The following is a 144,179-nucleotide window of genomic DNA, read 5'->3' on the forward strand; positions in this document are numbered from 1 at the left end:
GCACATTTCAGTCGAAGTGTTCGTACGCTTCTCAACAACAGATTCGGTGACCGATGGATTGGTAGAGGCGGACCAATTCCATGGCCTCCACGCTCTCCTGACCTCAACCCTATTGACTTTCATTTATGTGGGCATTTGAAAGCTCTCGTCTACGCAACCCCGGTACCAAGTGTAGAGACTCTTAGTGCTCGTATTGTGGACGGCTGTGATACAATACGCCATTCTCCAGGGCTGCATCAGCGCATCAGGGATTCCATGCGACGGAGCGTGCATGCATGTATCCTCCTAACGGAGGACATTTGGAACATTTCGTGTAACAAAGTGTTTGAAGTCACGCTGGTACGCTCTGTTGCTGTGTGTTTCCATTCCATGATTAATGTGATTTGAAGAGAAGTAATAAAATGAGCTCTAACATGGAAAGTAAGCGTTTCAGGACACATGTCCACATAACATATTTTCTTTCTTTGTGTGTGAGGAATGTTTCCTGAAAGTTTGGCCGTACCTTTTTACAACACCCTGTATACTGTAAGGTGCCTCTTCCGTGAGGAAGACATTTTTACCAGTTTTAATAAACTATTGTCTCTTGTTGATGTATTCACGATAGTTAGGAAGTGCTGTAGTCCGTAGCCGCCCATGAGTCGGAGAGCATTCCCCCCCCTGGCTGGCTAGGTGGCGAAGCGACCATATGTCGCGCGTAGTGGGGTGGGGCTCGGCGCTGGACCGTAGCAGCCATCGTCAGCCTGGGAAATATACATGACGGGTAGTACCGCCATCTTGGCGCCAAAGTCACTGTTTTTGTTTGTTCATATTTAATAATTAAAGTCACTTATGACAACATGAACACCAGGAGGAGCCTCTGGATGTTTAAAACTATTTATCATAATTTTGCCTCGTTAAAATTCACACCCATTCTTTAACAAATGCATATCTTAGTAAGTACGAACTTGATCGGAAATCCACGAACTGTGACGAACCTAGCAAGAGATACGGACGGCGTTAAGAGCTGTTCCTGTCTTGTTCGATAGTAGCCATGCTCTCGGTTACGAGTAGTTTGTGACATGAGTGTTTCATTATTGATCTAATAGGAATAAAGGTGATATTACGGCATTGTGAATTTTAATAGATACCCTAAAGTTAATCGACATCAATTTCAGATAATTAGCTTGCACTGACAGAGACATCCGATGTAACAATGAAGAATCGGCACGGGACGACATTTACGAGAGCTGCACCGCGCACAGGTAGGAGTAAATCCTACGACACGACCCACCAAGGCGGATCAAGGAAGGTCCGACTTACACTCGCAAATTCCGTGTGTAAATGCTGACCAGTTGTACTGTACTTCACATATTCCACTCTCTATGGACTCGCGGCTAAGCTAACTAATAACTGTATCAGTTTAGAAGCGAGGGGGTCTTGCAATACGCGTTGATTCGCATTGGGATAGGCTGAGATTTCTTTAAATTTACCACATTGGTCATTAAGCAATATGTCTACAAAAACTATTTCCTGGTCTTTAGGAAGAGTTTCCAAAAAAATTTATTTCTTTCATTCTTCTCTGTCTTATTCCAACATTGGAAAAGCAAAAGCTTTACCAGCAATACTCATTACCAGATGTAGGTTCTCTAAGTGACCACTCATATGGAAGAATTGTTCTACCATAAAATTCTTGCTCTGAATCTCAATCTGGCATGTATCTATCCTGCAATAAGCTTTATGTACTCATTCCCCCTTACATAATTCCAAATGAAAGACTCTACATAAGTTATGAATATGATTATAAAAAAAACATTTAAATTTTCTAAACATGCATGGTGGTGTCTGTTTGTTCTATATCATGTCTCCCTATCACTTTCGCGCAACGACACTCTAAGCGTGTTTTTTAGGGAATTGACTAGTTTGAACCTGGGACCTGTTGCTGGTAAGGAGACGCCAGACCACACATGATATGTAGAATTCAGAAGAGTTCAGTGAGACTAGCGATGATATAACCAAATACTAAATGATCTCAGCGCCTGCTCCACTGCACTCCCTGTAAAAGCATCTTAATACTAACTAAATTTAGTGGAAGGGGTTCAAGGCATTCGTATTTTTAGTTAGCTGGTAAAATAACGTCGAAAAAGCAGTTAAGTTTACCATTGGAAATTTTATTATACTCACAAAACATTGTTTATAAATTGCACTATTGATAAAAGGAAGTGTTTTAATACAGGATGGTACAAATCAACGGCGTTCAACAAAAATGTGAACGAATATTCCCTGAATGGGTTTCCAAGTTCTACACTGGATCGAAGGATGACCTATGCCATATCACATCTATAATATAGGTTTAAATTAAGTTTCACAAAAGAGAAAAACTATCAAAACGGTCTACAGTGACCCTCAATTATAATTAATAACTTATCTAACTTGTCGTAAATTATAGTGGCTGGTGTGGCTTCTCAATAACTATATAACAGAGAAATCATCGCGTTTCAGATTTTTACTTCAAGTGGCAAATGTGAACACCATGAGCTTTAATTGACGATCGACACTAGTATTACGCAAAAAGAGGGTGTAACAGATGAGACTTCTGCAGTTCTGAGTGAAGCTTTATGCGCTGTTATGCGGCATCGTGTGCGTTCATTACCTTGTCGGTGTTCATCAGGGGGCCGCGGGCAGCACAGCTCCGCTCACCTCGCCGACTCGGAACTAACTCTCCCCTAACTTCTCCTTACTACAATTTACCGAAGTAGGTTTAAAAAAAAACTATCTGGCTGTGTTTTCATCTGACCAGTCAGGGTCTCAATGTTAACCTTGAGCTCCGCCTACAAAAATTTTGTCTATCCAATGAGAAACGTTATACTTTTCGTGGTGGGGCAATGTTTTTAAAGTTTGCAACATAACAGAGAAGCGAAAAAGTCTCACGCTAAAAATTGCAGCTGGTGTGGTTCTTTTAGCGTTATCGTAAGATCTATACTGTTCTTCTGGAGGGCTCTAGCTTTTAACATGGGCTGGAGGGTGGTCCTTGACGTAACAGAGACGCGAAAAAGTCTCACGCTAAAACTTGCTGGTGGTAGTCTTAGAGGTAGGCTGGCGACGTGGGTGTCCAGTCCGTCCCTTATCGTAGGGCCTTCTAGCTTAACACGGTTCTGCTCTCGGCTTCTGTTCTCGTTTCTCCCCTCGGAACTGTGTCGGTCTCATGGTGGGAAGGTATGACATGCATTTAGGAATTCTTGTGTTAGTCTGTGGTATTCCATTTGCTCACTCGTTACTCGTATTACTTTGGTTAATTTAATGTCACGATTTATTCGGAGCTATGTGTCATACTACTAGATTTGCTTATTATGTCAGGGTTTTCGTGGAAGGTGTTGGATTTGCCTGACACCTTACAAGAAAACATTTAAATTTCCGTTAATTGCTTCAGCTTACAATTTCGTTAGAATAATCATTTAAAGAACAGCCTATGTAACTTTCATAATTAATAAAACAAGTGCAGGTTACATTTCGTTCTGGAATTTTTACCTTCTACGAATTCCACTTTTCTATACATCACTCGATTGCGAAATAATCTCATCTTCGGCGATTTTTCCATTGAACTGTCTTTTCCTCTAATACAATTACTTTTTTTTAGTTATTCTAATTCCAATCACACTTCTCATTTTTAATGGTATCTGTTTACTGATGTAAAGTTCGAGTGCCACGTTACAAAACATATTATAGTTCTCTTCATTCTTCCACTTTAAACTGTGTTGTACATCCGACGTTTGTATCTGCACAATGTGTGACTACTAAAGCGTGAAATCTTAGCTTCCACTTAGCGTGCAAATGGACAAGACATCTGAACTGTCTTCTCAAACCTACCGTGTCAAACAGACATTCTAAATAAATATGACCCTAGCCCTGTAAAGCAGCTAATATCAGGTCCGGATCGTAACAAAAATCATTAGAAATGCTGCTGTCACGTACCTAAAATGCATGAATTAATAAAAGTGAAAGTTTGGGGTATATTCTAGAAACACAACGCAGCTATTTCCTTTTTTTCTACACATAATTTATCAGCTATTGCTTTCAGTTGTCAAGTGATAAATAACAATCACGTGCAATTACTTCTGACACTCAATAACAAAATATTTAAGTCTTGGACATATTGAAAAGACGATTATTAAAATCGTTATCTCTACACATGAAAATTTTTCATCAGAGGTAAGAATGATTATTAAAAATCCTTATCAGCTCATTTAAATCTATATTGTCCTAGCTGGTCGGGAACTGAGCTGTTGGACAATAAATTTACTTTTTGAACCAAGGAAAAAAAATCTCATGTACTCAATGTGAGGGTATGTTAGTATCCTAGCTTTTCATATTCAGTGGTCAAAGCATACGCAAGCTGGAGTGAGCTAAATCTAGACTCAACATTTACTGTGCCCTAATGCATGAGGGTACTTTACCAACCAGCATGTGCAACGGCGTTGTCTCTGCGCTGGATCTGAAACGTTAATTACGTACTCTGGCATTGATTGAATTCACGCAGTCGCAACTTTTCTGTGTTCCGTAGAACGTAAATCTTTCCCTAGCCAAAATAAAAGCTATTGCACATTCGCTATGGGTTGGAGCGACTAGCACAATATTTTTGCCCTAAAAAATTCCCAAAGGAATAATTAACTACCGCTTTGTTATCTGTCGCCATGATACATGAAGCGTATCGTCCTCACTTCGCAGAAAGCAAATCTCTCAATGTCCTCCCTTATTTCCATACACTTGGGCGATAAGCAGCGAGATGGATAAGAGAGAGAGAGAGAGAGAGAGAGAGAGAGAGAGAGAGAGCCTTAATTCTAGCTCTAAAAATGCTTTTATACAATCGAGATCTCCCCACCGTGTCGCGTCTCCGTCGCCAAGTAACGCTTTAGCCAATCACCGTCTCGCTAGAGGTGAACATTTTCTTGCTGGATTGCAGCCTAGCCCTGTTAATGACTTGCAGCCACTTACTCTCGGCCGGCCATGGTGGCCGAGCGGTTCTAGACGCTACAGTCTGGAATCGCGCGACTGCTAGGGTCGCAGATTCGAATCCTGCTTGGGCATGGATGTTTGTGATGTCCTTAGGTTAGTTACGTTTAAGTAGTTCTACGTTCTAGGGGACTGATGACTTCAGTTGTTAAGTCCCATAGTGCTCAGAGCCATTTGAACCATTTAAACTTACTCTCGGTCACGGCCTTATTTACGTTAAAAGGAATAATGTATTGTTCTGGCTAAATGAGAGTTTTACGATATCATTAAGCACCTGTTTCGTTCGTCTCCAAAATGTGTTTCACTTTAATTTGTTTGTTCATGGCAGTCCATATATTGGTAGATATTGTTTTGTTAGGTTTCGGTATATGAGATTAACTGCAATTACCTTTTGTTGATGTAATATTATTATTCTTTTCTGAGGATCTCATGGTGTATCGTCTTGTCGTTATGGATCAAGCTCATGTACGGTCCATAAAATCCAGACACCTTACAACTGACATCTTTGGATAAAAGTCCTTTATCTGCATATCTAACACATCGTCCTCGATGTCAAGTGTGAGTTTTATACCAGTAAACGTAGGTCTGCTCTGTCACCCATAAACGTGTACGATCGTCACCCAAGGATTTCTAAATCGACTTCCGCAGTGGAAGCACGACAGATTGGAGCCTGTTTCTCAGATATTTATTCAAAATCCAAAGTAGTCCCTTATTCAGGGAAAAAATAAAGCTTCCCCGTTCTAGGCAAATTCCTAGTGAAGAAGATTTGCAGCCGTTGCCTTTCTATTACCTGTTATGAGGTAAATAATGTGTCTTTGTTTCGTGTGGATGACTGTGAAGAGTGCTTGTACTGCACAGCGTGTGCTTTTATTGCTATTAATGAAAGGAAGGAAGAGAGTGAAGCACGGTGCCAATACATAGCCTATTCCTCTCGAAGAATAGGGCTGCAGAACTTAATGTCACCATCCTACAAAAGGACACTAACAACAGTGGTGAATGCTCTTTCTCCATGAGACACTGCGGAGAGGTTTGGAATTTAATCCAGGACACTGGCTTAACGAGTGGCGGTCAGGTACTTTCCACCACCATCTCTCTTCCCCTTGCAGGACAAATACTAGCACTCAAAATTTTTCACCGTTAGGATTCGATCTGGAGTAACCCTAGTCGAGGGCCACGGCACAAGAGTCCGACAGCGACCTTGGCTATGGAGGTGGGCTGTTATTAGCAATTCTATATTGACAGGGTGTAAAATAAGTGTCATACACAGACATAAGTATACAATCTCACCACTGTCATTAGACCTAACATAGTATAAAATTTGATTTGGTAAATTCTGTCAGTGCAAGCAAGATCGTGATATAGTTTCCTTCAATGAAAGTAACGTTTTTTGTACACAGAAGATATACCTTTTCTTTAAGAAGCCATTCACTTTGGCCGTGTAAAGTTGTCCCGATTCGTCTTCAAGTTGGGCACTGACCTCTAACATGTGGTTCTTTGCTCTGGCGAGACGACAACCTTGCCCCCCCCCCTCTCCCCCGCTTGTGTTGCTTGTGCGTGTAAATCACAGTACAACAAATTTTAACTGAATATATTTTATTTTGTAATTAGCAAACAACAGCAAATTTAGGTGGTAATCTGTCTTATATTTTAGCCGAGGACGAGACGATCTTTTACAATATTGTGACGTGTCTGGACTCTGGTCCAAGCTTTTATGCTGGAGATATTAGTGTGTATCAGAATAGCTAGTTCATTCCATTTACGTTTTCATCTCTGTATTTGCAGTACCCACTTTAATAATTTTGCGACCTCTATCCACATTCATCTCATTACATTGTAGTATGGGCGTTTATAACCTAGCGGTCGTGCGCTCTCACTGCTGAACCATCATCATCATCATCATCATCTTTCAAGAAATAGAACTATTTAATCCACCACGTTTAACTAGCGACATGCGGCCAGACTACTATGCTACTGTCTAAATCGCACACTCTCAACTACGCCACACGATTCCCGGCGCTTAAATAAACTCGAGGCACTCATCAACGTATAGAAATATTTCCCAACACACACACTGAGGTGACTTCCCTCTTAACTAATTTTAGGTGAACAATCCAAGTTACTCTCATGTTAACCCACACTGAGTTGGCAGAATTCATGCGACATCTCCCAGAATTGTGTGGGACCTACTTTCACCCGGATAGTTCTGCAACTCGATGTAGCATTGCCTCAACAAGTCGTTGCAAGTCTCCTGCTATGCTGCCTCTGTGGCAGTATGAAATTTCATCCGGCGCAGAGCGTTGTGCATAAACGGACCTCTCGATTATGTCCCACAAATGTTCGATGTAATTCGTGTCGGACGACCTGTGTGGCCAAATCATCCGTTCGAACTGTCCAGAACATACTTCAGAAAAATCACTAACAACTGCGGCCCATAGAATAACAATACATTTGTTTGTTTTAATGTATTTTGTTACCTGTTTGCTACCTTTACGTCGTGTAATCGGTTCCCAACCGTACAGATTATTCCGCCCCATTAGCTGAGTCAGCCCGTTGAATTTCCACGCACGGGGGCCCGGGTTCAATTCCCGGCTGGGGAGGGTGATTTTCTCCCCTCAAGGACTGGGTGTTGTGCTGTCCTCGTCATCATTTCATCCCCATTGTCGATGCTCAGATCACCCAATGTGGCGTCGCAGCGCTCAATAAGACCTGCACTTGGCGGCCGAACTTCCCGTCTGGGACCTCCCGGCCGCTGACGCCATACGATCATTTCCAACAGTACAGATTTTATTGTAGTTCGTTTAAGTGGTCTGGTGAAGAACAGTCATTAGAAACGATTGACAGGACAAGAAGTTCACTGTATAACTTGTGTTCAGTGAGGGGCCGTAAAAGGTATGTTCTACAAAATTTTGAACCTATAAGTTTCGTTGTAGAATGTAGGTACCTTAACGACGGATTGTGTTGCAAAATCTGCATCGTCCTTGATCGTTGTGGTAACAACAGGAAACACGATAGCTAAACTCACAACGTGCCTGCCGAGGCCCAGTATGGACACCTGGTCCTGAGGTGGCACTATGCCTAACTACCAGACTCGCATGTTGTTGTTGTCTTCAGTCCTGAGACTGGTTTGATGCAGCTCTCCATGCTACTCTATCCTGTGCAAGCTTCTTCATCTCCCAGTACATACTGAAACCTACATCTTTCTGAATCTGCGTAGTGTAGTCATCTCTTCGTCTCCCTCTACGATTTTTACCCTCCACGCTGCCCTACAATACTAAATTGGTGATCCCTTGATGCCTCAGAACATGTCCTACCAACCGATCCCTTTTTCTGGTCAAGTTGTGCCACAAACTTCTCTTCTCTCCAATCCTATTCAATACTTCCTCATTACTTATGTGATCCACCCATCTAATCTTCAGCATTCTTCTGCAGCACCACATTCTGAAAGCTCCTATTCTCTTCTTGTCCAAACTATTTATCGTCCATGTTTCACTTCCATACATGGCTACACTCCATACAAATACTTTCAGAAATGACTTCCTGACACTTAAATCTATACTCGACGTTAACAAATTTCTCTTCTTCAGAAACGCTTTCCTTGCCATTGCCAGTCTACATTTTATATTCTCTCTACTTCGACCATCATCAGTTATTTTGCTTCCCAAATAGCAAAACACCTTTACTACTTTAAGTGTCTCATTTCCTAATCTAATTCCCTCAGCATCACCCGACTTAATTCGACTACATTCCATTATTCTCGTTTTGCTTTTGTTGATGTTCAACTTATATCCTCCTTTCAAGACACTGTCCATTCCGTTCAACTGCTCTTCCAAGTCCTTTGCTGTCTCTGACAGAATTACAATGTCATCGGCGAACCTCAAAGTTTTTATTTCTTCTCCATGGATTTTAATACTTACTCCGAATTTTTATTTTGTTTCCTTTACTGCTTGCTCAATATACAGATTGAATAACATCGGGGAGAGGCTGCAACCCTGTCTTACTCCCTTGCCAACCACTGCTTCCCTTTCATGTCCCTCGACTCTTATAACTGCCATCTGGTTTCTGTACAAATTGTAAATAGCCTTTCGCTCCCTGTATTTTACCCCTGCCACCTTTAGAATTTGAAAGAGAGTATTCCAGTCAACATTGTCAAAAGCTACAAATGCTAGAAATGTAGGTTTGCCTTTCCTTAATCTTTCTTCTAAGATAAGTCGTAAGGTCAGTATTGCCTCACGTGTTCCAGTATTTCTACGGAATCCAAACTGATCTTCCACGGGTCGGCTTCTACTAGTTTTTCCATTCGGCTGTAAAGAATTCGAGTTAGTATTTTGCAGCTGTGGCTTATTAAACTGATTGTTTGGTAATTTTCATATCTGTCAACACCTTCTTTCTTTGCGATTGGAATTATTATATTCTTCTTGACGTCTGAGGGTATTTCGCCTGTTTCATACATCTTGCTCACCAGATGGTAGAGTTTTGTCAGGACTGACTCTCCCAAGGCCGTCAGTAGTTCCAATGGCATGTTGTCTACTCCGAGGGCCTTGTTTCGACTCAAGTCTTTCAGTGCTCTGTCAAGCTCTTCACGCAGTATCGCATCTCCCATTTCATCTTCATCTACATCCTTTTCCATTTCCATAATATTGTCCTCAAGTACATCGTCCTTGTATAGACCCTCTATATACTCCTTCCACCTTTCTGCTTTCCCTTCTTTGCTTAGAACTGGGTTTCCATCTGAGCTCTTGATATTCATACAAGTGGTTCTCTTTTCTCCAAAGGGCACTTTAATTTTCCTGAGGAAGTATCTATCTTACCCCCAGTGAGATAAGCCTTTACATCCTTACATTTGTCCTCTAGCCATCCCTGATTAACCATTTTGCACTTCCTGTCGATCTCATTTTTGAGATGTTTGTATTCCTTTTTGCCTGCTTCATTTACTGCAATTTTATATTTTCTCCTTTCATCAATTAAATTCAAAATTTCTTCTGTTACCCAAGGATTTCTACTAGCCCTCGTCTTTTTACCTACTTTATCCTCTGCTGCCTTCACTACTTCATCCCTCAAAGCTACTTATTCTTCTTCTACTGTATTTCTTTTCCCCATTTCTGTCAATTGTTCCCTTATGCTCTTTCTGAAGCTCTGTACAACCTCTGGTTCTTTCACTTTATCCAGGTCCCTTCTCCTTAAGTTCCCACCTTTTTGCAGTTGCTTCAGTTTTAATCTACAGTTTATAACCAATCTGTCCCTGGAAATGTCTTACAATTTAAAACCTGGTTCCTAAATCTCTGTCTTACCCTTATATAATATATCTGATACCTTTTAGTATCTCCAGGGTTCTTCCATGTATACAACCACCTTTCATGATTTTGAAACGAATTGTTAGCTATGATTAAGTTATGCTCTATGCAAAATTCTACCACGCGGTTTCCTCTTTCATTTCTTAGCCCCAATCCATATTCACCTGCTACGTTTCCTTCTCTCCCTTTTCCTACACTTGAATTCCAGTCACCCATGACTATCAAATTTTCGTCTCCCTTCACTATCTGAATAATTTCTTTTATTTGATCGTACATTTCTTCAATTTCTTCGTCATCTGCAGAGCTAGTTGGCATATAAACTTGTACTACTGTAGTAGGTGTGGGCTTCGTATCTATCTTGGCCACAATAATGCCCTGACTATGCTGTTTGTAGTAGCTTACCCGCATTCCTATTTTCCTATTCATTATTAAACCTACTCCTGCATTACCCCTATTTGATTTTGTGTTTATAACCCTGTAGTCACCTGACCAGAAGTCTTGTTCCTCCTGCCACCGAACTTCACTAATTTCCACTATATCTAACTTTAACCTATCCATTTCCCTTTTTAAATTTTCTAACATACCTGCCCGATTATGGGATCTGACATTCCACGCTCCGATCCGTAGAACGCCAGTTTTCTTTCTCCTGATAACGGCATCCTCGTGAGTAGTCCCCGCCCGGAGATCCGAATGGGGGACTATTTTACCTCCGGAATATTTTACCCAAGAGGATGCCATCATCATATAATCATACAGTAAAGCTGCATGCTCTCGGGAAAAGTTACGGCCGTAGTTTCTCCTTGCTTTCAGCCGTTCGCAGTACCAGCACAGCAAGGCCGTTTTGGTTATTGTTACATGGCCAGATCAGTCAATCATCCAGACTGTTGCCCCTGCAACAACTGAAAAGGCTGTTGCCCCTCTTCAGGAACCATACGTTTGTCTGACCTCTAAACAGATACCCCTCCGTTGTGGTTGCACCTACGGTATCTGTATCGCTGACGCACGCAAGCCTCCCCACCAACGTAAGGTCCATGGTTCATGGGGGTGGGGGCAGACTCGCATATAGGTTCCAAATTCATGTACAGCTTTCTAGGGTGAGGTATCCACCTTTTCTTTATGTCACTTTAGTCAAACATTGAGGTCGTTTATACGAGAACGACATGGCCCGCTTTCTCTCGCTCTCTTTCGTATCTTCGTGTTTGTACTCTGTGTCCGTTGGCGTGAAATTAAACGTCACACTTTGCTGTCTTCGTTACTCTGATATAAGGATGGCTCCGGGTTTTTTATGTGTCTAGTATTGTTACTAAGCCGGGAGGTAGCCTCTGAAATGAGTTCACCTCATTCCTGTGGCTAATGCTTCATCATCTTGGTTTCAGTGAGACACATGCAGTTGATGTCGTTATATGGAGAATCATGCTTGATCTTCAACTCTTTTTGATACAGTGAATGTCCCGAATGAGTTTCTTGCTGCTCTAATCTAGCTACAACGTCCTTGATGGTGTCACTGTTCCGAATAATAAGTACATATCATCCATTGTCATTTTAGGCATTTGATAAAGAATCGGCAACTTTCGTTTACTTCATGCACACCTGATTTTTTTTCAGCAGAGTTACATCACGCTATCGAAACACACTGATGTGCAACACATTAGAACCACTTGCTAAACAGGCTCCTACTTTGGAGTAATATGGCAGCGATTCTGCGTGACATTGATTCGACAAGTGCTTGGTACGTTTCCGGAGGTACGTGACAGCGACGCCTACGCAGATGAAATACGATTCCCTACTAAATTTCGGGACGATGTTATATGGCACGCGGAGCTGTCGCTCAGTAGCGGTAGTGACCCAGATGTGTCCCATCATGATCTGATCAGGCGAATTTGGTCGCTAAAACATCAGTCTAAGTTCACTGTCACACTCCTTCAACCAATGTTGTGATTCCAGCCTCTTGACACAGATGTTTGCCATGCTGGAAGATACCATCACCATCGGAGAAGACATAAGGCATCAACGGATTTAAATAACCCCAACAATGTTCATTGTTGTCGTATTGCCTTCCTATGGAAGCCTAGTGAATGTCACACGGAATATATTACGTCCCCCAAATCCCCTCTCACAATCTGCGAACGTTTATGTTTCGGGCATCCATTCGTCTAGGTGATGACATTATCCGAACACGACCGTCGACAGAAAACGACATGTTTCCACTGTAACTACCGTAATCGTAATTAATGATGTCGCTGTGTCAAAATGGAAACACATAGCGGTCGTCAACTGCGGAGTCCCATTTTCAACAATGTGCTCTAAATGGTGCCTACGTCAGTATAGCACTCTGTCGTAATATCTACCACTACATCGCCTCCTGCCTTACTTTACAGAGTTGAAAACCCTCCAACCTCCACGTCCAACACAATATACCCTTCTCGTTGTTTCTATAGACGTTCCCTGCAATACCACAGTCGATCAGATTTGACGTTTCCGAGGTGCTCGTTCGCAGGTGCCGAGCCATGACAAAGTCACTCAACGTCGGTGGATTTCCACGTATGCAGTTCATATCGTCGCTACGATGATTCCATATTCATCTCTTCTCCGCTTGCTTACGTCCTTTACCGCGCCAAGTCGCTGCAACACCACAAGGAGACGACATTCATTCTCGCTGCGAGCAGTGCTCATCATGCTTTGGTTCATCTGTATATCCTGCTGCTGACCTTCTCTTTAATACATCCATTTTTTGCGAAGGAACCAGTACTGTTCAAAGTTACGTCAATATACAGGGTTACCCGAAAGTCTGTTAATATTTGAAAATGCATTAATTCACAGAATAATGCTGGCAGAGAGGCAGAAATTGATACACATGCCTAAAATGACATGGGGTTTCATTGAAACCAAAACAATAGCAAAAATTAGCCAACATATGGCATTGGACAGCGACACAACACTGACGCCGCATGAGAATCATGTATAAAATGAACTGTAGTGAAAGAGGGAGTCACATGCTCCACCAATCGCGGCATGTAGACTTTACCAGAAAAGGTACTATTAGTGAAGCTTTACCATCAGGATGGAGAATCCAATATCGCACCTTAATGATCCTATCGCCAAAACAAGTGCATTCGATTGAGTAACGGTCGCAGTGAAGAAAACGATTACGAAGTTCGAAGCCCACTACTGTTTGGATAGCACTAAGGCGTACCCTCCAACGCTATTCGTACAAAATCGGGGGTCATCATAAACTGTTAGACACCGATTTTCTGTCTCGGAGAGCAGTGTGGGCTCTTCAAAAAATAGGGGAAGTTGAAGATTAGCGAGACGGCCGGTGTGGCCGAGTGGTTCTAGGCGCTTCAGTCCGGAACCACGCTACCGCCACGGTCGTAGGTTAGAATCCTGCCTCGGGCATGGGTGTGAGTGATGTCCATAAGTTAGTTAGGTTTAAGTAGTTCTAAGTTCTTGGGGACTGATGACCTCAGATGTTAAGTCCCATAGTGCTCAGAGCCATTTGAAGATTAGCGGTCTAGCGTTTTGTGTACTCCGAGTGTCTGTTAGCAACCACAACTCCAGAATTTGGCCTATTAAATATCCTAGAACTGTCGCGAAAGCAGAAAATCACGATTTGCGGTGGACTTACTAAGTTAATCGTCACCGATTCCTTTGTCTTCGGGTAAATGTAGCTAATAAACACCTGCTGAAAGGCACGACTTTTATGCAGGATGGGGCTCAACTCCGTGTTGCTATACGTGTGGAAGATCTCTTCCCACTTCGTTTGGTGAGGATCACCTGCTTAGCCGCCATTTCCGTCAGTCTTGCCCTTGTGGGGTTACCTGAAGTCTCAAGTCTAGGGCGATCGTCCGACTTAATTAGACATGCTGAGTCAAGACAGCGGACGGCAATTTCTCAAAGTACCTACTGATACGCAGTACAGTCCTGGTCACAACATTGTGCCTTGACTACAGTTGTTGCGGATCACGATCGAAATGTCCGGCATCTGTTGTGCTGTTGTAATGAACATCATCTTCGTTAAAAATTAATTTTAATGCTAATGGTTGCTTTCTTAGCATTTGAGGCGCCTTCTGTTTCTCATTAGGTGCTTTTTTTTGTCTGAATACAATGACATACCGTGTCAAACATGGGTGTCAGCTTTCACCTCCCTATCTACGTTATCCCGTAAGTATTGAATTTTTTGAAAATTTTTAATTTTAACTGGCTTTTGGGTCACCCTCTTGTTGTGTACATAGTTCCGCGTAGTCAGCGCGTACACAACTTTCCCAATAGAGCGCGACCCGCTAAGCACAACAGCGCAGGCGCAGCGCTCGTCCGTCTCCACACTACGAGATGGCGCTGCCTTAGAGACGGACCAAATTCTGCTTCTGCCGATCCGCGTATTAATATGTCTCGCAGCCAATGAGATTGCTGCGAACGTAGAACCTTTTCTCATCGCGGATCACACTCGCGCAGTGAGACCTGAACGCGCGAGGTATTATAACGAGTGTACAGACCTCCGATTAGTCAGTCTGCATTAGTCTGCGTTAGTATGCATTAGTCTGTAGTCAAGTTTCAGTCTGCGCCTAATAAGATTACCACATTCCTGTATATAGCCATGAAGAGAAATGTATAGACACTTTGTCAAGTATCAGAGATAAGTGACAATAAGATTAACGTACCAAGACCAAAGGAACTTCAGATTGTCAATTGTAAACAACATCCAGAATCAAGTTACGTAATATCTATGCTTTTTATTATTTTAATAAATGTGTGTGAAAATTAATCAAGTTCTGTTTAAAGTTGGTCACCGTCAATCTGCTACTCTAAGGGTGCAAGTGACATTTCTATCGTCTGACCTAACGGCAGAAGATAAACGATAAGACCACGAGACATATTGCTGACACTCGCCTACTTCGTTAGAGCGACAAGTCAAATAATCTGATGGTGTGTGTACCGAAGGTCTTACAGTACGCACACCACACCTTTACTTCGTTTTACAGTAGTGTACCAACATCATTTCGTTCAATATATGTTTACTTCCCTCCCCCCCCCCCCCCCCCCCCGGTTTCTCTGTTTCGAAGCTGAAAGCACACACGGTGGCCATAAATGGGCTAAGGGCTAAGCTGCCACTGTAACTTTAGACCTGCTGCTGGAGGGCGTCCCTGATGCAACTGTGCAAGTTTCGTTTCAAATTTGTAGAGGTGCCTAGTTTAGCAGCAGTAGCCGTGGCTCTGTATGTGTGTTGCAGATCGAGTTCGGCGCAGTGTGGTGGGGTCGGTGGCGAAGGCGGTCCTGGACCCGTTCAACCTGCTGGGCCGCCTCAGAGGCGGCGGCTCGGCCGCGCACAGCGACAGCGTCAACGTGGGCGCCACGTTGCCCTTCGGCATCTCGGCGGGCATCTCCGGCTCCTCGTCGGACGCGCACTCTTCCGCGGGCGGCGCCGCCAGCGCCAGCTCCAACGCCGGGGGCGGCGGCAAACCGGGACACTACGGCGGCGCCGGCTCCGCGGCCTCCGTAGGGCCAGCCTGCGGCAACTACCCCAACTGTCACTAGCGCTCTTCGGTCACTGGTTTAATATTCTGGAGTGCGCAACGTGCATGAGTACCTGCGATCATGATTTCAGTTAGTTTGATAAAAATAATTCGTAGGTGCCGAAGAATTAACGATTTTGTACTTGCTAATAAACAATTCCATAACGATCTAATACAACCGATTTTTGTTTTTTAGATACTCCGCTGGAATAAACCTACAACACGTGTAAGGCCTGGTTTCATCAGAAGATGTCCGTGGTATTTGCATACTGAGACGTAGTACGGTTAACACGTCAATTTTCGGGCAGTATTTGCACTTCAAGAGAAGTCATCAGTGGCGTAATGTTGTTTCTTCTCTCACCACAGATGCAGTAACAAGACTTCAGTGCTACTCTTCAGGCCTTCGTTGTTGCTTCTTCCATTCACGCACTGTGGTCTAGTTAATTTTAAGAAACCAGCAGCATTAGTTTCCAATTTCACTTATATGAAACAGATGTCAGTGACAGGCTTGTGCATGAAGACTTCCAGAAAACTATTGAACGTAACATCTACGATATATACGAATGGACTGTTACCGAAAGCAAGTCGGCAAACCAGTCGTTGGCGTTATATTTATTAAAAAATGTAGGTCAGCTTCCTATTTCGAAACGACAGGCTCATTTTGAGTTTACAACTTACACATGTTGCTTATCATAATGTACTGTTTCCTTTCCTAGGGGCTCTGCCGTGAAAAATACAAAATAGAAAATCTGATTGGGTGTTGAATTTTGATGAAATAAGTTACGGATAAGGCGGACTTCGTAATTTTGATTGAGATAGTGCTGTAATTTGACCGTGCATGGCAGACCGGGTCGGCAACACTACAAAAAGCGACTGTACGGAAATAGTATCAGAAACTAGTTGAAATTTACCTTATAATCTTGTTAGAAACGCATTGCTAATTACAGTATAGTCTTCAAAACTGTCCTCCTAATTCTCTTGTAGGACGACCCGTCTTTCACTTTTCTCCGTCTGTTGAAAACTTCTTCAAGTTGTCGCTGTCAGGATCAATTTACAAATTCGGCGATAACTATTTCGAATCACTATTGAAACAACTTCGTTTCATAATGTAATTTTAATTTCCACCCAAAAGCATATTTAACACAGCGCCGAAGAATACACGTCTTTCGTATGAAGACAAGAGAGAGAGAGTAATCAATTAGTTGTTAAAAACAAACACTTACGCAAAAGTAAAAAAAAAAGATCAAAATTATTTATAAAAATTGGTCGCTGGCGCAGCGCTCTTCCGCATGCGTGATCGTAAATCATATCTTTGTATTGGCGAAGGCGCGGTAGTCAAAGTACCGTTACAATAAGTTGCGCGCAATTTTCTGCTCTGGTGGCCGTTTCTTGGGTGGTGACCCAGTCAAAAATCTTGTAAATTTTGCAGGAGTGAGTGACATTGTAAAGATACATTTATCTTAAACAATAACTAGAATGAGCACTTTTGGTGTTTCGAAGAAACATTTGGTATGTGTACGGATAACACAAACACTTCATATGACATGTAATAGAAATATTGAGGTTTTGTATGTGTTTTTAGAGGGAGGGGGGAAACGGGAGGGGGTGGAGGTTCAGCACTGATCCTGTTCTCAGTATTCGTCTGTTTGGAATCTTTAGTGGCTCTTATAATAAACGACAGTGTTCGTCTGCGGGAACAAAGCATGCTTCTGGAGGTGTGTTTTATTCTGTACTGGCTGCCACCTACTTAACGACGATGTCAGCACTTCCTCTCCAACTTCCTAAAGACAACACTCATGTAAATCACAAATAATTTGATATTTTTCAGTATTACACAAACAATTTTTTTAGATCGACTCACTTGTCCTCTGTGTCTCCACAATAAATGCTTTACCGAACATGTCCAAGTTCTCAATCGCCACATCTTTATTACTTTTAGATTTACTTCTCTCTTCGTTACACGTGACGATTGGAGGAGTGCTTAGGTTCGCCACGTGTCTCAGGTAACGGGATGAAGAAGGAGAACAAAGCTGTTTTAACTATTAGTACAACTTACAGGTAACTTTGATGTTTGCTTAGTTTGCCTCCCTCTATTATCACTCATGTCGATTCTTAAATTGTGTAAAAACTGGTGAATAATTTCTGTTACTATGTGGTGAAGACCGAATACCAATGCAATACTTTTTGCTTCAAAATTCTCAATTAAGGTTTCAAACACAGAGCCATAAAGGATAGCATGCGGGAACTTGCTCAAAGAGAAGGAAATAATGAATGCAAATAAAGTTGCTGGTGAACGATTAATTCCAGAATGATTCACATAGGAACAGCAATTCACTGTCTTAAAATATTTACTCTCCCGCGAGCTAAATTTCAAATCAATGGCCACTCACCATCAAGCGGTACATTTTATACGAAGATTATTTCGTGACGCTCACTCAAATCGCGACGGACAGTCTCTTGTTGGTGCAAGCAGTTATATTTTGTTCGTTGCTGATGTTGTAATAGCGTCCTATCGTTCCTGATGCATTTTTTATCCACATCAGTTTCAATGCAAAGCGATGCTTGATGTAAGGTAAAGAGCGACGCCACTGGAGAGTGGATGACTGGAAACGATCCATTTGGAATAATGAATCACGTTATACCCTATGGCGAACGCCTGGACAACGTTACCTGTCGTCAGGTGTAGTGCCAGAAGAGGCGATGTAATAGTATGGGGGTGTTTTCACTGTTCTTCTAATTTTGCTTTAGAAAACCTAAAGTGAGAAAGGATACGAACAGTTTTTACAGTATTGTGGGTTGAATAAAGTAGAGGAACAGTTTGGCAATGATGATTATTTTTATCAGCATTATAATGCACTCTTCTCAAAAAGTAGCATCTACTAGACAATGGTTTGTAAACAACGAAATTTCTGAAATGGTCTGGCCTGCCCAAAGTCCCAATTAGAACCCAATGGAACATCCTTGGGATGAGTTGTAACTTCGACTTCGCAAGAGACCTCAGCGTCTAACCTCACCACCTTCTCTCGTTTCGACTCTTGGGGAAGAATGGGCTACCATTCTTCTCTCACTGAAAGTGTTCCCAGCAGAGTCCAAGCCGTCACAAAGGTGTACGGTGGACACACCCCGTATTATTGCCCGCTAACACGTGTCCAGATTCTTACTGCCAGAAAAATGGTTCAAATGGCTCTGAGCACTATGGGACTCAACTGCTGTGGTCATTAGTCCCCTAGAACTTAGAACTACTTAAACCTAACTAACCTAAGGACATCACACACATCCATGCCCGAGGCAGGATTCGAACATGTGACCGTAGCAGTCGCACGGTTCCGGACTGCGCGCCTAGAACTGCGAGACCTGTTACTGCCAGACAGTGTAGTGATACTGCCATATCCACGATATCCTAATGTCAGAATTTACTAAGTCACCAACATCAGGCCGATTTCAAATCATATTTTCACTGCCTCATCGGTATTTTCGTCTCATGTTGTATTTCATGAAATCATTTTGCAACTTGCAATGAAGCAAACAAACTATATTGCCTGATCATATGGGATAAGATCCTCAAATGTATCAAGCGTACAGAAAACTTACGTAATTTTTATAAAATACGAGATGATGTATAACATTTTCAAGATTGTATCACAACACACAACGGTAGCAGAGAATTACGAGAGCATATCATCAGCAATACCTACAAATATCCTCATTAGCTTGTACTCAGTAATGGTAAGATTATATTTTTAAGGAACCCTGTAGCAAATCCAGAACGTGGTGAGCCCCAAAAATTAAACATACTATCGCCTACTGGAATTAAAATTTGAAAAGAGACCTTTACAGCATGAACTCGTGGATTGAGTATAAAGTATGTACAATATTATATCCTAAGTATCAAAAACATTTTGGCAACTGTTCTCCGTCTTCCTTATGAAAATGAATACCTCTGCGTGAAGTGCAAGACGGTGTCTGGAGCTACATAACAAAGACCGGAGGTATAAATTTTTCAGTAATGTCAGTGTGCAGAGAATGGGGAAAATGCTGAAGGAACTGTCTTTGACGTAAGGTAGGTTGTGTGCACCGAACGCTTGGTATTGCACGTCACAGAAACAGAAGTGTCAAGGCAAGTCGGATAGTCACATGCTAATTCATTAGTATCTACATAAGATAAACCAGTGTCTGTGATGCTACTAGTAAATCACTCAATAAAAATTAATGTTTAGAATAATGTTACACTACACTACTATAAAAATGGTCGGGGGCCATATTTTTGGTTCCTCCGCCGTGATGAAGTAAAGATTATCTGAAATAACGCAATATCTTAGGTGTCTTCATAAAACATTGTCTTATTTCTTTGTTGAGAGTAAAGAAATTTTGCATGTAATCGTAAAATCCAACCATCACCAACCCAGACAAGCTTCCTGATTCGTGTGTCTCCTTAATTTGGGTTCCCAACTCGCGGTCTGGAGGTTAGCTTTGCTGCCCCTGGATGACGCGGTTCCGGGTTCGGTTACCGGGCGGGTCGAGGATTTATCTGCTCGGCGACTGGGTGTTTGTGCTGTCCCCATCATTTCATCACTACCAGGAAATTGCAAGACTGGAACGTGAAAAGACTGGGACTTCGTACGGGCGCTGATAACGACACCGTTGAGCGACCGACAAACCAAAATTCTCATCATCATCCATAGTTTGCAAAAGGCTTGTACATCGTAGACTTCCCCATGAAGATTCACACGCACGATGGCAAGGCCGAGGCAACACTTTCATGTAGCCTGTGCCAAGGAAAATCCTATCATAAATCGAAACAGTAAAATCAGATCACAGATTTCTGACAGCTGATGAAATTACAAATCGAATGACCGCAATCTCTGTTCCATTACATGTATGTTAAGTAATTACATGAACTTGGTATGTGGGCGAAATTCTGAAACTACCAATTTCCTGTGGAGGATCTGGATTATCAGACAGTGGTGTAAGATACATTTTGTGATTTATGGAAGACATTTATATGGCGGCGGCCGTCAGATAATTCTGTGCCTTGTGTACGACGTCGGGGGGGGGGGGGGGGGGGGCGTTTATCTCTGACGTCGCGTGGAGAGGGCTGTCCTTGAGCTAAAATAGGTATTTGCCCACAACATACAGGCGTAACAAGTGTGGTTGAGTGCAGTTACCCTGTACGGTTGGCAACAAGGACTGTGTTTTCAGTTGTGGTCGCACACAAAAGTTATAAAACTGCTGGACACATGCACAACACCTCACTGACTCAGCTCACTACAGCATCTTACTACCTCGTTTGTCTCATTCATTTCTCGAAAGTGTGTACTGGCGCAGCAATGTGCCACTACGCTATATAATAGCTTCCTCTGACTTCCAATACCTGGGAATCAGACTTGCACAGTCCAGGCTCGCTATAAATTCTGTCGGCTGGTTTGCTGGTTGATTCGGGGAAGGGGACCAGACAGCAAGATCATCGGTCCCATCGGATTAGGGAAGGATGGGGAAGGAAGTCATGTGTGTCCTTCCACAGTAACCATCCTAGCACTTACCTGAAGCGATACAGGGAAACCACGGGAAACCTAAATCAGTATGGCCGAACGCGATTTCGATCCGTCATCCTCCCGAAAGCGAATCCTGTGTGCTAACCACTGTGCCACCTCGCATACTGCGCACGTCTGGGGACAACGCTAGGGTCTACCGCCCACTTACGTGCGGTTGATACATTGCTAAGCGCTACGGAGTATGCCGCTATTTTCAACGAATCTCTAAAAATCTCATAGCTATTTAACAATTCCCATTATCTCCCAGAACAGCTTTCTGCAGAGTGCGTCTGGCGTTAGACATTCAAAGATTGTCTTTCTTTTTTTTAACACAAGTTTGGTATTAATTGGTTGTCTGCCACCTTGTCATTCCGTTTCTAACATGCTAAGAGCTGGAATAAGCGAACTTATCTATCTTGTTAGTCCATTTTCTGTTTTAGCAAATTGCCATCTGTGACCGGGATATTTACACAAAGAATCCGATATTATGGATTAGTGTATCTCAAAAAGGGAAACCTATCTCAACTTTAATTCGTAATCAAGCATACAGCGAAATCAAGCCACAATTATGTGTAACTGCCACACCTGTCACAATACTTAAATATGGCAAGTTTTGGCAGAAACACCTGCAGTAAAGGAAGGAGTGAGACACTGCCACAGTCATGGCACAGGAAAAAAAACTCTAGAGGTAAGACATTACTTATCTGCGAGAATGGAGGGAAATGACAGGTAGAGAAAAACTACAGGCAAGATTTACAGGCTTTCACATCTTTTCGACTGACAACATCACGCACATTCATCACAGTTCTGATATTAGTAGTAGCAGCTACCGCCTGCTTATAAAATGCTCTCTGAAAGACCAATGAATGGTCTTTCATTTTTATTTCGGCTCACATCCACTGGAAAACTGGTGTTTAGGTCGGCTGCTGCTATAGGACGAGGAGCCATGAATGTCCTTCTGCTAAGAAAGTATCCCAACTCTAGAATGAACTACAGTCGCTTGAACTGTGTGGCAAAAAGAAGAGTTTTGTCAGAAGTGGAATCACTGTTAATATTACCAATTTCTTCCTTATGTGTTAGTCGGCGAAGCTCTTATTGCTTAGTATTTTGAAATCAGATAAGGCCAGTGATGTAAGATTCTTACGGAATTCTCCATGTCCCACAGATAGTGACTGTTCGTAGCCTGTAGCTTCCTTTCAACACGATTTTCAAATTCTTTTTAAACAAAATGTACATTTCTCTTTCTTTCTTGCAGTTTTCTACTCAAATGAGAGACTGAACACTAGTCAAACAACACCCACATCGTTATAAATGTCAGAAAATGGAAAACAGAACTTGACGAGGAAAGAGTCATTTAGTGAGAAAAAGTTGTACATGCACCCTATTTTTTTGTTGGTGAGTTCAAGGATTAAATCCATTGCGTTTTATTTCTACAGATTGTGACTGCATGTGATGACCAGGAGAATGTACAAAGTCACGAAATTAAAAGAAAAATGTAAATTTTTTAATCAAAATCTTATTTTTTCCCAACTTGAACAAATTTCCGTATGTTTGTGATCACTGAGGTGACAAACACTATTAGCAGTTTTTTCTACCCTCCGTTCTGCAAGCCGCAGTAGTTTCTGTTTTCACCTAAGTATTTCTGTCTTATTTGTCATGGATCATCGCACTTAGACGACAGCTAAGGTGACGTCACCCACCACGAGGCGACAGTAGCTGAGTCACCACTCGACAAGCAGCTAAAATCTAGAAAGGACATTTCTGTGTACTTTCCACGTGCTTCAAGACCTTGACACTTACTTTTTCTTCGGTGTATAAGAACATTACTAAGCAACATGTCTGAACTTTTTCTGAGCCCACTTTTACAAACATATTACTAAAAATGTAGAGATATATGTAGAGATATTCATAGGTGAAATCAGAACACAATATGCAAAGAAAAGTCCTTTTGACAAAACTTTAGGGGGATATACACTACACAAAAAATTATAAAAACAGCTTGACTTTAATTAGCATAGTAGTAGTTAATGTGACTTCCTTCAAAAACCTTCCAATAAAAAGTCATAGCTTGACAGTCACCCAATCCAGTGTTAAGCGAATCTCACCTGGAACATGTAGTTATAATATTTCAAAGACCATGAACGAATTTCGAACTTAAAGCGTAATTGATACTGGCTTGATATATTCAATTAAAATTATTTCATTACATAAACCTAGGAAGAAGGGAAAATATAACAAAATACGCCACGCACAAACACGAAAAAGACAATACAAAAATTTTAGGGTGAATTTAAAATATCTCGGCGTGTTTAACTGTAAGGATTTTTTGAAGCAATCAACAGTGCAATAAAAGAAATTTAGGCCGGACAAAACCAAAGAAAAGTTGCGTCTGGATAAAACATGTAAGGAAGCACTTGCAAAAACAACGAGTACGCAGAGAACGGAAACGTCGAGGTGAAATTGAATGTATAAACATAAAACAATAACAGCAAGATTATTGAGAAGAATTAAAAATATTTCAGACAATCTCAAGTTAAAGAAAACAAGATAACTTCAAAATAAGTAACTCCTAAAAGTACTACATATCCTCAAGATTAAAGTATACGGCTGTCAAATATCAAAAATTTACTCTGGAGGTGATAGAGAAATTGGCTTAAATAGCACTGAGAAATGTTGTCCATCATGGATCAGAACCTTATAATCCCAAAAGATTCGTGAAAAACTACATAATTTGCTACCACTGTCGATAACATTAAGTATTCAAATCACAAAAGTAATAAGGCAAGTGGAAACGATTATGTAACTGCTGAACAGCTAAGATTATCTAAAAACCAGATATGAAAGATCTAAAATGAATGAATAGATATGGTAAACAGAGAAAGTCCGAGAAGAATGGAAGGCAACATTAATATCTTGCTCCATGAGATAGGTGAGAAACAAGATCTGTCCTCAAAAATATTGCTGAACAGGCTAAAGCTAACTCTTGAGAATTGTTCAGGCGGAATATGGAGTGAGATAATTCGTCATAAGTTTGTTAATCTTCAAGGGTATTATTAACTACAAAAAGGTTTTAACTCAGCTATCTGGAAAATCTTAAATCAAGTAATCTGGGAATGGAGTTGGATTAAAACTGATAACTTAGTGCATGAATCACTCACTAATGTTGCCGCAAAAATACAATTCATCAATCTAGTGTCAAAACGCTTCAAAATATATGGAGGAGTAACGCAGAGTGATTATTTACGCTCCTTCTTCTTCATTTGTGTTCTGTATAAAATTGAAATGAACTAAAATTTCACACATTAAGTTACGAAGAAAAAAAACCGGTGTCAAATACAGCATTACAAAAACAGAAAGAAAGATGAGATTTATATTGACCGCTCATCTGGCTGACTACAAATCAAACCAAGAAGATCTCCAAACGCCTTTCCCGAACAAGCTGGATTCAAGAAGTCAAGAAGATTTTTAGTAGATCAGATTTCTTTCTTTACTAGCATCGCTTCTGAATTTGTAGTTCTTCTTTTTTCTTCAGCAAAATTTGGCTTTCACTGTTATTCGATGTGATGATGTACATAACTCAGACCCCAGCTTGGAAAGTGTTCCTTCTAGAGTTGTTGGCTACAGGACTATGGTGTTAAATGAAGCATCTTTGAGAATATCTAGCAAAGCGTCTGCCGCTATTAGCGTTGATGAACTATTGCATATTGGGGATCAATGTAAGTGAAAAATGAATCTTGTTAACTACTTAGTTACTTTCTTAACGCTCGTTCTGATGTTACAAACTGTCCTTTTAGTGGAGATTTAACTATATACAATAGTGCTACGCAACTAGGTAACAGCAAGAAAATCCTTACTCTTGAGGACTTGTTTATTCGCTATTGGAGTACCATAGGACTGGTCTAAATCATTCAGAGAAGGAATGAAATTAATGACGTCTTAAAAATTTTGAAACTGTAGTTGGGCTATTGAAATATATGACGTTGCACATGAGTAGGCATACCTGGTGTTTCACTGTGGCTGAAAGAAGCGATTGATAGAAGAGTGCAATTAATCAATGACTTTCACTGAGGAAAAAGTGGAAACCATTCCAGGACAAGAATATGATGGACTCTAGGCGGTCCAGGAGCAGAAATAATTCCTAAAGCGACCCTATTGTAAATCATAAAGGGTGTTAGGGAAAAGATGCTCAGTGGTAGGTATTTAGGAAAAGATGCTCAGTGGTAGGTATTTAGAAATATTTGTATAACAGCGATTACAGTCATTTTTTCTTCAGTTTTCCGTCTTTTTCTTGTTGTTGTTGTTGTGATCTTCAGTCCTGAGACTGGTTTGATACAGCTCTCCATGCTACTCTATCCTGTGCAAGCTTCTTCATCTCCCAGTACTTACAGCAACCTACATCCTTCTGAATCTGCTTGGTGTATTCATCTCTTGGTCTCCCTCTACGATTTTTACCCTCCGCGCTGCCCTCCAATGCTAAATTTGTGATCCCTTGATGCCTCAAAACATGTCCTACCAACTGGTCCCATCTTTTTGTCAAGTTGTGCCACAAACTCCTCTTCTCCCTAATTCAATTCAATACCTCCTCATTAGTTATGTGATCCACCCATTTAATCTTCAGCATTCTTCTGTAGCACCACATTTCGAAAGCTTCTATTCTCTTCTTGTCCAAACTATTTATCGTCTATGTTTCACTTCCATACATGGCTACACTCCATACAAATACTTTCAGAAACGACTTCCTGGCACTTAAATCTATACTCGATGTTAACAAATTTCTCTTCTTCAGAAACGCTTTCCTTGCCATTGCCAGTCTACATTTTATATCCTCTCTACTTCGACCATCATCAGTTATTTTACTCCCTAAATAGCAAAAATCCTTTACTACTTTAAGTGTCTCATTTCCTAATCTAATTCCCTCAGCATCACCCGATTTAATTTGACTACATTCCATTATCCTCGTTTTGCTTTTGTTGATGGTCATCTTATATCCTCCTTTCAAGACACTGTCCATTCCGTTCAACTGCTCTTCCAAGTCCTTTGCTGTCTCTGACAGAATTACAATGTCATCGGCGAACCTCAAAGTTTTTATTTCTTCTCCATGAATTTCGATACCTACTCCGAATTTTTCTTTTGTTTCCTTTACTGCTTCCTCAATATACAGATTGAATAACATTGGGGAGAGACTACAACCCAGCCTCACTCCTTTCCCAACCACTGCTTCCCTTTCATGCCCCTCGACTCTTATAAATGCCATCTGGTTTCTGTACAAATTGTAAATAGCCTTACGCTCCCTGTATTTTACCCCTGCCGCCTTCAGAATTTGAAAGAGAGTATTCCAGTTAACATTGTCAAAAGCTTTCTCTAAGTCTACAAATGCTAGAAACGTAAGTTTGCCTTTCCTTAATATTTCTTCTAAGATAAGTCGTAAGGTTAGTATTGCCTCACGTGTTCCAACATTTCTGCGGAATCCAAACTGTTCTCCCCAAGGTCCGCTTCTATCAGTTTTTCCATTCGTCTGTAAATAATTCGCGTTAGTATTTTGCAGCTGTGACTTATTAAACTGAAAGTTCGGTAATTTTCACAGCTGTCAGCACCTGCTTTCTTTGGGATTGGAATTATTATATTCTTCTTGAAGTCTGAGGGTATTTCGCCTGTCTCATACATCTTGCTCACCAGATGGTAGAGTTTTGTCAGGACTGGCTCTCCCAAGGCCGTCAGTAGTTCCAATGGAATGTTGTCTACTCCGGGGCCCTTGTTTCGACTCAGGTCTTACAGTGCTCTGTCAAACTCTTCACACAGTATCGTATCTCCCATTTCATCTTCATCCACATCCTCTTCCATTTCAATAATATTGTCCTTAAGTACATCGCCCTTGTATAAACCCTCTATATACTCCTTCCACCTTTCCGCCTTCCCTTCTTTGCTTAGAACTAGGTTTCCATCTGAGCTCTTGATATTCATACAAGTGGCTCTCTTTTTTCCAAAGGTCTCTTTAATTTTCCTGTAGGCAGTATCTATCTTACCCGTAGTGAGATAAGCCTCTACATCCTGACACCATGAATCCAGCAGAGGTGTCCTTACACGTTGCAAGGCATCCCAGAAATGCTCAAGAATGTTCATGTTTGGAGAGTTTGGTGGCCAGGGGAAGTGTTCAAACTCAGAAGAGTGTTCCTGGAGCTACTCTGTGGCAATTCTGGACGTGTGGGGTGTCGCACTGTCTTGCTGAAACTGCCCAAGTCTGCCGGAATACACAATGAACGTGAATGGATGCAGGTAACCACACTAGATGCTTCGGTACATGTCACCTGTCAGAGTCGTATCTAGACGTATCAGAGGTTCCACATCGTTCCAACTGCAAACACCCCACACCATTACAGAGCCTCCACTATCTTGAACAGTCCCCTTCTGACACGCAGCGTCCATGGACTAATGAGATTGTCTCCATATCTGTACATGTCCATCAGCTCGATACAGTTTGAAAAGAGACTCGTCCGACCAGATAACATGTTTTCAGTCATCAAATGACAGGCCCAGGAGAGGCGTGAAGCTTTGTGTTGTGCAGTCATGAAGGGTACACAAGGGAGTTCGGATCCGAAATCTCATATCGTTGATGTTTCATTGAATGGTTCGCACGCAATCTGGTAATGGAATAAATGATGATCTGCTTCATAGATACTATCACTGCACTTATCATGCACTCATTACATTTTTTAACGTTGAAGAGTTATACAAGAAAACACGACAACAACCATGATTCGCGAAGGTCAAGAACCGTGGCGAGTGAATAAATTAATTCTTTTGTCATATATATTGGCAGAGATAATCCTACTCAGAATTTAATTATTTTCGTTTTCTTCCGATTCTCTACACATGTTTCAACGTAGCTGCAGTCTCTTCGGTGCGTGTTTCTTATTTAATGGACTTTCATTAGAAGTACAATGTTTGTCAGGCAAAGTCTGATGACTGTTCTTATACACTTTTAATTTACAGCGTGTCAGCCGCAAAAGTTCTTCTGTGACTGTTTAAGTGGAGAATGAGTTGTTTAAAATCTCCAGTTTCTTCCTTTCGTATTTGACTTTAGTTTTATGCCCATATTAGTTCTGACAGCACTACCGCTGAGTCGGTGATCTCCGAAACTAAAAATGCTGTCCAACAATGACGGGATTAGTACATGGGTATGGTTATCGTAGTGACATGAAGTTCGCATTCATCAAATTAGACAAAAAATACAATAGTGCAGCTTTAGAATCAGCATCGGAAGGATGTCTTCAAAACCGACCATTATTCTGCTCTTGGAAGCGGCGAAAACGCCTCTCCATATTCGCCGTCAATTTCTAACGAATAACATAACATTTCGGAGAATTTAAACCTTGAAGTCTCCAATTGTTGCAGAATGAGCTGATGTACAGAAGCTTTTTCAGAACATCTGCTGTTTCTCTACGGAAATAAAAAGTTAAACACCCTATACTCACGACACATTCACGACATTCACGAATTGGTATCTGTGGGTTGTGTCCTTAGAAGGTCTTTGCTTGCCGATATATATACGGAGTTCGCTGTCCCGAGAGAGGTGGCACGAAGATTGGGGACTGGCGATAACGTCGCGACAAGAGGTGGTCACGCGGTCCGACCGGCCGAAGCCACGAGCTGCGCAAGGAGGGCCTCCGCAGAGCGAAGATACCAGAGTACTTCACCGGGGTCAGCATCGGCTCAAAGCAGCAGGCCGACATCCCGTCAGTTGGTTGACAACATTCGTCTCGCACGACCGTCGTGGCCTGGCTGCCCTCTTCTACCTGTCTTTCATCGGCACCACTCAGTAACCGCTGCGACGCACCGTGGATCCATGGAACTGCTTTCTGATAAAGAGCAGTAACGTTCTGCAATCCTCGTGGTCATTTGTTTCATTGTCTACCTGCCCTCCTTATTATTTTCGGGTTTGTTCCCGATCCGCAGAGTTTTACTTAGTCCGCTCTTTGGTCGTAAATACAGGCAGCAGTATTGTACTAAGACACTAGTTGTCGTTCGAAAATTTGTCCAGGTATTATATTGTCTTTCCTTTCCGGTTTGTACCCGATCATAAATGTTTAATTAATCAGCTCTTTGTCGTAAACACAGATGGAACAATTGTACTAAGGCACAGGTTGCCGTTAAACGAAAGAGGGACCTTGTGGTTACATTTAGTTGTTAACCGGTTCAGTTCTTTGATTGTAATTGCACTTCTCAGTCATTAGTCATAATCTGAAGAACTTGTTGCACTAAGCTGTTCGTTTCTGTGTTTGAAAAACCGGACCATTATTGGTGTATTTTAGCTGGATCTTCTGGTTCCGCCGAGTGAGTTCTCTTGTAATAAGAGTTCACAAGTAATGTTTTAAGACGTTCCTTCGGAGCGGTCTTAATAACTGACAATCAATTTAACTTTAGTGCAAATATAATTGTCAGAATGGACGGGTTGGGATCCAGTCGCTCCTTGGTTGCCGATTGAAATTAAGAGGTTCATCATCCGTGGAATCATTGTCATATTGTTTATTGTTTTGCAATACAGCGCTTCAGATCTTTTGCAAAGATTAAAAGCTTTTTCAACTTAAGATTTAAGGTCAAAAGAAATTTGCAAATTTGTTCATTTTGTTAAAGAAAATTTTATGGTTAAATGTTTCCATTACTGTAAAACACAGTTTATATATCGTTAAATAAACAGGTTGTGTGAAAAGAAAGTTATATTTGTGGGTCCTCCCTTCCACATTTTCCTTAATTCCAGTAAGTACCACGTATCAATGTGTAACTGACTACAGAAGTTAAAATTTCACATTTCTCCTAGCATCACCACTATCTACGCATCATAAAATACAAGTTCACTGGTTGTAACCTGAACATATAAGTGAGTGTGTTTCTACAAAGGGCTTATGTAGAATATGACCTGTAATACTTTCACTTTTTTTTATCCTCAGACGCAACTTTGTATTCTCTAGATACCAACATAAATTGTTCTTTAAGCGGTCAGTAGTCAGAAAGTGGCTGAACTATGAAACAGAAAGGATTTTGGTCTGATGGGAACAGATGTTACTGACATATTGTTCAGACAAGAGCGTTAAAGTCGAGGAGAGATATGGGGGAACAGTGTACGCCGATGAGACAGTAGAGAAGACAGAGGGTAAGAAAGGATAGCTTCGTAAGGTGGTGAAATGCGAGCAAAGAGCCGGACATGACAGATATAGAGAACACAGGCATTCAGGCATTCATAACCAGTTCCAGGCGCCGTGAGATTTCCTAAGAAAGACCTTGCAGGATAACATCGTTGTAATCAATAATTGGATGGATAAGTGTTTGTAGAAGTTTCATTTTCAGCTCAAGAGGGAAGAAGTTTTCATTTTTTTGTAGATCACGGAGAGATGCTGATGCCTTCTTGCACATTACAGTTACGTGCTCAGTCCAGTTTATATTTTCATGTTTTATTGGTCATAGGCACTTTGCTGAAGGTAAGAAGTTGGTATTTCTCCTATTTAGGGTTAAAGATGGCAGAGATCCTCGACAGTTCGGGACAATGAGCCTAGAATGAGCAAACTGTACCACTTGAGTTTTGGATGTGTTGAACGTTAACCATGTATCTTCAGCCATGTTGACAGTATACACAGGTCAGTATTCATATTCTCGATAGTTGTCTGTAGGTTTTTTTTTTTTTTTTTTTTTTTTTTTTTGTAGTTACACACAGCTGGAGGTCATCAGCGTACATGAGGTATTTGCCGTAGGACAAAATTGAAGACACATCTGTTCGATGAACCCTGTGCCAGACACTTAAATGTGATTTGCAGAGTATCGATGTAGATGTTATGTATATAAAGTATATTTATGAGAAAGGGGAATGCAAGGCCTTGTTAGCAACTTGGTATCTATTCTATTTAACCTGTATTATACATAGCCCTTTAAGAAAGTTCTTATTTTATTTTTTGACAGATTCTTACCAACCAGCCAAGCCCGACATATTGCATTTCATTTTCTACAGCCTTCTTTTATTTCAAATCATACTTAAGATAACAAACCATCTTTCAAAATTTTGCTTTACCTTTCATATTACTGGCTTTTTTATTTTTTATTTCATTTTATTTTATTTATTTATTTATTGTCACCAGACTTCTGACTGCGGAGGTCACGAATTCCTATCCTGTGCTAACCTCTTCATCTCAGAGTAGCACTTGCAACCTACGTCCTCAGTTAAGTTATTTGCTGGATGTATTCCAATATCTGTTTTCCTCTACAGTTTTTGCCCTTTACAGCTTCCTCTAGTAACATGGAAGTCATTCCCTAATGTCTCAACAGATGTCCTATCATACTATCCCTTCTCCTTATCAGCGTTTTCCACACGTTTCTTTCCTCTCCGATTCTGCGCCGAACCTCCTCATTTCTTACCTTATCAGTCTACCTAACTTTCAACATTCGTCTGTAGCACCACACCTCAAATGTTACGATTCTCTTCTGTTCCGGTTTTCCCACAGTCCGTGTTTCACTACCATACAATGATGTATTCCAGACGAAATTGTTTCCTAAAATTAAGGCCGATATTTGATATTACTAGGCTCCTCTTGGCCAAGAATGAGCTTTTTGCCATTGCTAGCCTGCTTTTGATATCCTCCTTGCTTCCTCCGTCATTGGTTATTTTACTGCCTAGGTAGCAGAATTCGTTAACTTTACCTAAACTTCACCTGATTCGTGACAATGAATCCTGATGTTAAGTTTCTCGCTGTCCTCAAGTCTACTACTTCTCATTACCGTATCAGTCAATACTCTGTACTCATTAGACTGTTCATTCCTTTCAGCAGATTATGTAATCCTTCATTTTCACTCAGGAGAGCAATGTCATCAGCGAATCGCAACATTGATATCCTTTCACCTTGAATTTTGATTCCACTCCTGCACCTTTCTTTCATTTCCGTCATTGCTTCATCGATGTACAGATTGAACAGGAGGGGCGAAAGGCTACGTCCTTGTCTTACGCCCTTTTTAATACGAGCACATCGTTCTTGGTCGTCCACTCTTATTACTCCCTCGTGGCCGTTGTACATATTGCATACAACCCGTACCTTCCTACAGCTTACCCCAACTTTTTTCAGTATTTCGAACGCCTAGCAATACTTTACATTGTCGAACGCTTTCTCCAGGTCGACAAATCCTATGAACATGTCTTTGTTTTTCTTTAGTCTTGCTTCCATTATTAACCGCAACGTCAGAACTGCCTCTCTCGTGCCTTTACCTTTCCTCGAGCCAAACTGATCATCATCTATGCGCATCCTCTATTTTCTTTTCCATTCTTCTATATATTATTATTGTAAGCAACTTGGATACATGAGCTGTTTTCTGATTGTGCGATAATTCTCGCACTTGTCTGCTCTTTCAGTCTTCGGAACTGTGTGGATGACGCTTTTCCGAAAGTCAGACGGTATGTCGCCAGAGTCATACAATATGCACACCAACGTGAGTAGTCGTTTTGTTGCCACGTCTCCGAATGATTTTAAGAATTCTGATGGAATGTTATCTATCCCTTCTGCCTTTTTTAATCTTAAGTCCTCCAAAGCTCTCTTAAATTCTAATACTGGATCCCCTATCCGTTCTAAATCGACTCCTGTTTCTTCTTCTATCACATCAAACAAATCTTCCCCCTCATAGAGGCTTCCAATGTATTCTTTCCACTTATCCGCTCTCTCCTCGGCATTTAACAGTGGCATTCACGTAGCACTCTTAATTTTATCACCCTCGCTTTTAATGTCACCGAAGATTGTTTTAACTTTCTTTTTTGCTGAGTCTGTCCTTCCGACAAACATTTCTTTTTCGATGTCTGTATAATATTTCCTTCAGCCATTTCGTCTTAGCTTCCATGCTCTTCCTATTTATTTCATTCATCAGCTGAGTTTCCCGGAACAGTTTTGCACTTCCTCCTTTTATCGATCAGTTGAAGTATTTCTTCTGTTACCCATGGTTTCTTCGCAGTTACCTTCTTATTACCTATGTTTTCCTTCCCAACTTCTGTGATGACCCTTTTTAAAGATGACCATTCCTCTTCAACTGTACTGCCTAGTGAACTATTCCTTATTGCTGTGTCTACAGCCCGTATCACCCGGCCTTTTCCAAGTATACCTCCTTTTCTTGTGATCCTTGAACAGAGTATTCGCTATTACAAGCTGAAACGTGCTACAGAACTCATTTAGTGTTTCTCCTCTCTCATTCATTTTCTTCTACTCCTTCCCCTACAACTGCATTCCAGTCCCCCAAGACTATTACATTTTCATCCCCCTTTACGTGCTATATTACCCTTTCAATATTCTCATACGCTTTCTCTATCTCTTCATCTTCAGCTTGCGTCGTCGGCATGTATACCTGAACTACCGTTGTCGGTGTTGGTTTGCTGTTGATTCTGATAAGAGCAACCCTGCCACTGAACTGTTCACAGTAACACACCCTGTGCCCATCCTTCCTATTCATGACGAATCCTGCTCCCTTTATACCATTTTCTGCTGCTGTTGATATTACCTTATACTCATCTGACCAGAAATCCTTGTGATCTTTGCACTTCACTGCACTGTCCACTATTATATCTAGATTGAGCCTCTGCATTTCCCTTTCACGATTTTCTAGTTTCCCTACCACGTTCAGGGTTCTGTCCTTCCACGCCCCGATTCGTACAACGTTATCCTTTCGTTGATTATTCAATCTTTTTCTCATCCTGGAGATCCGAATGGGGGACTATTCCACAATCTTTTGCCAATGGGGAGATCATCATGACAGGCCCCATGTCCCATGGATACACGTTAAGTGACTTTAACGCAGGGGTTTCCATTGCCTTCTGCATCGTCATGCCGTTGATCACCGCTGATTCTTCCGCCTTTAGGAGAAGTTTCCCATCCCTAGGACAAGAGAGTGCCCTGAAGCTCTGTCCGCTCGTCCACCCTCGTTGACAACACGGTTGGCAGAGTGAGGGGTGACTTCTTATGCCGGAAGTCTTCAGCCGTCAATGCTGATTATCAATCAAAATTTAAGCAGGGGCGGAATTCGAACCCGGGACTGAAGACGTTTTGATTATGTATCAAAGACGCTATAAATTTAATAATTCTTCTTTTTAATTACTCGTGCAGAAGGTAAATGATCGTAATGGCATGTGCTACAGATACAAAGAACATCACCAAGTTTAGAAACTCCCACGTGTGTCATTGGAGTGCGTCGTGTCACAGTAAACTGCCCTTAGCTCATGCTGTAGCAAGTAATTTATTTTTTACTGATCACGTCAAGACAAAGTAAATTTGTACTGATCAACGGATTGTAAACGGAGAGTATTTATGCAAGTATACATGACAAAGTATTGTGGAACATACAAATAAGATAAATCACCCCGTCCAATTGCATAATAGAAATTAAATTTACTGAATTGTTGTTGTTGTTGTTGTCTTCAGTCCTGAGACTGGTTTGATGCAGCTCTCCATGCTACTCTATCCTGTGCAAGCTGCTTCATCTCCCAGTACCTACTGCAACCTACATCCTTCTGAATCTGCTTAGTGTACTCATCTCTCGGTCTCCCTCTACGATTTTTACCCTCCACGCTGCCCTCCAATGGATAGAAATATTACGATTTTTAATGCTGTTAAACAGACGATAGGTCAATAATCGAAACAGATATGTCAGTTTAAGATTAATTGCTCTGTTGCTGTCAATTATATCACTTTCTTTCCGGAGAACCAATAATGTAACTCCGTATTCAATTTTTTTTTATCTTCATGGGTAGGTACACTTCCAGAGTCAATTGCTACAGAGAGCATTACGTGAAAAATACGAGAACCGCAGGTTAAATAAATATTTCAATATGCTCCATTTAGAATCACAATTTAATAACAAAAGTTATTTGCAAACTGCAGATGGTGGGATTGACTGTACAGACTCAAAAAGACGGAGGACTCTACTTTTTGGGCCTGCAGGGTAGTGAAACTTGCGTAGAGGTGAAGACAGATAAGCGATCACCTTGTAGAAATGCCATTCGTGACCGTCTCACCACAACAATATGAGTGCCACCCGGCATCGGCAAAGAGACCTTTGTCATCCGCTATTTCGCGCAGGCGAGGCACGTCATTTCTGGGAGCCCTGTGACGTCACAGGATGGTTCCTCGTGTGTGGCATATATAGCCGGGCGGCCGCTGGAGACGGGTGACAGTCGCGTCGGCTGACCCACCGTCCTGCGGGAGGACGCGCCATGGCGAGCACGTGGTTGTCCCTCATGCTGCTGCTGGCGGCCGGCGGGCGAGATTCCGCCGTCGCACACGAAGCGAAAGCCCGCGGGCTTGCAGAAAAATTGCACGCGCAGCCCGTCGGTGAGTTTCCTTTTTAATGCTTCACTTACAGTTAACAAATACAGCGGCATCCCAAAGTATTTCTGGGGTCCTTTCATAAAAACTATGCTCTAGAAATCACATCTTCAAAAACGTATTTCACCCTCTGTATGTTTTCTTCCATATACACAGCGTTACCATCTGCAGTTTCTGTGCATGATATTGAGTTTAGGTTGTAAAATCCCTTGATACCGAAGCCGCCTTTTCCTTCACACTATATATTTTCTCTTTTTATTTGTTTCTAGCAGCTATTACTATCGTTACAATGCAGCTATTTCTTGAGCGCTGAATTACTTTTTACTTGAGCTCATACTTTTAGATGGACGTGTACACCAGTAATTTGCATAGCTACGCCACTTTGCGTGCGGTCATGGACCTACGGTCACCCGCATCTTCTTACACAGTTTTTTGCTCACTTAGTTTTTTGTTTGCAGCGCACTGAAAATAAGGTAAAACAGTGGAACTGTCGACGGCATGAATGTTGTTTCTCTTCGCTCATAATACGTGCTGTTGACAACAGCAGTACCCAGTTTCCTCTCCGTCTTCAAGCTTGCGTTGAGTACTGCTCGGGTCTGTCCTGGATTTCTGGCGGTGTTAGTAGCACATTATATGGGAAGATTCACTAATGAAGAGTTGGTTGATATGCACCTCGTGTTTGGGTTCACTTAATTCAGTGAAAGACCGGAATGAAGGAGGAAAGGGAGACTATAATTTAACATCTCGTAGACATCGAGGATGTTAGAAACGGTCTTGGAAGACAGGCACAACGGCACAATGTTGAGCTGCTCCATCAGAGACAGCAGCCACATCGCTTACAATGTTTCGTCTGACGATTTTACCGTCACTATGTGTTGATAGTTACACTTTCTGGTTATTCTTTCTTACAGGCTTTTTCGCTGTTGTAGAGGTATTTTCACGGAAACAATGGTGACTGCGGTAACAAACCGGATAAATCATAACTGCATTACTACTTTGGAAAGAGCTGCCCGATATAGTGGGTCCCTTACTCCAAAATACTCAGTCAACGAAACACTAACACAATATCGTATCGGACCTCCTTTTGTAGGGTGTAGTGTAGCAACTTGTCGTGGCATGGGCTCAGTAAGTCGTTGAAAGCTCCCTGCAGAAATATTGACCCACGCTGCCTCTACAGCCATTTCGTCTTAGCTTCCTTGCACTTCCTATTTATTTCATTCCTAAGCGACTTCTATTTCTGCATTCCTCAATTACTCCGAATATTTTAGTACGTCTTTCTTTCATCAATCAAATTCTCTGTTACTCATTATTTCTTCGCAGTTACCTACTTTGTACCAATGTTTTCTTTCCACTTATGTGACTGCCCATTTTAGAGATGTCCAGTCCTCTTCAAATGTACTGCCTGCTGAGCTCTTCCTTATTCCTGTATCAATAGCCTTACAGAACTTCAAGCGTATCTCATAATTCCTTAGTACTTCGACATACCACTTCTTTGGGTATTGATCTTCCTGACTAATCTCCTACACTTCAGCCTACTCTTCATGACTACTATATGTGATCTGAGTCTACATGTGCTCCTGGGTACGCCTTACAATTCAATGTCTGATTTCGGAATCTCTGTCTAATGATCATGTAAACTAACTGAGGTTTTGCCGTATCACCCGGCCTTTTCCAAGTACACCTCCTCCTCTTGTGAGTCTTGAACAGAATATTCGCTATTACTAGGTAAAATTTATTACAAAACTCAGTTAGTCTTTCTCTCTCTCATTCATTGTCCAAAGCTCATTTTCCCCTGCAACCTTTCCTTCTACTTCCCCTGCAACTGCATTCCAGTCCCCCATGACTACTAGATTTTCATCTCCCTTTACGTATTGTACTACTCATTCAATATGCTCATCTACATCTACATCTACATGGATGCAAATCACATTTAAGTGCCTGGCAGAGAATTTTTTCGAACCACCTTCCACTCTCGTATAACGCGGAAAGAATGAACACCTGTATCTTTCCGTACGAGCTCTGATTTCCCTTATTTTATCGTGGTGATCGTTCCTCCCTATGTAGTTCGGTGTCAATAAAATATTTTTGCATTCGGAGGAGAAAGTTGATGATTGGAATTTCGTGAGAAGTTTCCGTCGCAACGAAAAACGTCTTTCTTTTAATGACTCAGCCCAAATCCTGTGTCATTTCTGTGACAATCTCTCCCATATTTCGCGATAATACAAAACGTGCTGCCCTTCTTTGAAATTTTTCAATGTACTCCGTCAGTCCTATATGGTAAAGATCCCAAACCGCGCAGCAGTATTCTAAAGGAGGACGGACAACCGTAGTATAGGCAGTCTCCTTTGTAGGTCTGTTACATTTTCTAAGTGTCCTCCCAATAAAAGGCAGTCTTTGGTTAGCCTTCCTCACAACATTTTCTATGTCTTCTTTCCAATTTAAGTTTTTCGTAATGGTAATACCTAGGTATTTAGTTGAATTTATGGCTTTTAGATTAGACTGATTTATCGGGTAACCGAAGTTCAACGAGTTCCTTTTAACACCCATTTGGATGACCTCACACTTTTCGTTATTTAGGGTCAACTATCACTTTTCGCACCATTCACATATTTTTTTAAAAATCGTTTTGTAGTTTGTTTTGATCTTTTGATGACTTTATTAGTCGATAAACGACAGTGTCATTTGCAAACAACCGAAGACGGCTGCTCAGATTCCTAAATCGTTTATATAAATAAGGAACAGCAAAGGGTCTATAACACCACCTTGGGGAACGCCAGAAATCACTTCTGTTTTACTCGATGAGTTTCCGTCAATTACTACAAACTGTGACCTTTCTGACAGGAAATCACAAATCCGGTCACATAACTGAGACGGTATTCCATAAGCAGGCAATTTCACTACGAGCCGCTTTTGTGGTACAGTGTCAAAAGCCTTCCGGAAATGCAGAAATACGGAATCGATCTGAAATCCCTTGTCAATAGCACTCAACACTTCATGTGAATAAAGAGCTAGTTGTGTTTCACAGGAACGATGTTTTGTAAACCCATGTTGACTGTGTGTCAATAGACCGTTTTCTTCGAAGTAATTCATAATGTCCGAACACAATATATGTTCTAAAATTCTGCTTCATATCGACGTTAACGATATGGGCCTGAAATTTTGTGGATTACTCCTACTACCTTGCTTGAATATTGGTGTGACCTGTGCAGCTTTCCAGTCTTTGGGCAAGGATCTTTCTTCAAGCGAACGATTATATATGATTGTTAAGTATGGAGCTAATGCATCAGCATACTCCGAAAGGAACCTAATTGGTAAACAGTCTGGACCAGAAGACTTGCTTCTATTAAGTGATTTAAGTTGCTTCACTTCTCCGAGGATATTTACTTATACGTTACTCATGTTGGCAGCTGTTCTCGATTCTTCATACGCTTTTCTATCTCTTCATCTTCAGCTTTCGACGTCGGCATGTATACCTGGACTATCATTGTCTGTGTTGCTTTGCTGTCGATTCTGATAAGAACAACCCTATGACTTAACTGTTCGCAGTAACCCACAAGCTGTCTTACCTCGCTGTTCATAACGAATCCTTCTCTACCATTTTCTGCTGCTGTTGATATTACCCTACAGTCATCTGACCGGAAATCCTTCTGTTCTTTCCATTTCACTTAACTGACTTCTACAATGTTTGGATTGAGGCTTTGGAGTTCCCTTTTCAGATTTTATACCTTCCCCGCCATGTTCTAGCTTCTGACGTTCCACGACCCAACTCGTAGACCTCCTTTCTTGGATATTCAGTCTTTTTCTCATGGTCACCTCCCCCTTGCCAATCCCCTCCCGGAGATACGAATAGGGAACTATTCAGAAATCTTTTGCTAATGGACAGACTATCATGACACTTTTCAGTTACGGGCCACAAGTCCTTCCGACGTACGTTATGTTTCTTTAATGCAGTGGTTTCCATTGCCTTCTGCATACTTATGCTGTTGATCACTGCTCATTTTCCGCTTTTGGCACCAGTTTTTCCCACCCCAACGGCAAGAGAATGCACTTAACCTATGTCCGGAACTCCACCTTCTTTGACAATGCCGTTGCCAGAATGAGGGTGACTCTTTATGCCGTAAGTCTTCGACTGCCAATGTTGATTATTAATCAAAATTTAAGCGCTGGTAAGTTTCGAACCCTGTACCGAAAACCTTTTGATTACGAATCAAAGACGCTTTAAAACAAAAAAAAACAAAAAAGGGCCATCCTTCTCGGCGTCCAAAGAGAGGAGGGGGGCAAAGTGGGCAGGGGTCGCAACCTGAGGCCTGGCTACCATGTCCCGTTTCCACCCTCCAGGAAGCGAGAAAAGCGTGGGTAACGTGGAGTAGAGGTACTACGAACATCCTTTATTTATTTATTTTTGATTTACTTCTAGTTTTGTTTTTTATTTATTAATTTATTTTGTGATTAATACCACCGAGAGTACCGGGAAACTGACATCACGCGAGGAGGAGAGCGCAACAAGACATCAGACTAATTGAAACTATCAACGTATAGTTTGTCCGAGAAGAACATTCCGGTTACCAATGAGTATATCTCTTCTAAGTGTGCAAGAGGTGGGAATCAACTCTTCATGACACTAACATCCCAGCTCTTGGGTGAGTTAAGGAAGACACTGTAGAGGCAACTGGAGGGAAATTGTCTGTATTTTGGATTGCGGACAACTGCACAAAGGCGTTCATTAAGAAACTGTCAAAAGTCGAGAACACATTTCTCGCCATCAGCAAACACGTAGCGTGCTGCGTGTGCACAAAACCACCTCACAGAGTTCGTCTTCGCTTGCGGGAAGTAGCCCGCGTCCGGAAAGAGGACCAGTTGATTAGGTATCCGATGAGGAGTTGTACGGTTAATTAGGGACAACATCTGTCGCACCAAGAAGCAGACACCTCTCAGCGATCTGCACACCTGGCGGTGCTACCCCTAGACCATAGGTGCATATATGGCGCCGTTCTTTAGGACCTGACAAGGTCTTGGAAAACATACCCTTTCCTTTCATTACACTACTAGTAGGATTTCGGAATGGCCTCTCTCACAGAAGAATGTTTTGTGGTGTTTGATACACTGATACACCACTTCTTGCATATCAAACAGGCAATAAGTAGTCCATTTCCATATCGTTCCTAGAACTATAACCTAGCCCTCCTTTCACCTAAGTCACAAATTTTTTCTACGCTATAGATATGATAGAACTGTGTAGACGTATACGAATTTTAGAAGCATTCATCTTCGTGGAACCTCCCCGAAGGATACCCTTCCCCCTCCCCCTCCCCCTCCCCTACATTTTTTCGATATGTTTTTTCTTTCATTGACGATAATTTAGCCTTTTACCGTCCACACCAAAAATTAAAGAAAAATAAATAAATAATCGAAAACCATGACTATTCGCTTCTTGCACTGGAAAGATATACGCACTTGTTTATTTTACTGTACCATTTTACAGCAAAAGATCTACGGAATTTGAATATTATATATATTTACAGTGCAGTAGTACATTATCTTACTGTATTAGGTATGAATTTTTGTGTTGGTTTAAAATGTTCTCTTCGTCCTATTAATAATTTACTAATTTCACATTTCAGCTAACGGTCTGACTATTATGCCCCAGGAGTAACTATGGCATTCTTAGTTGTTCTAACATAACAATTAATGACACAGTTATTATGTGTACTATGACACATGATGTACGAGTTGTGAATCCGCTAGTGCTGGAATATTTAAAAAATATGGGTTCTGAATGATAATATTTTTTTGTCAAAAGTATAGCTACTGCTTCGAGATCACATTCTCCAAGTTGTACATGAGAAGAGGGCATATTTTTTTAGATTTTTAATAACAGTGAAATTTACAGTGTAGCATGATACATGATGTACGAGCTGCTATTCCTCTAGTACTACAGGACTCAAAAATACTTACCAGGTTTGATATTTTTTGAGAACACTTATCTTGGAGAACAGCTGCTTTTTTTATTACTTCAAGTTTGCGGAGTCGTATCGCCTGCTCCGTTTACCGCCACGATCTACCATGGTGGTGGTACGTCTAAAGATGGTCTAAAACAGACCAAAAGCGGTAACGTCATAAACGAGAAGTTTGTTACGATTGTGACTGTGCATGTCCATTATTAGGTTTAAATGAGGCTATTTTCTTCAAAACTGTAGGTACTACCTCTATATGGCAGCTAGCTGTACAGTAATTTATCGAGCCAATATAGGCAATACGAAATAGTTCCCTTCTCCTTCACATAACATGGGTAGGTTCCAACATCTGTACTGCAATATATTGTTGAATTAACTGTACTCACGTTGTGTAATCCAATTTTGTTTTCCAGTTTTATTACAGTACCGTATAAGAGACAGTGAAATTTCGCCTAGTATATATTGAATCGTTACTGGTCCTAATGTAACACACGATACATGAACCGTCAAAAAATTTTTACTACCTGGAAGCATTTGTTACTACATAATAAATGTTTTACTTTACATACTAACTGGCATGCCTCATTAAGAAACTCGACATAATCTTTTGTAGTAAAAAACTTTTTCCCGTAAATTCTGATAGTATGTGTTGCATGGCTTATGATGTATGAGCAATGAACATAATATACCCATTAATACTGAGCCAGTACTGCTATGGCCCATCCACAGATAGAAGTTTAAATATCATACTCTCATGAACCATGGACCTTACCGTTGGTGGGTAGACTTGCGTGCCTCAGCGATACAGGTAGCCGTACCGTAGGTGCAACCACAACACAGGTGTATCTGTCGAGAGGCCAGACAAACGTGTGGTTTCTGAAGAGGGGCAGCAGCCTTTTTAGTAGTTGCAGGGGCAACAGTCTGGATGATTGAGTGATCTGGCCTTGTAACACTAACGAAGCATACTGGTACTGCGAAGGGCTGACAGCAAGGGGAATCTATAGCCGTAATTTTTCCTTACGGCATGCAGCTTTACTGTATGGTTAAATGATGATGGCGTCCTCTTCGGTGAAATATTCTGGAGGTAAAATAGTCCCCCATTCGGATCTCCTTGCGGGGACTACTCCAGAGGATGTCGTTATCAGTAGAAAGAAAACTGGCGTTCTACGGATCGGAGCATGGAATGTAAGATCCCTTAATCGGGCAGGTAGGCTAGAAAATTTAAAAAGAGAATGGATAAGTTAAAGTTAGATACAGTGGTAATTCGGTGGCAGGAGGAAGGAGAAACAAGACTTCTGGTCAGGTGAATACAGGGCTATGAATACAAAATCAAATAGGGGTAATGCAGAAATAGGTTCAATAATAGATATAAAGTAGGAGCGCGTGTCAGCTACTATAAACAGCATAGGGAAAGCATTATTGTAGCCAAGATAGACACGAAGCGCACACCTACCACAGTAATACAAGTTTATATGCAAACTAGCTCCGCAGATGACGAAGGCATTGAAGATATGTATGATGAGTTAAAATAAATCATTCTGATAGTGAAGGGAAACGAAAATTTAGTAGTAATAGGGGACTGGAATTCGTAGTAGGAAAAGGATGAGAAAGAAAAATAGTAGGAGAATATGGAATTGGGGTGAGGAATGGAAGAGGAAGCCTCCTGGCAGAATTTTACACAGATCATAACTTAATCATAACTAACGATTGGTTCAAGGATCATGAAAGAAAGTTGTATTCCTGGAAGAAGCCTGGAGACACTGAGAGATGTTAGATAGATTTTATACTAGTCAGTCAGAGAATTAGAAACCAGGTTTTAAACTGTACAACATTTTCACGGCCAGATGTGGTCTCTGACTACAATCTATTGGTTATGAAATGTAGATTAAAACTGAAGCAACTGCATAAAGATGGGAATTTAAGTAGATTGGACCTGGATAAACTGATAGGCTCATAGGTTGTAGAGAGTTTCAAGGAGAGCATTGGGGAATGATTGACAATAATGGGGGAAAGAAATACAGTAAAAGAAGAATGGGTAGCTATGAGAGATCAAATAGTGAAAGCAGCAGAGGATCAAGTAGGTAAAAAGACGAGGGCTAGTAGAAATCCTTGGGTAACAGAAGAGACATTGAATTTTATTGATGAGAGGAGAAAATATAAAAATGTAGTAAATGAAGCAGGCAAAAAGTAATACAAACGTCTCAAATGGTTCAAATGGCTCTAAGCACTATGTATCTGAGGTCGTCAGTCCCCTACACTTAGAACCACTTAAACGTAACTAACCTAAGGACAGCACTCACATCCATGCCAGAAGCAGGATCCGATCCTGCGACCGTAGCAGCACCGCGGTTCCAGACTGAAGCGCCTAGAACCGCTCGGCTACAGATGCCGGCCAAACGTTTCAAAAATGAGTTTGACAGGAAGTGCAAAATGGCTAAGCAGGGATGGCTAGAGGACATATGTAAGGATGTAGAGGCATATATCACTAGGGGTAAGATAGATACGGCCTACAGGAAAATTAAAGAGACCTTTGGAGAAAAGAGAACCACTTGTATGAATATCAAGAGGTCAGATGGGAAACCATTTCTAACCAAAGGTGGGAAAACAGAAAGGTTGGAGTATTTAGAGGGTCCATACAAGGGCGTTGTGCTTGAGGGCAATATTATAGAAATGGAAGAGGACATAGGTGAAGATCAAATGAGAGATATGATACTGCGTGAAGAATTAAACAGAGCGCTGAAAGAGCTAAGTCGAAACAAGTCTGTGAGTAGACAACGTTCCTTTAGAACCACCGATAGCCTTGGGAGAGCCATCCCTAACAAAACTACCATCTGGTGAGCAAGATGGCTGACGCAGGTCAAATACCCTCAGACTTCAAGAAAAATAATAGGCTTGTAGCCTATCCCCGATATTATTAAATCTGTAAACTGAGCAAGCAGTAAAGGAAAGAAAAGAAAAATTTGGAGTAGGAGATGAAATAAAAACTTTGCGGTTTGCCGATGACATTATAACTCTGTCAGGGACAGTAAAGGACCTGGAAGAGCAATTGAACGGAATGGATAGTGGCTTGAAATGAGGATATAAGATGAACATCAACATAAGCAAAACGAGGATAATGGAATGTAGTCGAATTAAATCAGATGTTGCTGAGGGAATTAGATTAGGAAATGAGACACTTGTAGATGAGTTTTGTTATTTCGGGAGCCAGATAACTGATGATGGTCGAAGTAGCGAGGATATAAAATGTATATTGGCAATGGCAAGGAATGCGTTTATGAAGGAGAGAAATTTGTAAACATCGAGAATAGATTTAAGTTTGGGTAAGTCTTTTCTAAAAGTATTAGTATTGAGTGTAGCCATGTGTGGATGTGAAACATGGACGAAAAATAGTTTAGACAAGAAGAGAATAGAAGCTTTCGAAATGTGGTGCTACAGAAGAATGTTGAAGGTTAAATGGATGGATCACATCACTAATGAGGAGGTACTTCAAAAATGCTTCAAATGGCTCTGAGCACTATGGGACTTAACATCTATGGTCATCAGACCCCTATAACTTAGAACTACTTAAACCTAACTAACCTAAGGAGATCACACAACACCCAGCCATCACGAGGCAGAAAAATTCCTGACCCAACCGGAAATCGAACCCGGGAACCCGGGCGTGGGAAGCGAGATTGCTACCGCACGACCACGAGATGCGGGCGAGGAGGTACTGAATAGAATTGGGGAGAAGAGGAATTTCTGGCACAACTTGACCAGAAGGTGGTATCGATTGGTAGGACATGTTCTGAGGCATCAAGCGATCTCCAATTTAGTATTGGAGGGCAGCGTGGAAGGTAAAAGTCGTAGAGGGAGACCAAGAGATGAATACAGTAAGCAGATTCAGAACGATGTAGGGTGCAGTAAAATTACTTGGAGATGAAAAAGCTTGCACAGGATAGAGTAGCATGGAGAGCTGCATCAAACCAGTCTCTCGACTGAAGACCACAACAACAACAACCATAACAATTGTGTCTATACTACGACATGGCACCTCCCTGTATGTGTCTGCTCACTGACCTAATACTGTGCAGTACTGTATTGTTTTCGTGTCGTTTACGTACAGGAGTACGATAATATCTGTGTACATGTAACAGTAATGTAGTAAAATATGTAATGAAGCTTGAAGCTCAAAATATCTAAACAACTTTATCTATGAAGTATGTGTATATACACGAGCTTGTAGACTATTAATGAATAAACCTATGTCATTTTATGAACATAATACAGGTGCTTGAAAATGAACCACGATGAAATTGCTACTTTCACAGATAATAAACAGACTACAGTGATTACTCAACATCTCCGTTCACTCCCCTTATGTTCCCTAGCTAGCCTGGTGTCAATACTAAACACTAATAATGCTAATGCAGTCTGGTGGCCGTTATACCTGTCACAGAGATTCGCAGCTATAATCTTTTACGTATCAACCTATGGTGTGTATTGTATGAAGTTACATTGACATTCAACTACGCCTTCTAAGTGCTTAATATTTTTTGTTGGGCAATGTATTTCGAAATACATTTAAGTGACATGCCATGGGATACCTCCTAATGTCGTGTCGCATCTCCTTTCGCCCGACATAGTGCTGTAACTCGACATAGCTCGCATCCAAAAAGTCCACTGTAGTAACATTGATCCATGCTGCCTCTACAGCCGCTCATAATTGCGAAAGTATTGCCGGTGAAGGACTTTGTGCAGGAACTGCCTCTCGACTATATCCCATAAATTTTCGATGAGATTCATGTTGGACGATGTGGGTGGCCAAACCATTCGCTCCCATTGTCTAGAATTTTCTTCAAATCTATCGTGGGAAAAAGATGTCCCAACGATATGGCGCATTGTGATGCATAAAAAATTCCATCGTTGTTAGGGAACATGATTTTCATGAAGGACAGCAAATGGTCTCCAAGTAGCCGAACATAACCATTTGCAATCAATGATCTGACCATTTGAACCAGAGGGCCCAGTCCATTCCATGTAGACACAGCCCACGCTATTATGAAGCCAACACCAATATGCACGGTGTCTTGTTGGCAGCTTGGGTTCATGGCTTCGTGGGAACTCATTTGACCAGGCCATGGTTACCAGTCCTGCAGGGTGCAATCGATTTGGTCACGAGCTTACGAGAGGCGATGAAGAGATGTCGTGTTGTTAGCAAAGGCAGAAGCGACGCTCGCTGCCATACCCCATTAACGTGAAATTTCGGCCGCGCGGGGGAAGCCGGTTGGTCTCAGGCGCATTGCTACGTTCGCGCGGCTCCCCCCGTCGGAGACTCGAGTCCTCCCTTGGGCATGGGTGTGTGTGTTGTACTTAGCGTAAGTTAGTTTAAGTTAGATTAAGTAGTGCGTAAACCTAGGGACCGATGACCTTAGCAGTTTGGTCCCTTACCACAAATTTCCAATTTCATATTTCACCGCTCTGTCCTAATGGATGCGCTTGTCGTACGTCCCACATTGTTTTTTGCGGCTACTTCATGGCATGTTGCTTGTCTGTTAGCACTGGCAACTCTACGCAAAAGCCGCTGCCTTCGGTCCTTAACCATAGGCCGTCGGCCACTGTGTCGCCCATGGTCAGAGATAATTCCCGAAATGTGGGATTTTCATCACACCCCTCTTGACACTGTGAGTTTCGGAATATTGAATTTCCTAACGAGTGTCCTAGGGGTGACCATGAGAGAAAGACTGAATAACCAACGGAAGGATAACGTTCTGAGAGTATGGGCGTGGAATGTCAGAAGCTTGAACGTGATACGGAAGCTATGAAATCTGAAAACGGAAATGCTAAGGTTCAAAAATGGTTCAAATGGCTCTGAGCACTATGGGACTCAACTGCTGTGCTCATCAGACCCCTAGAACTTAGAACTACTTAAACCTAACTAACCTAAGGACATCACACACATCAATGCCCGAGGCAGGATTCGAACCTGCGACCGTAGCAGTCGCGCGGTTCCAGACTGAGCGCCTTAACCGCTAGACCACCGCGGCCGGCAAACGCTAAGGCTCAGTCTAGATATAGTAGGGGTTCGGCAAAAGTGAAATGGAAATAAGACAAGGACATCTGGTCAGATGACTATAGGGTAATATTAACAGCAGCAGGAAATGGTATAACGAGAGTAGGATTCGTTTTTAACAGGGAGGTAACACAGAGAGTGGGTTACTGCGAACAGTTAAGTCATAGGGTTGTTCTTATCAGAATCGACAGCAAACCAGAATCGACAATATTAGTTCTGGCATACATGACGACGTCGCAAGCTGAAGATGAAGTGACAGAGAAAGTAGATGAAGATGACGATATTGAAAGGGTAATACAGTATGTAAAGGGAGATGAAAATCTAATAGTCATGGATGATTGGAATTCTGTTGTAAGGGGAAGTAGTAGAAGAAAAGTTTACAGAAGAATATTGGCTTGGGACAAGGAATGAGAGAGGAGAAAGACTAATTGAGTTCTGTAATAAATTTCAGCGAGTAGTGGTGAATACTCTGTTCAAAAATCACAAGAGGAATAGGTATACTTGGAGAAGGCAGGTTTATACCGGCAAATTTCAGTTACATTACATTATCGTCAGGCAGAGATTCCGAAATCAGATACTGTAATGTAAGGCATACCCAGGTGCACATATAGACTCAGGTCATAATGTTGTAGTGATGAGCAGTAGGACGAAGTTTAAGAGATTAGACGAGAAGAATCAATACGCAAAGAAGAGGGATATGGAAATACTAAGGAATGATGAGATACACTTGTAGTTCTCTAAGGCCGTAGATATAGCAATAAGGAGTATCTCAGTAAGCAGTACAGTTGAAGTGGAAGTGACATCTCTAAAAAGGCCAATCACAGAAGTTGTAAAGAAAACGTAGGTACCAGGAACGTAACTGCAATGAAATGATGGGCAATGGAAAAAATACTTCAGTTGACCAACGAAAGAAGGAAATACAAAGACGTCCAGGGAAATTCAAGAATACATAAATGCAAGTCACTTGGCAATGAGATAAATAGGAAGTGCAGGGGAGTTAAGACGAAATGGCTGCATGGAAGATGTGAAGAAATCGAAAAAGAATATGACTGGCAGAAGGACGGACTCAGCATACAAAAAATTAAAACAACCTTCTACGGAATTAAAAGCAAGGGTGGTAACATTAGGAGTGCAATGGTAATTCCACTGTTAAATACAGGTAGAGAGCGGATATGTGAAAGAAGTATACTGAAGGCCTCTGTGATGGGAAGATTTGTCTGATAACGTGACAGAGGAAGAAACATGATTCGATACAGAAGAGATAGAGGATTCAGTATTAAAATTAGAATTTGAAAGAGCTTTAGATGACATAAGACCGAATAAGGCAGAAGGGATGGGCAACATTGCATCAGCCTTGTTTAAATCATTCGGCAAGTGGCAACAAGACGACTATTCACGTTTGTGTGTAGAATGTATCAGGCTGATGATATATCATCAGACTTTCGGGAAAAAATCATCCACAAAATTCCGAAGATTCTAAAGAGAATTGTTGGAGAATTATCCCACAATCAGCTTAATATTTCATGCATCCAAGTTATCTACAAGAATAATACACAGTATAATGGCAAAGAAAATTGAGATGTGTTGGGTGACGATCAGTTTGGCTTTTACTAAAAGTAAAGGGACCAGAGAAGCGCTTATGAGGTTGTGGTTGATAGTGGAAATAACACTAAAGAAAAATCAAGACACGTTCATGGGATCTGTCGACTTGGGAAAAGGTTTCGACAGTGTAAAATGGTGCAAAATGTTCAAAATTCTGAGAAAAATTGGCGTAAGCTGTAGAGAAAGACAGGTAACATACAATATGTATAAAAACCAAGAGGGACAAATAAGAGTGGCAAACCAAGAGCGAAGTGCTCGACTTAAAAAGTGTAAGTTAAAAAATGGAATTAAAATTCAGGGTGAAAGAATATCAGCGATAAGACTCGCTTTGATATTTTTATCCTGAGTGAAAGCGAAGAAGAATTACAGAATTTTCTGAACGGAACTAACAGTAATGAGTACAGAATTTGGACCGGGAGTGAATCGAAGAAAGATGAAACTGATCGGAAGTAGCAGAAATGAGAGCAATAGCGTGAGACGCAACATCAAAATCGATCACAAAGTAGATGAAGTTAAAGAATTCTGCTACCTAAGCAACAAAATAACCCATGACGAACAGAGCAAGGAGGACAGAAAATGCAGACTATAATTAGAAAAAAGGACCATTCCTATCCAAGAGAAGCCTGTAAGTTTCAAACATGGGCCCAAACTTGAGGAAGAAATTTCTGAGAATGTACATTTGGAGAGCAGCATCATATGGTACTGAAAGTTGGACTGTGGGAAAACCGGAACAGAATAGAATCGAAGCATTTGAGGTGTGGTGCTACAGAAGAATATTGAAAATTAGGTAGACTGGTAAGATAAGGAATGAGGAGGTTCTCCGGTGAATCGGCGAAGAAAGGAAGCCACTGATAATAAAAAATGATAATAAAAATAAATTAATTAAAACATAAAAAAATGAAAGTACACGATTTCCGGAATGTAAAGTCCATTGCGTCTATCTCCAACTACCATTCCGCGTTCAAAGTCTGTTAATTCCTCTCGTGCGACCATCATCACGTCGGAAACATTTGACATGAAACACCTGAGTACAAATCACAGCCTCGCTATCCACTGTTGTTTTATACCTTATGTACGGGACACTACCGCCGCCTGTATATGTGCACGTTGCCATCCTATGACTTTTGTCTCATCAGTGCATGCTACCGACCCCTCTGCACCTGTACAAGAGCAGTAGGCAATGGGTTTTCTCCCTGCCTTTCATTGTACATTAGCCATTACAAACACTAATACTAGTACACATTGTTGCAACAACATCATGTGCATGCACATAATCTATAATATGTGTACTCACAACAGGTCTGAGGAAGGCAACAATAAACCACCTTTACTACGACCATCCGCCATGTAACAGTAAATAAGAAGGAATGTCGTGTTTCGACAATAAGAGCTCGTCGCTACAGAGTACCGCCTAATACATGACTGTGTATTTTCGTTGTTGTCCAGCAGTGCGACTTCCGCGCGGCCTCCTGGACGGTCTGGTGGGTGCCGTGTTGAGTCCTGTGTTGGACGCCGGTGGGAACGAGTGCTCGAGCGCCCGCGGTGATAGCCTCAACATCGGCGCAACTCTGCCCCTCGGGATATCAGCCGGCATTTCCGGCTCTTCGGCTAACGCCCACACCAGACAAGGATGCGGCGCCAGCGCCGGGTCCAGTTCTGGAGGCGTGAACAGTGGTAGCGCCTCTACTGCCTCTGCAGGTGGAAATGGATACAGTGCTGGTGGCAGAGGTGTAGCAGCTCATGCAGGTCAAGAGTCAAAGGCTCACGGTGGAAATGAAGGTTATGGGCAAGGACATCGTCAGCATATCGGAGGGGAAGCCAAATCCAGTGGTTCTGCTGGAACTGGAGTGGGCTGGGAAAGTCAGAGTGAGTCACATGCCGTTAGCGGGTCCACTGGACAAAGCATACCTAGTGTTGCCTCAAACGGACCAGGAAATGGAAACGGTTTCAGCAATAGTGGAGGGTATGTGGGAGGTTCTCCAGTCCGAGGTGAGGCAGCGTCAGTGAGCGAGAGCTCATCGCAATCTGCTAGTGCTTCCTACGGACACGATAGTTCTGCAACTGGTAAATACGGGCAAGGTAATCTGGGAGATGAGTTCAGTGGCTATGATGGTGGACATGTTCATACGTCTAATCAGTATGGCACAGGTACTTCCAGTGGTGGGGATGACAAACCAGGAAATCAGGATGGATTGAGCCAACCTGGCGTCAGTTCTCAGCGAGACTCATCAGCAGAAGCAGCATTTTCCTGAAGATGGCGACCAGTTGGATCGACTAAATATCGAGTCAGGTTGATTTTAGGATCCGGCAGCAAACCCGAAGGGACTTTCAAGTTTTATTACACCGGGACAGCCTTCGTAATGACATACACTTTATATTTGTCTTTAGATAAGTCTTTATATTTGCTATTTTGTAGTACAGGACGTAACAAATAAATACGCAATGAGACATAGAGAAATTACATTTAAAGACAATGATGACACTGAAATGTTCGCGATTTATGATTATTCTCTGAGCGTTACAAAATGCGGGACATGGTTTTTAGTGGTGTGTGTCACCAGCACGGACAGCAGGGCATGCTCCGCCACGTGCTGGCTGGCCACAAGGTTGGGAAGGACTTTTTGTGGTAACGCGGTTGACAACCGATGGATGGTCGTTGGTGCACGCGGACGTTCTACATTATGTCTCCCTAATATATCCCACACGTGCTCGATGGGATTTAAGACCGGAGAATGGACAGGCCAGTCCATTCGCCGAATATCCTCTCGTTCCAAGAGCTGCTCCACTTGCGGTGTTCGATGTCGTCGCGCATTGTCATCGATAAAGATGATGGCAGGGCCCATTGCGCCCCTGAAAAGACGCACCAGGGGAAAGGTGTACAGTTTTTCGAGAACGCGCTGACCGAAAAATGTACAGTGTTCAAAGATTTGGAGGTCGGTACGTCCACACCTCACTACGCCTCCCCACGTCATCAGACAACATGTTCGACACATCTGGACGTACCCTCATATGGCGAGAGTTGCTAACACTTTCGAGCATCGTCGTTTGATGGAACTGATGTAAGATTTTCCCTTGGCGACGTTGAGGACAAAGGATGTTAAAGTAAAATTATACGTAAACTTTATTCTTTCTATTTTATCATTCGTGGAGACAACAAATCGATATGATAAGCGCGTGTAAACAAACCTTGAAGGGTGTTTAAACGTTAATTATGAACCCCTTACGTCTGTCAAAACGTGTAACAACCGCTAAGTGCGTGAGGACCTCTCACACTTTTGTCTGGAAATGTGTCTTTTCTCATGTGCACAGACGAGATGTCTACTCTAGTCGAGGTATGTTTTATTTTCAGAAATTTTTGTATGCTTCTTTCAAGGTCATAGTTAATGAATAATAAACGTTTTCTAAAGCAAACAACTTGTAAATTTGGAAGAGGAGTTCTATAAAGGTTTGGGATCAGTCGGATGTTGTCGCCATCATACCACGATATTTCTGCTGACAATCATTCATTCATCTTCAGGTGAGTTCTAACAGATTATTGGTGTTTGTCGATGAGTTAGTACCAAAATTTGGTGCGTTTGCGAGAGACATACAGGTAGGTTTTCACTGCATGAGCGCCCTCTGACGAATGTAGCGCTCTCTGTCAAATTTTTCATTTGAGGGGCGCAGTCGCATGCGTAACAGTGATACTGCATGCGCCCTCTCTGTCGAATTGCGGGCACGCAGAATTAAAGTTCAGTTTATCAAATGTGCCGTTGACGATGCTTTTTAAATACGCCAGGGAAAACACGAATGACACGAAAAATTCGTTCCTTTCAGCCCCAGAAGTTCAATGATGAAACAACAAATCTAAGAAGAAATGGACGTCAACAAGGGACGCTTGAATCCCAGTCTCGAGTGGGAGGACATAGTTATTCTATTATAACACTAAGGAAGCTCTGATTTCATGCCAACACTGAGTAATATTAGGTAAAGCAGTATTAGAAAAATTGTTTATTGATTTACTAGCTGCAGTGCTCGGCGATGCCTGAAATGTTCAATATCTGAAAACACATAGTGATTGGCCGTAGTTCTCGTTGATACTCTTAGCTAGAGCAAGCCGCTTGAGAAACAGCAATGTAGAAAGAGTTATCTGAATCACACGTTCGTAAACATCAAGATCTAAGCTACCGGTTCTGACTTTTGCAAGTATGCAAACCAAATGTTTGGCAATAACAATTACGCCATAGATTATGCTTTGATTTCTTTTCAAATTACAATTTAAAATAATATATGTGTAATGCGTAACATACTTTTCGACGTTTTGGTTACAATGTTTTTCCTACATCCGTCGAAATGTTCATTATGGGATCGTGTAAAACTTGAAGTAAATCGCCCAAGCACCTTTAGAGATATTTGATAACAACCTTTCCTCTTTATACATGATGAACATTAACAGAACCGGCAAATTGCAGGGACAGGTTCTACAGGATACTGAGACGATCTCTAGTACAAGCTTCGAATCTGGTGTACGCACCGTCAGTCGCCTCCCTCCACGTTCTTCTTTCTTAAAGGACCCATGATAAGACAGACGCCCAAAAAGGACTTGAAATGTTGTCTGATGTGACTGGGTGTATGTGAGGGTACTTGTTTTGGTATAGCTGTGCTACCTCTCGACCGTTTCCAACTGTTTCGCCGGGAAACACCGTCTCGGCTTCTTTCCGGCGTTAATAACAGACCATTCTGCTGTTTACAGTACTCTACGTCAATCACACAGCCTGCAACTCAAAAGGAACACACGGTTCGTAGTCAGACGAACTATCATTTGTCGGCACCTTCTAGCATGGCAACGATGCAGTTCAGGACATGTTCAGAGGACCTTTTTTTCCTTCATTTCCAACTGGGAATCCGTCCCTGCTGTTTGTCGGTTTCATTAGTGTTCACCCTGTCAGACTGGGAAATCTTATGTAGACAGTGATCTTTTTGCCTTGAAGGAAAAGTCTGCAAAATTTCGTCGAGATTGGAATAAAACTATAGATTTGTATGAATTACAGACAAACAAAAGCACACTCTTCTTTATATATGTATACGTAGATGGATGACATTCTAATTATTAAAACAGTTTGTCCACGAGATGAATATTTTGAAAGCAAACTGGGATAGTGTTCTCTCGACCATTGAAATATGTTGCACCTCACACCTTGTAGTTTGAAATATATATGACGAAACAAAAGTTGTATCATCTAATCATTATTTTGTTTAAGGATTGCCACCAACAAGCATAAGCCCATGAGAACACTCATGGGGACACTGTTGCTAGCCGCTTCTTTGTCCACGTAACCCCTTATCAAGCTTATTTTCCATACTCTGGACTCGTTGGAGCGGCTTCAGCAAATATTTCTGCTTCGGCCACTGAAAATCCATGACGGTCAAATCTATTATCAAGTTACTCATTAGCTGTATACGTAAATTATTGGAACATATTGTTGTATCGATAACAGTGATTTTCAGAACTTTCCAATTAAAAAATATCGTTTTACTACTAACTGCCATAGGCAGATTTTGAAACTTACATTATGGTTTTACACGCGGCCATTTAGACGTCTCCCGAGGAAACTGGAATCTGCAAAGCCGTTTAACTGGCTTTATAGTCTCCACAACAGGGGCAGGCAAGGAAAGTGTGAGACTGTGGGCCTTGCCTGTAACAACACTCCTCCAAGTGCACCACGAGACCTGATCTCTTCAGCAAAGTACATGACACTTTTTTTCTGTAGAAATTTTAGGGTACCAAGCTGCACAGACAGCTTTTCTGTGTTACGCAAATCGTCCACACGTATTCTCATTCCACGCTCATAGCCCTGATACAAATTGTTAATTAGACACTGTGTAAGAAGCTCAGGGTTTCGTTTGGAGTTCTTATCTATAAATTTCTTCCCACTAAGCCTTTACGTAGCTTCCACAACCTGGATAACATTCGCTGCTGGAAGTATCAAACAGTTCACTCCTTTATTTTTAAATCTTCCTATGTTATGTCATTAGCTCCACTTGCATGGCATGTACATTCTTTGTGATTAAGAAAGTTTGCGTTAAATGCCAGATGTTTCTCTTGCACAGATAGAGCTGCCATAGCTTCCTTGGAAACTGCCGAATTTTAAATTAACTTCTATAGAACTCAGTTTTAGTATTAAATACCATTACTCTTGCCATTTTGAAAACCACGAAAAGAGAAATAAAGCTGCAAAAGCAAAGTCACACTCGGCAATGTACACAACTTACGAAAACAAACAATAATAATAGCGACGAATGGAAAAACTGGTAGAAACCGACCTCGGGGAAGATCAGTTTGGATTCCGTAGAAATGTTGGAACATGTGAGGCAATACTGACCTTACGACTTATCTTCCAAGAAAGAATTAGGAAAGGCAAACCTACGTTTCTAGCATTTGTAGACTTAGAGAAAACTTTTGACAATGTTGACTGGAATACTCTCTTTCAAATTCTAAAGGTGGCAGGGGTAAAATATAGGGAGTGAAAGGCTACTTACAATTTGTACGAAAACCAGATGGCAGTTATAAGAGTCGAGGGGCATGAAAGGGAGGCAGTGGTTAGGAAGGGAGTGAGACAGTTGTAGCCTCTCCCCGATGTTATTCAATCTGTATATTGAGCAAGCAGCAATGGAACAAAGGAAAATTCGGAGTAGGTATTAAAATCCACGGAGAAGAAATAAAAACTTTAAGGTTCGCTGATGACATTGTAATTCTGTCAGAGACAGCAAAGGACTTGGAAGAGCAGTTGAACGGAATGGGCAGTGTCTTGAAAGGAGGATATAAGATGAACATCAACAAAAGTATTTGTATGGAGTGTAGCTATGTATGGATGTGAAACATGGACGATAAATAGTTCGGACAAGAAGAGAATAGAAGCTTTAGAAATATGGTGCTACAGAAGAATGCTGAAGATTAGATGCGTAGATCACATGACTAATGATGAAGTAGTGAATAGAATTGGGGAGAAGAGGAGTATGTGACACAACTTGACAAAAAGAAGGGAGCGGTTAGTAGGACATGTTCTGAGGCGTCAAGGTATCACAAATTTAGCATTGGAGAGCAGCGTGGAGGGCAAAAATCGTAGAGGGAGTCCAAGAGATGAATACACTATGCAGATTCAGAAGGATGTGGATTGCAGTAAGTACTGGGAGATGAAGCTTGCACAGGATAGAGTAGCATGGAGAGCTGCTCCAAACCAGTCTCAGGAATGAAGACCACAACAACAACAATAATAGCGCGTCTATAAGCTGTCTTTAGTGCTCTCCGCCTTTTTGAATACGTTTGTGACAACATTCTGACAATGTGACTTCCATAACTGATGGCAAAAAAAAAAACAATTTTTTCATGTGCCTTGTATCCTTCCTAAATTGAAAGAGGGTGTGGCCCATGCAGTCTTTTATTCAAAGCAAGTTCAGAACCAAACGAATGGTGGTATAGATGGTAAACCAAACATTTTTGAAATCAGAAAAAAAGAAAAGAATTTCCAGAGGTTCCTTAATAACGAATTTCTTCATGCCAATACTGTCGTTTCAGAATAATCCATAGAGTGTCCCGAATGTGCAGCTACGGCTGAGTTGCTGATTTGGGGCAGACGTAGATCGAGGAACAAATTTTCTGAAGATCTGAGAGAACGTTGCGGATGAGAAGATCAAGTGATGCATGGCGGAAGAAGGCTGTATTGAGGAGCCTCAGCCTGTTAGCCCCGATGATAACATAATTTTGTACACCGTTGTCCACACTTCAAAACGGAACGGATCTGACAGAAATCGGTACCGGAACCACAAGAAGAAAGGAATTTAAATTATCTGTACAGTAAGTGTTACTGCTACGCAGCCTCTAACAATGAGAAGTTCCACTAACAGCGGATAACGTTTCCGTGCCCTCGACGGTCTCGGTTGTCGCCGCGAGGTCGTTCACCTTCAGCGTCCGTGTTATTAGCAGCGTGAAGGCCCCGGAATTGCCTGTCATGCTGCAGTGATTGTGCGTTGCCTCCGAGACTGTGATTTGGCGTTTCCTATATACGTCCGCTGCATGCATTCTGACGTTGGTGAGTTTCGCGACGGTTTGTTACGGCCGCCATTATACTCGTAACTCGATGTTCTTCTTTTGTACCGCTTCCTCAGTTTTTCCATCATTTTCTTGTCGACGAAGCAATTAAAGGAGCGAAGAAAGTTCCAGTAAAGAAATAAAGATGAAATAGGAGCAGTGCTTTGGATCATAATTATATAAACGTCTTTGGAAGGAACCAGTAATCGCTTTCTCTCCTCCCATCAGATTCTTTAATGAACTGAACTGCCATGATCAGTGTCAAACTATTCACCAGTCACAGTGAACGCTGCACATCATTTTACACTTTTTATTTCTTGAAACGAATCCTCCAACTAAACTTCGTCTCCAACTCTTTCGGGTACTGGGTGATTGTAATTAAAGTGCGGCTACTCAATGTGGTCCAGTGTGGGCTGTAATTATCGTATGGCAGCGAAACTTGGTAGATATACTAACGCGTTAAAGCGGAACCGATTTACGCTGGAAAAAAATAGTTCCTACTGTGGTCACCAGGTGCAATTCTGGCGCTGTGAAGGCACGTAGTAATGTTTTCGTATGTAATGGATTCGGAATAGGATGTGGGCAGAAAAGTCAAACAAGTGAGAAAGGCATGATCTTGATTTTCTTATTAACCACCGCTAACACAACTTGTTTAATACTAGCACCGAAGACGATGGTGAGGTGCTGAATTCTTAAAATGACGTGATAGTTTTTCACAGCAGTTCCGGTGGAATTGGAGCATCGTGTTCCTGTACACCTGCTTTCAGATCAGGTAGAGACCGAAAGTGTTTGAATCTTCTTATTGCGAGAGTACTGAAGGACGATCTGTTTTGATTGTTAATAACCATTCAAAAGATAAAAATCTTGCTTTTTAACGGGGTGTGTTCCTGACAGCTGCGTTCATTTAGATATCCCCAGAGCCAAATGTCACACGGAATCAGATCAGATGATCTTTCAGGTCATGCATCTGGAAAGCCTCTGGATATAACACGTTTGCGGAAGATTTCATTAAGCACATATTTCACTGGGAGAGCCACACGAGCTGTCGCACCATCTTGCATGGAGACAGTGGTTCCCACACAGTTGCGCTCGTCCAAAGTAGCAATCACGTACCGTACAAGGAGGTCTCGATAATGTGCGGACGTCATGGTACACCAGAAAGGTCCTCTGGGTGTACTCTCTCCAAAGAAGGACGGACTATGCGCAAAGCTGCTTGGGAATTGACATATGGCGAGTGCAACGGGCTCATCGGGCACAACACTAGGTTTAACGGTATCCCAAATTCGGAAGGTCTGTGTACTCACGTTTCAAAACCACGTCGGACCACACTTGGGTTTTCCGCGATTTCCCTAAATCTAAAAATGGTTCAAATGGCTGAGAGCGCTATGGGACTTAACATCTGAGGTCATCAGTCCATCAGTCCCCTAGACTTAGAACTACTTAAACCTAACTAACCTAAGGACATCACACATATCCATGCCCGAGGCAGGATTCGAACCTGCGACCGCAGCAGCAGCGCGGTTTAGGAGTGAAGCGCCTAGAACCGCTCGGCCACAGCGGCCGTCCCCTAAATCTCTCCAGGCAAATGCAAGGATGGTTGCTTGGAAAGGAAGCGGCCGATTTCTTTCTCCATTTTTGACACAATAAGAACTTATATTACGTCACTAATGAACTCGATGCCAACAGGAAGTTAAACCCAATCTTCCTTCCTTTTTCATTCCTGTGTACTCACTGCACCCCTAAGTGTAAAATGTGCTTCGTCACTCCGTAGAATATTGCCAGGAGACTTGTCATCAACTTCTGTCCATGCCAGAAACCGAAGAGCAAATTGAGGACGATGCTGCGGATCATGAGGTTTCAGTTGCTGCACCGTCCAGATCTTGTACTGCAGCACTGTTATTGCTGATGTTCACATAAAACTCTTTCACTAACAGTGTACGGTCTCTCTTCTTGATAGCCGTACTGTTCACTCACGTTATGGCTTGTCAAATGACAGCATGGATATCACAGTCTCATACAGTGTACAGTGCTAGATTTGCACCTGATGGCCACAGTTGGAACTAATTTTCTTTGCTCTATAAATCGGTTCCTCGTTAACTCATTCGCATAGCTACCAAGTTTCGCTGCCACACGATACTTACAGCCAAGAATGGGGAAGCTGCACTTTAATTGTAACCACCCGGTAGAATGTATAGAGATACAAAAGATATTACAATACAAATTCAGTCTTAGTCGTAGTGACCACAGCATTGAATGACAGATTATGTAAATTTAACCATTTAACTACAATCGGGTCTCAGACAGCCGTCCATAATGTTTAATATCTTCTCTCTTAGTAACTGTGATGTTTAGTATCTTATATGTTAGTAACTGTGAGCAATATGCATATGGACATAGCCTGTTGCACAAGGTGCTTTATGTTTTATGTATTTTATCGATGGCAAACCTTTTATAATGTGCTTTTTTGTCCACTTGAAAACTTTTGCTTGAGGTCAGCATAAAATTAACATGTTTTACAACAAAATATTTTAAGACTTCAAGACGACAGAATAGTGTATTGAAACCGGTTGTCTTTAAATTAAAGCTATCTAGGCTGTTAAATGGTTTTGTAACAAGTAAAGAAAAAAGTCAAGGCGGTGGTCATTGTTAGTTTTCTTCAACATGGTCGATGTAAGTGTAATGAATGAAAACATAATTTCGAACTTACTGGCTACTAATAATAAACAGTGAAATGTCGGACTCCCATCATCAATTTGGGTAAAATTCTAGCAGGGGTAAAGAAGTCAAAGAATTCGTTAGTAGTGCCAGATCCAGAGATACAGAGAGGTCAGTGAAACCACCATCTAAGAAAGAGAGAAGATGTGCCCATTGTGTAGAGAAGAAAGATAGAAAAAGTCAAATCACATTTTATAAGTGCACCAAACCAGTAAGCTCGGAACATTCAGCTATTGTCTGTAGGCCCTGTCCAAATTTACAATAAAAAACCACGAATAAAAGTATAGAAATTATATTTTTTAAACGTAAAGTTTAAATCCATAAAATTATTCCAAAAGTATAGCTCAGAAGTCGTTCACATCATAAGTAGTCAAAACAGTATCAATTTATTTCAATTTAAACAACACGGGCCTGAGAGACCTCACTGGTAGGCAACACTATACAGATTTTCTGGTAAGCAGAGGATTAAAGCTATTGGATGGTGGATTATATTATGTCTTACCACGACTGCTACTCCTCCTCTACCTCTTCCATCGTTCGGCCATCTCCGTATGCAGTGTAGCTTTGACTGAAAATTGTTTGTTTTGGTTGGAGCCATGTTTCCGTGTTTGAGCTGTGCAGCTCTACGGCAACTGTCTCTCAAAACTTCCTTTATTTCACAGATAAAGTGAAATGTCACGTTGCATAATTTGATAGTGACAGATTATCAGACGCTGTATTTGTGAGAGATTGCTGTATATTGCCTTCAGTTAGTATTTACTCCCTTCAGTTAAGTATTAAGTCGTATAATGTTTCGGCTAGAATATCATCCAAACCTACAGTTTAGTCTGTGGTTCTAGTGCTGATAGGCGCGTGGCATTTAGGAACGCTTTCCAAAATCTTGGGTCAATTAAAAGTCAGTTGTAGATAGTCTCGGTCCGGCACACAGTTTTAACCTGCCAGGAAGTTTCATATCAGCGCACACTCCATTGCTGAGTGAAAATCTCATTCCAGCTTGTAACCCGACACGCGCTCAACGGGATTTAAGTCTGGGGAATGGGCGGCGGTTCTATGCGTTCAGTCCGGAACCGCGCGACTGCTTCGGTCGCAGTTTCGAATCCTGCCTCGGGCATGGATGTGTGTGATGCCCTTAGGTTAGTTCGGTTTAAGTAATTCTAAGTTCTAGGGGACTGATGACCTCAGATGTTAAGTCCCATAGCTCGCATAGCAATTTGAACCATTTGAATGGACGACCAGTCCATTCGCCGAATATCCTCTCGCTCCAAGAGTTCTATTTCGTCCTGCTTCGTCATCCATATCGCACCGCTGAAAGACTAACTTGGAGAATGAGCACAGTGTCACAATAACATTGGCCGGTGACCCTACCGTGTTCAAGGATTTGAAGGTCAGTACGCCCATGCAGCCTTACGCCTCTCCACACCATAGTATCTCTACTACCAATACTATCATGTTCGACCAAGTTCTAGACATAGCGAGAAATGGTAATACGTAAGGCACCCAGGATCACTGTCGAACAAGATCATGTTGGAGGTCTAGGTGCCATGGCGTGGGAGTTCCTGGGTACATTACGTGCCCAAGCATAGCAAGGGCTGGGAATATGCAAGGCACCCAGGATCACTGTCGAACAAGGTAGTTTTGGATCTAGGTGTCATGGCGTGGGAGGTATAATGTTACGTGGGCTTAATGACATTCAGCTCTTTGAACAGGATACACTGACCGATCAGCATTATTGTGAGACTGTACTCCTTCTCCATGCGCGTCTTTATAGGGGTGCATTAGGCCCTGACTTCTTTTCTATCGATAACAATGAGCACCAAATAGGACTGCTAAGACACAGTTGCTGCTGGAACGTGAGGATTTTCGGCTCATGGATTGGCCTTCTCGTCCCATCCGACTTACATCCTGCCCCAACGTGTGAGATGCGTTGCGTAAACGACCTCTAGCATTCCACGAGCACCAACGACCACCAGTAATAGTCAGTCGCTGGAGGAGGCATGGAACACCTGACCACAATAACTCCTTACCAACCTTGGGGTCAGCACGGGGACACGCTACAGAGCATACAATGCCGTCAGTGATGATTACACACCTTATTAAACCTTTGTCTCTTGTGATGTTCAGGAGACCAGGAAATCGCGATGATTTCAATGTAATTACTGTCTTTGAATGGTAGTGTCATTTTTGTTCCTATCATTTCGTATTTGTTGCAGTTACTCTCGTCATCAAGTCATACACACCAATGTATAATACGCAAAAGATATGATAATGCCGGAAAACCGTAAGTGAATATTTTGAGTAACGAAACTACCAGAGGAAAAGTAAAGAATATTAATGTTAGATCAGATACATCAGAATGGTTGTTAAACTTTTGCGTGGAATTAAAACCACCTGCGTATAGCGCTGACGAATAACAAATGAATAAGTAAAAGGAAGCCAGACACCCAAGCAAAAATCATCAGAAAATCATAACACGTAAATAATGGTAATATGAATCATCGATTTATGGAACTTTCTGCTAGATTAAAACTTCTTGCCGAACTGGGAGTCGAAGCTGGAACCTCGCATACAATTAATTGATGCTGGCTTGTGGAGAAAATGATCGTCTCGTTTCCGAGTACAATTACTGCGTACGTTCATAACTGGTGGCAAGTCAGACTAAATGGAGATCAATGAACAAACCCTTACACTGTGTCTCATTATAGGTGGGACGTTGCCTTATTTGGAAAGAAAATGTGACACTGCAATTTCATATAAAAATTTGCTTGTATTACATCACCTGCAGCAAACTGCCTATATTCTTTAACAATAAGAACTAATAAAATACCATCTTGTGCTGAAGGAGACTGGCAGGTAGTGTGGAATGCATCATATATTTGTTTGACTCCATGTTTTAAATAGTAAAAGCTCTAATGTAAGAATATTACCACTTCACAAAACTCTAATTCTGCGATGTTACGATTTCTTTCTAATTGTCTGAAGCTTCAGTCATTTAGTTGTATCATAATCGTTAGTGTGCTGCTTCATTTAAGGCTGAAGATAATCCATTTTTTGGTAATTGGCGCTAACGTACTTAGGTATAAATAAACTGCATCACTCAAGCAGGCCGAACAAATCCAGAAATCGGCAGTCACACTGAGCTGCGTATCAGCAATAAGTGATTAAGAGTTCGGAGGGATGTGCTCCAGAAGCACACTCACTTTTGTGGCTGAAAAAGTAAGTGTTACTGCCAACTCGCCAGATAAGAGACTCCAGAGGAGTTGCAAATATAAAAGCAAGATCCAGTGTACATCTTCCACGCAAGTTTTAACAGCCATATCATCGGCGTTCGTGAAAAGGGTTTGTCGTGTTGTCAGCTATCAACGTATCTGATGTAATACCACTGCGAGAAAGATTCTTGGGTTAAAACAGTGGTCGAAAGAGCAAGATATACAGCAATAATCGTGCACTGAACTGTACTCACAGCAGAGGAACTGAGCCATCTTATTCGCGTAGTCAGAAGAACCATAAAATTTCAATGAGTTGTTTCGACGCTGAAGGACTGTAAAAGGTGTGTACCTGTCTGTGTAATCTGTTCGACGCCGTCCTCTGCGTGCGGGACTGGCGGTAGAATTTTCGGGAGGGTTTCCATTGTTCAGGAACAAAAGTCATATACGTTTACGTAGGGGCGAATCGTGCAGTATCGGCCTGCTTACGTTTTTTGACTTTACTGTGTAATTGAGGTGATTAAGTGAAACATTAACATACTATTCTGTTACCTCAAGACATATTTTATGAATATCACAGTATAATGAATTTTATTTGTTATTTGTTTTTATTTGTTATTTACAGTAATTAATTACAGCCGGTCGCTGTGACCGAGCGTTCTAGGCGCTTCAGTACGGAACCGCACTGCTGCTACGGTTGCAGGTTCGAATCCTGCCGCGGATATGGATGTGTGTGATGTCCTTAGGTTAGTTAGGTTTAAGTAGTACTAAGTCTAGAGGACTGATGACCTCAGATGTTAAGTCCCATACAGCTTATAGTCATTTGAACTATTTTGAATTAATTACATTGAAAGCAAAACAAGCTACAATTACAGACCTTTCATCAAGTGTCTTGTATTATCGGTCATTGCCTTGTCTGTGATAATATCAGTTGTTAATGATAAACTGTACTGATACCTAGAGGTAAAATATAAAATATAAAATAGTCACCTGATCTACAAATCCAGCATGTGCCCAGCCTCTACACTTCTTACACAGCAACCAGTCATTCTCAAATGACTCTAAACACGTAATGCTCTTGTCAGCCTCTTATTCTGATGCGTTACTACCAGTAAATTCCAATTTACTTCACCGAATTGTAATTAACTCTTCATGGCAAAGCTTTGCGTGTTTGTTATATTTTGGACCCCCAACATAAGTTCAGTTATGTTCAACTCTTCTTCCAGCTTTTACTTTCCTTGGCGTTATTCTCTTCTCTTCGGTGACGATCTTTTTCTTTTCTGATTGTTGAAAACGCTTCAGCTGCTTTCCTCGCGATTATTTTATTAGATATACCCTTGCCGACAGTCGTTGTCATGCACTTTTCATTCCATTTTCCTCTTACTGTTTTTCTCATTTTCCGCCAATTCAGTGTGAGAAGAAATAAGAAGAAGAAAATATAATTTAAAAATTGGAATTACTTCTGACCGACACTGAAAGACAATCGGGTCGCCGGTACTGCGTGACGGACACGCAGTAGTCTACGGTACGCTCTTTTATAGAAATTATCATGAAACGTTTCTTAGATTTCATTCCTTAGATAACATAAATAACCGAAATATAGCGATGAAACTTATCACTTACCTTTAAAATGTGCATCACAGACCACAAAATATCTTCCGTAGCCTAAGAGATACAGTAGCACCAGTAAGCACTCAGAACAGACAAAGCACTGAACAGAGTAAGTAGATATCAACCTCCGGTGCACATGGATACACAAGCTTCCTTTTGTTTACCGTAGCTTCAGCCATCTGGAGGCGGAAAGGGAAACCACAGTTGTGCCTAGAGCCCGGTGCTGTAAACCGGCCGATATGCATCACTCTCCCCTAATCCTAAAAGTTTATATATGTATCCACTCAAAAAAGACTTTGTTCTCTGTAAGTTTGAAATAAGACTGAAATTACGTAACTGATACTTTGTTCTCGGTAAATTTGAAATAAGACTGAAATTACGTAACTTTAGTAGTCTGAAACACAACTGTTAGAACGGTTATGCGCTTTTCCCTGTACTGAACTTTACTGACTGCGAGAATGGAAGTTTAATTTTAGGCTGCGAGAATGTAAACTGTCAATAACTTTAAATCAAATCAAAACTGCGTGACTTTACGTAACCCAAAAACTGAATCTGATGGAACACTATTGATTTGAAATTGGCCCTGTTAATACAGCAAAAATTTATCAATTTTGAAAATAATGATCCCTGCCCTTAATGAATGCTATCCCTGAAATGATAAAAGTTCTTACGTTAATCTGCGCAACGGTAACGCTCTTCCAACTGCTCTCTGTTAGTACTTTAAACCCTGTAGTTAGCAAACAGCTATTGTGCAGGGCTGTTGCTTAGGATACATTTCAATTAAATCGAATATGACGGAGACAATAACTTCTTGAGAAAAATAGTTAATCAAAAATGACATCGATCTTTGAACTGATACTGACTTGGGCTAAGTAACAAAAAGATGCTAACTTTAAAACTTGTGTTTGACTCTTTGAAAATTAATAATCCTCACAATTGACCCACTCAATAAACTGATTACACATTAAAAATTATCTTTACAACATTATTGGATGTGAGTAGTATACATTGAGTCAGTCATCACTTATGGATACACGCATTGCATTAGTAACAATAAAACTTCCTTTATCTTAACTGTTTCCAACTTCTGTTAATATTCTTTTTGCAGTTAGCAAACTTCACAGTATCTTTCAAATAAAAAAATCATTACTACCCGTAGCGAGTATGTATATACCCAACACACATCAGATACAACATGTCTTTACACTTGAGAGTCCTCCACACATCTCTCAAACTAAAGTTAATTTAACACATCTTCCATAACATCTTTTATCAGCGATCGCTTTTGAGCTGCGATGCTACTTCACAATCAATACTACTTTTGACCATCTCTGGTTCAATATAATACTTTTTTTCACAAAACTTGAATTTACGCTGTGTATATACCTCTCAGAAGCCTACTGCCTCCTTCTCAAGCATTTGGCAGGGTTGTTATGGCGATTGGTCACAATGACACAACAAATTCTTAGCACTACGTAAGTATAGGCTGATAATAGTTCGGAAAGGTGGGAAAAAAGGCATAATTAATAAAGAAATTCAAATCTTTGTGAGCGTCTGGCTCTTTGAATAACATAAAACTATCATGGTTAATCTGCGAAGCATTTTCTTTAACCATGTAACATCAGTGATTAGGAATCATTAAGTGTACAAATAGTCAGATATGGTAGTTCTCATGTACACTATGAAACTTTAAAATGTGGCATAATATCTAAGAAACACACAATACTAGGAGAAACTCGCTCTTTACAAAGTACATGAAATTTTAACAACCTGAGTTATACAATACAGAGTTATAGAAAAACATTTCTAAGTGTTTACGAAGTTATTAAGAAACGTTGTGTTTATGTGTACTAGTATGGGAGATCAGGTGTCCATTTATAACGCTCATTTACATAGTTATGAGTAATCATAGGCACAGTTACACAAAGCATAGTGTAGTTATATCATGAGTGCAAAATATAAAGTAAAGAGTGAGAAAGGCAAGGATAAAGTCATGGCTGAGATAAAGTTACAGTTTGGATGCTCAACAAATCGAGGATCCATACACATTGGTTCATATTTCTTCATCAGAGAACAATATTTTTAAGTCGTGTTATTTTGAATATTTGTTTGACCATCACTAGACACGTCAGATCAGTGAGATTTGGCAATGAACAGACCCATTGGTGTCAGCAGTTGATACGGTACCTTTTGTGTTAGCAGAAGAGCCAACATCGTGTTACGAGTGGAGGCCGAAATTCACGCGTTTTAGCCCAAGCAGGCTGGCGTGAGGAGGGAAGAACTATACGGACGTGAGATCTGGAACACGACAAGGAATGAGAATTCAGAGAGAGGACGTAGTTAGTTTGATACCTAACTTTAATCCATTAATGATGAACGTCGCTCTTGACGGTACATGATTCAAAATATTATCTGTTCAGAACACATTCTTGAAGATAGTAATTATAGTAACTGAATATGGCACCTTGCTAGGTCGTAGCAAATGACGTAGCTGCAGGCTATGCTGAACTGTCGTCTCTGCAAATGAGAGCGTATGTAGACGGTGAACCATTACCAGCAAAGTAAACTGTACAACTGGGGCGAGTGCTAGGGAGTCTCTAGACTAGACCTGCCGTGTGGCAGCACTCGGTCTGCAATCACTGATAGTGGCAACACTCGGGTCCGACGTATACTAACGAACCGCGGCCGATTTAAAGGCAACCAACTACCAAGTGTGGTGTCTGGCGGTGACACCACATTCATCACCCGAAAATCGGAGTACGGTTGTGGTATAAGGCCTCCGCCCGCCATGGGGAGCACCCATGTTGCCGTATGCGAAGAGGTGGGGAGCCCAACAACAGGCGAGGCTGTGCCACGCGCACCCTGTCATTCGGACCTCGGGGAGCTAGGAAACGCCTGAAAACCTCTCCAGGGTGCACGGCAACATGCGGTGTATGCGAGACAGGAGGGGCCGAAGGGTCCGTCCGACCTCCATCGGGCCGGGGCATCCGACGGGCGAAGACGACATATGGTCCGGCGCGGGCAAGAGTTCCATTCGGAGGACAACTGGTCACGGGGAGCGATCGGTGGCGCCTGACGTGAGGGGGGGGGGGGGGGGGGGGGGCGCTGGCGGCGGCTGCGACTCGTCGCTGGCGGGAGAACACGCGGCGGCAGCGGTGGCGGTGGCGCGTCGCCATTGGGCAACATGGAAGGCAGTGTCGGTAACACCTGGGGCTGAGGCGAGCCAGTAGATGGGTCCCCGGGGCGCTGACCGGACGGCACCGTCGCTAAAAGCAGACTGCGAGCGGCAGATCCTGTGCGACGACAGAGGCGCAGTTGATTGAGATGCCGGCGCACCTCACCAGAGGCCCCCAAAACCAGATACGTAGGACGTCCGAGGAGGCGAAGAATGCGCCCTTCGAGCCAATGCAGTGAACCTCGATAGTGGCGATAGTAGACAACGTCGCCTGGGCCAAAGCAGGTGTCGGCCGCTGCACAGGAACCTGATGCGGCGGATGTAGCAAAGACATCAAGGTTCGATGACGGCGACCGTGGAGCAACTCAGCCGATGAGCGACCATCTTGCGGCTGAGAGCGATACGAGGACAAAAAGAGCAATAACGCGTCCTCCCAAGAATGCGACTCTTTCAGCTTCAAAATCTGTGACTTGAAAGTCCTGACCAATAGTTCAGCGGCACCGTTTGACTGTGGCGAAAACGGCGCGGACGTCAGATGTTGAAGACCATTGGCCTTCCAGAATGAAATTCTGCGGACATGAATTGTGGGCCATTGTGGGAAACAATTATCTGTGGAAGACCTTCAATGCAAAGATAGTAGATAACGCTTGGATGGTGGCAGATGATGTTGTGGAAGACAGCCGGACAACAAAAGGAAAATTACTAAAGGAATCTATCACAACCAACAATCGATCATTCCAGAATGGACCAGTAAAATCGATGTGTAATCGTTTCCAAGGGAAAGTGGTTTTTGGTCATGCAAAGAATTTCCGCCGTGGTGCTGATTGGTGTTCGGCACACACAATGCAAGAAGAGCATATATTCGTAATCGCGGCATCGATTCCGAACCAAGTACAGTGCTGACAAGCAAGTTGTTTCGTTCTCACTATAACCCAATGTCCTTGGCAGAGAAGCCTTAAGACAGAGGACTGTAACGGACGTGGGACCACGACCTTGTGAGCAAAAAATAGGTGAACCAACGGGTCCCCAATCCGTGACTTTGACAAGGTCCATTGCGTAGCAACGAACCGCAGAACAGTAGCAAGGACAGGGTCGGCAGTTGTGGCTGTAACTACACGACGAGAATCAATGAGAAACGATTCGACCACGTGATGGGTTTCCGAATCAATGAACATGCAAGCAAGTTCGGACGAATCGAATGCCCTATCCCCAGCAACAGGCAAACGGGACAACGCATTGGCGTTTCCGTGATTAGCAGTGGACCGATACAAGATATCGTAGCGCTACTGCGAGAGGAAAATAGACCAACGAATGAATTTCTGCGCTGTATGTGGAGGTACAGGCTTGTTCGGATGAAAAAGCGATGTCAAAGTTTTGTGGTCTGTGATTATGGCAAAGTGACGACCACAAGGAAAGTCATGAAACTTTGTAACACCAAGTACGAGAGCCAATGCTTCTTTCGCGATCTGTAAATAATTTCTTTGTGCAGACAAGAGTTATCGTGCGAGCCATCTTTGTGCGCAAGGACAGCACCGATCCCAAAATCCGATGCATCCACTATCAACAAAAGGGGCTTCTGGGGATCGAATGGCGTAAGGCAAGTATTGGAAAGCAACGCCGATTACAACCGGCGAAAGGTGCGTTTGCATTCCGTCGTCCAGACGAACGGAACACCTTTACGGTGTAAGCGATGAAGCGGAGTGGAAATGGAAGAGGCATGCGGCACATATCCGTGATAATAGTTGATTTTTACCTGCACACTCTGTAGCTGCTTCAAATTCTGCGGCGAAGGCAAGTCTTGTATGGCACGGAAGTGCGTGGTACTGGGATGTATGCCTTGGGCATTGAGTACATGTCCCAGGTATGGCAAGTCACGAGCAAAAAACAAAAACTTTTCCTTCTGTAAGCGAAGACCTTTTTGTTGCAAGACCTGAAATAATGTTCTGAGATTGGCTAATGTTCTTCTTCCGTCTTTCCGGAAATCACGATATCGTGCAGATAGTTTGCTGCAGTAGGGACCGACGCACAAACTGTTTGTAGATATTGCTGAAACAGTGCAGGAGCGGATGCACACCTGAATGGCAGTCGTTTAAATTGATACAAACCAAGATGCGTGTTAACCACCAAAACGCGCTGGGATTATTCGTCCACCGGTATTTGCAAGTACGCATCTGCTAGGCCCAACTTGGAAAAATATGTGCCTGGGCACAGTTTGTCAAAAAGATCTTCCGGGTGGGGTAAACAAAAAGTTGCAACCACAAGTTCTGGATTCAATGTTGCCTTGAAGTCCACACAGTCTCAATTTTCCCAAAGATTTTGACAAAATTACTAAGGGTGATGCCCAGAGAGAAGCCTGCACACGTTCTATTACACCTTGTGATTTCTAATTGTGTAATGTTTTTGCGACCTCAGGTGTGGGGGAACATTGCGCACTCTGAAAAAATTTCGGTTGCGCGTTTTCTTTCAGTTGCGAATGTGCTTTATAGTTCTTAGCGCAACCGAGTCCCGATGCAAAAATGTCTGCAAATTCTTCACATACACTCCTGGAAATGGAAAAAAGAACACATTGACACCGGTGTGTCAAACCCACCATACTTGCTCCGGACACTGCGAGAGGGCTGTACAAGCAATGATCACACGGACGGCACAGCGGACACACCAGGAACCGCGGTGTTGGCCGTCGAATGGCGCTAGCTGCGCAGCATTTGTGCACCGCCGCCGTCAATGTCAGCCAGTTTGCCGTGGCATACGGAGCTCCATCGCAGTCTGTAACACTGGTAGCATGCCGCGACAGCGTGGACGTGAACCGTATGTGCAGTTGACGGACTTTGAGCGAGGGCGTATAGTGGGCATGCGGGAGGCCGGGTGGACGTACCGCCTAATTGCTCAACACGTGAGGCGTAAGGTCTCCACAGTACATCGATGTTGTCGCCAGTGGTCGGCGGAAGGTGCACGTGCCCGTCGACCTGGGACCGGACCGCAGCGACGCACGGATGCACGCCAAGACCGTAGGATCCTACGCAGTGCCGTAGGGGACCGCACCGCCACTTCCCAGCAAATTAGGGACACTGTTGCTCCTGGGGTATCGGCGAGGACCATTCGCAACCGTCTCCATGAAGCTGGGCTACGGTCCCGCACACCGTTAGGCCGTCTTCCGCTCACGCCCCAACATTGTGCAGCCCGCCTCCAGTGGTGTCGCGACAGGCGTAAATGGAGGGACGAAATGAGACGTGTCGTCTTCATCGATGAGAGTCGCTTCTGTCTTGGTGCCAATTATGGTCGTATGCGTGTTTGGCGCCGTGCAGGTGAGCGCCACAATCAGGACTGCATACGACCGAGGCACACAGGGCCAACACCTGGCTTCATGGTGTGGGGAGCGATCTCCTACACTGGCCGTACATCTCTGGTGATCGTCGAGGGGAAACTGAATAGTGCACGGTACATCCAAACCGTCATCGAACCCATCGTTCTACCATTCCTAGACCGGCAAGGGAACTTGGTGTTCCAACAGGACAATGCACTTCCGCATGTATCCCGTGCCACCCAACGTGCTCTAGAAGGTGTAAGTCAACTACCCTGGCCAGCAAGATCTCCGGATCTGTCCCCCATTGAGCATGTTTGGGACTGGATGAAGCGTCGTCACACGCGGTCTGCACGTCCACCACGAACCCTGGTCCAACTGAGGCGCCAGGTGGAAATGGCATGGCAAGCCGTTCCACAGGACTACATCCACTATCTCTACGATCGTCTCCATGGGAGAATAGCAGCCTGCATTGCTGCGAAAGGTGAATATGCACTGTACTAGTGCCGACATTGTGCATGCTCTGTTGCCTGTGTCTATGTGCCTGTGGTTCTGTCAGTGTGATCATGTGATGTATCTGACCCCAGGAATGTGTCAATAAAGTTTCCTCTTCCTGGGACAATGAATTCACGGTGTTCTTATTTCAATTTCCAGGAGTGTAGATGAGAACCACTGTCTGAAGGCTTAGTCTTGTTCACTGATAGGTCCTGATTTACTATAGACAAGTTAAACAACTGAAATAAATAGAAACCAAACAATTTCACTGCACAAGAAGAACGAAGAGCGTAAAATGACACAAGTTTTGTTTGTCCTTTGTATGTTGCAAGAAGGCTGCACTATCTTAACACAGGGATCTCTTGATCTGAATAGCTAGATAACTTAACATTTGTGGCACGCAACGGAGGTGTGCCCAGCAGTTTGTAAGTGTCTTGATTGATCAGTGAAACTGAAGCTCCGGTATAGAGCTGGAATGGTATCACTGTGCCGTTAATGTCCAAGTCTACAAAAAGTTATCGTCCTGCTGACAACAAGAGAGACTGTCTCGTGCATCGTGAACTGACACTGGTACAAAATCACGTGCGACTTGACGGGAGTTCAGGCGATGTCAACGCACACTATTTGTGGGACGAACACAGTCACTGTTAGAGAGAGTGGCACTGGGCGGAGTGGAATGAACGACATGAATTTCCATGGGCGAAGGTTCGCGAGGCTGAGTATCCTGGGTTCGATTCCGATTCTGGCGCGAAGCAAAGTCCTGGAATTGTTTTGAGTTTTCGATCTGAGATTATCCTGGCAAACACTCTGAACTTGTCCTTTTTTAATACAGTAAAAGCAAATAGCTTTGCGTGAGGGGCATTTCTCACGCGAATGTTTAGTAGCGCACCGCAGGCATGATTTGAGGACTGCATTTGCGTGCCGGCGCGGCACACGTGCCTGAAAGCCTGGCGGCAGCGGCGCGGCCGGGCTCGAGGTCTGTTTACTGCTCCGTGCACCTCACCCGGCGGGCCGGTTAACCTGACTCATGGCTGGCGAAGTTTCAAAAATGGTTCAAATGGCTCTGCACACTGTGGGACTTAACATCTATGTTCATCAGTCCCCTAGAACTTAGAACTACTTAAGCCTAACTAACCTAAGGACATCACACACGCCCATGCCCGAGGCAGCATTCGAACCTGCGACCGTAGCGGTCACGCGGTTCCAGACTGAAGCGCCTAGAAACGTACGGCCACACCGGCCGGCCTGGCGAAGTTTCAAATGATTCCTGAGCAAAGTCAAGTGTGTCCGCGAAGTTTCAAATGATTCCTGAGCAAAGTCAAGTGTGTCCTGCCGATCCAATATGTCCATCACTTGTTGTAGGGAGGGACTGACTAGTTTCAAAATCTGTTCCGTTATACGCACTTCAGAAATGTTCTGTGCAATCGCATCTCGTGCCATAGTATCTGAATATGGGAGTCCACATAGACACTCAAAAGCACAATCGCTTGTAAGGCCTTGCAAGGTTGCAACCCACTCCCGATTAGTGTGACGTGCCATACGTTTTGTATGAAAGAAGGTATACTGTTTCGCAACTATATTGACTGATTGTTTGCAATATGCATGTAATGCAGACAGAATTTCTTCGTAGGGCAGAGATACTACGTCGCGTCGGGGAAATAATTTGACTATCACACAGTAGGTTTTCACACCGACGAACGACAAAAGGAAACGTTGCCACTCGTTACCTTGAATTCGGTAGGCGGCGAGATGGAATCCAAATTGGCGTGACCACTCTGTCCAGCTTTGCAGTGCAGCATCAAAAGGTCTGAAGGTCGGTGCAACTTCGTGTTGTGGCTGCATTAGCGGTGGAGCGGCGGCTGCCGCATCGTTTGCATTGCACGTTGACTCTGGATGAGCTGTCCAAGGACATCCAGTAACACCTGCGTCTGGTGATTCTGTAAGCGATAAAATTCGGACACTACATCTGGAGATTGTGGCGAACCCATTACACAATGAAATCAGGGCAGTCTCAACGATATATGTCAGTATAGTTAAGAAGACCGTTTTTACTCCTCGTCGTAAAATTTTGTGTTAGCGGAAGAGCCAACATCGTGTTACGAGTGGAGGCAGAAGTGCACTCTTTTTACCTCACGCAGGCTGGCGTGAGGAGGGAAGAACTATACTGACGTGAGGTCTGGAACATAACAAGGAATGAGAATTCAGAGAGCGGACGTAATTAGTTTGATACTTAACTTTAATCCATTAATGTTGAACGTCGCTCTTGACGGTACATTATTCACAATATTATCTTTCCAGAACACATTCTTGAAGATAGTAATTATAGTAACTGAATATGGCGCCTTGCTAGGTCGTAACAAATGACGTAGTTGAAAGCTATGCTAAACTGTCGTCTCTGCAAATGAGAGCGTATGTAGACAGTGAACCATCGCTAGAAAAGTCGACTGTATAACTGGGGCGAGTGCTATGGAGTCTCTCTAGACTAGACCTGCCGTGTGGCGGCACTCGGTCTGCAATCACTAATAGTGGCGACACGCGGGTCCGATGTATACTACCGGACCGCGGCCGATTTAAAGGCTACCACCTAGCAAGGGTGGTGTCTGGCGGTGACACCACAGTACCCAATGTCCACTCAGCCAGTTATACATTAAGTCCTGCCTACTACAGTAATGAGCGCAATAAATTTTGTCACTATAGCTCTCTCATTTGTAGAGTTTTGATGTCGACTTCACTAAGCTTGCATATATTTATACTGTTGCAGACAAGTAAACAACTGTCGCGCAAAATTAAATTGACATTCTCGCAGTCCAAAAAGTTCAGTACAAGGCAAAGTGCATAAGCGACGAGATAAAATACATACTCACATGCCATACCCATCCAAACAATTGTGTTTCAGACTACTGTCAGCTAAGTAATTTCAATCTTATTTAAAACGTACATGTGACAAGGTGGCTTGTCAAAATATTCAATACCCGATAACCGTCAGGCAATAGATAATTACCAGCTTTGGAGCAAACAATTAAAAATAGATTTTTTTAGTTAAATGTTCATGTATTGTGAAGTATCTGATTTATAGTATGAAGTTCGTAATAGCCAGATACGTTTTGATTGATGTTGCAATTTCAGCAGTGTGCTCTGCATTACGTTCACTTCACGGGGCTTAAAGTTAAGTATGTTTTGTACCTACATTAAAAAATGGTCCAAATGACTCTGAGCACTATGGGACTTAACATCTTAGGTCATCAGTCCCCTAGAACTTAGAACTACTTAAACCTAACTAACCTAAGGACATCACACAACACCCAGCCATCACGAGGCAGTACCTACACTAACACTGGGTACAGCCACCAAATGAAATAATATAATAATTACTATAGTCGCCTTAAATTACCATTTGCTATTCATCCCGTAAATGCGGAATACTGTCGACATACTCAAATAACTGCATCGCAAACGCTTTTTCCTGTCGTAATTGCATAACTTAGAGAAAAGTCAGAGAAAATTGTAATAACTCGGGAAAATTTCAAAACAATGGACAATGAACTGCCTGCTTGTGTTCTGTATACATTGCTAAGCCAAAAACTGCGACCATCTGCTTAATACATCGTTGGTCCATCTTTGGAGGGCAATACAGCACCGATTCTCCGTCGTATAAGACAAATGATTCGCGGAGACACGTGGCACCGGATGTCTGCACACAAGTCACGTAACTCCCGAAAATTACGGGCCGATGTTTAGTTAGCGCGGAGCTGGAGCCCGAGACATCGATCGGGTACAGATCAGGCTAATTTCATGGCCACGACATGAGTTCACTATTGTGCTGTTCAAACCACTATAGTACCATTATGTCCTTGCGACATGGAGAGTTATCCTGTTGGAAGATACGAGCACGAATGGATATCGGTGGTTCACAGCAATATTCACGTTGTCCACAGCTGTTACGTTGTTTTCGCTTACAAATATAGTTCCCCTCGGAGTTAAGGTGAATTCCCCCCATAGCACAACTCTAACGCCCCTCCCACCCCCCTCCGCCCATGCCCACGGATGTCAAACGGCGCATGTTATGAACAGTGGTTCTCATGGATGACGTACTGTTGTAACAAGAAATGTAATCTAGGTAACACATTTCCGTTGATACACGGTACAATGACAATGATCCTGAGCCCACTGCAGTCGTCATTGACGACGTCTTAACACTTATGGGTAGTTTGCTGAGGAGGCCCATGTTCGACCATGTGTGCTGAAGAGTGTGCTCCAGAATACGCGTGCCTGTACCAGCATTGCACTCTGTCGTTACATGCTGCCTTTCATCACCCTTCAACCACTTTCCACAAATGCTCACGACAGTAGCACGCAGGCAGTCGACAGTACCCCGAGATGCTCGGTTACAAGCTCTAGCCCATAGTAATTAGCTATTAATCAAAGGCGCTTACTTCGCCAATTCCCCATCTGCGGAACATTTCGTGGCTATAGTGATTCCCTATTCCAGCTCAACTGGTTGCCATTCAGTCTCATGGTGCGCAGTGGTAATAATAATGCTTTGACTCCATGATTGTACATTGAGGTGACAAAAATCGTGGGATACACACTAATATAGTGTTGGGCCTCCTTTTTCCCGGCGTAATGCAGCAACTCGACGTGACATGGACTCAACAAGTCGTTGAATGTCCCCTGCAGAAATTCTCAGCCATGCTACCTCCATAGCGAATTGCGAAAGTGTTGCCGCTGCAGGATTTTGTGCACGAATTGATCTTTCTATTGCGTCCCATAAACCTTCGCGCAATCTGGGTGGCCAAATCCGCTCAAATTGCCCAGAACGTTCTTCAAACCTATCGCGAAGAACAGTAGCGCTTTACCATCCATAAGAATTACATCGTGTTTGGGAACATGATGTCCATGAATTCCTACAAATGGTCTCTAAGTAGCCGAACATTTTGAGTCAATAATCGCTTCAGTTTTACCCGATAATCCAGAGCATTCCATCTAAACATGGCCAACACCATTATGGAGCCACCACTAGCTTGCCCAGTGCCTTGTTCACAACTTGCGTCCATGGATTTGTGGGGTCTGCGCCACATTCGAACCCTACCATCAGCTCTTACACGCTGAAAATGGGGCTGATCTGACCAGGCAATGTTTTCCAGTCGTCCAGGGTACAACCGATATGATCACGTACCCAGGAGAGGCACTACGGTTGATGTCATTCTGCCGCCATAGCCGTACTGTTCAAACAGATACGTTCGCATACGTCCCGCAATGGTTTCTGCGGTTATTTCACGGAGCTTCCCTTGTCTGTTAGCACTGACTATGCAAACGCCACTGCTCTCCTAAATCACCTAAGTGCAAACAACAGATACCCCAATGCGCTGCCCATTTATACCTTGTGTATGCAATAATGTACATGTGCGTATCACTATCCCATGACTTCTGTCTCCACAGTCTGTGTATAGCCGAGCGTGTGCTGAAAAGTAATGCCTTCGAACTTTTTATGTGAAAACTATTGAAGCTTTTTAAAAACAAACGTTATTATCGCCCGACATCTTTCTTCTTCATGTCTAAATATTATCAGCCCTCTGCCGCTAGAGGGCTACGAATGATAATCTGCAACATGACGGTGTGGAAAGTAACTATGTCGGTGTGTGACGAACAGCCCGCTGTCATCGAATCACGATTTCAAGGAGTTCGTCCAAACATGGAGCACTCTCTCCTTCAGTATGACAATGGCAGACCACACACGAGCTCTGCAACAATGTCACTGTCATCGATCATTCTCCAGCCTGTCCCGACTTGGCCCAACAGATTTTCATTCGTTTTCAGGGCGCTTTCGAGGACTTTACTTGGAAGGTGACAAGAGATACTGCGGAGACATCCCCCAGGCTGTGGCTAAGCCATGTCTCCTCAGTATCCTTTACTTCAGTAGTGCTAGTTCTGCAAGATTCGCAGGAGAGCTTCTGTAAAGTTTGGAAGGTAGGAGACGAGATACTGGCAGAAGTAAAGCTGTGAGAACACGCGTGAGTCGTGCTTCGGTAGCTCAAATGGTGCCGGCACGGTATCTCAGCGTGTTCGGTCAGAGGGTTTAGCTATCCTCTGTAATAAAAAAAGCTGAGTGAACGGTTTAGCGAACAACCTGAACGGGTGTCATGAGACGTCCGCGCCGATCGTATACAACGAACAAAATAGAACAAAATGAGATCAATAAAGAATTAAAAAAAAAAGAAAGATCGTAGAGCACTTGCCTGCGAAAGGCAAAGGTCCCGAGTCCGAGTCTCGGTCGGGCACGCAGTTTTAATCTCCCAGGAAGTTTCATATCAGCGCACACTCCGCTGCAGAGTGAAAATCCGATTCTGGAGTGTTAATAATGTTTGTTTTTTTAAGAGCTTCAAGAGTTTTCACATAAGCATCCCCCCATAACACATGAAATACATGAATCCTAAAACTACTGATTTAGTTATAACAAAATAAGAAGGAGGTATAAAGTTATTTTAGATATGGTAATTAAGCAGTTCAAAGAGAAACTACATTGTTGTGCGTAAATTAAGATTGAACGTAAGTTTCCCTCGATGTTTGACGGTCAAGTAACATAGGTGGATGAAACTGCTGCAGTATAGTAAACAAGGTAACTGAAACAATGCGAAATGAGAGGAACAGAAATGACACTTCTATTCAAAGACAGCAATTGCACCGAAGTCATCGCGGTCTACAATAGACCCCTGGACAAAACAAATCGCAGTAAGTGGCAATTAAGAGCGCCTGTAATCCCGAGGACGGCAATGCATGCTCTTCAACGGGCCCGCACCCCTAGTCACAATGTTGGCAAGGAGCTGTTGTGGTAGGGCGTTCCATTTCTCCACCGGTGCGGCTAAGAACCGCTGCACGGTCTTTGGTGCATATGGACGTGCTACAGTATGTCTCTCAAAGCATATCACGCTTAAGCGGTGGAATTTAAGTCGGGGGAACGTGAAGTCCAGTCCATTCGTCGGATATCCTGTCGTTCAAAGAGCTCCTACAACTGTGCTGTTTGCTGATGTCGCGCACTGTCATCCATGAAAATTAAGTGAGATTCGAATGCACCCTCGAAAAATTGTAAAATGGGAAAGGAGTACAGTGTCACAATAAGAATGACCCGTGAGTGTGCCGTGTTCGAAAGTCTCGAAGTCAATACGTCCATGAAACATTACGACTTCCCAAGCCATAACACTTGGACCACTGAAATGGTTTTGTTCGACAATGCTGGACACACTCTTATATGCGAGAGGTACACTCAGGAACATTGTCCAACAGAACCTTTTTGGCTGTCCACTTGTTATGGTGTGGGGAGGCATAATGTTGCACAGGCATACTGATCTCCAAGAGTAGGCTCAGTGGTCAACGTTATTGCGACTCTGTACTTTCCCGCTATGCCGTTGTCAATGTAGAGGCCGATGATCTGACGATACGTAAACCTCTCCCAAACTTAGCCGCGACAGTGACTGGACGACCATCGATCGCCAGGACTTGTTTGACAATGCAGCAGTCGTCGTCCTATCGCGTGTGTCTCGGGTACATTAGACCTGACCTCAGTTTTAAGGACGACGGTGGGCCAATGACTCGAACTGCGCAGGCGGAGGATGTCTTGAAGCGAGAAGATATTTGGTGATTTGACTGGCCTCCCCTTTTCCCCAAACTGCATCGAGCACGTGTGAGGGCGTTGTGGAGCCGTACCGCAGCACGTATTGCACCAGCGACCGACCAGCAGCTGTCAGCCACGCTTGCGGAGGGATGGCACACTCTACTACAACAACTCGCCAATTTTGTGGTCAGCATGGGATCTCGTAGTAGAGAATGCATTGCTCTCCACTGTGATAATACACCATGTTAAGAACCATCCCCCACCATTTTTAATGTGCAGGGGACTCCTTCAGTCCACAGCTCGTGGTCGTGCGGTAGCGTTCTCGCTTCCCCCGCCAGGGTTCCCGGGTTCGATTCCAACGGCGTGAGGGATTTTCTCTGCCTCGTGATGACTGGGTGTTGTGTGATGTCCTTAGGTTAGTTAGGTTTAAGTAGTTCTAAATTCTAGGGGACTGATCACCATAGCTGTTAAGTCCCATAGTGCTCAGAGCCATTTTTGGACTCGTTCAGAGCTATTTGGCTTACATTTGAATGAAAACTTAAACTGGAAAAACCTGTATTACAACTGCTGAAACACGGCCTATTGTCCCTGAAACGTGGTTGACCGTAGTGTTTACATTGTTATACTTACCTGTCGTCATCCGGGAGGTTACATCTCAGCATGACGGTGAGCGCTGCAGTGAAAAAAAATTCTTCGCGGTCGAGGGTCGTCCACACACTACCGCGACTGAGTGTGCGATATGTTTACTTCACGTCAGGTCAACAACTTCTACATTTACAAAGGCATAGACAAGCAGACACCATCCTGTATTCATCTTCATATGTTCAAGATAAACATTTTTAAAACGATCCGAAGGCATACACCACAACATGTCATCACACTGTTTTAGAATTGAACGATCCTGATGCTACACTGCAGCTTAGCGTAAATCTGCTGTTCGTCGCCTCACCTCACCATACACAATAGGCTGCCATCAACACCTCAGAGCTTAGACCTGCTCTAATTCGTTTGATACTCTCAGTGCAGTATTCCAAGCCTTCCATCGCCACATGTTGCATGTGCCCATTGGATGTGACCTCTCTGCTACCATATAAATGAGTTGCACGTGTGGAAATCACCTCATCATAGGTTGCTACCAACCATGGAGGGAGAGGGGAGGGGAGTGGGGTGACCCTATTGACAACACCATCAACACTACCTGCCTCTACCAACGGCTCTACTGACGATAGCCACAGTAGGCTGCAGCCATCACCAACTACACAAACCCCACAAAGGTTTGCCCCAGACAACTCCAGCATTAATGACACCATCCACGCTAGGTGTCAGTATAGAAGCCCAGAGTCAGTTGCTTTTGCCGGACAACTCACAATAAGTAGGAATGCCTTTTGTAATACTCCTGTTCCTATACACAAATCTGAGTGCGTCCATCCATACGTGCCATTTTCAGGACAAGAGCTATTGCATACTGATGCGATTGTGATGCTTAAGATACTGACCCCAAAGAGGTGGTTGGTGCATGGCAGCTGCAATGAAGACACAAAACATTATCTATTTATATTTATCTCTCTATCTGTTGGTAAAGAGGGGAGTCCTGTTTTCTGGCGCAGCAATTCTTAGGAACGAAGGAACGTTCGTTTAATGTCTCGCTGACGTCGATTTTAGTATTAGTTCATTCGTAGGTAGTCGGAGAAAATAAACAGAGGTGACCATATACAGGGAACCAATCTGGCAGTTAGCTGAAATTCTCAGGCAATATACGTAATTCATAGCATCATCTCTCATAGCAGCAAAGTATAACAATCTATAACGCACACATAAAGGGCAAAGTAGTAAATTTCCAAAATTCAAAAGTAAATTAAGATGTCTTGCTGGCAACTCATTCTATAAACTATCTCATTATGTAGAAACGAGGTTACTAATATAGTTAACAGTTTTGTAATTTGTAGATATCTGTAATCCTTTGATAATTTTGACTTTTATGTTGAACCCGTAAGACATTAAATATAACATACAAACACAATAGAGTATATTCTGTTATATTTAACGACAGTTAAAAGGTAACACAGCCTGAAATACGAGCTTATATTACGTAGCTCTCCCTGTATACGTTCACCTTGACGATTTCCACACGTACGTAGCTTCTTTCTCGTGGTGTAACCTGTAAAGCCCGTTGACTGTATGAATAAACAGAAATAAAGCAATAAATGTAGTTACAGAAGTTCTTGCTCTTACATATACGTAGAAAATCAGACAGCACATGTATTATTCATAATACTGAGGCAATATGGACAATAGAAAGAAACTGTACACATGAGAACTGGAATGAAGCGTCCTTTCGTGTTGTGATAAAAAGTTGTACATTGCGTCAATCGTCAGTACCACGAAGAAGAAGTTAACACGAAAATATAAAGAAAATCAGTTGTTTTGATATTTCTATCAATAATAGTGTAAAGTTAAACTACAACTGCAAAATAGATAGAAGATACCTTTTCAACATGTGAAGATTGTGACAGAGACGTAATAGAGGAGCTGATGAATACACCGCTTGTCTGTAAGACGTAAAAAGAAATTGCCCCAATCACTGATTAAAATCGTGAACGAAGAGGTTTAATGGTTGTACACTAACCAGGTAGCTGGAAGACACTGAGTAGAAATCTCCATCCTTTTTAAATGCCCCTTCAGTTGAGTAAATTACTTCAAGGGATTACCGAAATTTAAACTGAAAATAACCACAACCAAATTTTTCTCCCACTCACGTCCTGTTCACCTAAGGTTCTTTCGCTGTGACGTCATCGTTGAAGAAATGTTACATCCTAATCTTCCGTTCCAAAACAAAGAAAAGTTATCTTATGCAAAGAAATACATCACGTAGATGATTTCTGGAATTAGAGACAAAAATAATAGGAATTAAGTCTGCAAATTTTTGGCCAAAATACAAGGAAACATTGATTTATAATCTTTTGCCAATATCTTCATTCATACAACAGTTAGAAACTAATGAGAGTGAGCTGCAGTTCGCGGCATGTTAAGGTGACTCTGTGGTAGTAGCCTACTAGAAGGAAGAAGTTCCATCCATGTGAAGAATACGGGGGAGAGAAGGATAGCGTCTACCCAGTGACGTCATACAGCATGTAGTATTTAAACACTGTAGATGCACATACCTAGGAAACTAATCAATGAAATAACGCCGCACATACACAACGTGAACGTTGAAACATAGGCCCAGACGTAAATTGGTCACGGTACTTTCGTGGTTCTCCGAACATCCCTAGCGCTATCAATTTGTAATAGCACTTCCTGCAGAGAGCTCGGTTCGAATTCTTGTTTGGTACAACGTATATATCGCCGTCACGAAGATTTTAATAGAACTTGTTCTCCTTCTAAAAAGTCGGGTCAGATTCTGCCAAACTCCCATGAACTGGTGAAGTTTGTAGCTGATTCATTTTATACCAAGGACTCATTTTTACAGAGTAATTCCTTCAGTTTGTTATTCGATGTCCACCTCATATTTAAGAGCCCTCTTGTCTAGCGTTCTCAGAACGAAAGCTCTAGGGCGAAAAGGCAAAGGTCATATGTGTTGTCAGTAATGTATCTGCCTCTTTTTCTCGTTCCTTTGTCCCTGCTCGAGACAAGTCGGCATTTTTATCAACGGAATCCGCAGGGTTATTTCAACGGGTTGCCAGATGCCCTTCCTGTTGCCACCCCATTACTCCCCCGGGACAGAATGTGTGTACTCCACCTGCTTGCATGTAGTCTCATTCATATGAAAGAGAGAGATTGAGACGGAACTTGGGTACTAACCCGGCATTCACTTAGTTGGATGTAGGAAACCACCTAAAGACCACATCCTGACTGGCCAGCATGAGAGCCAAAGAAACTCGTACACCTGCACAACATCGTATAGGACCCCCACGAGCACACAGAAGTGCCGCAACACGGTGTGGCATGGCCTCGACAAACAGCTGAAGTAGTGCTGGAGGGAACTGACACCATGAATCCTGCAGGGCTGACCAAAATCCGTAAGAGTTGGAGGGGGTGGAGCAAAGCACGTTGGAAGGCATCCCAGATATGCTAAATAATGTTGATGTCTTGGGAGTTTGGTTGCCAGCGGAAGTGTTTCTTGGAAGAGTGTTCCCGGAGCCACTCTGTGCTAATTCTGGACAAATGGGGTGTCGCATTGCCCAAGTTATTCGGAATGCACAATGGACATGAATGAATGCAGGTGATCAGACAAGATGCTTACGTGCGTGTCACCCGTCAGTATCGTATCTAGACGTATCAGGGGTCCTATATCGCTCCAACTGCACACGCCCCTCACCATATAGAGCCTCCACCTGCTTGAACAGTGCTGATATGCAGGGTCTATGCATTCATGAGGTTGCCTCCATACACCCCCATCCGCTCGATACAATTTGAAACGAGATTCGTTCGATCAGGCAACATGTTACCAATCATCAACCGTCCAATGTCGGTGTTGATGGGCCCAGGCGAACCGTAAAGCTTTGTGTCGTGCAGTCATCAAGTGTACACGAGTGCACCTTCGGATCCGAAAGCCCATATCGATTATGGTTTGTTGATTGGTTCGCACGCTAACACTTGTTGATGGCCCAGCACTGAAATCTGCAGCAATTTGCGGAAGGTTTGCACTTATGTCTCGTTGAACGATTGTCTTCAGTCCTGGTTGGTCCCGTTCCCGCAGAATTTTTTTCTGGCATCAGCGATGACGAAGATTTGATGTTTTACCGGATTCCTGATATTCACGGTACAATCGTGAAATGATCGTAAGTGAAAATTCCCACTTCCTCGCTATCTCGGAGGTGCTGTGTCCCATAGCTCGTGCGCCGACTGTAACACGTTCAGACTCACTCAAATCTTGATGACTTGCCACTGTAGCAGCAGTAATCGATCTAACAACTGCGCCAGACACTTGTTGTTTTATACAGGCGTGTTGCGAACCGCAGCGCCTTATTCTGCCTGTTTACATATATCTGCATTTGATTATACATGCCTGTACCAGTTTCTTCGGCGTTTCGGAGTATACATTGTGTGTGTGTTCCGTATTGCACACATCTTCTGTGGTGCGTTGATGTTCTCAGCATAATGTGGTCAAAAGGCAACTGGAGTGGAAAACAAAGACGAACAAATTATGCCGAAGTGAGTTGCTGGAAGCCAAACCGTTCAACCAACTCAAACTTTGTTTCTGGAACTCTGACTTACTCAATGTAAACATTTACGTTGCTGAAAGGTGTCACCAGTCTAGCACATAGTGGTTCATGATGGCTGAAGAGAGAAATGCAACAGTTAGTTATACATTGACGATGGTATTTTTGGGAATAATCCGTAGAAAATGTGCTGCCCGCCATATAATTTGCCAGGTGGCGAATTTTCTCAATTATACAGTGTTATTAAGAAAAGTAGAGCATGTTTCAGCTGTTATATAAAATATTTTGCACTATGCATTAGGGACTTCTCGCTTAACTTATTTTAGGTGAACCAAATAAGTTTGTCACACAGTAGTATATCTCTCTATGGAATGCCCGATGTTGTAGTAAACGTGTGCTAGAGCTGGATGACTTATCAAAATTCTGAAAAAGCATTTATAGACCTTTACTTTTGATATCTTCGGAAAATCCATTTTCTACATTGTTATGTTGATTTGAAAATGGGTCTCTTCCCGAAACTAGTCATCGAATGAAAAATAAAATGTTTGCAACTTAACCGGCTTTTCATTCTACCGCCACAAATAACGTGGCCGCGTAAAAGTTTTATTTGTCGATATGAATACGACAGTATGCGTACCAAATGCGTTCCAAAATGCAGCGTTTTAAAACGAGATTTTCCGGTGCTCACACTTCGGGTTCTGTTGGAGATAAGAAGGTAGTGATAAGTGTTTTGGGTATTACTTGGGCTAGGGGTCATTTTTATATGCAACAGAAGGATTGCCTTAGTGTCACTATCCTACAGTACGAGGTCAAATTAAGAATATTACACACATCCTTCTGCAAAGGCAAGTGAAACAAATCGGCTGGTTCTTCTTGCATATGATGTGGTCTACGGTGAGCTTGATGGAACTTAACCGAATCGCTATTGCCTCAGGGATAGTTCCTCGGAAAACCCCACAACAAGTGTTTTTTTTTTTTACTATATTTTCGCCGGTATCAGTGGACCAAAAGCCAGCCGAGTATTCAAAGACGGCTATGCACAGCAAATGGCTCAACATTTTTGCGATATGGTCCTAAGATCTCGATCTCGAACAACCTCGAAAACTTGCTTAATAACTTCATCCATTTCCAAGTTGCAGAAGTACAAATTTAATCCATTTGTACACTTAAATGATGATGATGATGAGGTTTCATACTCCGAGGAGCGTAGGGAAGGATGCGGGAGACCTGCATCGCCGTCTAGGCAAGGTCCTAGAGGAGGTGGTTTGCCATTGCCTTCTTCCAACCGTAGTGGGCATAAATGATGATGATGAAGACAACACAACACCCAGTCATCTCGAGGCAGGGAAAATCCCTGACCCCGCCGCGAATCAAACCCGGGACCCCGTGTTCTGGAAGCGAGAACGCTACCGCCAGACCACGAGCGAAATATGCACGTAAAATCCGGCGTGAAGCGAAAACGTAGTTTATAAAGTGAAGTAGCACGGAGAAATTTGCTGTAAAGTGTCTCCGTTATTATCTGGGAACTTCATCTTTTAGTACTCAAGCACACGGAAATTTTTTTTGCTCGTTAAATCGGGTATGAGGTTTGAAATTGGTTTCATATAAGTAAACTGTTTAAACTTTACTGACCAATACATTTATTTTCATAGGAGTCCCGTGGCATGCTGCAGCAGGGAAAAGAAGAAAGCAAAAATGCTCCTATCAGAGCACAAAAAATTCGTATACGCTCCGTTTTATTTAAAACACTAACTGAGAAGCGGGTTACCAACTGCCTCATTCTAAATTCCTCAGCAGCTTTAAAAAAATTTCTCAAAAACTTTGACACGCAAACATATTCACGCTATTCAAGACTAAGAGAGAAGAAGACAGTGGCAATGGCAAAGAGATTGTTGTTGTATTATAGAAAGAGCGAAGGGGACAGTAACAACATGGGAGAAAGAGAGAGACTCAGTGCAGTAGAACATGGTTGAGAGTAACAGAACAGTGCTAGAAAAAGAGGCAAGGAGACAGTGTCGGGGGCGGAGGGGGGAGGGTGTAAAGAGAAAGTTAGGGAACCTTGGGAGAGTCTAAGGTAAACTGCATTTCAAAAAAAGCGCGAGTATATTCACATACCAAAACTTTTGTTCCAATTTTAGAAGGTGCTGAGGAAAGTAGAATGATGCGAATGGTACTCCACTTTCCAGTCAGAGGCTTTTAAATAAACAGAAATATATTCGCACTTTTGTATTTGCTCCGATAGGAGCACTTTCCCGCCAGTTCGTTATAAATGCCATGAATTACGTTCTAAATGTATTTTCTGGTCCTAAAGTCTTAGCACAAGCCTTAACAGATGTTCTTTCTAAGAAGAAACAGATGACAGCGAGACAAGGGAAAAAACTTTAAGTTAATTAATTTCCACCGAAATCTGCTTGTCTTCACGCACAATACGTCTTCTGAACGCCCAGTAAGAAGTATCGCGAAAGCCGCCATAAAGACGAGAAATAAGTAGCAATGTGTGAAACAAAAACGAACTTGGATAGTGTGTCTTAACAGTCCTTAGCAGAACCACGCAAATGAGTAGGTGACGGAGAGCATGTGTAAATGGGTGTCGGTAATCCAAAGTCGCTGAATCCCGGTACGTAATCGCAGCGCTCGCGGTTCATTCACAAACAGGTGACCTCCTCCGTTGCGGGGGAATTTTGTTGACCGCATGTGTCAGTTGTTGGCAGTGTGCGAGCCGCCGGCGCCGTGACGTCATTACGGCGAGCTGGGCGCTACATTTATAGCCCAGCGGAGACGCGGCGCAGCCAGACGCTGCTTTGCCGCCCGTGCTGTGCTATGCTGAGCTGCGGAGGCATGGTGGGCTCCCTGGCGGCGCTCCTCCTGTTGGCGGCGTTCAGCCGCCCGGCGATCGCGTATCCTGAGCCGCATCTGCACTTACTGTTTGGAGGTGACGCCTACGAACAACCCTCAGGTGAGTGCCGCTGTCATCATCTCACGTTCGTAGCATCGTGAACACATCTCTCCTACCCGCTGTTTTCCAAACTAATTTTCTTTTTTTTAGTCGAAAAGTGATATAATAACAAAGTGATTTCAGTAAAAGCAATACGTTTCGCTGCTCAGTTCCAAATATAGTAACAGTCTCATACGAGAAGTTTCCACCAACAGAGAATGTTCGTCTTCTCCACTAGCGTCGAAGTCACCTGACAAGTCATTCGCTGAGTTTTGTTTCTTCTATTATAATCAGTGGTTGACTTACACTGCCACTTACTGGCAACAATTAACGACGATGGGTCGGCTCATATACCGATTTTCCTTCCATCTTGGCTGTCGAAACTGGGGAGGAAGAAATACAACAGATGCATGTCACAATACGGAGATTTTGGACGTCATGGACTTGTTTTCGCAAACGAGTATCCTGTTTATCAGAAACGTCTGGTACTTGGAACGAACAGAGCGTTGCAATTTCGCTCCTGCACCACCAGTGTTACAGTTTATTCGGTTGTGGCCTTATCCATTCTAGTATTCGACTTAAGTAATTTAGGGAATCGATGAAAATCCTAAAAAGCAGCGAAAAGTATTCCCACCAATGGCCACTGAATAGAAGTCTACTGTCCTCTTCATTTGAGCTGGTTGCTCCTAGAGAGAATGTAGGCTATGAGCATAACACAGGTCGAGATTTCAATATTAATATGATGCAGAGAATGATGTGTCTGCAATGACACTGCAGATACTTAAGAAATATAGTTAATCGGTTCTCAAGCCAAATATTGGAAGTCATATTTTTTGCAGTATATCCATTTCCCAAATATACGGGTTCCTTCTATAAGGACTTAAGCGACAAAACATTTCACTGTATGCTGTATATTCACTGGCAAAGTGTCGTAGTACAAGCAACCTAGAGTCTACTTCATACATTTGGCTTATTCGTCGTATTTAGTGAATGTAGCTCAGTTTAAGGAAATACTAAATTTAAAACTAATACTTGACTGGTGATAACAACAATGAGAATTAAGACTGACAGCTACGTGTGACGAGATAGATAAACAGCATAAACATCAAAATCAATGTCATCGTATTTCTGTGAGATGTGACACGTAACACAATACCTGAACAAACTCTGATAATAAGGTACTGTATGAGTCAACAACTTATCCGTTACTGTCTGATATACCATGATGTTAATGTTTCTCAAAATAGAGAATAGAATCACTTAATTATTTTGCGTGTGCCATTGCCAAAGATGATTACAAATGCGGCTGTAGAAACGAACTGGCTCTGTTTGTGAGCATTGTTCTGATGAATACAAGCAGTACTGGCACCTGATTTATACATTTTATTTTCCAATCTACTTTTAAATCAGAACTTTTTTAAGAGTTACTGTCGCCTCTTTATAAAACACGGTTTGCAGAGAAGCTAGACACTTACGGTAGGTCCTTTAAATTAAAGTTCATCCAGTAATCTAACCTATTTATATTGTAGGACGACTGTTTTCAATTCATTGCATTAATGAATCTCCATCCAAGAGAAATATTCTTAATCTTGTTTGTATCCTGAGGTTGAATTGGAAACGTGCACTGAATGACAGACGTACTAAATTCGTAGCGTGGCCCTTCTGTGGGTAAATATAAATCTAATTTTTGACCCTGCGCACTTCAGAAAAAGCTGTTACGTCAAACAACGCCACCATTGATGTCGTACTTTTTAAAGAACGTTTGGAACCTCATACTTTAACGGCTCTGTCTTATTACGAACTAACTTTGATATTCCCTTTCTGCTTTCGAAAGGCGTTGGTTCACGCTTCAAGTAAAAATCTCGCAGGTGATTGCAGGTACCGGTAGCATCTGTAAGTGGAGAGTCATGGAAAGTATGTCTAGTCTGGCCACAGTAACTTTCCATTATCGGATGCCAGTCGATCAAATCGGGGCGTCAGGGAAGTTGGTTCGTGGTCGTCTTCAGAATAAGGCTCATCTCGATTTACATTACTGAGCTACGTACCACTCTTCAAAACACCGCTGCTCCTCGTATTTCTTGGATATTTGTTTCACGAACAGTATTTGTCTTGAATAGGCCTATATGTTCCGCCAACAGTAGCAATATTTATTAGTTAAATTCGACAAGAAAACTGAAGAAATTTCAGAGTAGGCGAAATCCGTTCAGACCATATTAGCTCGGAGTCATATAGTAAAATAGCGTGATGAAGATCATAACTCAGAAATTTCCAGGGATGGCGAAATGGGCTTCTGGCGACTACTTATATAGCATTATTTGCATATCTACTTGCCTTCAAATGTTTCCTAATTCGAACGTTGCTTGAACAGCTCAGTTTACTGCTTTGGTTCTAGGACATATGATTTCTGAGTGTTTGGAAGTCGGTAAAATAAAGTGACTTAATACACCGCTCTAGAAGATGACGACTTCTTCCTTTCCTCCCGATGTTTCTCTGTGTACAATTCCCAACATTACTACCTGCAGGAGTGTCACACATTCAGCACTATCGCCTGTCTCAGAAGTGGTTTCACTGCAAATATAATCATAAGTGTGTCATTAGCGATGCACTCCTTCATAGTTACTATTACAATAACATCCAATTTATGGGGTTAAGCATGTTTTGCTTTAGTCTCGCATAATGTTGACAGCACTTAAACCACGTGATACATCGCAATCATGCAACGAAAATTTACAGTCCATACAACAGAAGCCAAATATGGGACAGTTATGATCCTTTCAACGTCTGTGTGCCGGTTATAAAGTTGCTGCAACTGCTATTGTTTCGTTCACGTCTACAAGTATACATCTGCATCCACCTTCTGTTGTATGGTGAATGTTAAATCGTGTACTACTATCATTTACCCCTTTCCCATTTCTTTCGCTAATAGTCCGCTGAGAAATGACTATTGTAGCCTCTACTTCAACTTCTCTACGTTTAATGGTGATCATTTCTTTAGAAGCGAGTAATAAGAAGTAACATGTCTGTTCATCGTTCTTGCAATAACGCTCTCGGATTTTCAATGGTAAATTTATTGCGTACTAATGCACACTTACTTTGAACTGCTTTGTCTACTCCGTTAATGTACTCTGGTTGAGATGTACATCTTCCTCGACGGCATCTAAAAGAATCCGAAAGACGCAAGAAATTTTGCTCTTCTTTAAGCATATACTGAAACAGCACCATATAAGTGAGTTTAAAATTGAATGTTTCAATCCGATTTTTTAATTAATTAAAATATAACAGTGTAGATAAAGTTAATGTAATAAATGTATGTTTAATATTACACAGAAAAACGAAAAAAAACTTTTTAATGAAAACTGCTTACTCTTGTCTTTTGTGAAGAGTTGAATTCTAATAAGATAATAAAACAAAAATCACACCACACACCTTTCTTGTTAAATTAACAGTCAATAATGCAAATGAAATTTTATCACTTTCAGTTTTATATTTTCCATATAGTATATAAACCAATAAAAACGTGAAGTTGAAATTTTGGTGCCACTCGTTATGTATTTTGTAACTAATATGACAAAGTCCTTGGCTCTTCATTTTGCGCGTGGCTGTGACAAAAATTCTATAAATATCTTTACATATTAAGCAGGGTTCAATTTGAAAATTTCCTGAGTGTCATCCCAAAACTAGAGAATGTTTCAAGAATCTCTGCTATAAGCTTCTTCATGGATAAGAAGTTGATTAGAAGGAATGTGTGGTTCTTGGGAGTACAATTCGAAACATTAAGTTCCTTTCTACGTTACAGTAAAAAATGACTGCGTGATGGGGTTGCCAGGGGCTTACATATCATCGTAAACATAGCTAGGTTCACTGTTTCCGATGTGATAGTGAAGTGGAAACGTGAAGGAACACGTACAGTAAAAGCGTACAGGCTGATCTCGTCTGTTGACTGACAGAGACCGCCGACCGTTGAAGAGGGACAGACGTCTATCCAGACCATCACAAAGGAATTCCAAACTGAATCAGGACCCACTGCAAGTACTAGGACAGTTAGGCGGAGGCAAGAAAACTTGGATTTTGTGATCGAGCGGCTGCTCATAAGCCACACATCGCGCCGGTAAATGCCAAGCGACGCCTCGCTAGGTGTAAGCTACGTAATAATCGGACGATTGAATAGTGGAACAACGTTGTTTGGAGTGACGAATCACTGTACACAATGTGGCGATCCTATGACAGGGAATGGGTATGACGAATGCCCGGTGAACGTCATCTGCCAGCGTGTGCAGTGCCAGCAGTAAAATTCGGAGGCGGTGGTGTTATGATGTGGTCATATTTTTGATGGAGGGGGCTTCCACCCCTTGTTGTTTTCCGTGGCACTATCACAGCACATGTCTACATTGCTGTTTTAAGCACCTTCTTGCTTCCCACTCTTGAAGAGAAATTCGAGGATGGCTATTGTATCTTTCAACAAGATCGAGCACCTGTTCATAATGAACGGCCTGTGGCGGGGCGGTTGCACGACAATAACATCCCTGTAATGGACTGTTGGCCTGCATAGAGTCCTAACCTGAATCCTATAGAAGACCTCTGGGATGTTTTGGAACGCCGAATTCGTGCCAGTCCTCACTGACCGACATCGATACCTCTCCTCAGTGAAGAATTGGTTGCCATTTACCAAGAAAGCTTCCAGCATCCGATTGAACGTATGCCTGCGAGAGTGAAAGCTATCATCAAGGCTAAGCGTGAGCCAACACCATAATGAAATCCCGCGTTAGCGTTGGAGGCTGCCACGAATTTGTAAATCATTTTCAGCCAGGTGTCCGGATACTTTTGAGCACATAGTGTATGTATTGGATGTTCATTAAAGAATAAGGTTATAACCATCTTTCTATGAACTTCTCTATAAGGTCAGAGTGAAAATGATTGCTTCTGCCTACATATGACATATACAGTACCTGTTGAGTGAGACGTATTGTTATCGATGCACACTTGCGAAATGTATCCGTGTTGTTGGTGTTACAGACTGCATTTAAAAAAATAATAGTGGCACATGGTGGGAAATCCAGTCCGCACTAAAAGTGATTATAGAGAAACTAAGTTCAACGTCCTCGTCTAGTAGGTGAGTCTGCTCATCTATGAGGTCGACGTTGGGAATGTTACGACTGAGAAATTCCTTCTGCGACTGCTTACTGTACATCTGCCACTGAATCGAACAAAACAGCGGAGAAGTGAGCTCAGATACTGACACACTTTCTTTCATTATGAAGTCCACTGCTGAAATATGTGCGTTCAATAACTTGTACCTATTACGATATTCTGGTCCTTATGAGTGGACGGTCTGCAAAATACTGTTACAAATACAGGGAATATTAAGGTTTCCATTCGCTCCAATGAACGTTTGTGTGCAACAGCGTGTGAAAACCACCTACAAGACTAGCCGGACGTTACTTCATCGAAATTAAATAGGATACAGGAGGCAAATGAAAACTGGACAAGGACTAAACTGTATTGTGAAAGAAGTCGGTGTTCAATTTCTGGTGGTTTGCAGCTGTAAAGCGAGAGCCACTTTATAGAAGATCTAACTTATAATATAGTCGAAAAGTGTGTGATGTTCGCCTTTTATTATCATCAGTGAAGTTATATGTGACTTTTGAGACACCTCCATCAGGCATGTTTTGACAGAAGGCATTGTGTTCGCCACTGAATAAAATATATAAAAAGCAAATGGCATTACAGACCTCAAAAGTCCAATGCTTCTCTGAATAGTGATTCTTAACGAACAAAGATCTAAAGACATTTAGCGAAACATTGTCATCCACATAAATTTGAACAAAATGAACCTATTCTGCTGGAAAGTTGAAATTACTTTTACTGACTTTTCTGTTAGAAGGCTGGTAATTAGAGTCGTAAAACTACCACGAGCTATCATAGACTATCATAAGTAAGCACAGGCTATGACAGTGTTCCTAGTACCTTAGTCAATTAACGTCGTACCTGCATTACCAGTATGTTAAGTGTGTTGCTTACCTATCGGTCGTTACCTCATAACAATCGCTTTCTTTAGGTATGCACCATGTTTTACTGTATTCCCGTAAAATGCGGAAACGGTAAACCGTCTAGAAACCGAGATAGGATACATAAAGCGCCACGTAACCCGAAAAGGACGGTGTTCACAGCAGAATTGCGATTGCATTTCTCAATGTTTGATTCTGGTTTTATTCGAAAATTGTTGAGCTGTAATGAGAAACAGAGGGACTTTGTAGAGAGAATAAGGAAAACGAACAGATTCATCATAAAGGGCCAGAAAACAAAATTAGTTCGCCAAATAGTAAAATAAAAGAAAGCTGCAAAACAAAAATATATCAAACTTCGCTTCAATATACTTACAGATTTTTTTGAAATCTGTGGTAAGGACTATGGGACCAAACTGCTGAGGTTATCGGTCGCTAAACCTACACACAACTTAATCTAACTTAAACTAACTTATGCTAAGGACAACACAAACACCCATGCCCGAGGGATGGCACGAACCTCCGTCGGGGGAAGCCGTGCGAAGCGTGGAAGATGCCTTACACCGAGCGGCTACCCCGCGTGGCTTCAGATTTAGAAAAAAATGCTTAGTAATCAACTTTTGCATTTACCAATAATAACAGGAATCTCTTGCCTTTGATTACGATTAAGAATGTTCCGCTGAGTGCAAAGTAACACCAACAGCTGTATATTTCTTACGTTTGTGAGTGTAAACTGTACTTGCATTAAAAGTAATTGTTCCGGCTACATAAAAGCGAGTAACGCGATCAACATGTTTTTGTTACTCTTAAAATGAAATTTGTCTTCTGTAAGGAAATAAAATAGACAATGGACTAACATAGAATGATATGGGGTTCTAATTATGTGCAAAACAAGCAACCAAAAAAACAAAGAGAAGTCGTCGACCCCCAGTTTCTTTCTTACACATTCATTTGTGTTTATTTCTCTATTAGTGCTACAATACTACCGGTAATCCTATCATTTACTACGTCATTTATATAGTGTACCAAAACTAGCGAGCTATAGTTTTGGTAGACCACAACTCTACAGATAATACAAATATTGGAAGACCTTAGGAGTATTTCGGAAGAAAGAGGACATGAAATGAGTTTGCAAGATGTTAAGGCCCATCCAGAGAGAACAAGAATTTCGTGCGATACGTTCATGACAATTACACGAGAAAGCTATTAGGAAAAGACGTCGCTTTGGTAGACTGGATAGAATTTGTATGTTCCTATTTGTGGCGTGGTAAAGTGGACGTTTACAATTCCTCCAATTGTCTTCCATTTTTGATCCGGCTGGTAAATGACGGTTTCTGCTGCCAATTCCGAGGCTACGGCCATTATTCTCAGAAGATATATTACTGTAACAATTATAAGCCTGTTGAATGGTGAACACTATACTTCCAGAAAAATTTTAAGCCCTTTACGAACCATTCTGTCAGTCAATTATAGCACATCTACACCGATTGCCAATACAGTTGAGAAGCAAACGAAAAGTATGTTTTCTGGCATAGCGCAGATGCACGTTTGTAAAGGAATTCATCCTCCTTATAACTAATTAATAATAAGAGTAAAACAGTGGAGAGGACAGCATACAAATATAAGCATTACTCTCCCGAATGGCGAAGCAGCCAGAAGATGCACTTCCAAACTTGCTGTCGATATAGCTTTGAAACTGGCATTTGAGCATGCTGATTTATTCTCTTAGTTGTGTCTAATGTTGATCGTAGATATGTTTCACTTTCATTCAAGTGCGGGTGTGTTTCACGTTTCGATATCACTTCATTTGAAGTCGATGTCGCTGTTTCCGAAAATCACTGCAGCGTCACAGAAAATTTAACATTCTTCTGCTTACAACACACTATCTAACAAAAAGTATAAGGACACCCCTATGTAACGCGAATTTGATCACTAGAAGTCACGAAAAGTGGATACGCCAGTATAAGCGGAGGCAGGGAATACTGAGTTGTCGTTAGAGAATCAGCAACAGCAGACTGGATCGGACAGGCGAGCGCAATGACTTCGAACGGTGACAAGTGGTTGGATGTCGCCTGAGAAACAAATATATCGGGGACGTTTCAATGATTGTAAAGTGGCACAGGTGTATTGCTGGTAACGTGAATGTGAAGTGCAAATGCGAAGGAAGAAAAAATGGTTCAAATGGCTCTGAGAACTATGGGACTCAACTTCTGAGGTAATCAGTCCCCTAGAGCTTAGAACTACTTAAACCTAACTAACTTAGGGACATCACACACATCCATGCCCGAGGCAGGATTCGAACCTGCGACCGTAGTGGCCTCGCGGCTCCAGACTGTAGCGCCTAGAACCGCACGGCCACTCCGGCCGGCGCGAAGGAAGAACCACAGCTGAAACAAGACCACGCAGACCTCGTGTGCTGAAGGACAGAACGGATCACTAGTCAATTACAAAGTACTATCAGCACTCCAGCTAGCACCGTGTGTGCGGCAGTTAAAAGGTCTAGTCGTGCAGCTCCTCAAATGCCACACATTTCTGTAATCAATGCTAACCGACGCGTCACGAAGTGCAAAGAGTGACGCTAGCAGGCAGGGTATAACAGAAACCTAGTGATTTGGAGAGATGAACCAAGCTATACTCTTTGGCAATTCTGTGGGAGGATCTGGGCTTAGCGCATGCCTGGAGAACATAACTTACCAATGGTGAAATACGGAGGATGTGGCATTGCGGTGTAGTGTCTTTTCTCTTGGACAGGGTGTGTTCCACTTATTACACATAAGAAAACGCTAATCGTGGAAGTATTTGATTAGACAGCTTAACATTGTATGCTGGTATACTGTATGCAGTAGAGGTACACTAACTGAATCAGCCTGAGCTTGACAGTGCACCCTGTCGTAATGTAGCATCTCTGAGGCAATGGTTTGTGGATAACAACATTCCTGAAATGGATCTACCTGTCCAGAGTCCCTGCCTGAAACCAATGGAACACTTTGAGACGAGTTAGAACTTCAACATCGCTCCAGACCCCAGCGACGGACCTTCCCTGGTTTCAGCTCTTGGAGAACAATAAGCTGAACAGTGAGACATCTCACTGACAGCGTCCCCAGCAGAGTTCAAGCCATATTAGAGGCGAAGAATGAGCACATCCCACAGTTCATGTCCGCTAACAGATGTCCAGATGTTTTTGATCAGATTGTAGTTTTTTTGTTCCTCTGGAGTCTGCAATGCACATTTCTTTGGTGTAAGTGTTGTTAGTCCCTGTCACTAATTACTTTATCGTCACTTTACTGGGTTGATTACTAATCTCCGTTTTATAATATCCCATGGTATTAAGTTTTATACTACCTATTTATAAATAACGCAACGTCAAACGACACAACGGCAAGTATTTCTTTTGTATTTCTTCTTTTGCTACTACAGCACATCAACCTCTCTTACTCTTGCGGTCTGGGGCAACTACATTGAGCAATACATGTGGATTTCGAGACATTTAGCTAAGACCTTAAGTTGCGAAACATTTAACTAAGACCTAAGGCTATAAAACGATACATGAATATTGGATATATCACTCATTCTTTGCAGGACTACGACGAACTTAATTTTCTTTATGCAAAATTCTGGGAGATGCATTGTTCAGTGTGAGATGCCGTCACATCAAGGTATTCTGTGTACCTTCCATGTCATTTTACTTAGTGGTTATAAGCTACGGAATAGTTTCATATAATATACTGACATCATCATTGCAAATACTTACTATAATATACTTCATATAATATACTTACATCATCATTGCAAATACTTACTATATACTCAAAGAGTGAAGTTTCAAGTCTTTTCGTCAACCAAAGACGCATTTGATGTTATCCCCAAGTGTACGACGTATGGAAGCGTCCATCTGGAAATGCAGCTGTTGTGAAGTCCTCTTACAAAATACACGATTGCTGCAGCAATGTGCTTTCTTAAGTGATGTCGCCTGGCCGGGACTGGGACTTCATGGTCTCCGGCTAATGTAGTACGGTGTATAACGGATGGTGCCTATCACTCATCCTCTCTCCAACCCCCTATCATCACCCTTTCGCGAAATGTAGGCAGGAAAAATTACTTCAGATAAGCCTCCGTATGAGCTATAATACCTCCTTTTTCCAGTCTTATTCATTTCGCAAGAAGTACATCGAAGGCAATAATTTATCTCCTGGAAAGAACAGTATCGGAATTTTTATCAGTAATCCTTTCTCTTGGACCCTCCGGCAGTGGAATTTGAAAGTACTTCTGTGACGCACTTCCGCTTGCTAACCAACCCGTGACGAAGGTCAAGGTTGCTTTTTAATTTTCTTTATCTCCTTTGTTAATCCTGCCTGTTAATTGTCCCAGTCTGAGTAGCAATACAAGTATCGATCGAACGAGTGATTCGTGAGCCGTCTCTTTTGTGGACGAGTTACACGAGCTACATTTCTTAAGATTTTTCCAATGAATCTGCCATGGTTCTGCTTTCCTTACAATAATTTTATAGGATCATTCCACTTCATGTCACACCGCACGAACAGAAATAGAAATTTTACGGTTGTTATTATTTCCAGTGATACAGCCATCCAGGAAGGGGTAATTCAGATAAATATGCCTGAGGCACTTCATGGCATATAAAATTCAAACTGTGAAATCGTCAACCTCTTCTGCAATGGCGACAACTTTACTCACAAGACTTAAGCTTCTTTCCGAATTAACTGAACTAAGCTTGTGACTGTAACTTATTTTTTCCCTTATAAATGATTTACGTGATTTTCAAATGAAACTAGTTGAGTATATCTTCATTTATATGTTATGGCGTGAAATTTTTGGTAATATATCGAACTCATACTACAAGAGGAGCACGACCGCCACATTTTTGTCTAAAATCCCATGCAGCAGGGATAACTCTAATTTATTTCTCTTGACAAAGTTAATCAGTCAGTAGTTACGACTAGTTGGTAACACTATGTCTCGGGTTTTCTCAGTGTATTTGAATATTTGTGTGCTAACTGCTCTTCCACGACTTTTTTTTCTTTTTTTCCATATTATGCACAATATTTCGACGACCGACCTCGTCGTCTTCTTCAGTTGGTTGGAGTCGAGGCAGAGAGCACACATAACAGCAGAACTCGCGGAACCTGAACAAGACTGCTGAGTCGGTCGTCGAAGTATGCGTAAAACTGAAGCAAAAACTCGGCTTAATACCCGGAAGTACACCAGTTGTCGGTAACGTACCAGGTTCCCCAACAAGAGCAATGTACATGTCCACATTAGGCATTTCATGCTGCTAACAAGGAAACCTCCCCATCGCACCCCACTCAGATTTAGTTATAAGTTGGCACAGTGGATAGGCCTTGAAAAACTGAACACAGATCAATCGAGAAAACACGAAGACGTTGTGTGGAACTATAAAAAAAATAAGCAAAATATACAAACTGAGTAGTCCATGAGCAAGATAGGCAACATCATGGCGTGGTTGAGCTCAGGAGCGCTGTGGTCCCGTGGTTAGCGTAAGCAACTGTGGAACCAGAGGTCCTTGGTTCAAGTCTTCCTTCGAGTGAAGAGTTTACTTCCTTTATTTTCGCAAAGTTATGATCTGTCCGTTCGTTCATTGACCTCTCTGTTCACTGTAACAAGTTTAGTGTCTGTGTTTTGCGACCGTACCGCAAAACCGTGCGATTAGTAGACGAAAGGATGTGCCTCGCCAATGGGAACCGAAATCATTTGATCGCAAGGTCATAGGTCAACCGATTCCTCCACAGGAAAACACATCTGATATTTTCTATACGATACTGGTGACGGCATGTGCGTCACATGACAGGAATATGTTGTCGACCCACCTATCTTGTACACTTGGCGAATGGGTGAAAAGATTCTTCTACCTTGCCCGATATAGGTTTTCTTGTGGATGTGATAATCACTCCCAAAAAAGTGATGAAAAAATATATAAACTGCAACAAATAATTGCAACAGTTTCACAGTCGCACATTTTTCCCTGTGCTTTGTCAAAACATATGTTTTTAACGTTTTCAAATTTTTCCGTATGTAGACTGTCAAATGGCTCTTAGCACTATGGGACTTAACTTCTGAGGTCATCAGACCCCTAGAACTTCGAACTACTTAAACCTAACTAACCTAAGGACATCACACACATCCATGCCCGAGGCAGGATTCGAACCTGCGACCGTAGCGGTCGCGCGGTTCCAGACTGAAGCGCCTAGAACCGCTCGGACACTCCGGCCGGCAGACCGTCAAATCCTTCATATGTCCAAGCAAATCTGAACATGTCCTGGAATTTTGGAGAGCGAAGTTGATTATGTGTGAGTGCCTGAACTCTGACAATTGACACGTGATCGCGTGAAGAATACTGCTCTGTGTACCTGTGCAGCTACGCAAAATCATAGAATCTTTTCACAAAGTATTTCACTTGGCGAAAAACTAACACATCTAACGGTTGCACAAGATATGTACAACCTGGAGGAATGGTAATCACGTCTACTCCCACACTATGATTGTACAATGCCTGATCCTTCTGTCTTGTAGACTGTAGAAAAAATTAAACTTTTCACTCGAGTGAAGCCTTGAACCTAGCATCTCTCATTCCTCAGCTGCTCACGCTAACCACGGGACCACGGCGCTTCTGAGCTCACACTATCGTTGATTTTGCCTATCTTGCGCATGGACTACCCAGTTCGTATGTTTTGCTTATTTTTTTCATAGTTCAACACAACTTCTTCCTGTTTCCTCGATTGATCTGTGTTCAGCTTTTAAAGGCCTATCCACTGTGCCAACTTATAACTAAATCTGAGGGTGGTGCGATGGCGAGGTTCCCTTGTAAGCATCAAAGTTATTCTATTTAAGAAAGTGATTTAAGTTCAGACGTGTAAACTATGACGACTTTTCTCGCTGTTAGTATAGCAATTATTTTTGTGCTGCAGTTCGGCCAGCGCGAGGCCTGCTGGGTGGCATCATCAACGCTGCCACTGGCGGCATCCTCAAACCGTTCGTCGCGCCGCTCGGCGGCAGTGGCTCCAGCGCCTCGAGCAATAGCTACAGCACCGGCGTCACTCTACCCTTCGGAATATCAGCGGGATTCTCCGGATCGGTATCTAATGCCAACTCTGGTGCTGGCTTCCCATTCGGTGGTGGCGGCGGCGGCAGCTCCGCTGCTTCAGCAAGCTCCAGTGCTTCCGCAGGAAGTGGTGGCGGCGGATATGGAGGCGCTTCTTCCGGAGCAGCAAGTGATGCGCAGGCCAACTCTTACGGGAACGGCTACGGTGTGCCCGTTCCCAACTACGGAGGTTCATCGTCGGGTGCCTCGAGCAACGCCCAGAGCTCAGCTGGCAGTGGTGGTGGAGGCGCGTCTTCTGGTGCATCGAGCAATGCTCAGAGCTCTGCTAACTCGTATGGTGGTGGATACGCCGCCCCTCCTCCAAATGCTGGCGGGGCGTCTTCTGGAGCGTCGAGTAACGCACAGAGCTCTGCTAATTCATACGGTAATCATGGCTTGCGCAGATCTCCTTATATTGCATCAGTAGGGGAATTTCAAGGACCTCCTCTACCACCTCCAGGACCCAGAGGACCTCCACCACCCCCACCATTTGCGGGCCCTCCAGGACCTCCACTTTTTGAAGGCCCTCCACCATTTGAAGGTCCTCCACCTAGACCGCATGGGCCACCATATGGACATGCTCATGGTTTCCACAAGAAGCATGAAGGAGGGTTCTACAGACCTGAAGCAAATTTCATTGAAGGTGGCGTCTACGGTGGTCGAGGTGGCCGAAGAGAGGGTGCGGGTGGAGGTACCACTCATATAGTACTTGTGCCTGTGGAAGTCACTGACGGAGGTGGTAGTGCATTTGGAGGTGGTGGATCATCCAGCAATTCCCAATCACAAGCAAATGCTGCTGGTGGATATAGCCAAGGAGGAGGTGGTGGTGGTGGATGTCAAAGGGGATGTGGAGGCCCTGTAGGGGTTCAAGGAGGTGTCCCAGCATACTCTCAAGGTAACTATGGCGTTGGTGGATATGGTGGAAGTGGAGGCAGTTCTACAAGTCAGAGCCAGAGTTCAGCCCAAGCTGCTAGTGGTTCAACAGGGCAAAGTGGAACTGTGGGTGGCTATGCACCAAGTGGTGGACTGGGACTGAGTGGCCAAGGTGTTTCTCAAGGTGGAAGTGGATCCTATGGGCAGGGAGCACAGTATGGAGGAGGATATGGACAAGGTGGAGCAGGAGGAAATTACAACAGTGGTGCAGGATTTGTTGGTAGTGGTGGTGGTGGTGGTGGTGGTATTGGTGGAGGTCTCAGTTCTGTTGGCAGTGGGGCAACATCAGGTAGCCAGAGCTCATCCCAAGCTGGAAGCAGTTCTGTTGGTACTCAGTTAGGTGGTGGATTTAACAGTGGAGGAGGCCTCAGTGGTAGCGGATATGGTGGAAGTGCTGGACATGGAGGCAGTGGTTCAAGTGGTGGAGGGTATGGAGTCCAAGGAGGCGGTTTGAATTATGGTGGAGGAAATGTAGGAGCTGGAGGTGGTGTCAGCGGTTCTTCCTCTGGAAGCAAAGCATCAAGCAATGCTGGTAGTCAAGCTGGCACTGGTGGTTTCAGCAGTGGAGGTGAGTTTGAAGGTGGAGGCCTAGGCACTGCTGGATCTGGTGGACTAGTCGGAGGTGGAGGAGGCTATAATGGTTACAACCAAGGTGGAGGCTACGGAGCTGTTGGAGGTGGCTCTTCCTCTGGTAGTAAGGCATCGAGTAATGCTGCCAGCCAGAGTGGCAGCGGTGGTTTCAGCGGTGGAGGTGGCCTTCCAGCAGGTGGAGGAGGGTATGGCGGTGTAGGATCAACTTCTGGCGGTGGTGCTGGCGGTGGAGGCGCACTTATGCCCCTCGATCTAGCTGTGCAAGAAGTCTTTGGAGGTGGAGGTTCATCCAGTGGGTCCCACAGTCAGTCGTCGTCTAGTTCCACGTCAGGAAGTGACGGTTTTGGAGGCAGCGGCTCTTCAAGTCAGAGCCAGTCGTCGTCTGGATCCAGTTCCCTTGGTGGGGGCCACGGAGGTAGCAGAAGCTCCAGCAAGTCGTCATCGTCTAGTTCAGCTGGAGGCGGTGCTGGAGGCTCCTATTCCAGCTCTAAGAGCGAAGCCAGCTCTTCGGCTGGTAGCGACTCTTTCGTTTTTGCCAAGTGAAGAACAATTTTTTAAGTGCCTGAATTTGATAAAAAGATCACTTGTTAGTGTTCAACTAATTTTCGTTCCCAATAATCAGTCAATCGATGACGAAGATGGGAATTCTTCCGATCTTACTTGCTGATGCCTGTTCGTTAGTGATTGACTGTTGTGCGAAAATATTTCTGACAAATCATAAAATGCAACAACCTTCATAAAGCGTACTATCAACTCGGGCTAAAGGCACAGTGTCGTAAATAATTATTGCTGTTCAAAAAGGAGGCTGCATTAAAAGTGATTTACACATACCTGTTATTGCCTTCCATTATAAGAACCCATACCGACTCGGTAAATTTATGAAATCATTGCTTTTCCTGTGATAGAAAATTATAGTAAAACAGTATTTTTCAGGTCTCTCTTCCATTAAATACATTATCAGTGTTCTGCAGTGAATCATTAATTATATGTTGTACAAGTAATAGTACTGTCAGAGCTTCCTTCTGTGGTTTCACTCATATCATGATTCATCTTACACAGACCATGTGTTTTTAAAGAAGAGAAAAAGTCACCAGTCTTCTGACTGATTTGATTATTGTTATTACGTAGACGGACGTCAGTATTTGTTCATCGTTCAGTATCATTGTGTATGATGAGGTGCTTATTTCGTTACAATGTAACTTTCTAGTGCCATAAATGAAAAAAAATAATTTAATTCAGAAATTAAATGTGCGGGGATACTGCACGTGTCGCAGTATTGCTACAGATGTTCGAGTATAATGCACACTGGCATAATTTTTTAAATTAAAGTTCTTCTTTGTACAGAACGCGCAGAACTGCTTGTTTTAATCCCTACTCCTGATTTGCGTCAGTGCTCCGTCACAGATTTTCGCCAATTACTCCTGAAGGTCACCACCAACTGCGTCAAGAGCACGGGTTGCGTAAGCCCGTAACGTAAAGGCTGCCGCGAGAGCACTGGGCAATTATTCCAGTCTGCCTTCACCTGCCGCTTCTCAGTTGTTTATTTTCGCCAGGTGCCCGTTCCCGCAGCATCAGTTCTTTTGGACTGATGCTTCAGAACCGCGCTCCAAACGTCTAGTCCCAGACAATGAAGGCAATGCACGTCCAGTTCCACTTCGCTCTTCCAACAACACCTCCATGTTAAATGTCCTCCAAGGCTGATAGGCAGTTACGTAGCAATCTAGAACCGACTTGTTACGCGTCAGTCGGGCGGAGTAACAGTTTGCACATGCGGCGCCATTTGGCGTCCTCGTTGTTTGATTATGTCGTCGTGTTTTAAGCTCTTTGTCTACGAAGAAAAAGTATCGCCGAGTAATAAAAATTTTACATTAGATTTCCGACAATATTTATTTAACATAAAGATATAAAATGAATTATTTTCCTTTCTTTCTTGTTCATTTCTTTCTTTCCAGTTGAGTTACTGTTTTCCTTGCACGACACGTGCTCCACTGAAACAGTGAAATTGATTAATTTTTTACTAGGAAAGATTAAGACATGGAAAGGTGTTCACTTATATTGACATGAGAAAGCTATGATTTTCAGAACATCAACGTAACTCGATATTCATATGACAGTATTATTATTTTAGGTTTCTAAAAGAGTCGATTAGAAAAAAACCTTCAAATGTTCCTCACGTTTTAACATAAAGACAGCATCGTGTGGTGTTTTAAGACTTTATCAACATTAATGTTAGTCTCTAATGTACGGTCAATTATTTATGAGAAAAATAAACCATAATAAGTTATGTACGTATTTATTTAATTTTTTTTTAAAAATGAATCAACAGAGCGACACCTCAGTAATGATACTCTGGAATGGTGATTCGATTACGATGAAGTGTAAGTCTGTGCTTTCAGCTCTGCACAACAAATGGCTGTTTCTGTACCAACCAAAGTTAAATTATGTGACAATTTAAATAAGAGAACGTGTTCAGTTAACCTAGGAGATCCGTAGTTTGGATCCAACAATGAAATTTTGCTGTCCTGAACACTTACATAATGCAAAATCCTCTCTAATTAAGTGCAAAAAGAAATTCCTAGAGCAAAACAAGATATTGCATTGTGATCTTTTGCATTTGTAATCTGACTCAAACACTTAGAAACCACGAAAATGCTTCTAACTTCGGTCTATGTAGACCATCTTCCGGTAGTGAACAAAAAGTTGTTTCATCGTTTTGGTTTATGATGTATTAGATATAGTTACCTTCATATTGACTGAAATAGTCAAACAAAAGTAAATATATTATATGTAACTAATACAGTTGTGATAACTGGCCATAGACCTTTGGGCACTAAAGGTGGTCAGTGAGCTCCCTGGAAATCTACAGCGCAGTAGCCCACAGACAAGTAGAATATGTTTCCACAAATGCAGTTATGAAATTTTCACAATACCTGCGCCAAGAGCATAATGAGACTAACTCAGTCATGTCTTGCAAGAAGGTTACTAGCCGCTTTTTCAGCGGGAGATGTGACGTGACCAGTTATCAAGTGTGTTAGCGACATTTGACATAAATACTGATGTTTGCTATTTAAGTCAATCTTAAGGCAACTATATTTAATACATCGGAGTGCAAGACGCTAAAATGACTGTTTGCGCAGTTCCAGTAGATGATCCGCATAGACTGAAGCTAGCAGCACATTACAATAGTTAAAACAGTAGCTTGTAACGCAACCATCCGTTTAGTCGAAATTTCTTATTTGTTATTTGAAATCTGTAAAAAATTTAATTTGTTATTTCCAGGTGATCGAACTGGATCAAGCCGATGAACATCACCGAGAGTTAATTGCATCGGATGGTAACACGGAATGAATTTGATTATAAATTTGTACTTAGCTTTGGGAGTTGTGTTAATTATTTCCAGGATACAAACTTCATATTTAATAACGCAAAAATTTTATACTTTTTAACTTCTTCTTATTAATTGGATTAGCACCAGGTCATAAGAAAACTGTCCATTTTGACACTCTAAAATCATAGCATAACTTTCCATGATACTGATATCTGGAACTATCTCAAACTAAACACACAAATCCAAAGAATTCCACTGGCAGGCGTTCCCATCCAAACGTATACATGAACACAGTCATTGAAACCTTGCAAGGCATCATTAGAACGGCAACATAATTGAACTTACAATTAAAAGTTAAGATTTTATAACCAGTTGGGCACAATATATCACATTACAAAACAGAGAAAAATATTTGACGTACTTATAAGTGGCGTTCGGTCACTAATGCAAAACATTTTTTTTCTTAAAAGAGATTAGTTTTATTCAGGATTCCAATACATCATATTATCCCAGACTCTTGACTACTAAACCCTATTTTTCAACTTAATTTCTGTTCAATGCGACGTTATCATGCCAACTTACTTGGAGGGCCTCTGTAACCACATGGTATCACTCTATTAATCGACGTCAGAGCCAACGTCTTGCTGCATCAGTAACCACCCTACGATCGACGTACTGCTTCCCGCTGAGTGTATCCTTCACTGACCCAAACAGATGGAAGTCGGAGGGTGCGAGACCGGGCTGTAGGGTGGTTGGGAAAGGACGGTCCACTGAAGTTTTGTGAGCTCCTGTTGGATGCGCAGACTTTTGTAAGACCTCGTACTGTCATGGAGAAGGAGCAATTGTTTGCACTTTTGTGGTGACGAGTGAGAATGTCCGCACGTTCCAAAGCTGTAGGAGTCACAGCTGCGTGCGGGCGGCCAGCATGCAGGATATCGTCCTGGTTTGTGCAACCTTGTTACGATGAGGATAGACGTCTCGCCTAACGACTTACGTGCTTTTGTTCACTGCCAGGTCTCTGTAGACATTCTGCAAGCGCCTACGAATGTCTGCGATGCTCTGGTTTTCCACCAACAGAAACTCAATGAAAGCTCTTTGCTTCGAGCGCAACTACATTACAGATGCCATTTGGAAGCCCACGTATAGCGCCGCCCTTGTCGCAACTTTATGAAACTGTAGTGGCTGAAGATGGTTTATCCACAATGTCTCATAGCGGAAGTCGCATTTTTTCAACCGAAATTGACCGAGAAGAAAGTCTGTTCCATTGCTAATTGAACGTGGACTGTACAGTGCCGGTTAGAGCACATTTTCAGTTTGAAGATTAATAACACATGTTCTGCAAACAATCACTCAGAGTAATTCTTAATTCCATTTTAATTACAGAATTAATTGTTCCTAACATTTGTATTTAATCTATATTTTACACTGAAAGTTATTCATCTAGCGTTTATGAGGTTAACAGTTTAGAAAAGCAGATTCAGGAACTGATAACGTATCGATTTTTCTGGAATTTTCTACGAAGGTAAATTTACGTAAAGTAATGAACTACAAGTCAAATTCCTGGCCATCAAGCATTTGCAAACTCGTAAACAAGTGGAAACAAGACTGAACATTTTAGCAGGTATCTGCATAATATTTATTCTTTATGCACCCATTGTATCGAGATGATCATCGGTTCTGGCATAAATGATTTCATAGTATTATTTCCTGGTGTACTACGTTACAATCTGATAGTGTATATAAAGGTTGCTTTCAGTAAACATATTACAGTAGTGGAGCACCAAAATGCAAAAACATTTCATGACCAAAGTGAAAAGAGCATAAATTGTAAGGGACTAAATGGGAGGAGTTGAGTGATGAGGGGTTGAGGTGTTGGCCTACAAAGCAGTGTATAGGGTGTGAAAATGAAATATTATGAGGCGGTCAATGCCGCCTCCTTTCAGCGTCAATTCGCAGTGAGACCGTGATGTTTCGGCAGGCATATACTCTCCTTTCACATTCCTATATTCTGGCGAAGTGCCATCTCGCAGACCCTTCCAATAGCGGAAACTACACTGAAGCGCCAAAGAAACTGGTATAGGCATGCATGTTCAAATACAGATATACATAAACAGGCAGAATGCAGTCCTGCGGTCGGCAACGACTATGTAAGACAGCAAGTGTCTGGCGCAGTTGTTAGGTCGGTTACTGCTGCTATGATGGATTGTTAACAAGATTTAAGTGAGTTTGAACATGGTGTTATAGTCGGTGTATGAGCGACGGGGCACAGCATCTCCGAGGTAGCGATGAAGTGGAGATTTTGCCGTAATACCATATCACAAGTGTACCGTGAGTATCAGGAAACCAGCAAAACATCAAATCTCCGACATTGCAGCGGTCGGAAAAAACATCCCGCAAGAACGGGACCAACGACAACTGAAGAGAATCGCTCAACGTGACAGAAGTGCAACCCTTCCGAAAATTGCTGCAGATTTCAATGCTGGGCGATTAACAAGTGTCAGCATGCGAACCATTCAACGGAACATCATCGATATGCGCTTTCGGAGAGAAGGCTCATTCGTGTATCCTTGATGACTGCATGACACAAAGCATTACGCCTCCCCTGGGCTCGTCAACACCGACATTGGACTGTTTATGATTCGAAACACGTTGCCTGATCGGACGAGTCTCGTTTCAAATTGTATGGAGCGGTGTGCAGTTGGAGTGATGTGGGACGCCTGATACATCTAGATACGACTCTGACAGATGACACGTACGTAAGCATCCTGTCTGATCACTTGCCTCCATTCATGTTCATTGCACATTCCTACGGACTTGGGCAATTCCAGCAGTACAATGCGAAACCCCATACGTCCAGAAATGCTACAGAGTGACTCCAGGAACACTCTTCTGATTTTAAACACTACCGCTCGCCATTAAACTCTCCAGACATGAACATTATTGAGCATATCTGGGATGCCTTGAACGTGCTGTGCTCCTTCCCCTTATACTGATTTATGGACAGCACTGAAGGACTCATGGTGTCAGTTCTCTCTAACACTACTTCAGGCATTAGTAGTGTCCAATCCACGTCGTGTTGCGGCACTCCTGCGCGCTCGCAGGGGTCCTACAGGATATTAGGCAGGTGTATTAGTTTGTTTGGCTCTTCGGCGTATATGCCTACCGAATTGTGGCAGATGGTCTACAAAGAACTGGTGCAGTAAGAAACACGACATGATGCTACAGTAGTACATGGAGTATTTCCTTGATGCTGATACAAACTGTCAGTGGTGAGGGTGAATTGCAATTGTAATAATTTCATATGAGGAACGATGATCAGCAAACGACTGACTCAAGAGTGAAATAACTGAACGCACTGTGGTGTAGTTCTGCCAGTAGGCTACGGGAGCATATGAATTATGAACTTATGATGCAATAAGCTGGGTTAATACGTACGCAAGCCATATTAAAAAACTGGAAGTATATCATTATAGGATTACTTTCGTGGATAGCTCATACATCTGCCCCCAATTACATATTTTTTTGTTAAGCCCTTTAATTAATGTAGGCCACCTTACAGTTGTGGATATATAAATCATTTCCTGGGAGGAACTCTGTTTGTGGCACTGTCCGCACAACGCCGAGGTTATCCGATTGGCCAGGAGGATCTTTTTGGAAAAAAAGATCTCACTTTGGACAACTCTCGTGAACATAGCACTTTGTATACGATTTCTCAGGTTTTTTTGCCAGAGCTAGCGTAAATACCCTGAGGAAGCCTTTTGCAATAGTTCTCGAAACGTCGGAGAATTTTACACACTCACAGCGTAGACAAACGCCCTGAAAAATCTTATTGACTGTGACAATAGCCGCGGAAGCCTACACATACAAAATGAGTGAAGTCCTAAGGGACCAAACTGCTGAGGTCATCGGTTCCTAGACATACACACTACTTAAACTAACTTAAACTAACTTACGTGAAGAACAACACACACACCCATGCCCGACGAGAACACGAATCTTCGACATGGCGCCTCAAACCACGCGGCCACTCCGCGCGGCCATACACTTACAGCCTTAATACTGTTTTCTTTTAGTGTTGTAGCTATGAAGATCACTATTCTTCTCAAATTTTGATGGATTATTTGTGATGGTTTTCATTAACGAATGTACACATAAATTGTGAAGGTGCAGTTAGTAGTCAAGTCCAAGTGGTGCCCACAAGATGACTGCTGGTGAACGTCACATATTATTCTTATTGCTCAATTTTTTTTTTGTAATCTATGTTTCTTTCTAAATGATGAGTTACACAAGAAACTTATTTGATAGTAAATTACTGAGTAGAAATATCCTAAAATGCTAAGAGACCGATTCGTTTGTTTCAGAAAGCAATATTTATACAAAGAACAGGAGTAGCTAATTTTGTTTTAGCAGCTCAGTAATATGCTGGTTCCAGTTCAAGTTTTCAGAAATGTGTACATCCAAAAATCTGGAGTATTCTACCTTGTTTTCTGACTCCTGGTCATGTGCTACGTCAATAGGTGGTATGACTCTATTTGTTGCACAGAAGTGAATACAATGTGTTTTTCTCAATATTTGGGAGAATCCATTTGCAGAAAACCGCTTTGTAATTCTTTGAAAAACATCATTAATATTTTAGAGATTTGTTAAACCACTATTTTCGTCTGTACAAATTACATAATAAGGTTGATGAATGCTAAGTGGAAGGTCATTCACATGTATCTCCATAGGAGTACACTCACAGTTGAAACATGTGGAACTGCTTTCATCATTGCTCCCCAATCACTCAAATTTTCTCTCAACCAACTATGTTTGAATTATTAAGCTCAACATTTTGCACTCTACTCTTACCACAACTCCGAGTGGCGCCCTTGAAATACTTCTACAATTTCGTGAAATTGTTAGAGAAGAAGCTCATTTTCTCAGTGTGTTCACACAAGATTGCCGACGTAAATAAGAAATGTGCGGTTTTTGCCTAAGTCCAGCTCCGGCGAGGGCCGGAAGCACACGTGCCCCGTCTTCGCACGGAGCTGCAATTACGCGCTAATAGACCGAGAATGGCTGGTGGGAGAGAGAACCTGTTTGGCAGCCTTGGCAAAACCCAGCCGCAGTTGCTGCGACCACCGGGCGTAGCAAGCGCGTTCTGACGCCGTCTCGTCGCAGATTCCACTCGTAAGGGCTCTTCAGCGCAGATCATCTGCCTTTTACTGACCTTGTTCGTCTTCCAGTCAGTCATTTTATTTTGCTATGGGATTCGCAAACAAAGCTCTCTTGTAAATTGGTCATTGGAACTTTGTTTCTTTACTAGAAAGTTCAAAATGGTTCAAAGGGCTCTGAGCACTATGGGACTTAACTTCTAAGGTCATCAGTCCCCTAGAACTTAGAACTACTTAAACCTAACTAACCTAAGGACATCAAACACATCCATGCCCAAGGCAGGATTCGAACCTGCGACCGTAGCGGTCACGCGGTTCCAGACTGTAGCGCCTAGAACCGCACGGCCACCTCGGCCAGCTTTCTGGAAAGTCAAGTGTTTCCTTTTTACGCCTGTAAGCGTAATCAAAGCGAGCACGTATGAGCATGCAATGATAGCTTCCGCAGAACAAAACATAAAATATTTAACATACAAATACTTCTTGTACTCTAACGACTGAAACCGTAGGTAAGGCTTGTACATTTTATAATTGTTTCGGATTATGCCAATCTCTTCAAATTGTTAAACGACAAACAGTTCGATATGCATTATAGGTACCTTTTCTTTGCAAACCACATGTACCACAAATCCAATTTTCTTAATCCCTTTTTCGCCACGACGCGTATTCTTCGTTTCATTCATTCCACATTCAAGACGAAAATACCCTTCATAGCACCGAAATACAGAACAGTTTATGTGGTTAGAAGCAGGAAGAAGTTTTACTTACTAATCCATGATTACAACTAATTCTTGTACTATAACGATTTTTTATCATCGACAGTTGTCATCTAGCGTACAAATCCATCTCATCTGTTCGCTGTAGCCTTGTCTGACTCCAAACTGCTGACAACGAAATAAAAACATCATATGTGTGGATAGGAAATGTAATGATCACATGGACTCAGTTGCAGGTAAAACAAGTGGTAAATTTCAGTGATTTATTTACTGAGACGATATTGATAAATAGTAATCACTCTACAAAAGAGACTTCTTTCAAAAGACTTCTGCCTCGCATCCTAGAGTCCTGCTGAAGTTCGTGAGACACATACCAGCATACTAACAGGGGATAATGGAATTACACAAAGAATGACAGCCGGCCGAGATGACCGAGCAGTTCAAGGTGCTACAGTCTGGAACGGTGCGACCGCTATGGTCGCAGGTTCGAATCTTGCCTCGAGGATGGATATGTGTGATGTCCATAGGATAGTTAGGTTTAAATAGTTCTAAGTTCCAGGGGACTGATGACCTCAAAAGTTAATTCCCCTAGTGTTCAGAGCCAGAGAAAGACAGCACTGATGAACACAGGTTTTTGACGCGGTGGACAGCGTCACGGAAGTGCTAAGAACCTATCTGGCAGATGCTTAACGGCAACTATTCCGCAAAAGTCTAATTAACGAAGTTTCAAGAATTTTTACCGAGTGGGAAATCAAGAAACACTGTAGTATGCATTTCATTTATTTATTTTATACAAAGGGTCCTCTGCAGCTTGCACGAACCGCAGTCACTTCGTGGTGGCTAAAAGTTGACATCAGCTCCGTAGGATTTACACGCTCCGCTCACATTAATGTAAACACCGCCCATGTTCGACGATAACGAACAATAACCACTCACAGCTGGCACGTGGCAGCACTAGCAGGAGGATACATAAAGCTTGTCTGGGAACGCGAGAAACACTGCACAGCGACTTTTGAGCAACTGACAGCACAGATGAAAGAACCATGGGGCTATCAACACTGTCTCCTCAGCGACCGTTCAGCGAACAATGCTGCGTATGAGCCTCCACAGCAGACGCCAGGTTCGTGCAACCTTGATGACTATTGTTCATCGGAAACGAATGCTAGAATGTTCCAGTCCTACAACTAGATATCCACTGAATGGTGACGGGTGGCCTTTTCAGATGAATCACGTTTTGTGCTGCATCAAACAGATGGCCATTTGCGTGTGCGGCGTGAAACGACTGAAAGAAAACACTCAGCAACCAGGGGGAGCGTTACATCCTGCGGAATATTTTCATGTCATTCCCTGGAGTATCTCGTCGTTCTGGAAGGCACAATGAATCATCTGTCCTTGGGGACCATGTCCATCCCTACAAGCAGCTTGTTTTTCCTCGGCACGACGACATCCACCAGCAAGGCAGTACAACGTGCCACACAGGTAGCAGTATGGGTGCGTGGTCCGAAGAGCATCATGATCAGTTAACCGAACTCACCTGGCCGCCAAAGTCCGTACATTTAAACCCAACAGAGCATCTGTGGGATCATCTCAGTATGGTAGTTCGCGTACTGTATCCTGAAACGAGGAACCTAGCGCTGCTGGCCACAACACTGGAGTCTGCGTGGCTCCTTGTTCCCGTCGGTACCTTCCAGAAATTCGCTGACTCTCTTCCTGCTCGTGTCGCGCTGAAAATGTTGGTTAATCAAGCTTGTGACAGGTAGTCACATTAATGTGGGTGGACAGTTTTTTTCTTAAATTTGTTATGTAGGAAACGGTGATCGTGCCCATCTTCAGCAGCATCTGGAAGTATCTTTATGTATTTTAGTAGTCTATAGAGCATATAAATCACATGTGTCATTAAGGATGGGGTCTGAGGACCGGATACTTGTCCAATGTGGTAAAATTTTTAATATTCTGTGGAGCCGATATCGACTTTTAGTCATCATTAAGTTTCTGAAAACTGTCATTTATGAACTAGATAAGAATAAGCAATCGATTTACAGGAGAAGCCACTAAAAGATTAAGCAATATTCAGTATGTGTGTCTCATGTCTGTCCAACATTTTAAAACACAAACACCCGCTTGTTGTACAAAATATCCTTACATATTGAACGCAATTTTTCTATATTTTCACATCGCACTTCATTACACGTTATGCATACTTAGCTCCACTCTTGTTCTTGCTATTCCATACTCCTTTAACTCTTTTCTTTGAGATTTGGTCGGTGATTTCACAAAACATTGTGCGACAAAGTTAACGGTCTCTTCTGTAGTAAGAGACTTCAGTGTACTTGAATAAGTAAGCTTTGCTAACAATCAGTCCCTTCAAATCGGAAACTTAATTTGGAAAATCTTGTCGAGATGAAGGTTGGAAACTCTTCATCAAACGAATCACAAATGTCGCTGTAATTATGGTCATGTTTACACCATATTTGCAAATAAAATAAATCTTTGCTACAGTTAACTTAATGTTCATTTTTCCAGGTAACAACCAATTATCTAACATCACTGATAATATCAACTGACTTATAGGTACTACGCACTCGTCAAGTTCACAGCTGGCTACCACTTCGCCAGACGAAACAAAGTGACGACTCACTTATGGCTCACCCTTATGGCGTATAGATAGGCGTACGCCATACACACTGGTGGGTCCTCACGCCTGAATGGGAACCCATCCGTCAGTGGACGGCGGCAAATTCTGGAAAAATGAGAAGGACTGGCTCCGTCTCTTGTGGATGGATTGAGTTACGACACTTCACCGACCGCAGCATGTTGTCGCTCAGTTCTAGCAATGATCGTCTCTGTGATTCTTGGCCCTGTGCCTCAACAGCGAGGTCACTACAGGCAGAAAGACTTGTTCATTGTGCAACAGCAGGCTGTGTCCAGGACTCTGTGGCTGCTACATGTGGCACTTTCTTAAGCGGTTTCCCGCATACCCAGTCCCCCAGCATAGATGTTGGATGTACGACAGGTTCTGGGAAGACCTGAACTGGATAATGAATTTGCAGCAGTGCTCTCTGAGAGAGTCCGATCTTATGAGGAATTTCGATACTCAAATATGATTCGTTTACCCCAGTGTCATCAAGACAAAAATCCTCTCTCGTACTGTCAACAGTATGTTTATTTCGTAAGCGTGTGATGAGAAACCACTGAGAGTAAGCTGCTGTAAGCTACAGAGCAGTCACGATTACTCACTTGCTTATGTAGTCAGTGTATAAGGTCTCGTAACAGGTACCTTCATAAATCTTATTTGGCGATAAGAGCATTCTGAACTCTAACAGATCCAAAAGAATAATGGTCGTCACTTGCTTTCTGGTTATCTCGAGTTGCTTGGAGCGCCACAGGTGGTTTGAAGAGCCATTCGGGAGGAAAGGTGATCAAGTAAATGGAATAAAGGTGAGTAACGGGCAGTAATGGTGTGTCTCACAAGGTACACCATTATGAGTCGACGCAAGATTTATAATTAGGTCTAATCAGACTCAGCACACGGTTTGACTTATAGACTAATCCCGTAGACTCCTGGGGTCAACTTAATTGCCACATGACAGATAGTGTTTGTCACAGACGTACAGGTCTTGCTGCATAATGCGTGGTACATGAGCAGCACATAATAACAATAATAATAATGGTAATGGTAATAATAACAGATATAGTGTGATTCCGAATTCGTCCTGCGCCCCCAGGGGCTCAGCATTCACTTGCTGAGTACGGGCTTGGCGATCCCGAGGTCCTGAGCTGGGGACTGGTCTGCGCCGCCAGTGTCCTGTCACCGTATCCCCCGAACATGCTTCAGCGACCACCGTACGGCGCGGCGGTGAAATGTTGTGTGCTGCGGGGAATGGTAATCTTGGCTTGACCGCCTGGATTGCGAGGAAGGCCAACCTCTATAAAAACCCCTCAATCTTTCGGTGTGGTCCGCGCCTAGAAGATGCATGGCTGTTGGGGTGGAACAGTCGCAAGCGGGCAACCTCTGGGGCACCTGCCGCACCCCAGTTGTATAAGGCTTACTCAGGCACGCGCGGCTCTGTCTGAGCGGACTTTTAGTTCCCTAGGTGCTCGTGGGACCGCAATGGACCCTTCGACCTCTACATTTCCCCCTACCAGTGGCTTGGGTGGGCCGCTGGTAGGAAAACACACCCAATCGAAAAAGCGGCTACGCGCTGCGAGTCCTCCAGCGCCTGGTGTTGCTAGAGATTTAACAGAATGTAGTAACGGAGCACATGCTGATAATCAGAATGTATTTTTGATTATTAAAAGGAAGGAGGGTAGCTTTGAGAGGGTTTCTCCCTTTTACATCAACAAGGGTCTTGAGGGAATTGCAGGAACACTGAAATCTGTAAAGCGACTGCGCAATGGGACTCTGTTAGTTGAAACTTCTAGTTCCCGTCAAGTCGCTGCCCTTCGGAAAGCAAATTGTCTAGGAGAGTACGCTGTCGAGACCGAGCTCCACTCCACTTTGAATTATAGTAAGGGTGTTGTGACGTGTAGGGACTTGGTGGATATCCCCATAGACGTGCTAAAATCTGAGTGGGCTGACGAAGGAATTGTTGACGTGCAGCACATTATGAAACGAGTCAATGGGGACCTCGTCAAATCTGACTCGTTTATTCTCACATTCAGTTGCCCGAGACTCCCGGAGCATGTTAAAGCGGGGTTCTTACGTTTGCCCGTACGGCCATATTTCCCCAACCCAATGCGCTGTTTTAAATGTCAGCGCTTTGGGCATACTACGTTGGGGTGCAATGGGATAGCCACGTGTGGTAAATGTGGTCAGCCTGCCCATGACGGAGCCGATTGTTCATCGCCTGTGAAGTGCGTGAATTGCTCTGGGAGTCACCCTGTCTGGAGCCGGATCTGCCCCATCTATCTCGAAGAGCGGAAGGTACAGGAGATTAAAACATCTAAGCGCATCCCCTATGGTGAGGCCAAGAAGATCTTTAAGGCCATGCAACCTCCTGTGTTTTCAACATCTTTCGCTTCCGCTCTCAAAAAACCGGTACAACTGGCCACTGTTGCTACACAAACGGAGGTTGCTAGTGTTAGCACTAAATCCTGCGTTTGCCAGTGCACTTGTGCTGCTGCGGTTGTTTTGCAATCTGCGGCTCTCCCCGCTACATCGGACAAGGCCGTGGTTGCTGACATTGAGGTACTTCCAGCCTCCCCCCATATGGCGCCTTCTGCCCAGGCGAGTCAACCTCCAACTGTTGACAAGGCTCTGCATTCCAAGCCCCCCAAGACAAAGCCTCAGAAGATGAAGGTTCTGCCACCTGAGGAGACTAGTCAGCGTCGGTCCGATGACGAGGCCATCGTACTGTCTGACATCTCCCGTAGGTCGTCATCGGAGCTTATGGACATTGATGTCGACCGGGGGCGATCTTCTCGCCCCAGGAATAAATCTCCGGCCAGTACGGTCTCTCCTCCAAAGCACAGAGGCAGGGTGAAAGTTCAGCCACCCTGATCACTGGCTCCTATATTACAGTGGAACCTGAATGGGTTCAGGACGCATGTGGCCGAATTACAACTCCTTACACGAGAGTTCCCCTTGTGCTTATGTCTCCAAGAGACACATTTTCGGGCTACTGATTCTCCTTCTTTACGGGGCTATACCGTATATCGAAAAGATTATCTGACGGGGCAAAGGGCAAAGGGTGGTGTTGCGGTTTTTGTCCGTGACATGCACCCCTCGTCTGAGCTCCCTCTCGTCACCGACTTGCAAGCAGTTGCAGTTGATATTCTTGTGGGTCGGAGGCTCACAGTCTGTTCTGTTTATTTACCACCTCCGGATGCGATAGACTATGAGGCTCTCACGGACCTTATTAGCCAACTCCCTCGCCCATTTCTTCTTCTGGGGGACTTCAACGCTCATAATGTCTTATGGGGCTCTCCGACTACTTGCCCCAGGGGTCGCATTCTGGAAAGCGTCATGATGTCTGAAGAACTGTGCCTCCTCAACTCTGGTGCTCCCACTCATTTCTGTACTGCTTCCGGATCGTCATCGGCTATTGACCTTTCCTTTTGCTCTCCAGCACTCGCGGATTCTGCTCTGTGGGAGGCTGCAGCTGACCTCCATTCTAGTGACCACTTCCCCCTCTGGATTCGCCTCCTGGATGAGGCTGTGGCATTACCAGTGCCGTCCCGGTAGCACCTTTGCAGAGCTGACTGGACACTTTTCAGCCAACTGGCTGTTTTGGAACACCGTGCCAGCGTCCACGAATGGGTAGACCATGTTGCAGCCGTGATCTCTCATGCTGCTGAATTGTCAATCCCACGGTCATCCGGTCATCCCAAGAGGCGTCCTGTCCCTTGGTGGACCACTGAGTGCCACTCAGCCATCCGCGCCCGCCGTGCAGCACTGCGCCGCTTCAAGTGCCGTCCCTCAGCTGACAATCTTGCGGCCTTTCGGGTGGCAAGGGCCAGAGCGCGGCGAGTGATTAAAGAGAGCAAACGACGGTCATGGCAATCGTTCTTGAATTCCATCTCTCGCTCCACTAGTTCTACGAAAGTATGGGAAGCCATCAGGAGGATTTCCGGGAAACTCAGCCAGCTACCTGTCACGGCATTGCTGCATCAGGGATGTCTCCTCACGGCGCCGAGAGACATTGCCCAGACACTGGCCATGCATTTTGCGGAATCTATCGCCACTATTAACTGTGATCCAGATTTCTGCCGCTACCGCACTGCCGTCGAAAGGGGTCACTTGGACTTCCGGTCTCTAAATTCTGAACCCTATAACTGCCCCTTCACAATGTGGGAACTGGATTCTGCGCTGTCTGTGGCTCATGATACTGCGCCTGGTCATGATCAAATCCGGTACAGCATGCTGCGGCACCTGTTGCTGCCATCCAAGGAAGTTCTCCTGAACTGTTTCAATATGATATGGTTATCTGGCACGTACCCTGACTCGTGGAGGGAGGCAATTTTGATTCCCCTCCTCAAACCAGGGAAGGACCGAACGCATCCCAGTAGTTATCGGAGTATTGCCTTGACGAGCTGTGTTGGGAAGACGTTGGAACGCATGGTCAACCGCCGCCTGGTTTGGCTGCTCGAGACCAGGCAGCTCCTTAGCCCCTCTCAGTGTGGCTTTCGGAGATGTCGTTCCACTATAGCCAACTTGACCCTGCTTGAGGCCGCCATCCAGCAGGCCTTTATACGTAACCAGCATTGTCTAGGGGTCTTCTTTGACATTAATAAGGCGTATGACACTACTTGGCTCCGCCTTATCCTCAATCAACTCCATGAGTGGGGCTTTCGTGGCCGTCTCCCCATCTTCATTCGGTCCTTTCTTTCTCACCGCCTCTTTCGGTATCGGGTTGGTAATGTGCTATCGGATTTGTACGTGCAGGAGAATGGTGTTCCTCAGGGCAGCGTTTTAAGTGTCACCCTCTTTGCCGTTGCTATTAACAGTATCACGTCCACTATCCGGAGTCCTGCCCAATGCTCCTTGTTTGTGGACGATTTTGCTGTTTTCTGTTCTTCCTCCAGTCTTGTCAGTGCTAGTCGGCAGTTACAGCTTACGATAAAGCGCTTAGAGGCATGGACTGCAAAGACGGGTTTTACCTTTTCTGCAGACAAATCTGTGTGTGTTCATTTTAATCGTTCTCGGCGTCTTTTTACCTCCCCTGAATTGCGTCTGAGGGACACCGTTCTTCCTTTTAGAGACACTGTGAGGTTCCTGGGCCTCACTTTTGATTCCAAGTTGTCGTGGTTGCCTCACCTTAAAGACCTCAAGGTGCGGGCCCTGAAGGCACTGAATATTTTGAAGTGTCTGAGCCATCGGTCCTGGGGAGCAGATCGGGCGCGCCTGCTGCAGTTTTATAGGGCTTTCGTCCGATCGCGTCTTGACTATGCTTGCACCGTGTATGGGTCAGCAAGGCCTTCGTATCTGAAGATCCTTGACGCAGTACACCATGAGGGTATCAGGCTGGCCACTGGTGCCTTCCGTACCAGTTCCATCCCCAGCCTGTGTGCTGAGGCAGGGGAACCGCCGCTCGCCATCCGGCGGAAACTCCTCATGGTGCGACGGGTGTGTCATTTCCTTGCCTGTCCTACCTCCCCTGCGTACCCTACCGTTGCCCGACCGCCTATGGAACGTCTCTTTTCCAGTCGTCCCAGGGCAACAAAACCATTTGGGATTCGTGCCAAGCATTTGCTTGAGTCCCTTGGTGTGGAGCGTGTGGCCCCCCAACGACAAGGTTTTACTCGCCTGCCTCCCTGGTTGCTCCAGAGGCCCAGCATCCTTTTAGACTTGTCGGAGAACCGGAGGAACTGCACTCCGGCGTTTGTTTTTACCTCCTTATTTTACGATATTTTAAACCAGCATCCGGACCATGTACCTGTATTCACAGATGGCTCTAAACAGGGGGGCACTGTTGGTTGTGCTGTTGTTTTCCCTGATCGAGTCGTCAAGTTACGGCTTCCTGCTGCGTTTACCATCCTCGATGCCGAATTGTTTGCAATCTTGCGGGCATTGGAGCAGATGAGATGTGTTACCAGTCTTAAGTTCCTCATCTTTTCTGACTCCCTGAGTGCCCTTCAGACCTTGCAACACTTGTACCCAGCGGATACGGTCGTCCAGAACATCCATGATGCCCTACTCCACCTGCAACGGCAGGGGAAGGAGGTTTCTTTCTGCTGGGTGCCGGGGCACGTGGGTATTAGGGGAAACGAATTGGCGGATGTGGCTGCCAAAGATGCATGTTCCCTCCCTCACGTTGTTGAATGTGCCGTCCCCCTCCATGCTCTAACCTCCCTTTTGCGTTTTCGTGTTATGAATCAATGGGAAGAGGAGTGGTTGGCAGTTTCTGACAATAAGCTGCGTCTGGTAAAGGCCACTACGCGACCATGGCGTACGTCCTACCAGTCATACAGGCGGGATGAGGTTCTCCTCACTCGCCTCCGCATTCGACACAGTCCCTTCACGCATGGTTTTTTACTCCGGCGGGAGGACCCCCCAATCTGCAGTGCTTGTGGCGTCCAGATTACTGTCCGCCACATTTTACTTGACTGTCTTTTATTCTCTGACCAGAGGGCGGTGGTTTCCTTGCCACCGGATTTGCCCTCTATTTTGCAAGACGACGCAGCGACTGTGGTTAAGGTCTTACGGTTTTGTGTCCTGTCCAATCTGTTGCCTCGGATTTTAGGGAGAAGGTTTTAATGTGCTGCTGGGTGACTGGCTCACCAAGGTTTTAGGTAAGAGGTCCGCCAGTCACGATTACCTCCTTGTTTCACTTCGGTATCTGTTCTCTTTTCCTTGTGTTTCCTTTCCTTTTTTAGTGTGTTTCTTCTCCTCTTGTTTTGCCTCTGTATGTGCGCATTTGGAACTGCGTCAGGCCTGTGTCTTTTAGCCGTTCTCCTTGTTCGGCGTCCGTCTTCGTCCCTTCACCGCCTGTGTTCCTGTTTCTATGCGTTTGGGCGCTGATGACCACGCTGCTTAGCGCCCGTAAACCTCAAACACACACACACACACACAATTCGTCCTGCACGGGACCCTGAGAGCCTGAGAGGGTTCTGTCATAAACGGAGGTGTAACACCCAATCTCAGGTAATACCATATGTGCAATGTGCTGCCGGCCGCGGTGGTCTCGCGGTTATAGGCGCTCAGTCCGGAACCGCGGGACTGCTACGGTAGCAGGTTCGAATCCTGCCTCTGGCATGGATGTGTGTGATGTCCTTAGGTTAGTTAGGTTTAAGTAGTTCTAAGTTCTAGGGGACTGATGACCACAGATGTTAAGTCCCATAGTGCTCAGAGCCATTTGAACCATTTTTTTGCAATGTGCTAGGCTTGCAACCCGAACTACACACGACGAAAATTCCGTATTTTCTTTTGAACTGTTATCATTCGTTTAGAATGAGGTATACTGCAAGCTCTGAATTATATGAATATTAATGGAAACTCGAGGAGATCACAGATGTACGTATAGTCCACGGTTGTCCACAAAATTAACGTGCAATGTCATATTTATAGCGGAAACACAGCGGCACTTAGCTAGTAGCTCTTCTTCTTTGCAAGTTACTAGTCCCGGTAAAGACACTTGTCAAAGAATAAATCACTAGTAGGACGCATCATGTTAATGCCCTGTAAGACAGGCATGGCGAGGAAGAGAGCCGACAAGTTTATTCAGGCTTTTCGTATGCAGCTGAAACCACTAACTGATGATTAAATCTTGTGCCATTGTAGATATACTAGATTAAGACCCACTTATGACGTATAGCCTTCTGCGCCACCGTGAGCAATGGCCTTTTAAGTGGTACCTAGCTCCAAACGTCCATTGCACGTAGCTCACTTCGCAACGTTCTATGGTTTGAAACAAAATGTCGTTGACAAAGCGTGACCACTCGTACACAGTCCATGTCGGCTATCAGTTGTTTGCGACTAATATTCTTACGCCGTGTTACATGGCTGCGGATGGTAGGCAGTTCTTTATAGACATGATGGACAGTCAGCTCCATTAGTGATGTGGTCGTGGGCAGACCAAACAGGATGGTTCCTCCCTGCCACGCTGTCATGTCTCCAGCTTATTGCGTTGAATCCATATCGTCTGGTAGATACACGCCAGCTGGTGCACTGACGAACGCCAGTTGTGGAAGTTGCATGATACCGTGATTCCAATTCTATGAATGTATAAGGCTCCAAAGCGACAGTGTACCCATGTAAGGAAGTGCATAATTTACAACCTTGACTGTTACACTCGTTTTCTCTGGATGAAATATTTTTTTTATATACGCAATGTAACAAAAAGGTATGGTCAAACTTTCAGGGAACATTCCTCACACGTAGAGAAAGGAAATATGTTATACTGACTGCGTCCGGACACGCTTCATTTCCATGTCAGAGCTCAGTTTCTACAACCCTTCAACATTTTAACAATGGGAAATATACAGAAAATAAACATATCAGCGCAGTATGAGACACTTTTCTGAATTAAATGTTCAAAATAACCTCCGTTACTAATGATACATGCATAAAACTGTCGTCGCGGTGAATCCCTGATACGCTGATGTACCCCTGGAGAATCGCGTACTGTTTAACGTCTTTTCACACTATGTTCACGAAGACTCTGTGTACAAGGGCTTTCAAACGCAACCCCCACCCTCCCCCACACCAAAAGAAAAGTTTAATGGCTTTAGGTACGAAGAGCGTTCGGGCTGAGGAATTAGTCCACATCTGCGTAACGATCTGCAACGAAAACTGTTATTTAGAAGCCCACGAACATTAACACCGAAATGGAGCTCCAGGGTGCATGAAGTACATATTTTGCCGCAATCGTAACGACACGTGTTCTAACAGAACGAGTAGAGTGATCTCTAAGAAAGCATTGCAAACTTCTTCATTGAGCCTAGGTGGAAGAACATGAGGCCCTAACAGACAGGCAGCAATAATGTCAGCCCAAGTGCTGGCAGAAAATACCCGTGTTTTTTGATGACATAACTGCACAACTTCCTGAGGATTCTTGACAGTCCATGGTAAGGAACAGGAGTGGACTGAAAACTGAACCTTCACGATTTCTTCCTTGGCACTACATTTTTTTCTCCTTCCAATACTGGTTGAATTATTCAGCTCAGTTTTTTGCATTCTATTTGTTAATTATAATTCAAACCAGTTGTGTTTCAAATCATTAATGTGATTATGAAGAGAAATAAAAAATGGAAATTAAGTGTTTCTGGACCAATTGCCATATAACTTATTTTATTTCTCTATATGTGAGGAACGTTTCCTCTAATTTTTGGACATACCTTTTCGTTATACGCTGTTTAGCGGTTTATGTTAGGGATAAAATAATTTGTTCCTCTTTCCGTATGTATTGCGTATGTATTAGATACATTTTATTTGTAGAAGCTTTAAATGATTATCAATCTTACTTAACAAGCTCCGCTCATTCACTTACATCAAGCGAAAAATGTATTCGACAACACTGATATTTCGGTTTCTGAAGCTTGTTTAGGTGAAGAACCACTGTGCTAACAAGAACATGCTTTGCCAAATATAGATATCATAATATAAGTCAATTTTTATTACGAGGTACGCAGAGTGATTAAAAATGAAACTATGTGTCGCATTTCATTATCCATTTCAAAAGAAAACAATGTGTCCGAACAGTTTGATTTGCCTTCTTTTTATAGTTTCTGTGGGCAAATTCTTACACTAGCTGAAACAATAAATCTGAAAAATAAAAGAAAGATATGTTGTGTAAAGAAATCAGTCTGACGCTGATTATTGTCTGAGGATGAACCACAGCCACAATATTTACAATCAGCAAAGGCAGAAAACTCAAAATGTAGCAAATGACAAAAAATTGGTTCAAATGGCTCTGAGCACTATGAGACTTAACATCTGAGGTCATCAGTCCCCTATAACTTACAACTACTTAAACCTAACTAACCTAACGACGTCACATACATCCATGCCCGAGGCAGGATTCGAACCTGCGACCTTAGCTGTCGCGCAGTTCTAGAATGAAGCGCCTAGAACCACGCGGCCACAACGACCGGCAGCAAATGACAGTTTCTGGTTTGGCGCCAGGGAGTGTTTAGGGCTTGCATTATATGCACTCTGCAGCTTAAAGATTTATTTTTTTAGTGAACCTGTTTAATTAAAAGTTAACAAGTGGCTTAGACTTCGAAAATTATAAGGATGAAAGTACCCTTTAAAATGTTTTAATACTCCTATAATTGTGACATCAGGCGGTAAAATACGTAAAGCTGAGTAACTGAGAGATGATGACTGAAAATATCTGAAGTTATTTCAGATGGAAATATGTGAAGCTCACGTTACACGTTTTGAAATCCAGAGATACAGGTCGATCAAACAATAGGACTCCAAGAAAGAAATCTGTTCAAAGTAAAATTTACGTATGCTATCTGATTTAGTGACAAAATGAATGTGTTGAATGTTGGCCCTGAATTTTGTGAACCTTCGCTAGTTTAGAGAACAATTTCTGTATCAGAACTATTATTATAACTACACAACAAGTGATCACTGAATAAAACACATCAGAATTTACCGACTAAATCTGTTTGAAATGTAAATGAAGCACTTCCATAAAATATTTCATGCGCAATAAACCTCTGAACTTTTATTGACATTATTTTTGTAAATACACTCTGACAATCACTGTTCCTGACTGAATATGAAGTATAATGGAATTTATGGTTTCCTGAGCTCAATCGACCGCTCGTCTGCTCTGCAACCTTTTTATATATAAAATAATGATATGGCTGTTAAAATCAAGTGTCTCTCAGCGTATTCACGATGTGCAATACTAGACGGGATTTCATCAACACTCAGAAATGTTACTCAGTACACAACTCGGATATGTAACTCAGTACACAACTCGTGACGTGCAATGAGAATGTGCAGTCAAAGAAAACCACAAATGCAAATGAAAAATCGGGTACTAATCTCACCGACAGATAAATAAGTGAATCGACACTTTAAGATTTGACTGGGCTCCATTAAGTCGTAGCAACAATACAATTTTCCACACTTCTTACACATGAACTAACTCGCAAAATGAATCTTTTACATCTAATACTGTAATGAAAGACAGAACCTTATAACTTGACAACAAAAGCGTTACAGAAAATCTAAACCATAAGCACTGTTGTAACAATTAGGATACCAAGTAATTACAAATATAATAAACCACTTTACCTTTAAATGTTGTGATTTCTCATTCATCCAGTATTATAATCCCCCTCAATCAGCATGCTAAGTAATTCCATATAAAGCACCTTTAAATGTTACCTTTTTTCATTCATCTAACACACACATCAAAAAAAGTTCTGCATCACCCCAGTTTCCAGAAAACCTGAAGATAGAAGTTGACTATGGATATTGTATCACAGACAGAGTCCTTTTGACTGTTCAATGATGTCACTAAACCCACCCAAAGATGGAAACAACCACGTATGAACTGCTCCCATTAGACGGAGGGGGTCCGACAGCGGATCAGTTCCAGTCATTCCACCAGGAAGGAGGTGCACGGATCTTGTTGTCTGTAGCTCAACGATGCGTAGACGGTCAATATCGCGGTTCGATCGCGTCTGCATTAATACTTTGTGCCAGGAAGGGCTCTGAACAAGGGAAGTGTCCATGCGTCTCGAAGTGAACCACAGCGATGTTGTCCGGACATGGAGGAGATACAGAGAGACAGGAACTGTTGATGATATGCCTCGCTCAGGCCGCCCAACGGCTATTACTGCAGTGGATGACCGCTACCTACGGATTATGATTCGGAAGAACCCTGACAGCAACGACACCATATTGAGCAATGCTTTTCGTGCAGCCACAGGACGTCGTGTTACGACTCAGTCTGTGCGCAATACGCTGCATGATGCGCAACTTCACTCCCAACGTTCACGGCAAGGTCCATCTTTGCAACTACGACACCATGCAGCGCGGTACACATGGGCCCAACAACATGCCGAAAGAACCGCTCATGACTGGCATCACGTTCTCTTCACCGAAGAGTGTCGCATATTCCTTCAACTAGACAATCGTCGGAGACGTATTTGGCGGCAACCCGATCAGTCTTAAAGTCTTAGACACACTGTCCAGCGAGTGCAGCATGGTGGAGGTTCCCTGCTGTTTTAGGGTGGCATTATGGGGGGCCGACGTACGCAGCTAGTATACATTACAAAGTATTTACAGTTTTCTTTTAAAAATATTGTGAAACCCAATAAGGACAAGTTTGTATCCTTATCGGTCCAAATAAATTAAGAAAGATACATACACATAGCAGTATTGTACAAAACTTTACAATGTAATTGCAGTTGCCTGTGCAATTTATTGAGAAAACCTATAAGGACAACGTCTTGCAATGGAAGGAAAAATATCACATGCGGCACTGTTTTGTCTCATACACACATACAACAGTCACACCAACATGGCAGTATGAACACACTTCTGGGGCAGACTCAGGGAGCATAGTACTTTGGCTCTAATTTCTCCAATGACAACCCACTGAGCTCCAAGATAATTATGTTAAGCAGACTGACTCGGATAGGACGAAAGTGTCACATCACAACTTCCACTGCCAAACCATAATTTGAAGAGCTACAGTCATTACTGTAACATTCACATAATGGGCAGTGTTTGAGACATGGTATGAGACCGAGCTTAGCGCCACAGTGAACTCTATAAAGTGACCTCATATCATTTCTTCCATTAAGCCCTGTGCTTCCGTGTTAGCCAATATCATTTTCCATGCAATTCCAAAATACATGAAACAAATTTAAAAATAAATTAGATAAAATAGTTACATATATCCTGAAAACGTATAATTCCATGCTCATGTGCCTTATTCAAAATCCTTATCTAATAGATACAATAGAAATTTTCTTATAACCTGGGTTGCATAGGAATCGTATATAATACCTGATTAAGGGGACGCAGAAGGCAATTTTTATCCCTATTCTGTCAATGCTAGTTTATCCTTTGAATAGGTACACTTCTCAAAAGAACTATAAGTGATAAAACAATGAAATTTTCACTGCATATATATAACATATATGCCTCAATTTACAAGTAAAATAAAGATAATACCTCTTATGGTTTTAAAGAAAAAAATTTATTCTTTCAATAGTAAAATTTAACTTTTTTGTACATTAATTATTATAAAACAGTTTCTGATTGTTTGGTGGTTCTCAATTTATTTGTAATAACTTATTGCGATCTGCAGTACAAAACGACCAAATTTCGTGTTTCTAACCCCATTAGTTTACCAAACAATGGTATCTGAAAGTAAAAAAAATATATAGTTTTGAGAAAAATCCTTTTAAAGTTTAATATTGCAGTTCTAGTAATGCTATTGATGAGAATTACTTACGACTAACATTTTCCTGCACCATACTGAGCATCATCTGAATCATACTGATCTTCTTTTCTTCTCTTGGTCCCTCTTCTTTCCTGTCTGGCTTGTTTTGTGAATTTTAAATCAGCAATATCTGCTTCATGGATTCTCTCTTTATCTACTTACACCAAGGATTTTGCAGTATTTCCACTAGATTTTACGCCCAATAATTCCAGAACATCCAGTTTTCTAAGTACACCATCATTGAAGCATGAAATAGCATCCTGCACTCCAAATTTGAGGGCTGTAAGCTGAACAAATACAGTTTTCGGTAACTGGTTCCAAATGTCAGAATTCACACATTCATTTAAATTTTTGGTTTCCCATGAAGACATTTCTTCAACAAGGTATCTTTACAAAGGTATCTAAATATGGGTTTAATTTCATTCATTACTGATGCAGGTAAAGAATGTTTGTGGTCATATCTGGCACTTCTCATGTACTTGCACCAACTGTCAGGATCATTTGGGCAAAGACTGTGCACAGAATTTTCATTTGTGGAAAGCTTATGGAAAAAGATAGCCCATACAGCTCTTTTCATGTTTTGTCAATTCCCTATATTTCTTCTTATGGCCAAGCCATAATAATTCTGTAATCTATTTATTCAAACATTTGTAAAGCGACCTTTACCACCTATCTTCTTACCATCTTCCAATACTAGTTTTGACTTTTATTTCAATGATCTTCTCAACCTGGACCCCATTCTCTTCAGGACATGTCCAGTGCACTCTAATTCAGAAATTGTGACATTAGGACAATAGGATTTTTCTGCATATACCCGGTCATAAACCTTGCTGTCACTGTCCTCTAAATATTGTGTGTATCCAAAACCTCTGTTTGTCTCTCAATGATTAAAAATCTGGAGAATTCCTGCTATGTCCATCCCACCACTGTGACCAGTATAATTAATATGACAAAACTGTTCATCCTCTTTCTCAGTTCCACTGCCACAAGTTTTACAGTACTTGCTTAGAATCTCTACATCACTTACCTTGCCAGTATCAAATGATGTAGCTGTCACAACACCATTTAGTGGAGCGTGTCCACGTTTCTGCCAGCTGCTATCAAAACATGAACAAATATCACCACTTTCACTGTCATCACTTTCCCTGGGTGCTTTTTCATCTCTTTCCTTCATTCAGATGTTACAAACTTCAGCAACAGCAGTACCAATAACATTATTGTAAGTCATAAATTTTGTAGGAGGTAATGTGCATAGGAGTTTGCCTGCCTCCAACCCTTTACCAATAGATCTGAGACCACAAACTAGCCTTATGTTGTTCTCATATAAATTATTATTTTCCATTTTTGATGTCACTGTTGCACAACATTTTCTACATCCCACTATCACGTTTGACACAATCCCTTTACGAAGACGCTGATTCTCATCCAAAGATAAGTCACCACCACATATTCTTAACATAGTATTTTTTGGAATTGAAATCACAGACCATGCTAAGGTTCACCATAATATTTCCGAACGAATGTTCATCTCCACAAGCTGACTGCGAGGAAATGCCTTGAAGACACTGTAGTTTCTTTCCTGATGTGCAAATTTTCTTTACGTCTAACATTTTTGTGTCCTTTGACCCACTAACCTCATTTACTTTGAAGTATTTATTCCTCTGAGTTTTCATTTAGGCGAGAATTTCTTTATTCGCATCATTTTTATGACAACACGTGGAACCAAATAAAATACAAATCAACACTTCACTCACAACAAACTTCAGTAACTACAACCATTAACGCTCGACAACAATAACAAACACGATCGGAAAAACAAGTATCGATAGTAGATACAGGGTAGGAAACATTGATGCGATAAAACAATAGAAGCATGAAATAATATACAAGGAGTAAGAGAATGCTGTGCAGTAACTCTGTATGGCGCAAAACGAAGGCATGGCATTTAGATGCCAGATTGCACAGGGCGTCAGGAAAACCACCATATCTCACGAAAAAATTGTCGTATTTACATAAAACAAAAGCCGTTTCAAGCAGGAAAGACCAGGCATTTCAAATGTGCTAAAATCTAAGAATCGAATTTTTGAAACCCACTTGGTTTCCGTCTCCCCTTAAGCAAGTGTATAGTTGATCATCGTTTTAGAGTCAGTTGTCAAAGTATTTATCTTTATTCTTAAAGTACCAAACATAAATGAATGGATTTCGATCCAGTTTCCTAGTTACATCCTTGTACCTGCCTGGTTAGAATGCTAACTACCACATATGCCATGTATTACAACATTAGCAATAACTATGGTGATCACCAGATACAGTTGGTTACTGTGTACCCACTCTTAGTCACGTGTTGGTCAGTATCTTATAGTGTTAGAGAAACAACTTAGCTGTAACATCATATTACTCGTGGTTTCTTTAAAGCTAACTGGTATCATTGGGACTGCCAAACGGTTGTCATTCCTGGTGATAAAAGAGTAACATGTTCGTTATATTTCCACTAAAAGGCTGGAAATTCCTGAAAATTCAAATATCAGATGTCAGTCACAAAGCATATCTAATGTCTACTGAATATTTCCTGATAAATACAGAGCACAGTTCTGAAAGAAACTGTTCGTGGTAAATACATTTTGCCTCACGTTTTCACTACTACACAGTGTACCTGTAATGTTAAAATTACACCAAATACATCACCATTACTGAGAAAAAATCTTCCTTTACCCCTCATTAGCTTTCTGAAACAATAATTCTTAAAATCATCTTCACACAAAATATCAACATCTTATTTTATCACAAAAATATATCTGCATCATAAGCACTTTATCTGCAACCTTTTGACCTTAATACTGTTTTTTAACAAATATCATACTTCACCCTTTCTGTCATTCTTTACACCGTGCCCAGTTTCTCATAGTATACATATTCAGTGTGAATTTCCAATAAATATCTCTGTATTGCCAGTAGTCAATAGCTGAGGATTGTCAGCCTCACAAAATTGTTCTCAAATATATCAATGTGGCATCGGTACTGTTGACTTCTGAAATATTATTCACCGATTAACAAATGTTCATAGCAAATGGCAATCTGCACCAGTTAGGAAACGAGGTAGTGGAGTATCAACTAGTCTCAAATCTTACTTCACCATTTAGCAGCTGTAGAAGTATCAAAATGGAATTTGGTGGCAATAAGTACACGTCTGTATTCTGAAACTGTTTAACAATAGTTTATTCAGAATAATCACCATTGCTATTTATACATTCCTCCCACCTCTCTAGCAGGCTAAGAATGCCATCCCCCCACCCAAAAAAAAGTTCTTCTTTAGAAGCGAGCCACTCAGCGAGCCAATTTCGTACATTTTCATACGAACTGAAGCGTTGCTCATCGAGAGCGTGTCCCAGTAATGCAAACAGATGGTACTCGGACAGAGCTAAGTCTGGGGAATAAGCCGCATGCCATAGTATTTCCCAACTGAGCGCCTCGATCGTTTCCCTGAGACTTTTTGCTGTGTGTGGTGGGGAGTTATCAAGGAGCAATATAACTTCGTGTTGCTTTTTTCCATATTCCAACTGTTTCTCACGTAATGCACGATTGAAATAGGTCATTTGTTGGTGGCAGCGATCAGTGTTGACGGTTTCACCAGGTTTTAGCAGCTCATTGTAGATGACGCCTTTCTGATCCCAACAAACACAAAGCTTTGTCTTCTTTCCATAGCAATTTGGTCTTGAAATGAATGCCTGGATTCACCCACCGTTTACAACGCTTAGGATTCTCAAAATATATCCATTTTTCATCATTTATTATTATTTGATGATGAAACCACTTTCTTTTGTATCTGGCGAGCAGCATTTTACAAGTGGTCTTTCGATTTGCTTTCTGCCTTTCATTCAGTTCATGCGGAACCCATTTTCCCACTTTCTGCAACTTTCCCACAGCTTTCAACGGAAGAGAAACGGCTTTCTGCTTCACATGTTCCGCGAGTTTCTGTTGAGTTTGAGTATCATCCTAATCCAATAAGGCCTCAACTCATTGTCTTCGAACTTTCTCGGTGGTTTCCTGCGCTCATCGTTTCTCACGTCAAAATCGGCACTTTTGAATTTTTGGAACCACTCGAAACACTGTGTCTACTCAAGAGCATGTTCATTGAAAGCTTCGACAAGCATTCGATACCATCCTGCAGCAGTTTTCTTCAAATGATAACAGAAAACCAATGCCTTCCGCAAATCGTAGTTCGTAGGCACAAAACTTGACATGTTTACGGGTTACAAACACATAACAATGTGTGGATCTTCGTTTACTGTTTGTTGACATTCGTCGTGAGCCGTTACAGGAAGAAGACGGCGCTGCAGACTCGGTATCGCGGGCCCTACATTGAGGACTAGCACCATCTGTAGGGAAACACTAGGACAGTTGGAGAGAGTTAATTACATTTATGAATGGAATAGAACAGCAGAGAAAGAGTGTAGTTTGAATTAAAAGAAGGAATGGTCACATCCAGCTCGAGGAATCATCAGTCGCCACCTGTTGTGTACATGGATTCTCTACCTACTCTACTCAGTTTCTCTCATTATATGGATATATGTTGGGACAGCCATTATTACCGAAATATCGTTGGTTGCTAAAACCACGATTTCTGTTCCTGTCTCTGAAATTGCCACGATTGCTAGTCTGTTCTCTCGCATGTCAGTTGTTTGAAAAATTGTGACCATGGCTATTAGATGACTGATTATTCTATTCATAATTGTTGTGATTTTCCGAATACACTTCATCTAATCAGTCACTTTGAAATTAGAAATTCTGTTTATTGCTGTTTCTGTGTATACTTATAGAATGAAATTCCTCACTGTCAACTTCAGCTTCTTGCAGTAATGTTTAAAAGGTCTCTGTCTCATCCTTGCAACGTCTTGCGAAAATAATGTGTCGCAAACGTGACAGTAATTTAGTCAGACAAATGCTTATTAAATCAGAGAGATTATACAGTCCTGACAAGAAACGGTTCTTTCGCAGCATGTGCTGAAAACAGTCTGCAGGGTTGAAAAATATTATTGTTCAAAAAGATTTAAAATAGTGATACTGTTCTTCACCCTGTCTGGTGTTGCTTCCGACCAGTATGTTGACAAGAAGGCGTGACAAAATACGCCTTCAGTAGGGTATTTTTGCGCAGTTATCCTCATTCTTGTGGCTGGCTCAGATTCTAAATAGCCACACATATATTCAAACTTACAACCAACTGGGAATGAAGATCGAAGACATTATTAGAATTGTTGTTGCCACTCTCTGAGGTGCTTGTCATTCGTAGAATTTGAATAATTTCAAACTTTTGAACAGTGGGGAAAAGTTTGTAATCAAATGAATCAATCTGGTGGGACGAACAGAATTTTTCGCTCTGTGTGAGGCATCAGCACTATCTTGCTGCGTAAAGCACTGGGTTGGCGTATCGGTTCACCTACATGCCAAGAATCTGAAATTTCGTCAGTAGTATTAAAGCGCCCAGCATGAACATCTGTATCATCTTGCCAGTGGCTAGTTTTTTATTCAATACGTGATAATCTGTCATCAAGTTTCCTTACATCAGATTGGTGCTGTTGGTTAATGGTCGTTTGTCTCTGTTTAGAACGTTGAAGGGAAAGATATTCTTCCGAATTGACAAACAGAACAGGATGTGCAATACCAGAATTCTTGTTTATATTGCTAGACGGTTGGGTCACGGTTACAGAAAGTTTGTCTAGCAATTGGATAGCAAATTCTGTCTCTTTAGCTTTAACCGATGCACTCTGCTCTTCAAGACTTTATATCTGCGTTTCAAACTGACGATCCTCCTGTTTTAACTGTGTAATTTTTGACGTTTCAATGTATTCAAATCTTGACGTTAGATTTTTCAATAGTGCTGAACTCCTCACGTATATCTTGCTTAACCTGCATCGTTTTCGCTTTTAAGTAAGTCAAAAGTTCCTTTCTAATTTTCTTATTATTCTTCTCCAGATTGCTGGCAATATCCCCTAACTTTTTGTCCAGTCTTCTGCCACGTTCTTTAAATTTTCTATTCTGTTCTTTATTGTGCTCTGATGATACCTTTAGTATACTTTGCGAAAAATCATTGATCCCACTTTTAGCATTACTACAGAAAGGAGCAGAGATTGGCTCAGTATACTCAGCAGTTGTGTATGCAAAACCTATTAACTGTAGAATCTGACTATTGTGATAAATTACATCCTACTGTAAGTAGGCTGTTTAAGTATTTTTATTGGTAACGCCAACACCACGTAGCGCTCTGTATGAAAAATCACTGGCTGTGCCATGTGCAGTCTGTGGCTGGTTTGCATTGTTGTCTGCCATTGTAGTGTTGGGCAGCGGCAGCTGGATGCTAACAGCGCGTAGCGTTGCGCAGTTGGAGGTGAGCCGCCAGCAGTGGTGGACGTGGGGAGAGAGATGGCGGAGTTTTGAAATTTGTAAGACTTGGTGTCTTGAACTGATATATATATTATGACTATTAAGGCAAATACATTGTTTGTTCTCTATTAAAATCTTTCATTAGCTAACTACGCCTATCAGTAGTTAGTGCCTTCAGTAGTTTGAATCTTTTATTTAGCTGGCAGTACTGGCGCTCGCTGTATTGCAGTAGCTTGAGTAACGAAGATTTTTCTGAGGTAAGTGATTTGTGAAACGTATAGGTTAGTGTTAGCCAGGGCCATTCTTTCGTAGGGATTTTTGGAAGTCAGATTGCGTTGCGCTGAAAGTATTGTGTGTCAGTTTAAGCACAGTCGCGTGCAATTGTTCTAAGGGGACGTTTCACTACCCCCAAGTGCAATTCTTGTTCCGTGTTTGATATTGAAAAACGTGTTATTGACTTGCCCAGTTTGTGCAGCTCTTTCTCTTTAATAAATACCCATTTTTTCTGAAATTATAACCGTTTTTTTAGCTATATGTGTAGATCACACCTACCAATTTCCAACACAGAGCTGTATTAGCAATCTTTTATCACAACCACTTTCGGCAATGAACCATTTTCTCGGTATGGATAATATGGCACATTGTCAAAATCGGTTGAAATAAAAGATTGCTAATACAGCATATAGTCATAAACTTAAAAAAGGGAAAATTTTATTGAAAGTAATAAAATTAGATAAATTGAAAAGTATTCCAGAAGTCACCTGCAAAGTATATCACTACTAGTAAGACGGCAGAGCCGTTTGATTCAATATAAAGACGTCAGTCGCGGTCTCTATCATCTACGCTCTAAGGTTTAGCTTAACACCCTCACTTCTGGAGAGTTCTTCTCAAACTAACCATAAGTTCACTTGCGTTTTACGATGTTGAGTCTGTTAGAAACCTGGTTTCCAGTTGACTACTCTGTTCTAGTCACGACGGTTAATAGTGCATCGAAAGGGACAAAAATCTCGCCTTTTCTTCAGAGTTTCGTAGCTTACGTGTATGCGTAATGTCTATTCCTTCGGTCATATCAGAATGATCTCTCCCGTGCGGATGCACACCAGGCTCTCACTCTTACGGAAATCGACGACATGCCGCGAAAAATGAGAATAATGAGCAAAGGACACTACATTTGGAGCGTGTGGTTAGGCTGTGTGTTTGGTCTGACAGGAGGCGTGCCAGGGTAGCCCGTGCAGGTGTTTTGATCACTGCATCCGGATGGTTTAGTGGTCAGAACTGCCCAAAAGTAGGACAGCCAAGTTCGAATCCCTGTCAGGCACTAATTTTCAAATTTCCCCATTGATTTACATCAATGCCCACTCGCAGCGAATGTATGCAATTTATTTCTATTTTAACTCATAGTTTTACTCCATCTTTCCATCACAAGCTGACAGTGAAGATCACTGATGCGATGTTGGAGGGAGAACAAAATATTACGACATCCAATGACGACTGAATTGATCTCGTAATTAGAGATGCAGTACTGCTATGTTAAAGCCAACTGCTGTCGTCTTGTCAGTAATTAAACACCTCAACAACATCCAGAGATACTTTCAAATAGTTTACAGCCCTTTTTCTAGAAAGCCCATATAAATACTGACCTTTTTTTTGTTTCTTTTCCTTTGCGACAACAGCTAACATTCGCGAGCGCTACGCAAAAGAAGACTCTTTAGTACAAGAAGGATATCACTGAGAGAGATGTAAATGAGCTACGGAGAGCCACACACTACAAATTCTTAGTATAGTCGAGAACTTCGTATGGAAAATTGTCCACGCCATGTACGTGTTTGAACAATTTCTGTAATCTGTGATCACTCTGATCTTTACTTAGGTACTCAAACAATAATACCTGAAAACAACATGAGCGTTTATATTAGCGTTTGGTGGCCGCTGGTTTCTAACGGATGCTGGCTCCGCGTCTATTTTTGCCGTCAGCATTCTATATGATTACTTACTTAATAACGCAGAAAGTCACTACTTACAGAGTTGTCGTATGTGCAAAATATCTTTGAGTGACGTTACAGTTAAAGAGGACATGAGATCGTAGTATTGCCTAATTGTAAACCATGATCTTATGATCTTACATAAGCATGTGGATAAGGAAAAAGCAAAGTAAGTTTCAGAAAAATAATCATTGTTACCAGGTTTGCTAATAACTTGCTCCAACGAAATTTGCTGATCAACATAGAAATGCAATATAAGCGCAGAAAATAGATCACTTTACCGAATGCATAAAGTAATGGTGTCAAAGAGTTGGACTGATTTGTTATTGAGTGAGAGGGTGGTTTAATATTTATCATAGTCATGAATGACAGTAAAAAGCATGGATATCCCGGTCCACGTGAGCTAACAACTTAGACCCATCCACCAAGAATTAAGTTCCTCTTTCAGTCAGAATGACAGAGATAAGCAAAAGATTCACTGTACATAATCGCGACATAGAAAAAATAAGTTTTTCCTGCCTGAATGCAGCAAATTACACTTGCAGTTCGTTGCTTAAGCCAAGCGCGTGTAGCGATCTCACCGAAGTTTGCAGAAACACGAAGTGAACACAGTGTGGTTGACCAGAATCGAAACAGAAAACCAGTGTAACCGAATCATGCCACAATACAGTTCAGCTGAGGAAGCACGAATTCTAGCGAGAAGGATCTGGTTTGTAGCTCCAACCAAAGAGCCTCGGCGAGACATGCCAGGTTTCTGGGAACCTGCAAGTCCAAAACGTAAGCAAGTTAGTGCACCATCTACACACGCGTATATACGTGAGTGCGACTTTGCATATCGTAAGGTAGTGTCAGATTACTGACACAACGAAATAACCGAACTGGAAAACATACGTTTATTATAAGGACCACAGCAAGGATGGTTACACGCGACTCTCCCTTAAAGGCGACTGGTGTGACACCATCAATAACTGACCAAAGTCGCTACAGGAAGGACAATACGGTGTTGAGTAAATATTCCCTGGTAACCCGATCATGGCCTGGTGTGAGGAAATAATGGACTCTTCCAAGTATTAAAAAGACAGCTATTAGATGTTCCCTTTACTGAAAAGTATTAGGTTGGTGCGTATGTTCTTAGCGTTTTTGTTTTGCATGATGGTATTGCAGTTGCTATGAGTTTATTTATCGATTGTGACTTTTATTTGCAGTTCGCTGTTGTATGGGTACCGCATGCTCTAAGCCAGAATCATAAAAATCAGCTGGTGGCCAAATGTGCATCTCTGCTTGCTCGCCATCAACTGGCTCGTGAACAACAGCCATCATTCCTACCCTGTATATTTACTGGTGACGAGAAATCGTGTCTTTAGCTAACATACGAACACTTGAGCCTAAATAAAGTAGCAACTCCCCGTACAAAGTCCAGCGCACTTCAACAAAAGATAACGTTATGAAACTGGTGGAACAGCGATGCTATGGTGTACTACGAATTGTTTCCCTAGGTGTCACTATCGCTGCTGACATTTACTGTCAACAACTGACTCGTCTCGCAGACACATTTCAAGCTCAACGACCAAGAAAACTGCGCGAAGTGATGCTACACAACGATAATCCCCGTCCACATTTTGCTGCACTGACAAAAAGCCCTGTGGTCTTGTGCTCTCAGATTTTCAACTTTCCGCTCTCTAACGAACAACCTTCAAGGATGAAAACGCGCTCCGAATATAGCTTGACGAGTTATTCGCCTCAAAACGACATGATTTTTACAGTCCAGAAATCGAGAGGCTACCCCAGCGTTGGAAGACTTTACAAATAGTGAAGGAGAATTTGTTATTTATGACTAACGTCTCTGTTGTGTGTACCTGTTGTGCTTATTAAACTTACGAATAACGCTGCAAACTTATGCACCACCCTAATATATTGTACAGTCATGTCCACCAGGACCAGAGTATCAGTGATACCACCAGATACTGGTATCACTCGAACTCAGGCAGAGATACTAAGTAGCTGCCGGTATCAGACCACCCAGACAAGACGACTGTTCAACATCCACTCGAAGGGTTTTTCTATGCACCTAGCAATGGGAACTCTGTGACAACTACTTGGGCTCTTACTGCCTTCTCGCGTTTCACAACGGCTATGAGAAACGATTACCACACAACATGCCCATGATGAAGACTTGTGGCTTTGAAATAGATTGAAATCAGTGGAAAATTATAGATCCATTTGGTTAGACATAATACAAGCGGAATATTTTTTTCCTTCTCTGTAGAATGAGAGACACATCCTCTATGAGTGAGAAAAGTCACCTTCCATCCAGATGAAAGCGAGGAAGAGGAGGAGAAGGATTTCCTTAAATCTCCCTTTGGGATATCATCACATAGGGCAATAATTTTATCGTCTCCAGGATTCCACTTGGAAAAGAGGTGGTTGTATAGGCTCTAGTTGCTCGAAGCAAACTTCTAAATGTCCCCTTCGATGCGTTGCTGCGGGAAGATGCATCGCGGCTGATGGTCTGTCGATGGTGGTGATTGCAGTATAAAGTTCCGCCATTGCCTGCGCTGTGCCTCTCTGATGGGTCTGGAGAGTAGCATTGTCATTACACTAGTAACTGTACACTTCTCACATGTCCATAAAATCCTGATAATTCTGTGCCACACTAATGCGGACGTTGTGGAACAATTGCTGGGGTCCAGAAGCGATTCCGCGATCTCCTCTTATACTCCCTAAACAATATGTTTTACTTCAGAGTTCGCCGCTCGAAAGGCTGAGAGGTTCTCCACATTTGGTCGGCACTTTAATCTGTTCAGAATTAAACGCCTACGTCTGCCTGTACTCGTCACACCACCAGGGGGCAGGTAGTATTCACGGAAGGTCTAAATACCTTCAAATTGGCTTGCTGGGTCACAGTCGTAATGTGATCCATCTGTTTCTAGACGTAGTTTCGATATTCAAATATCTGCGTTCACTTTGCTATGGTGACCATCAATACTCCTGGTTAAATCTCTTGCAATGCTAGTGTAGGCCTACTTGCGAATGTTGACTCGTGTACGAATGGTCGACTAGTTCCCACTGAGCAGTAACAGAAAGGTCTGTAGATCATTTCGGGATATTAATGACGATGAATGAATCCGCAGTGTGGCATACCCCACGATCAGAAGACAAACTCTCTCTCTATTTTATCTCATAACACTTATAACCTGGGAGCACCTGTTGATGGATTCTTCCAGCACATTGCTCGCACAGTTCTTGATCTAGGAGAAATGACCGCAAAGTGGAGCGAAATGTTTGCTGAGTGCCTCATTGTTCAGATCTTCTTTACTCTGGTACAAAAACTATTAACCTACACGCTACGTGCACTACTGCACTAATTTACAGAAGGCCGAAATTCAGCGCTTATAATAGTTTCCACAACGAAACATAGAAAGAGATTCTGGACGTACGTTAGGTATGTCAACGACAAGACACAATCAATGCCTTCTCTGAGAGATAGCAATGTAAATACATCGATGACAGACTGCTAAAGCAGAGTTACTAAACGCAGCGTTCCGAAATTCATTCACCAAAAAAGAAGTAAGTATTCCAGCATTCGAATCAAGAACAGCTGCCAGCATGAACAGCTTAGAAGTAGATATCCTCGCAGTAGTGAAGTAACTTAAATCGCTTAATAAAAGCAATTCTTTCGTCCGGATTGTATACCAATTAGTTCCTTTTCAGAGTAGGCTGGTGCAATAGCTCCATACTTAACAATCACATACAACGGATCGCTCGACGAAAGATCCGTACGCAGAGACTGGAAAGTTGCACAGGTCACACCAATATTCAAGAAATTCAGTAGGAGTAATCCTCTAAATTACAATCCAATATCATTAACGGCGACATACCGCAGGATTTTGAAACATATATTGTGTTTGAACATCATCAATTACCTCTAAAACCACGGTCAGTTGACACACAGGCAACACGGATTTAGCAAACAACGTTCTTGTGAAATACAACTAGCTCTTTACTCACAAGAAGTATTAAGTGCTATCGACAACGGATTTCAAATTGGTTCTGTAGTTCCTGTATTTCTATATTTCCATATGGCTTTTAACACTGTACCTCACAACCGGCTTGTAAGCAAATTGCGTTCTTATCGAATATCGTCTTAGCTCTGCATCTGTGATTTCTCGTCAGGGAGGTCACAGTTCATAGTAACTGACGGAAAGTGATTTTTGGCGTTCTCTAAGCTGGTGGTATAGGCCCGCTGCTGTTCTTTATCTATATAAACGATTTAGGACGCAATCTGAGCAAGCGTCTTAGGTTGTTTGCGAATGATGCTGTCGTTTATCGTCTAGCGAAGTCATCAGAAGATAAAAATCAGTTTCAAAACGATTTATATAAGACACTTGTATGGTGTGAAAATTTGCTGTTGACCCTACATAATGAAAAGTGTGAGGTCATCCACATGAGTGCTAAAAGGAATACGTTAAACTTCGGTTATACGATAAATCAATCAAATCTAAATTCTAAATGCAACAAAATACCTAGGAATTACAATTATAAACAACTTAAATTGGAAGAAACACTTAGAAAACGTTTGGGGAAGGCGAACGAAAGACTGAGTTTAATTGGCGGAGCACGTAGAAGATGCAACAGATCTACTAAAAAGACTGTCTACACTATGCTTGTCAGTCCTCTTTTGGAATACTGTTGCGCAGTGTGGATTCCTTACCAGGCAGGATTATCAGAGTACATCGAGAAATTTCAAAGAAGGGCAGCACGTTTTGTATTATGGAGAAATAGGGGAGAAAGGGTCATGGACATTATACTGGATATTAGATTAGATTAGATTGACTTTTCGTTCCATAGACCCAAAAATGGGATGATTCTCGTCGATGTGGAACATGTCAGAAAGTATAACATAAAAGATTTGAAAATAATACTTACTGCCTTGATCATTTGTCAGGAGACTGTCAAAACTGATGAATACATCACAGTAAACTGGAACTGTTACTATTTACAGAATTAATACACTGTCAGAATGAAACATTGTTTGCAATGTTTTGTGGCGGACATCATTAAAACAAAGGCGTTCCTCGTTGTGATGGCATGTCACGAAACGTGTCACCAGTTTTCTCCTTGGAATACGAAAATATTTTATTGACGACGACCTTCATAGGGAAAAAGATCATCATTATAAAATAAGTGAAATCAGAGCTCGCACGGAAGGATATAAGTGTTCGATTTTTCCACGTATGTTCGAGAGTAGGAGAACAATTATTGTGGAGGTGGTTCGATGAACCCTCTGCCAGGCACTTAAGCATTCGCAGAGGAACCATGGAGTTGTAAATATAGAAACTGAGTGTTGTGGGAGAGGCGAGGTGTAGTACTCATCGTCCACAAACATGACAACATCTTTAGGCCTATCTTACCCCACCGCTGAGGTTCTTTCCGTCCTGACTACTATTCCTTAGCACACATGGATCCTTGTCTTTCACTTGAGTCTCGTAAAAGGTCAATTATATTGCTCTGAGCAGTGATAAGACTCCTTCGTATGGTTCCTGAACCCACTGACACTACCTTGTTGTAAGGGAATCACTGCCGGCCGGAGTGGCCGACCGGTTCTAGACGCTTCAGTCTGGAACAGCGCGACCGCTACGGTCGCAGGTTCGAATCCTGCCTCGGGTATGGATGTGTGTGATGTCCTTAGGTTAGTTAGGTTTAATTAGTTGTAAGTCTAGGGGACTGATGACCTCAGATGTTAAGTCCCATAGTGCTCACATCCATTTGAACCAAGGGAGCCACTGTGCCAATGAAAAGACGCTTTCTCTACATCCTTCTTTTCCCACCGAGGAGGGCTGCGAATGTGGGCTTAATTTAGGGCTAGCTAGTTATCTAAGAACATTTTGAATTTTGTCAGGCCCAACACACAAAATAGTGACTGGTTGCTTAGGATCCGTTTTTGTTTGCTTTTATCTCTGTATATAATTCTATCAGTCACAGGAAAAGAAGGTTCTTTCATGTTTCTACAGTTCGGTGGCTGTAGCAGAATTATTCCCGTTGATGATCACTGATTTGTGCACTTCATGTTTTGTGTTTGTCTTGGTGGGTCTGGGAGCGCGTTTTGTTATAGTCCTAAACGACTCCGTACACGGGCATGTGACTGTGTTCCTTTGTGGGTAGCTCGCTGACGGTTGCTACATCTCTCTTGAAACTTAAGACAAACGAAGTCGTAAAAGTAGCTGGTTGTATTGCTACACATGCGTTGCTGGCTTCTGCATAAGACACGTGTTTGTTTCCTTTATTTCTTCGTCCATGGTCACTGTCAATCGAGGCTCCAGGCCGGTTGCCTTTGCAGGCACCTCAAACATATATCCACATGCATCACATTCTTTGCTTCCACAGGTAGCGTGGCAAACTTTTTGGTATTTGCGATATTTCATTGGCACTGAGACTTAAGGTCTGAGTGTGAGGTGAATTCATACATGTGCGTGGCTGCTTCGTTTTCTCACTCATTAAGCGGCTGAACGGTCACGTGCATGGGCAATTGTTTGCATTTGTTTCTGATTTCTGCGTCGGGGTAGCTGCACTGGAATTTCCTAAAACTTTCTTGAAAGTTAAGACAAAGGAAAGGTAAGACAAACGATTTCGTATAAGTTGCCGATTGTATTGTTTCATATACATTGCTGACGTCAGCATAGAAAATATGAATACAAATTCGTTATGCCACTGTATGAAGCGACAGCTGCTTAGAAGAGCTACGTTTTTATTTTCTACGGAATACCTGATAAGAGCTACTCCGCTAAAAGTATTCGCGTGCTTTCTGAATAAGAAATTCGTTCAATTTTCGCTCCTTCCTTTTGTAACCAAATATATATTATTATTCATTCTAACAGGGCTATTATAATTAATGACGCTATAACGATATTAAACCAGATTGAACATGCCACAAAGTCTTCGTTATTTGGTTGGAAATAAATTCTCACCAGTGGTGGTCCACTTGATGAACTGAAGGTGTTTTATACGTAATAACATGTTCCACAGCAGTCTGACGAGTACCTGGAATCCACACAGAGCTCCATTTAAATGGAAAAGCTTAGTACAATTTGGTCTGGTGCATACGCCTGAGAATATCCTGTACCATTTATTTAGGGTCAATATTTGTGCACCACCCCGTCGGTGTGGAATACAACCATAACGTTAAACTGTTTTCAGTAGTGACCTACTCCGTCCTCAACGCACAAACGGTTAAGCGAAGATCCCACTTCTCTGGCGGAGTGCGCACAAAAGAAGTTGGCCCGTATCCACACAGACAGCGTGGTAGGCAAGGACACGCCTGTAGTGGTATATGCTCCGGCCTGAACGACTCATGCAGAAATGGAGATGCATATCAACACCTGAAGCCTATGCACAAACGCGTATCTGACAGAAGTTATAAGCTATAGCTGGGAATTCTCAAATAATGGTATTAACAGGTCCAATCAATGTCATATTAACAGGTCATATCAGTACTATGAATAATTCTACAAGTATAGGTGTTCAAAGTCAAGAGTTCCTCTGTAGAGTAATGAAGAAAAATAGTCGCACAAATGAAGGATCAACCAAAGGAAAAAAAGTCCGACCACTTGCTGCTAGAAAGAAATCATGTTAAAAAAAAGGGGGTGGGTACAAAGGTGTAGCGTAGAAGACAGTGTCGCTTATTGAGATGCTGATGACGCAAAATAAAGAACAGGGGTAATGTGGAAATTGTGCGTCAATCACCTTCTAACCTGTTCAGCAATATTATCTAAAAACAAAACTTTCTTCTCCTTCCGTGTCTGTTGGAAGTACTGGAGCCTTGAAAGTAGTTACGTCTATATATCCACCTCTCCTTCCTTATCCTCTTTATTGTGCTACTGGAATATCTAGTGGTGCCAACAACTCAATCAAGCACAGTTTTTTATGAAGTTTTTGCTTCATCGTCTTCCTCTTCCTACATAAAATCAAAGGCATTGCATTTAGTTACACCTGCCTGATTATCACGAACATTCTCTGCAGCTATGCTGTGTGAAGGCTGTGGTGCCATGTTGTGTAACGAACAGACAGAAATGAGATTGCTGGAAGTGCGCAGAACGGCACGTGACAGCCAGCTAAGAGATCAACAAAGAGTTGGACTCCCCTATCGTTCAGGTCAAGGATGGGTTTCTGTGTGTGCGACACCTTCCTTTGAGCGGTATCTACTCGAAAAGCTCCTCCGTCAATCGCAGCAGTAGTTGGCATGTCTAGATTTTACCATACTAGGGGATGGGTGGCGCTAATCAGGCAAGAATTTCCACTTGCGACGTACCCATACCCGGCTTACTTTGAGCTATTTTCTTTAGACACCAGTCACTTGGAACGACACAGGACGCTTTTCGAAATGGCACAGACCTGAAAAACTGTTTGTCTTGGCGCCCTAAAAATGTTGAATCAGTTTCAGATTACTGCTCAGGTATGACCCCATACAGAATAACCTCTCACAATATAGAAAACTGTTTCATCACGAGTATAGAAGAAATAATAGAAATACCTAGATTAGTTAAAACGCAAAATTAATTTGAATTCAACAATAACACATACTCCCAAACAGAGAGA

General features: G+C 42.5%; 2 protein-coding genes across 2 annotated transcripts in view; both read left to right on the top strand.

Annotated features, from left to right (window-relative positions):
• Window positions 1-15,965, top strand: part of LOC126351994 (forkhead box protein C1-like) — a 17,535-nt gene extending 1,570 nt beyond the window's left edge. The window contains exon 2 of the mRNA XM_050002650.1: window positions 15,505-15,965. Within this exon, the coding sequence (XP_049858607.1) occupies window positions 15,505-15,809 (305 nt within the window). The 3' untranslated portion in view covers window positions 15,810-15,965. The remainder of the gene's footprint in view (window positions 1-15,504) is intronic.
• A 19,539-nt stretch (window positions 15,966-35,504) lies between these two features.
• Window positions 35,505-104,460, top strand: LOC126353287 (fibroin heavy chain-like). Its single transcript, XM_050002755.1, has 5 exons — window positions 35,505-35,660; window positions 50,709-51,469; window positions 74,543-74,595; window positions 87,313-87,557; window positions 100,480-104,460. The coding sequence occupies exons 1-5, from the start codon at window positions 35,543-35,545 to the stop codon at window positions 102,717-102,719; spliced, it is 3,417 nt and encodes a 1,138-aa protein (XP_049858712.1). The 5' UTR covers window positions 35,505-35,542; the 3' UTR covers window positions 102,720-104,460.
• Window positions 104,461-144,179: the final 39,719 nt, after the last annotated feature.

The sequence above is a fragment of the Schistocerca gregaria genome, chromosome 1, assembly GCF_023897955.1.
Source record: "Schistocerca gregaria isolate iqSchGreg1 chromosome 1, iqSchGreg1.2, whole genome shotgun sequence".
NCBI classification, from domain to species: domain Eukaryota; kingdom Metazoa; phylum Arthropoda; class Insecta; order Orthoptera; family Acrididae; genus Schistocerca; species Schistocerca gregaria.

What these genes read in the sequence shown, in the direction of transcription:
- LOC126353287 (XM_050002755.1), top strand. Translation starts at nt 35,543, where the DNA reads ATGGCGAGCACGTGGTTGTCCCTCATGCTGCTGCTGGCGGCCGGCGGG. An exon ending in ATTGCACGCGCAGCCCGTCG is followed by an intron (nt 35,661 to 50,708) that starts GTGAGTTTCCTT and finishes GTTGTTGTCCAG; the next exon opens with CAGTGCGACTTCCGCGCGGC. An exon ending in ATTTATACTGTTGCAGACAA is followed by an intron (nt 74,596 to 87,312) that starts GTAAACAACTGT and finishes AGTTGTTGGCAG; the next exon opens with TGTGCGAGCCGCCGGCGCCG.